This window comes from Bos grunniens, chromosome 20 (assembly GCF_055505025.1).
Source record: "Bos grunniens cultivar Pamir isolate PY7600 chromosome 20, Bosgru_T2T1.0, whole genome shotgun sequence".
Lineage (NCBI taxonomy): Eukaryota > Metazoa > Chordata > Mammalia > Artiodactyla > Bovidae > Bos > Bos grunniens.
The window spans coordinates 16,824,387-16,968,565 of NC_141184.1; the positions used below are offsets into that span (position 1 = coordinate 16,824,387).

General features: G+C 37.9%; 1 long non-coding RNA gene across 3 annotated transcripts; it reads right to left on the reverse strand.

Annotated features, from left to right (window-relative positions):
* Nucleotides 1–12,752: 12,752 nt before the first annotated feature.
* LOC147350141 (uncharacterized) lies at nucleotides 12,753–102,548 on the reverse strand. Of its 3 annotated transcripts, XR_015149183.1 has the most exons (5): nucleotides 102,449–102,548; nucleotides 102,176–102,320; nucleotides 70,538–70,664; nucleotides 13,485–13,595; nucleotides 12,753–12,964 (listed from the first exon to the last, which is right to left on the reverse strand). It is a non-coding gene; the product is annotated as an uncharacterized LOC147350141 (long non-coding RNA). The 3 variants fall into 3 exon arrangements; XR_015149185.1 differs by lacking the exon at nucleotides 70,538–70,664; XR_015149184.1 differs by lacking the exons at nucleotides 12,753–12,964; nucleotides 13,485–13,595 and adding an exon at nucleotides 66,979–69,029.
* Nucleotides 102,549–144,179: the final 41,631 nt, after the last annotated feature.

Below are 144,179 nucleotides of genomic sequence, written 5' to 3' on the forward strand. Positions count from 1 at the left end.
AATTTTTTTTTCTTTCTGTTTTTCATTTGCTGAAGATTTGAAATTACTGCTCTATAGCCAGGAGTTACTGCAATATATTCCTTCTTGAAAGTGATGACACATTGGATAGAAAGTTGACCCAAATTAAGGTAAACTAATTGGAAGGAAAGTTATGACCAACCCAGACAGCATGTTCAAAAGCAGAGACATTACTTTGCCAACTAAGGTCCGTCTAGTCAAGGCTATGGTTTTTCCTGTGGTCATGTATGGATGTGAAAGTTGGACTGTGAGGAAAGCTGAGCGCTGAAGAATTGATACTTTTGAATTGTGGTGTTGGAGAAGACTCTTGAGAGTCCCTTGGACTGCAAGGAGATCCAACTAGTCCATTCTGAAGGAGATCAGTCCTGGGTATACTTTGGAAGGACTGATGCTAAAGCTGAAACTCCAGTACTTTGGCCACCTCATGCAAAGAGTTGACTCATTGGAAAAGACCCTGATGCTGGGAGGGATTGGTGGCAGGAGGAGAAGGGGACGACAGAGGTAGAGATGGCTAGATGGCATCACTGACTCGATGGACATGAGTTTGGGTAAACTCCAGGAGCTGGTGATGGACAGGAAGGCCTGGCATGCTGCGATTCATGGGATCACAAAGAGTCAGACACAACTGAGCGACTGAACTAAACTGAACTGAATATTGTTTTATTAAAATATAAATGGGGAAGCTTCTTAATGGTTTAAAGTACTTAAAGGCTCATAAAAGGGGGATTTACACTTTAGAGTGGAAATTTCCTTAAAAAAAGGTTATATTTTCCCCATTAAAATGTTTATCATTGTCACTAACAAGTGTATTTTTGAATGTGACTCATTTCTGCTTTGAATGGTTATAGCAGATTTTTTCTTTTTGCCATACCTTTAGAACTCTGATACAACAAAAACAAATGCAACTTAATGCTGTAATGTTGAGATTTCCTAAAAGGGGCCTATTGGAGTAAGTCAAAGGAAATTTCAGAGATTAAGTATGTTTTACAGAAACTTTTCATTTATACTCAGTCTTATTTTCTGTGATTTCATGATGTTTTATAGGTTGAACATTTGGATTAGATCTTTATTTTTACATCTTGCTATAAACATATGACATGGGCTTCCAGAGTGGCTCAGTGGTAAAGAATCCGCCTGCCAATGCAGAAGATGCAGGAGATGAGGGTTCTACCCTGGGTCAGTAAGATCCCCTGGAGAAGGCAATGGCAACCCACTCCAGTATTCTTACCTGGAGAATCCCATGGACAGAGGAGCCTGGCAGACTATAGCCCATGGGGTTGCAAAAGAGTCAGACACAACTTAGCAAGTAAATAACAACAACAACAGCAATAAAGGCATGACAGTTTGAGGTAGGAGCATATACCATTTTATATTTATAGCGGACATTCATTTCTAGCTGTTACATTATTGAATATAGTGAAGTAAGAACGACAATAAAGCATTTTATCATTATACTGAATTAATATTGATCTCCACTACCTTGGAAAGATTTGAAGCTTTGCTGCATTTTTTTCATGCAAAACACAAAAAAGACATGGAGTGAAATCAGGGATTATTTGAGTAATCATCTTGATCAAATGGTATGGTCACTGAAAAATATTTATTTGATAATCACAAGTGGTATTACTCTTGGAATAAAGTGGTAATTCTATTATTGGAAGTAAAATAGTTTGTGAGTATTATTTTATAGCTTTATTATTAAATTGTAAAGCTGTTTTAATTTCCTGGCCTCTTTCTGAAGCACTGTAGAATAATTAAAATTTCATAACTGAAGTATTTGAACTTATGTTTAATATGATTGCTGTCAGCTAACTTAAAAATTTTAATCCTTTTCCCACTTGCATTTTCAAAAAGAGATTGTGTTTTAGAGCTGTTGCTTTCAGTAAAGCACATCCCCATATAAATACAAAATATCATCTACAGTTTTGGTAAACTACATTTGTAGTCATGGATATTCAGATACTATTTGAAACAGGAAGTAGATACAGTAATCTGTGGGAAAAATGCAGTATTTGGTTGGCAAACATTGTACATGGCCTTGAAAAGACACTTGGTTTAACCAGAGAAGGAACTTGGGTTTACTGAAACCTATCTCTGCAACTATATAATCCCTATGACCTTGAATATATTTAACTTTTCCACTTTATTTATAAAATAGGGATGATAATATCTACCTGGTAATGTTATGATAAGACCTTAATTTGATAAGGCCTAGAAATTCTCAGAGCTTTGTGAAAATCATAGTAGCTTCTTATTTAGTTTTATAATGTCAATTCCATTATGCAGTAAAACATTTCAGTATTGGATAATTCTGGATGCTAAAGATAATTTTTCATTCTCTTTTCCAGTAGCCTTTCTTGTTGAGAACTGTATTCTTTTGGCAGTAGAGTTAGAACTGCAGGCATCAGAAGAGATGTATATCTGAGATATTTTCTTTTAAATAGTTAACTTGCAATTTATGCATAATTTCCCCCTTTGGTATGGTAACTCCCATGATAAAACAAAAATAACCCACTCAAAAAGTCCCACTAAATTATCAAGTGACCCAGCAGACAAAGAAGAGGGAGAGAAATTTGAGAAATTTTAAAATTCCAGAAATTTCCCAGAAATTTGAGGGGGGAAGTATTAGCCAAATCTTTTGAACCAAGGAAATGCTCCTCCATCCTTCCTAGGCATCAAGTAAATATTGTAACTGGTGGTTACAATTTCCATTTCCATTTTTTTCCTGATATGTAGACACATGTGAAACTTTGTAAAGTTTTGTTAGACTGTAAAGTCACTAAAATGGAAAGAAATAGCTATAAAGAATCTTGGATAGCAAGATTCACGCAAAACTCTTGGTTTAACACAGTTCCACTAAAATGGAGGGAATCCGGTACACCTGAGATTTAATTACATTGAGTTCTTCTGAAGCATCATACATATTAGCCACTGTTCATATGAATTCCACCTTGAATATTTGTTGGAAGGACTAATGCTGAAGTTGAAGCTCCAGTACATTGGCCACATGATGCAAAGAGCTGATTCACTGGAAAAGAACCTGGTGCTGGGAAAGATTAAGGGCAGGAGAAGGCAGCGACAGAAGATGAGATGGCATCATTGACTCAATGGACATAAATTTGAGCAAACTCCAGGAGATAGTGAAGGACAGGGAGGGCTGGCATGCTGTGGTCTGTAGGGTCGCACAGAGTTGGACCTGACTTAGCGACTCAACAACAACAATATCTAAAGTATAGAAAGAAACAATCAATCAGAGAATGACATTCCACCAAAGTCAGCTCCCAGCATTTGGTGTTGCAGCTTCCACTGTTCCTGGCATCAGTGAGTTATCTGTATTCCTTGGTGTAAAGAACTCTGTGTCTCTTGACATCCAGGTGTCTCCTGGACTTGGACTTTCTATTCAGGGTCAGAAAGGCTGTCCCCAGACCCCCTTCAGTGTCCAGTCATTTCTCCTTAAATAAATAAAGCTGATCTTCTGTCTTGATAAATAGAGTTCCAGTCCTGCCCCGTCTCATAAGCAGGGCTATCTTAAATTTCTACATCCCTTTTTCCATAGGTCACTATAGTAAATCCCAGCAGGAATACCTGGTTCTAAGGAGATTGTTTTTAGTGTTTAAGGTAAATAAGCAATGAAATAAAATTTCTAACTATAGCTGGGCTTTCTGGGCTCCTGTCCTGAGTTTTAATAAGCACTGTATTTCATTATCAATGAAGGCTCGTAGGACCAGTGTGAAGTATATTGTCTAGTTTTCTTCTCTGCTATATTTCCTGAAACACTTTACTGCCCACCTACTGTATCAACACTCCTAAGCTTAATGCATGTACATGGACACATACATGCACACATTCAAACAGCTGAAAACACAGATGATGCCTATTTAGAATAGCTATGCACATTGGTATAAAACTCTGAGAATTTTTACCTTGGAAAATCATGCAAATAACTTGCAATGTGGCAACAGATGAGCTTTATAAAGAAATAATTTCAGTTGAAAACTTGATTCACGAACAGTGCTGATTTTGAAGCTGTCAATGCATTTCATTTTGTTAAAGAAGAAAAGGTAGAAAGTAAAATCAATATATATCCTTTATCATTGCCACTCCATGAATATTAACATTAGGGTTTTTTAATGTTATGAAATGTGTGTCAGATAAATTTTTTGGCATTCTGCTGTCATTTCCAACTACTACTACCAAAGAATACCCTTGGAATATTAACTATTATGTTAACGATTATGATGAACTTTATATTTCAATTTATATAAACACACTTTAATGGTTATCAATGGCTTCTGTTAAAATACCAGGACTGAAGAGCACTAGATGGTGTTATGCCTGCAGAATCATTATAAGAGCTTACTTAAATCACATAGAGTAAGCGGATCCTTGAGAGAACAGAGACCAAGGATTCTATTATATCTGACACCAAAGAAACTGAGATTTATTTGAGGGAGAGTCTCATTCTTGAATGACATGTCCAATTTTGTCCCAGCAACCTAAGCGTCTGCCTATGCTTTGTTTGGTAGAACTTACAGACATAAGCACATTATGGTCTTTTGGTTTTAGAACACTGTCGATCCTTTACAAGTAAGGAATTGAAATTCAGAACATGTTTGCCCCCTGGTGTTCAGGTGCCTGTATTACAACTATATCCGACCATGTGCTGTGCTGTGCTTAGTCGCTCAGTCCTGTCTGACTCTTTGCGACCCCATGGATTGTAGCAGCCAGGCTCCTCTGTCCATGGGGATTCTCCAGGCAAGAATACTGGAGTGGGTTGCTATGCCCTCCTCCAGGGGATCTTCCCTATCGAGGAATCGAATCAGGGTCTTCTGTACTGCAGGCGAATTCGTTACCAGCTGAGCTACCAGGGAAGCCTATATTCAACAATGTACAATTTTAATTCATGGAGAATGATGCAAGTAAAGAATTCGGAAAATGAATAATGAGAACCTCTTTTTTTGTTAATATAGTTGACAACAATACAAAACATATATATTTCTGACATTGCTGTCAACTTAGGGATTTATATTATTTTGCTAGGACTGCCATAACAAAATATCACAGACAGGGGGCTTAAACAGCAGAATTTTATTTTCTTATAGTTCCAGAGGCTAGAAGGCCAAGATCAAAGCGTCAGCATGTTGGTTTCTCCTGAAGCCACAATCTCTTTGCCTTTAGATGGTCACCTGTCACTGTGTCTGCACATGACCTTTCTCTGCACATGTACTTTCCTGATATCTCTTCCTCTTCTTGAAAGGACACTAATCAAATTGGATTAGGACCCACTCTGGACACTTCATTTCTGCAGAGTCCTCAGATATTGTCCCTTAGCTGTCTCCTTGCCCACTTAGAAGGTTACAGTCTGTGACAGACAACCCTGGCTGGCATTACACATCCCTAGAGTTGTTCAGAACAATCCAGATTCAAGAAGGAAAGACATACAGAGAAAACACTGTGATCTTTCCTGCCTCCATCCCAATCTCAGCTCAGGGCACTCCTATCCTAGGCCTCCCTTCCAGGTTTTATATCCTACCTCAGGATCTGCCACTTTGCAAAATTTTTGACAGCCAAGCTTCAGGGCAGATATTCCCTCTCTCCCAGCAGGTGGGAACGTTGTCTAACCTTAGAGAGCTGGACTATTATGCTTTGACACAAAAAATTAATAAAAAAAAAACAAAACTCCCCCAGTATCTTAGGAACTAAAAGACACCACATGATTATGACAGATACTCTTCTGTTACTTTATAACATTTTCCTTTCAATTGAAAGGAAAATCTGTAAAAGTTTGTCTGGCTCAGAGTTAAATATCACCTAGTGGAGTAAATCAATGGTCTAGTTCAAGTCACATCTTTACCACTTTGTCCATGCTCGTGCAGGCATGCTTAGTCTGGTCATGTCCAACTCTTTGTGACCCTTTCAACTGTAGCCCGCCAGGCTCCTCTGACCATGGGATTTCCCAGGGAAGAATACTGGAGTGGGTTGCCATTTCCTCCTCCAGGGGATCTTCCTGACCCAGGGATCAATCCCATGTCTTCCGTGTCTCCTGCATTGCAGGTGGATTCTTTACCCGCTGAACCATCTTTAACACTTTATTTCTTGTCATTCTTCCTCCATGGTGGACTCCGTCCTGCCTGCCCATCATTTCTATAGTCTACACGGTCCCAGCTCCTGACCCCATGAGCATCTGTTCATGGCGTCGGTTACATCTTCACAACAACAAATTGCAGGCACAGCACATTCTATCATAACAACATAAATAAATGATTTTAAAAAACACATTTCCTCAAAGTCCATGTGAACTACAGATAAACTTTGGCTGTCAACATGGAGCCTTTGCCGTCACAGCACAGAACAGTTTAGACACGGGTTTCCAAGCATCTCTTTCACTTTCTCTTCTATCTCTTTCACTTCTGCCCCTCTCAGGGAAGCATTTTATGTGGCTCTTCCCAGAAAAGGGCTGTTTGAAGTAAAGAGGAATTTTAGTTTTTGGACAAATCTCTTTCAGGTTTAAAATTTGGTAAATTTGTCAAGCTTCATTCATGAACGTGAAAGTTACAAATGTCAAGGGCAAAGACCCGGACTTAATCAAACGTTGTCCTCCACCTCCTCTTCCTAGTCGTCTCTAAGAGGAGTAACTTCACATGGTAACAAGCCCTAGAATTAGCAATACAGCCTTGAGATGTTGCCAGAAAGTTTCATTTCCTCTTTATCAGCATGTTGCAAAGGTCACTTTCTTTTCCTTGTGTTACCAGCAACTGAGTTTTCCCCAATGTCCAAAAGCAATTAGAGGGTGAGTTTATCTAAGATTCTGAATTGCAGGAAAAGCATAAACGTCACACATATATCATCTTATCTCCTTTTTTAAAAAAATCTAAACAACGTAAAATGAAAGATATATATATATATATATATATATATAAACATATGCCCATCCTGCCTAGATTAAATTCTTGGCTGGCAGCGGGTTCTCATCATATTGACTGCTAGAAAAGGAGGTCACTCTTACTTCTGTTCAGGTCTTTTATCAACTCTTTCATTCAGTCAGCTTTGCTATATGATTATGAAATACAAAACACATTTATCTCACGGCCAATATCCTCAGGAGAAAACAAGTACTTTTCTGTGTGGTTTTCAAGACCTTTCCTGATGCTGCTGTTCTAGCTCATTCCTCTAACTCCTAGCCTGCGTCTCTGCTTCAGCGCTGTGGGAACTAGTGCCCACACACTACAAACTCCCTCTCCTGCACCCCTGGACTTGCTGTTTCCTGTTTCTAGAATATCCGTAGGATTTTCTCCCTTTCTTCTTTCTCCTCTTCCTCTCTACCTATCCCTCCCCACCTCACCTGGCTAGCACTCAGTATTCTTTTGAGGTTTCAGATTACATATAATCTCCTTCACATATCAAGGATTGAAATCAAAGAATATCAGGATGGATGAACTCTGTAATGCTCAAGTGGACTGATGTTTGGATTGTACACTGCTGAAATATAAACAGGAAGAAGCGAACACAAATTCACCCTCAATTAAACAAATATGAATCAGTGACATCTACTGTGTTCAATTATTTCCTTACACACTAAACAGTTCCCAGTTTCACAGATAAAGTATATTGGAGTATCATTATACTGAAGATTATTTTTTTCTAAAATTTGGAATTTAAAAAGTGTTATTGCAACATATTGTTTATTCACAAAAATATTCAGAACTCAAGAACACGTTATTTGAGAACTTTGTTATGTAATTTTAAAAATTGATTCAAATAAATCCACATTTAAATTTCAAAGTGGCTGAATGCTTCAACAAATATGGCAATGCAGAATTTTTAGACTTTATTTATAGTTCCCTCTATATTATGTTTGCATGTGTGGGTGTATATGAATGCTGTATTTCAGTAAGTGTAGCCCATCTAATTTGATTTCAGTTTGACACTTCTCATTTATTTAAGGAAGGGAAACTCTTTAGGCTTCTTTGCAAAATTTCCTTTTGGGGGCCTGTGTTTCTGAAACTGATCTTCCCAGGTGCTACTAGTGGTTAAGAACCATCTGCCATTTCAGGAGACATAAGAGAGGTGGGTTCAATCCCTGTGTCCAGAAGATCCCCTGGTAAAGGAGACATAAGAGAGGTGGGTTCAATCCCTGTGTCCAGAAGATCCCCTGGTAAAGGGTATGGTAAATCCCTTCTGGTATTCTTGCTTAGACAATCCCATAGACATAGGAGCCTGGCAGGCTACAGTCCATAGGGTTGCAAAGAGTTGGACATGACTGAGGCGACTTAGTACATTCCTGAAATTATGGTCAAATAGAATGCTACTTTTGCTTCAAAATGTGTAATGTGCAATGGCCTGTGTCTTACTGTTCCATTCCTATCAAGTGTTTACTAGAGAAGCTTTTTTTTCTTTCTTTTTTTTTTGATCTGATGAAATTAAGTCACACACAGTTTGCTGCTGCTACTGCTAAGTCGCTTCAGTCGTGTCCTACTCTGTGCAACCCCAGAGACGGCAGCCCACCAGGCTCCCACATCCCTGGGATTCTCCAGGCAAGAACATTGGAGTGGGTTGCCATTTCCTTCTCCAATGCATGAAAGTGAAAAGTGAAAGTGAAGTTGCTCAATCATGTATGACTCCTAGTGACCCCATGGACTGCAGCCTACACACAGTTTAGCCATATTTATAATGAGAAGTAATTTTTGTCATTTGCATTGTCTTTTATGTCATGCTGCCATCTTGTGGCCACTTAGTCAATCTTAAAAATACATTCCAGGCAAGTGTAATAGAATGACCCCCAAAGCATTGCATAGTATAATTTCCAACATCATGGAACATACTGACTTTCAAAAGGATGACCCTCTTAACTATCTCTCAGAGAAGAAGCTATATTAGTTCTTTATAGCGTCTTAACATTTTAGGAAGCCTAAAATTTTAGGCTCTAAATTTTTTTCTGAAAATTTGCCTGATCATTTCTTTACTTTCTTCCATAAATTTATATTCCCAGGTGACTCAATGGTAAAGAATCTGCCTGCAATGCAGGAGACATAGGTCCGATCCCATGGTTGGGAAGATACCCTGGAGAAAGAAATGGCAACGCACTCCGGTATTCTTGCCTAGGAAATCCCATGGACAGAGGAGCCTGGAGGACTATAGTCCATGGGGGTCGCAAAGAGTCAGACACAGCTTAGCAACTGAACAACAACAACAGAAAATAAAACACTTTTAAATATTTTGTTCACACAAATATATTTCATGATGTATATCCTATTTTGTTCTTGTATAAAAGCATTATTTATTTTAAGAATTTGGTATGGGGAGGGAGGTGGGAGGGGGGTTCGGGATGGGGAAAACGTGTATACCTGTGGCAGATTCATGTTGACGTATGGCAAAACCAATACAATATTGTAAAGTAATTAACCTCCAATTAAAATAAATAAATTTATATTAAAAAAACAAAAAAAATCATACCATTAAAAAACTATTTTACATTTTAAATTGAACATAGGAAAAGATAAATTATACATAGAGCTAAAGCTATGTGGTAATTTGACATTATTACATGCTCTAAACTACAGAATAATTCAACTATTTGGTTAAATTTTATAATTGTCTATAGAGCCTATTTGGGACATGAAGATCTTTTTTGTACAGTTCTTCTGTGTATTCTTGCCACCTCTTCTTGATATCTTCTGCTTCTGTTAGGTCCATACCATTTCTGTCCTTTATCGAGTCCATCTTTGCATGAACTGTTCCCTTGGTATCTCCAGTTTTCTTGAAGAGATCTCTAGTCTTTCCCATTCTGTTGTTTTCCTCTATTTCTTTGCATTGATTGCTGAGGAAGGCTTTCTTATCTGTCCTTGCTATTCTTTGGAACTCTGCATTCAGATGCTTATATCTTTCCTTTTCTCCTTTGCTTTTCGCTTCTCTTCTTTTCACAGCTATTTATAAGGCCTCCCCAGACAGCCATTTTGCTTTTTTGCATTTCTTTTCCATGGGGATGGTCTTGATCCCTGTCTCCTGTACAATGTCACGAACCTCATTCCATAGCTCATCAGGCACTCTATCTATCAGATCTAGGCCCTTACATCTATTTCTCACTTCCACTGTAAAATCATAAGGGATTTGATTTAGGTCATACCTGAATGGTCTAGTGGTTTTCCCTACTTTCTTCAATTTCAGTTTGAATTTGGCAATAAGGAGTTCATGATCTGAGCCACAGTCAGCTCCTGGTCTTGTTTTTGTTGACTGTATAGAGCTTCTCCATCTTTGGCTGCAAAGAATATAATCAATCTGATTTCGGTGTTGACCATCTGGTGATGTCCATGTGTAGAGTCTTCTCTTGTGTTGTTGGCAGAGGGTGTTTGCTATGATTAGTGCATTTTCTTGGCAAAACACTATTAGTCTTTGCCCTGCTTCATTCCACATTCTAAGGCCAAATTTGCCTATTACTCCAGGTGTCTCTTGACTTCCTACTTTTGCATTCCAGTCCCCTATAATGAAAAGGACATCTTTTTTGGGTGTTAGTTCTAAAAGGTCTTGTAGGTCTTCATAGAACCGTTCAACTTCAGCTTCTTCAGCGTTACTGGTTGGGGCATAGACTTGGATTACTGTGATATTGAATGGTTTGCCTTGGAAACGAACAGAGATCCTTCTGTCATTTTTGAGATTGTATCCAAGTACTGCATTTCGGACTCTTTTGTTGACCATGATGGCTACTCCATTTCTTCTGAGGGATTCCTGCCCTCAGTAGTAGATATAATGGTCATCTGAGTTAAATTCACCCATTCCAGTCCATTTGAGTTCACTGATTCCTAGAATGTCGACATTCACTCTTGCCATCTCTTGTTTGACCACTTCCAATTTGCCTTGATTCATGGACCTGACATTCCAGGTTCCTATGCAATATTGCTCTTTATAGCATCGGACCTTGCTTCTATCACCAGTCACATCCACAGCTGGGTACTGTTTTTGCTTTGGCTCCATCCCTTCCTTCTTTCTGGAGTTATTTCTCCACTGATCTCCAGTAGCATATTGGGCCCCTACTGACCTGGGGAGTTCCTCTTTCAGTATCCTATCATTTTGCTTTTTCATACTGCTCATGGGGTTCTCAAGGCAAGAATACTGAAGTGGTTTGCCATTCCCTTCTCCAGTGGACCACATTCTGTCAGATCTCTCCACCATGACCCGCCCGTCTTGGGTTTCCCCAAGGGCATGGCTTAGTTTCATTGAGTTAGACAAGGCTGTGGTCCCAACATCCACTGGATCATAGAAAAAGCAAGAGACTTCCAGAAAAACATCTATTTCTGCTTTATTGACTATGCCAAAGCCTTTGACTGTGTGGATCACAATAAACTGTGGGAAATTCTGAAAGAGATGGGAATACCAGACCATCTGACCTGCCTCTTGAGAAATCTGTATGCAGGTCAGGAAACAAAAGTTAGAACTGGACATGGAACAACAGACTGGTTCCAAATAGGAAAAGGAGTACTTCAAGGCTGTATATTGTCACCTTGCTTATTTAACTTATATGCGGAGTACATCATGAGAAACTCTGGACTGGAGGAAACACAAGTTGGAATCAAGATTGCTAGGAGAAATACCAATAACCTCAGATATGTAGATGACACCACCCTTATGGCAGAAAGTTAAGAGGAACTCAAAAGCCTCTTGATGAAAGTGAAAGTGGAGAGTGAAAAAGTTGGCTTAAAGCTCAGCATTCAGAAAACGAAGATCATGGCATCTGGTCCCATCACTTCATGGGAAATAGATGGGGAAACAGTGGAAACAGTGTCAGACTTTATTTTTCTGGGCTCCAAAATCACTGCAAATGGTGACCACAGCCATGAAATTAAAAGACGCTTACTCTTTGGAAGGAAAGTTATGACCAACCTAGATAGCATATTCAAAAGCAGAGACATTACTTTGCCAACAAAGGTCCATCTAGTCAAGGCTATGGTTTTTCCTGTGGTCATGTATGGATGTGAGAGTTGGACTGTGAAGAAGGCTGAGCACCAAAGAATTGATGCTTTTGAGGTGTGGTGTTGGAGAAGACTCTTGAGAGTCCCTTGGACTGCAAGGAGATCCAACCAGTCCATTCTGAAGGAGATCAGCCCTGGGATTTCTTTGGAAGGAATGATGCGGAAGCTGAAACTCCAGTACTTTGGCCACCTCATGCGAAGAGTTGACTCATTGGAAAAGACTCTGATGCTGGGAGGGATTGGGGGCAGGAGGAGAAGGGAATGACAGAGGATGAGATGGCTGGATGGCATCACTGACTCAATGGACGTGAGTCTGAGTGAACTCCGGGAGCTGGTGATGGACAGGGAGGCCTGGCGTGCTGAGATTCATGGGGTCGCAAAGAGTCAGACCCGACTGAGCAACTGAACTGAACTGAAGTGAGCTGTTAGAGCCTATAGTTAGAAAAGAGTTTAGTTCTATTTTTTCTTAGATTATGCCATGTTTTTAATACTGGTTAAACTTCTCTTGGGCTTCCCTGGTGGCTCAGAGGGTAGAGCCTCTGCCTGCAGTGCAGGAGACCTGGGTTTGATCCCTGGGTTGGGAAGATCCCCTGGAGAAGGAAATGGCAACCCACTCCATTACTCTTGCCTGGAGAATCCCAAGAACAGAGGATCCTGTGGGCTACAGTCCACAGGGTCACAAAGAGTTGCACAGGACTGAGAGACTCCACTTTCACTTTCAAACTTCTCTCACTTTTAAAGGCTTTATTTTTTTTTTTAATAGTAGTTTTAGGTTCACAGAAAAAATGAGAGGAACATACACAGTTCCCATGGACCCCTTCCCCACCTCGCACGCACAGCCTCTGCTGTTCCCAACACCCACTTCCGGGATGGTGCTTTCGTTATAACGGATGATTCTACGCTGACACATCATCACCGCCCCAAGTCCGTAATTTACACTGTGTTCACTCTTGGTGACATTACTTCTATGGGTTTAGGCAAACCTGTAACGACATGTATCTGTCATTATATTACCACATGCAGCATTTTCACTTCCCTCAAAACCCTCTGAGAGTGCTAGTCACTCAGTCATGTCCAGCTCTTTGCAACCCCATGAAATGTAGCCCTCCATGTTTCTCTGGCTGTGGAATTCTCCAGGCAAGAAAACTGAAGTGGGTTGCCACTTCCTTTTGCCACTTCCTTCTCCCCAAACCCTCTGTGTTCTCCTATCCATCCCTCCCTTCACCCTAATCCCTGGCAGTGGCAGATCTTGTTACTGTCTCCTTAGTTATGCCTTTTTCATTTTTCCTTTTTAGTAAAAGCAAGATATTGTACACAGCCCATTGTCCGTGTACATAAAACATTTTCACACTCCATTCTGACATAGGAATGGGTGGATGGGAACTTTGAGCAAAGTTGACTCTCCCAAAATGTCTGACACTGTTCCCACATAAGATTTTGTCCAACCAGCTTTGGATCCTGGTCAACCATGACATACTTTCTATCCAGCTGCTGTTCACTCACATTCTGGTTTATTCATTGGTCAGGGCTTCCCATTTTCTCCCTACAATGAAGGGCGTTTTGTAGGAGGTTCAGCTTCAACTTCATTTCAGCCTTCATGGTCTCCTGGCTCTTCTAAGAGGAAACAGTGGGGAAAGTGAGAGAGTTTTATCACATTATCCAAAATATTTAAAGAGATTTCTGCTTTTAGCTTAGTCAAAGGTGCATCTAAACCCAATAATATTTATTTTTAAAACACAGTGTATATCCTAAGTGATTATAGTCACACAATGCCCACTAACATCTTGTCATTTGGGGGAAGCAGGATTCTAATTAAGATATATTTGATACACTTTATGCAAGCAAAAAGGTTACCTCAGCTGTTCACCTTACAAGTGTCAATTCATAATATTTTTATTGTGTTCTGAAATCTTTTTAAAAATTAATTATAATGATAGCTAATGCTCATATTCACCAGGTGATGCTTTGAGATATTCACATATATTAATTCAGAGGTTAAGCTATGTTCTTATTTCTATTTCCCATATTGAGAAATAAGGCACAGAGAGATTCATTACTTCTTCCAGAATCACAGAGCCCATGAGTGTTTGAACTTAGGAAGTCTGTTTCCACCTTCCCTGGTGGTTTTAGTGGTAAAGAACGTGTCTCCCAATGCAGGGGACTTAAGAGACGCCGGTTCAATCTCTGGGTTGGGAAGATCCCCTGGAGGAGGGCATGACAATCCACTCCAGTATTCTTGCCTGGAGAATCCCATGTAAAGAGAAGCCTGGAAGACTAAGATCCATAGTGTCGCATAGAGTCAGATATGACTGAAGTGACTTAGCACACATGCCCACTCTGGCTCCAGAGTGCCTCTCCTTAAGTGTAAATGTTATCCTCTTCTGATGTATTTATCTTGCTAACTCTATTCCTTTTCACAGTTCTTTTGCTGGCATGAGTTAGTGTTGAAAATTTGGCTCTGAAAAACCAAGCCACTTGGTGGGTTTCTCTGAAATAATGAATCAACAGTTTGTTTTATCCACACTAACATGGATTCATGACCCATTAATATGACTAAGAAATGCCTTATGAGGTGACATTTGATCATTAGAAAATTCAAGACATATAAAAAGGAACATAGTTTCTCACATTTATTTTTATGTTTCCCTAATGGTCTGTTTTATGAAGATATTTTATTTACTCTGTTTATAGTAGCTTTCTTTAAAATTTAGTCTAAGTGTATAACATTTTTCCTCATATTTGATATTGGAGCTTTTAATAGATAGTGGAATAAATCTACTTAAATGTTTGTTTTTTTATGAATTTTAAGAGAGCTTTTGTTTAAAAAGCAAATTCAGTGTGGAAGGAATTACTTATTCTCCAGGAAGTGTGACCAGTGGCATATCCTACCAGAACCCAAGAGAAGTCAGACCCATTTCTGCCTCTCTGACTTGACAGGCTTGAGATGTGCTCTAATTTGGTCAAAGGGGGTCTGAGGGCAAGAGTGGAGCTGGGGCTCACTTCAATGTGCCATCCCGTTTCTTGAGTGCCAGGGAAGACTTTTAGGAGAAGCTGTCATGGTCAGAGAATTTCTTGAGGAATTTCTGAGTCTTTGAGCCTAGAAGGCTTGGCTTTGTGTTTAGATCACCAACAGCTGTATGGCATTAAGGCAGAGACTACCAAGGCCCAAACAGCTGAGGAACAAGATCTGTTGTGGAGCTGTGAGAATGAGATGCTTTCAGTAAAAGGTGGATAGAATACCCCTTGGGTATGACCTTGAGGTTCACATTCTGATGGCACAGCTAATGGCATGAGGATGCCAGTGAAGGGTATCAAGGATGTCAGGCTTCAACAGGGAGGGATCCAGAACAGGAGAGGTGTGTGTCATGGATGTTTATGGACTGGTTTGTGAAAGCAGGTTAGATATGCATCTGAGAGATTCCCAGACGCGTTTGAGGATGGTGAAGCATAGACTACTATAGTTAATGCGACATGAACTCTCACCTTTCCACTGATCTGGGGAGTCATGTTGCCATTCTGAATAAAAGATACTTCTCATCTTCCTGGCAAGCTCAGTGTGGCCATGTCCCTAAATACTGGACAAGATGAATTACGTGAGGCTTCTGGTAATACTCTTTTTTTGGAGGAAGCTTTTGAAATTTATTTCTTGACATGAAAGATGAACTTGATGGCAGGAACTTCAGCAGTCATCTTGAAACATGAGGTAATCGTGGATGAAAGACGTCAAACACTGATTGTGAGAGAGAAGTTCCAGAGTCTCTTATGAATACAATGTTTCACCTATCTTTCTTAAACTGCCTAACTCTGAGCTGCTTTTAAATGAGTAAATGATCATAATCATTACTGATTCGTTTAAAGAGGATTCCCAATACAGCAGTTGGAGAATAAAGAATCAATCTGATTAATAAAATATCCTGTGTATGGACAACCTAATCAAGCATGACAGTGTTTTGACTACAAGTTTAATATACAATAATTAGACTTCAAGTCACAAAATTGGCTGGAGAGAAGTTATCATTTAAACAGCAAATACTGATACCTTTATATAAACAATGCCCTTGCAGACATGATAAGTTTAGACAAAGAACTGAATACAACTTGGTGCCTGCTCCCAGGATCACACTTCTGTCAGAAGAAAGATGTGCATTTCATAAATAATATAAAGTGAATTTTAAAAATTAAACTTTATTTTTTTACAGTAGTTTTTGGTTCACAGCAAACTGAGAGAAAGACACAGAGATTTCCCATGTATCCCCTGCCCCTACACATGCATAACCTCCCCCATTATCAATCCCCTCCTCCCCAGGTGTGGTACATTTGTTACAATTGAGGAATCTGTATTAACTAATCACAGGCACCCAGAGAACATGGTTTACATTAATGTTTGTTCTGGCACTCTTGCCATTGTATATTCTATGCTGCTGCTGCTGCTGCTGCTGGGTCTAGGTTTGGACAAATGTATAATGACGTGTATCCACCATTATAGTATTATACAGAGTAGTTTCTTTGCCCTAGACATCCTCACTACTCCACCTTTTAAAACAATTTTAAAAGTTAATGTACAAAAAAGTTCTTAAGTAATGGTTGGAGATCTTAAGTACTGAGACACTCTGGCATCTCATTTATATAAGTATACGGTGTGTAATGTGTCCTTGGCTTATCTTCTTGACAATATCAAGATATTAGTGTCTCTGTAAATCTTCAGTTGTACACAAGCCAGGCCTTTTTAAAAAATTCATGAAACAGGCTGTAATGCATTCCCTGGCCTAATACCAGGATATTGTTGTTCATTACGTAGTCAGCTGATTGATATAATTATATTTAGTTTCCAGACATAGTACAGCACCCTTTACAAAAGTCCAGTGCTATGATCACTAAGCTGATATCAGTAATATTTGATTTAACGAGACTGAACAAGATGTTTGCAAGCACAAAATGACTATGCCATTCTCAGACAAAATTTCCGAGCAGAATAGCAATAAAATTATTTTGAAGTATTGGACTACTTACAAAGAGAAGAAATGATCACTAGAAACTAACATCAGTTGGCTAAGTACAAGATTTACCAAAAGCAATTTGTATCCTGTTAGATAAGGTGAATGAAGGACTCACGAGTATGTCATTTGCGGCAAGACATTGTCAAAAATTTTCTCGATTCAGTAGGAAACACTGAAACAATTTAAGCTAGATGATGATAGCAATCAGAAGGATTTAACATCTAAAGAAATGATTCCTGATTTCTTAAAGCCTCATTTCTTTCTCTATTAGTTGTCTGTTCTCATCTAGGTACATGCACGGGCAAGACAAATTGTGAACAGTGAAGTATCAGTTCAGTTCAGTTCAGTTCAGTCGCTCAGTCATGTCCGACTCTTTGCGACCCCATGAATTGCAGCATGCCAGGCCTCCCTGTCCATCACCAACTCCCGGAGTTCACTCAAACTCACGTCCATCGAGTCAATGATGCCATCCAGCCATCTCATCCTCTGTTGTCCTCTTTTCCTCCTGCCCCCAATCCCTCCCAGCATCAGTCTTTTCCAATGAGTCAACTCTTTGCATGAGGTGGCCAAAGTACTGGAGTTTCAGCTTTAGCATCATTCCTTCCAAAGAACACCCAAGGCTGATCTCCTTTAGAATGGACTGGTTGGATCTCCTTGCAGTCCAAGGGACTCTCAAGAGTCTTCTCCAACACCACAGTTCAAAAGCATCAATTCTTCAGCACTCAGCTTTCTTCACATAGGAAGACCTAAAGGGAGTGCTGAGGTGGCTCAGTGGCAAAAAATCTGCCTGCAATGCAGGAGATAATTGGTTTGATCCCTGGGTTGGGAAGATCCCCTGGAGAAAGAAGTGTCAAGCCAATCCAGTATTCTTGCCTGGGAAATCTCATGGACAAAGGAGCTTGGTGGACTACAGTCCATGGGGTCACAAAGAGTCAGATATGACTGAGCGACTAAAGAACATCAAAAATGGAAGTAAAAACATTTTGCACAAGGTAAACATGGGGATAGGTAAGAGTTTACAAAAGTAGCTCTGCATACAGTGATGCTTATTAAATGGAACACTTTCCTCTTAGTTATATATGGTTAAATCTGACCAGAGGACTTGAAAACAATGACATCAAGTCATAAAAATCACTTACAATTTGGGTTGTATATTTTTTACGTATCTACATTTCTATACGGATTTATTGAGATGAAATTTGAGTCACCAAAGGCACTTGTAAAGTGCTACTCATTCTGAATCCCAAATGACCTCTATAATATTGAATTGCAAGAGCCATGCTTCAGTTCAGTTCAGTTCAGTTCAGTTGCTCAGTCGTGTCCAACTCTTTGCGACCCCATGAACCGCAGCACACCAGGCCTCCCTGTCCATCTATAATATTGAATTGCAAGAGCCATGTTTAGTGATGGAAAACTCTGATTTCTAGACAATGGAATTTGCTTCTATTTCTAGATATTTGAAATGAAGCTTTGTAATTTAAAGAAATTAGCGCACTTTTGACTGATGTTTGGATTCAAAAGCACATTCCTTTTTATTTTTTTTAATTAAAGACAAAAGTATTTAATATTGATCTCAGAAAACTATTCTTAGTTAAAATTTATTATTGTCTATTTATATATTTCACTAAGAAGTTTACTGTAACTTATACAATGTTATATGTCAATTATATCTCAATAAAACTGGGGGCAAAGGATGTTTATTGTAGTTTTCAACTTGGTCAAACTCACTGTGTATGATTCTGATAGTGGTTTTCCATTTGTCTTCCAGCTATATATTCCTTTTACTACCTCATTAAAAACTACAATATTAAAATTAGTTCCTTGTCACAATTTTACTTCCTCATTTTGTCATTATGGTTAAACCAAACTTTTACCTCTAATTCATAATAAACATTTTCTTTTTTCTTCTCTCCTGGGGCCTAAGCTATTTTATTTCTCATTTAATTTGCAATATTGGCCTTCTCTTTCTCTGGAGATGCAAACAACATTTTTTCAAGTGATTTGTGTAAAAATAATTTTGAGGCCTAGTTATGATTTTTCTTTTCCAAATCTTTTTCTTCTGTATTCTCCTTCATGGGCATAAGCTCTATAAGGCAAGGCTTCTGTAGAGTAATGTTTTTCCCCAATAGAGTCAGATTTTTTATTTTTTTTACTCCTGCAGCAATTTATATGTTATTTATTATTTATTGTGTCTATGATTTATTAAATAAATTAAATGGTAAATAAATTGAAAGAAGAGAAACCTTTAAAATTTTTGCTTACACAAAGAAGGGACTGATTTAACTGTGTAATCAGCAAATAGTTTTGTGATTAATATAACATTATATGATTATACCCGAGCATCTCTTAAAAACCCACAATTTTGTGAGGTTTAAGAAATTCTATTAGTTATAGGAATAAAATTAGTTGCAATATAGAACTGTAATGTATCAAGAATGAAAACTAAGAAATAGGCATTAAAATAAGTTGTAAGAATCAGCCTGTAACTCACAGAAATGCAAAATGATTTTCTTGATATATAACACAATCAGATTATTTTCAAGTATCTCTTTTCTTTAATAAAAGTTTCTTCCCTAGTTTTCAAATTTCATTTTATTTTGAAAGGCAGTGTGTGTGGGAAGAGAAATAGATTTTAACCCAATTAAGGAATGTTCTTAATGAAATTATATATTCTGGTAGAGAAACTGATTTAAAGTTTGTAATAATTTAACTTAAACCCTGACTTCAGTAAAAGGTATTTCTCTATAATTCCTAAGCACATATTAAATAAACTTTTAGTAAAGCAAGAAAAATCTGAATTTTTGCCCAATCTTTTACTTTTCTTCTCTGTCTAGATTAATGTTTACCAAGACAAATCTTATATTTCTTATAGAACAGATAAACTGTAACCGCTGTGAATGTGCATTCTTTCTCTAATAAGACAATGGGATATCACACCTTCCCTCTGCACCCCTGCCTGCCCCAGCCAGGACCGGTTCACACCTACATGTTGGGTTGTGTTAACTTCGCCTCTGATTCCCAAAATAACACACGGTATCTGTGCTTGTGGTGCAAGGCTTTGCTATTTCCAAAAGGCCTGCATTTCCATGGAAACCAGACAGACAGAAAAGAAAGGATAAGTGCATGAAATCATTCCGTGCTTAGAAACAAAGCTGAACACAGACCAAGGGCCTCATCTGAATTCAGCCTGTGAGAACCAGGACCCACGGTGACCCTGGGCTGCCTAAGGAAAACCTGCTCCCCGCTGGCTTCAGCCCATGAGAAAATATCTCTTCTTCTCACTGGAGATGTTTAAAGGCTAGAAAGGCAGGATTTGAGATCCTAGAGCCCGGATTGTTTCTACCTTCTGCCACTTTTTGGTAACCCGAAGTTCACATTTCCATTCTGTAAAATACAAAATTTTTTTTTTTTAATTTTGTTTTATTTTTTAAATTAATTAATCTATTTTAATTGGAGGATAATTACAATATTGTGGTGGATTTTGCCATACATCGGCATGAATCAGCCACGTTTGCGCGTGTCCTCCCATCCTGAACCCCCTTCCCACCTCCCTTTCCACCCCATCCCATCCCTCTGGGTTGTCCCAGAGCACTGGCTTTGAGTGCCCTACTTCATGCATCAAACTTGCACTGGTCATCAGTTTTACATATGGTAATATACATTTTCCAATGCTATTCTTTCAAATCATCCCACCCTCGCCTTCTCCCACAGAATCCATAAGTCTGTTCTTTACATCTGTGTCTCTTTTGCTGCCTTGCATATAGGATCATCATTACCATCTTCTGAGTGGCTTATCATCTCAAACAAATGTTCAGTGTTACTTAAATCTGAAAATCGATTAACAATGCCTTGACATTTTTAAGAAATACTATGCTAAATGAAAGATGCTTGCTTACTGTAACTTAATCAAGCAATGGATATTTATCAAATGTCTACAGAAGACTTGTTATTGACAAGCAGGAAAATGTCTTTTAGTGAGAAACTAAACAACCATAGATCCAAGGAAAGAAAACTGTGCTCATGTCTACCCTCAGAGCTTCTTAGAGGAGTATGAAATTTTGATTTAACTGATATGAAACATGCTACTAAAACTATGTGTATATTATGGAATGTAAGTTGGTTCTATTTTGTGTGTGTGTGTGTGTGTGAAAACCACCTAACCATTTGTCATTAAGATAGAAAAAAAGCTTACCATGATTTCACTAAATAACAGGGACTCCTGTTCTCACGTCCACCTGACCCCATATCCTAGCATTTTGGTCACTTCACCTGGATGATAAGACATAGAAGTTCCAGAGAAGAGACTGCAGATGTTGTTTCGGGTCATTCAGTTTAGGTTTTTCTCTTTAGCCACATCTGATGCTATAGTTAAAGGATTAGTTGAAAGCCAAATAAACTTATTAATCTGTGTGTGTCCAAGTAACTTATTCTTTTCTGGTGTGGGACAATTATGAGTTTGACAGGGCTATTTTTGCCACCAGAATTTAGTTATTATAGCCATGTTAACCTAATTAAATAAGAAGGTCATTGAAATGAGATGGAACTAATTACAGACAGCTACGGAGGCTTTAAGTTACAGCCAATCAAATAATTTTTCTTTGCTTCCACACCATCTCTACATGGTTTTCCCCTAGCTTCTCACAGCGGAACACTCATAACCACTTCCAGTTTGATGCCTGATCTGAATTAATTTTTGCTCAAATGAAATCAAAGTTTTTAATATCCAGCAAGTAAAGGTCTCATATATGACATGAAGAGTCTCAACTCCAAAAAGGAAAAATCAAAGAAGACAAACTTGGTCCAGAGCAGTGGGTAATCTGGGAGATCCTCGTGTGTGTCACTCAATTTGAAATTTCCTCCAGTTTTCCTGGACTTGTGGAAGATTCTTATATATCAGAGGGTCCAGTAAACAATGAGAAGTGTGAAAGAACAGCACCCAATAAAGCTCAAAGGGTAAAGGATGGGTCCTGAGAAAGAAGAGAATAGCATAAATTGTAGTGGAGAGAATTCTACCCAATCTGTCATAGTGTTTTTGAAGTATGTTAGAGAGTAGAACCAAAGAGAAGACTCACATATGACATTTCAGAGACTGGTACTGTAATGAAAAAAATAACCATATCCATATTGGACAGTGAGAGGGCAGAATGTATATCCATTTAAAGAACACCTGTAAGACATTTGAATAATCACAAATGATCAGAAAGTGAACATTTGAACCTGAGGTCTCTGAAATTCTCTGGGTACAGGAATTCAACCTTATTGTGTTTTCCACCTTATTGCGGTGATATGACATTATGAAGTACTTGCTGTTAATCCCTGTGAATTGTTAACTGTTTTGCAACCTGTTGCTCCCTGAGACAATTTCTAGAGAACAAAGCTATAAGATCATTGGATTTTAATTTTAATAAAGCTTAGCTCATGCACGAGGTTTCCCTGGTGGATTAGCTGGTAAAGAATCTGCCTGCAATGCAGGAGGCCCTGGTTCGAGTCCTAGCTAAGGAAGATCCACTGGAGAAACAATAAGCCCATTCCAGTATTCTTGGGCTTCCCTGGTGGCTCAGATGGTAAAGAATCCTCCTGTAATGCAGGAGACCTGGGTTAAATCCCTGAGTTGGGGAGATCCCCTGCAGGAAGGCATGCAACACACTCCAGTATTCTTGCCTGGAGAATCCCCATGGACAGAGAAGCCTGGCAGGCTAACGTCCATGGGGTCACAAAGCATCGGATATGACTGGGTAACTAAGCATAGCACAGCACACTCTAGCAAAGTAATGCTCAAAATTCTCCAAGCTAGGCTTCAACAGTACCTGAACTAAGAACTTCTAGATGTTCAAGCTGGATTTAGAAAAGGCAGAGGAACCAGAGGTCAAATTGCCAAATCCATTGCATCATAGAAAAAGCAAGAGAATTCTAGAAAAAGTCTACTTCTGCTTTATTTGCTACACTAAAACCTTTGACCTTGTGGATCACAAAAATTTTTGGAAAAATTTTAAATAGATGTGAATACCAGACCATCTTACCTGCTTCCTGGGAAATCTGTATGCAGGTCAAGAAGAAACAGATAGAATCAAATGTGAGACACTGATGTATAGAACAGTCTTATGGACTCTGTGGGAGAGGGAGAGGGTGGGAAGATTTGGGAGAATGACATTGAAACATGTAAAATATCATGTAGGAAACAGGTTGCCAGTCCAGGTTCGATGCATGATGCTGGATGCTTGGGGCTGGTGCACTGGGACGGCCCAGAGGGATGGTATGGGGAGGGAGGAGGGAGGAGGGTTCGGGATGGGGAACACATGTATACCTGTGGCGGATTCATTTTGATATTTGGCAAAACTAATACAATTATGTAAAGTTTAAAAATAAAATAAAATTGGAAGAATAAAAAAAAAAAAAGCAAAAAAAAAAAAAAAATGACAGACCACAATAATTAGGAATACATAACTAAAAAAAAAAAAAAAAATAGAATCAATCAAAAAAAAAAAAAAAAAAGAATCAAATGTGAAACAATATACTGGTTCAAAATTGGGAAAGGAGTATGTCAAGGCTGTATATAGTCATCCTGCTTGTTTAACTTATATGCAGAGTACATCACGTGAAATGCTGGGCTGGATGAAGCACAAGCTGCAATCAAGATTGCTGGAAGAAATATCAATAACCTCAGATATGTAGATGACACCACCCTATGGCAGAAAGCGAAGAAGACTGAAGAGCCTCTTGATGAAAGTGAAAGAGGAGAGTGAAAAGTTGGCTTAAAACTCAACCTTCAGAAAACCAAAATAATGGCATCTGGCCCCATCACTTCATGGAAAATAGATGGGAAAACAATGGAAACAGTGACAAACTTTATTTTTTAGGCTCCAAAATCACTGCAGATGCTGACTGCAGCCATGAAATTAAAAAAACACTTGCTCCTTGGAAGAAAAATTATGACAAAACTAGATGGCATATTAAAAAGCAGAGACATTACTTTGCCAACAAATGTCCATCTAGTTAAGGCTATGGTTTTTCTAGTAGTTATGTATGGATGTAAGAGTTGGACTATAAAGGAAGCTTAGTGCCGAAGAATTGATGCTTTTGAACTGTGGTGTTGGACAAGACTCTTGAGAGTCCCTTGGCCAGCAAGGCGATCAAAGCAGTCCATCCTAAAGGAAAGCAGTCCATCCTAAAGGAAATCAGTCCTGAATACTCATTGGAAGGACTGATGATGAAGCTGAAGCTCCAATACTTTGGCTATCTGATGTGAAGGGCAGACTCATTGGAAAAGACCCTGATGCTAGGAAAGATTGAGGGCAGAAGGAGAAGGGGACGACAGAGAATAAGATGGTTGGATTCCAACACCAATTCAATGGACATGAGTTAGAGCAAGCTCTGGGAGTTGGTGAAGGATGGGGAGGCCTGGAGTGCTGCAGTCCATGGAGTCACAAAGAGTCGACACGACTGAGCAACTGAACTGAGTTGAATGAACAGGAAGAATAAAGTCACCTTTTCCTGACAAGGACTCTGCCAATGAAAAGTTAAGGAATCTTTGTATGCAATAGCCCTCTCAGCTTCCTTTTTGCCTCTATAAAAGTGTTCTCCTTCCCTTGCTCTGAGGGGACTTAACATATAGTTAAGTCCAAGATTGAGGATTTTGAATGGCCATTCTTTGTTTATTCCCAATAAATCCACCTTTCCTGGAGAAATATCTGGCAGCCTATTTGTTCCAGGTCAACACTGATTATTTCTACCTACTCAATACAACATGACTTCTTAGGGTAGATGACCACCTTAACCCTAGAGGTTATATCACATCGTCAGACTCCAGCTCATTCTATGGCATTATATGCACCTTTAGGAATTTATACTGGTCTCTGGGGAAAAATAGACCAAGAGATGGAAAACCCAAATATATTGTGATCACCTGGAGTTGACTAGAGCTAATATTGTTTCTCCTTGTATGAACACAGTTGACTTATAGAAAAATAAGTTACATTATTTGAGTAAGTTTGTGATTTTGAAATTTTATGCTTGCTACTTATTATTTTATCTGTATTAGCCTACTTATTATTTTATCTGTATTAACAAGTTGTTTAATTTTGTCTTAGCTACTTGAATTTTCTGGGCTCTGATAATTTTTTAATAAATTATGCAAAATACCTTCACTAACTGAAGGCATACAGTGGACCTATATTTACTATATTTTATGTGATTTCTGGGGGAAAATATAATATTTTCAAAGTATAACATTAATGAGTGTTTCAAAATTCTTAGCTTGAATTCTAAGTAAATTTAATGAAGCATTAATTGCATGTAGAAAACACACGTATGTCTCTTTTGGAATCATCCCAATACTATATCTTTTTTTTTCTTTTGATAATAAGCAATCTGTTTCTCTAGACTTTAAAATGTGTTGATAAACATATACTATTTACTCATTTTTTCAGTCTTTCCCTCACTCATTCATGCACCTTTACAAATTAAAATTATTTAAGGAGAAACATTTTTGTCTCCTTAGGGTAAAGGAAAGAGACAAGATTCTCAAAAACACAGGTAGGATCACTGGATTAAGATATTTCATTTACAAGTGAGGTAATCAGATACCCCACATAATTCATACTATTTACCTTAAAAGTTTTAAATGTGTTTGAAAAATTGCAAGACTTTGTTTATTGTTTAAACTAAGTTGAATAATAAGAAACAAATTTTGGTAAAAATAATATAGAGTGATTTTCTTGGGCGAATGTTATTTACTTTTTGATAACTTAAAAAAGATGTTTTGTCATCTTCCCTTTCTTTCACACTTCTTTATCCTGTACATAAAAATTATTTTTTTTTATTTCAAAATAATTATAGGCTCACTGGAAACAGAAAAAAAATATAAAGAAGTCTTTTTTTTTTCTTTTTTGATTACAGTGGATGTGCAATGATTTCTTACAGCAGTCATCAGTGTTCATATATTGTCATCATCATCATCAGGAACATGTATTTTCCACCAAATTTGTTCCTGGAAAGACACAAGGGTACTGGAGAAGAGAATCTAGACCAAGAGGAAGAGTAATCCTTACAAATAGGTTTGACTCAAAAACCTTGCTTGGAAACTAGTTTACTCATTTAAAAAAAGGCAAATTTAATTTTAATTAGTATAGCATATAATGGTAGAACATTTGATCTTCTAAACAGTGACAAAACTCAAAATTAATACTACAATTAAAGGAATTTTAAAGCATGTTTGAATTGCATCAACACACATGCACCTGTAGCAGTGCCCTGAGCATCACAGCAAGCATCTACATTACTGTTTTTATATTGATTAAGAACAGTATGTGAAGGTTCTCTATTTTCAAACAAGATTTTTTTTTTGGGGGGGGCGGATTCTTTTTTATTGGAATATAATTGCTTTACAATGTTCTGTAAGTTTCTGCTATACAATTAAGTGGAATCCACTGTAAGGATACATGTCCACTCCCTCTTGGATCTCCCTCCGGCCCCCACCCCCATCCCACCCATCTAAGTCATTAAAAAGAATTATTCTGTAACACTAAGACTGTGATATTATTGATACAAAGCTTTTTTTCTAAACCATCTGTTCTTTATTGACAAAGCTATAAAAGTATCATAAACAGAAATTGGCTTTATCTTTACATAACTGCTTCCATAATTTAAAAACATGCCCCAAACTAAAGACATAGTAGCAGAATGTTCTAAAATAGATTTAAATACTTAACATAGTTTTATAGAAGGAAAAAATCAATTAAATATTAAGGAATTAAAAAAAAAATACTTGTCAATTTTATTGTCCAGTTTAAAAATGTAGATGTTTGCCCCAGGGTCATGACATAGTATTTTAAGTGATGACTTCTAACAGCTCTATTTTTGACACATGCCAAATGTTATAAGTGTCTTCAGGCTTTAATAAGTGCAGTATTTCCTCTACATGGGAGCTATGTGGTATAAGAGGCACTAGAGTTGATCTTTGAAGTGCAAGTTTCATGACCTGGTCATGAGGTTGACCACTTAGATGTATGTCACCTTTCCCTTCCCGGCTAAACTGAAATACATCCACTTCTTTGGGTTACTTTGTCAGTTAAATAAGAATATATATTAGGACAATTATTCAATAGAATATTACTTAACAGTTTTATTAATCTATATATTTTGTTAATGTTTAAATATCCAATATATTTCTACTAATAAGTTATCCATGCCATATGTTTACCTGGTAGTTACTGAATAATTTAGCTAGTATATATTTTTATAAATAATTTTTAAGTTATTTTAGAATTTTTCAAATGATTTGTTTTATTTTAATTTCTTTATAAACTTTTTTAAGCTTCTACTTTTTTTTTTTTTTTTTTGTATCAGAAGTTGTCTAACCTGGCTTGCTCTCAAAAACATGACTGCTTTGTCTCATTTTTTTCTTCATCTTTCTTGAGTTTGTTGTATATAAATTGCTAATTTTCAGGACCCGCCCTAAATAAATTCTTTTTTTTTATTCTTAAAGCTATGTTTCCTTAAATTAAACTTCTTCAGAACTGGAAGAGATCATGAGGAAGGAAAAATGGTAGCATGCTTTGGTGATGATTTATATTCTGCAGTGTATCAACACAGTCAAGTTTCTTGTTCAACTAATCATACTGTTATATTAATATTAAAGTAAGAAATATCCAATTGTCTAATTTTAAATCTCACATCTTAATTTTGCATGGAAACTCAGGAAAATTCATTTTTCTTTCTCCTTATAAACAGAGATAACTTCTCCTTTTATGTTTATTGCTAAAGGAAGAACTGGGTTGTTCAGCAGATGTCACTAGAAGGCTGTTGCTCTGTCCTTTTATGTTCGTGTAGTCTTACTAGCAAAGCTGAAATACACATGTTTTCAGTTGCTTTAATGTTAGACATATTTTAATGTCTCAATTTTAAGTGAAAATAGAAGAGAAAAATAGATGTCTTCAAATAAAAATAATTATTTAAGATGAAGAAACACAATTAGTACACTATCATAGTGGTATTTTTTAGATGGCATTAAATGTGTATTAATGTAATGCAAGTCCCAATTAAATGATCACAGAAACTTAAGCTGATCAACATTACTAAGTAAGCAGTGAAACATAGATTTAATGGCTTGTTCTCTGTCATGTTATTAAAGAAACCTGTGTTGACATATTTGCTATTTCCAAACTCTGTCATGAGAAAGAAAACATGACTTGTCTGTTGGGCTTTTTTAGAACAGGAAATTCATGGAAACAGTAAGTTGACTGTATGGTCCCTTATCTTCATAAAATTCTCCTTAGACTTTAACTTTTATATTGCTATCTCCACTTAACATTCCTTTTTAATTTTGTTAATCATCATTATCTTAGGTTTACATAAAGGTCCCAGTCAACAAGTTCTCTTGAGTGGTTTCAATCTTCTCATTTTAGTAATGTGAAACACATGTGCACTTCTTGGACTGTTCTTACAATTCTCCTTGGTTTGTCCTCCTAGACAAGGCATTCTCAGTTCTGGAGTTCTTTTCTTCTTCTTCTTCTTCTTCCTTTTAATGTCTCTTTGTCATCTAGTTCCTGCACTGTGAGTACAAATTGAATTGATTTATTTTTTCCATTAATAATGATAAAAGTAGCTGAGTGTTGGCTGTGTTCTAGCCTCATTCCACAGCTCAGGCAGCTACCACACTGCTGTTTGTTGTTTCATCGCTCAGTCATGTCTGACTCTTTGCAACCCTATTGACTGCAGCACACCAGGCTTCCCTGTCCTTCACTGTCTCCCAGAATTTGCTCAGATTCATGTCCGTTGAGTTGATGATGCCATCCAGCCATCTCATCCTCTGTCTCCCTCTTCTTCTCCTGCCCTCAGTCTTTCCCAGCATCAGGGATTTACCAATGATTCTACTCTTCACATCGAGTGGCCAAAGTATTGGAGCTTTAGCTTCAGCATCAGTCCTTCCAATGATTATTCTCAATCCTTTAGGACTGACAGGTTTGATCTCCTTGCAGTCCCAGGGACTCTCAAGAGTCTTCTCCAACACAACCCTTGGAAAACATCAATTTTTTGGCACTCAGCTTTCTTTATGGTCTAGCTCTCACTTCTGTATATGCTACTGGAAAAACCATAGCTTTGACTATATGGGCCTTTGTCAGCAAAGTGATGTCCCTGCTTTTTAATATGTTGTCTAGGTTTGTCATAGCTTTCCTTCTAAGGAGCAAGTGTCCTTTAATTTCATCACTGCAGTCAGTATCTGCAATGATGTTGGAGCCCAAGAAAATAAAATCTGTCACTGCCTCACCTTTTTCCCCACACTCCTTTAAATGCCTTATTAGCCTGGGTAGGCCCACTGTGCTCATATCTTGGTATCACAGCACTGCATATATACTTACAAAATCACTCACACAAGGTCCAGTGCAAATACTCCTTGTCTGGATTCTTTTGTGAATAGCTCTGTCCCAGGATTCAAGATTACTATTATCCTGACACAGTTACTCTCAACAACTGCTTCCTAACATCTCCAGGAAAAACAAAGAAGGAATGAAGGCAAGGTGGGCCAGATATACGTCAAGATCTTGACCATCTTACTCAACACATCCTCTCATCATTCATTAGCCAGAAAATACCAAATATCTCTGCTTCAAGCAAGAGGACTGAGAAATGCAATACAAATTACATTTTCCCTCTTCATATTCCTAGATTTTTGTATTATAAAGCACACATTGAAAAAACAATAGTCAACTTTCCTCATGACACTTTAAAAACTATCCATTGTCCTACCCAAAGTACAAAATAATAGATTTTATGCTTCCATTTGCTTTTGCTTTTTTCATGCTTCCATATGCTTTTGCACTAAGCGCGGCGGCGGCTGCGACCGGCGCAATAAATGTGGCTGAGAGGAGCTACTCCACGTTCGAGATCAGGGGCAGAAGCCGGGAGGACCCCATGCCCGAAGGTCGGCGGCCAAGAGGAGCTACCCCACGTCCGAGGTCAGGGGCAGAAGCCGGGAGGACCCCATGCCCGAAGGTCGGCGGCCAAGAGGTGTTACCCCACGTCAGAGGTCAGGGGCAGCAGCTGAGAGTGCCAGGCTGCGACGGCACAGTAACGGCCTACAGGAGCTACCCCGCGTCCGAGGTTAGGGGCGGCGGCTGAGAAGAGATACCCTGGAAGGAGGTCAGGGGCGGCGGCCAGGAGGAGCTACCCTACGCCCCCACGCCCGAGGCCAGAGGCGGCAGCCGGGAGGACCAACCCGACATCCAAGGAGCAGTGGCTGCGCGGGCACAGGAGGGCCTAGAGGAGCTATCCCACGGTGAAGGTCAGGAAGGGCAGTGGTGAAGAGATACCCCTTGTCCAAGGTAAGGAGCAGCGGCTGCGTTTTGCTGGAGCAGCTGTGAAGACCTACCCCACGCCCAAGTAAGAGAAACCCAAGTAAGATGGTAGGTGTTGCAAGAGGGCATCAGAGGTAAGACACACTGAAACCATACTCACAGAAAACTAGTCAATCTAATCACACTAGGACCACAGCCTTGTCTAATGCAATGAAACTAAACCATGCCAGTGGGGCAACCCAAAATGGGCAGGTCATGGTGGAGAGATATGACAGAATGTGGTCCACTGGAAAAGGGAATGGCAAACCACTTCAGTATTCTTGCCTTGAGAACCCCATGAACAGTATGAAAAGGCAAAATGATAGGATACTGAAAGAAGAAATCCCCAGGTCAGTAGGTGCCCAATATGCTACTGGAGATCAGTGGAGAAATAACTCCAGAAAGAAGGAAGGGATGGAGCCAAAGCAAAAGCAATACCCAGCTGTGCATGTGACTGGTGATAGAAGCAAGGTCCGATGCTATAAAGAGCAATATTGCATAGGAAGCTGGAATGTCAGGTCCATGAATCAAGGCAAATTGGAAGTGGTCAAACAGGAGATGGCAAGAGTGAATGTTGACATTCTAGGAGTCAGTGAACTCAAATGGACTGGAATGGGTGAATTTAACTCAGATGACCATTATATCTACTACTGCGGGCAGGAATCCCTCAGAAGAAATGGAGTAGCCATCATGGTCAACAAAAGAGTCTGAAATGCAGTACTTGGATACAATCTCAAAAATGACAGAATGATCTCTGTTCGTTTCCAAGGCAAACCATTCAATATCACAGTAATCCAAGTCTGTGCCCCAACCAGTAACGCTGAAAAAGCTGAAGTTGAACAGTTCTATGAAGACCTACAAGACCTTTTAGAACTAACACCATAAAAAGATGTCCTTTTCATTATAGGGGACTGGAATGCAAAAGTAGGAAGTCAAGAAACACCTGGAGTAACAGGCAAATTTAGCCTTGGAATATGGAATGAAGCAGGGCAAAGACTAATAGAGTTTTGCCAAGAAAATGCACTGGTCATAGCAAATACCCTCTTCCAACAACACGAGAGAAGACTCTACACATGGACATCACCAGATGGTCAACACCGAAATCATATTGATTATATGCTTTGAAGCCAAAGATGGAGAAGCTCTATATGTCAGCAAAAACAAGACCAGGAGCTGACTGTGGCTCAGATCATGAACTCCTTATTACCAAATTCAGACTGAAATTGAAGAAAGTAGGGAAAACCACTAGACCATTCACGTGTGGCCTAAATCAAATCCCTTATGATTTTACAGTGGAAGTGAGAAACAGATTTAAGGGCCTAGATCTGATAGATAGACTGCCTGGTGAACTATGGACTGAGGTTCTGGACATTGTACAGGAGACAGGGATCAAGACCTTCCCCATGGAAAAGAAATGGAAAACAGCAAAATGGCTGTCTGGGGAGGCCTTACAAATAGCTGTGAAAAGAAGAGAAGCAAAAAGCAAAGGAGAAAAGGAAAGATATAAGCATCTGAATGCAGAGTTCCAAAGAATAGCAAGAGATAAGAAAGCCTTCTTCAGCAATCAATGCAAAGAAATAGAGGAAAACAACAGAATGGGAAAGACTAGAGATCTCTTCAAGAAAATTAGAGATACCATGGGAACATTTCATGTAAAGATGGGCTCGATAAAGGACAGAAATGGTATGGACCTAACAGAAGCAGAAAATATTAAGAAGAGGTGGCAAGAATACACAGAAGAACTGTAAAAAAAGATCTTCATGACCCAGAGAATCACGATGATGTGATCACTGACCTAGAGCCAGACATCCTGGAATGTGAAGTCAAGTGGGCCTTAGAAAGCATCACTATGAACAAAGCTAGTGAAGTGATGGAATTCCAGTTGAGCTCTTTCAAAACCTGAAAGATGATGCGGTGAAAGTGCTGCACTCAATATGCCAGCAAATTTGGAAAACTCAGCAGTGGCCACAGGACTGGAAAAGGTCAGTTTTCATTCCAATCCCAAAGAAAGACAATGCTAAAGAATGCTCAAACTACCGCACAGTTGCACTCATCTCACACGCTGGTAAAGTAATGCTCAAAATTCTCCAACCCAGGCTTCAGCAATATGTGAACCGTGAACTTCCTGATGTTCAAGGTGGTTTTAGAAAAGGCAGAGGAACCAGAGATCAAACTGCCAGCATCTGCTGGATCATGGAAAAAGCAAGAGACTTCCAGAAAAACATCTATTTCTGCTTTATTGACTATGCCAAAGTCTTTGACTGTGTGGATCACAATAAACTGTGGAAAATTCTGAAAGAGATACGAATACCAGACCACCTGACCTACCTCTTGAGAAATCTGTATGCAGGTCAGGAAGCAACAGTTAGAAGTGAACATGGAGCAACAGACTGGTTCCAAATAGGAAAAGGAGTCTGTCAAGGCTGTATATTGTCACCCTGCTTATTTAACTTCTATGCAGAGTACATCATGAGAAACGCTGGACTGGAAGAAACACAAGCTGGAACCAAGATTGCCGGGAGAAATATCAATAACCTCAGATATGCAAATGACACCACCCTTATGGCAGAAAGTGAAGAGGAACTCAAAAGCCTCTTGATGAAAGTGAAAGTGGAGAGTGAAAAAGTTGGCTTAAAGCTCAACATTCAGAAAACTAGGATCATGGCATCCGGTCCCATCACTTCATGGGAAATAGATGGGGAAACAGTGGAAACAGTGTCAGACTTTATTTTTTGGGGGCTCCAAAATCACTGCAGATGGTGATGGCAGCCATGAAATTAAAAGACACTTACTCCTTGGAAGGAAAGTTATGATCAACCTAGATAGCATATTCAAAAGCAGAGACATTACTTTGCCAACAAAGGTCCGTCTAGTCAAGGCTATGGTTTTTCCAGTGGTCATGTATGGATGTGAGAGTTGGACTGTGAAGAAGGCTGAGCACCAAAGAATTGATGCTTTTGAGGTGTGGTGTTGGAGAAGACTCTTGAGAGTCCCTTGGACTGCAAGGAGATCCAACCAGTCCATTCTGAAGGAGATTAGCCCTGGGATTTTTTGGAGGGAATGATGCTAAAGCTGAAACTCTAGTACTTTGGCCACCTCATACGAAGAGTTGACTCATTGGAAAAGACTGATGCTGGGAGGGATTGGGAGCAGGAGGAAAAGGGGACGACAGAGGATGAGATGGCTGGATGGCATCATCGACTCGATGGACATGAGTTTGAGTGAACTCCGGGAGTTGGTGATGGACAGGGAGGCCTGGCGTGCTGCGATTCATGGGGTCGCAAAGAGTCGGACACGACTGAGCGACTGAACTGAACTGAACCGATGCTTCCATTTGTAAGATTTTAAGATATAAACACTAGCATTATAGTTCAAACCTGCTAAAAAATGGAAGTTATCAAAATATATTGTAGAAAATTTAGTGTTACAATGCATTACTATAAAAGATTCCTTATCTATTAAATTTTCTATTAAATATATACTGAATTTATAATTGAAAAAATTCCTCTAGTAGACTGAGTATTTGGTTTGGGTTTGAAATGTGATAATATGGTTACACTTGTACAGTCTATTATGACTATCATGCTGACCTCCTTGGGGACACAATTTTGTCAGCAATTATTTCTTATGGACATGAATTTCAGCAAACACCAGGAGATAGTGAAGGACAGATGAGCCTGATGTGCTGCAGTCTATAGGGTCCAGAGTCAGAAAGGACTTAATGACTGAAAAACAGCACAGTGCTTTTCTAAGTCATTCAGGCTTCTGTTGATCACACTGAGGCCCATTTTACTTCACTTTACCTCCTCTAGAATTTTATATATTTTTGTCTTTTTATTAGATTATTTATATCCACCAGAAATTGGCTGTACTATCATACTTCATTTTAAAATGATTTAAATTGCTAACGTTTCCCATAATAGAACACAAAATATATGCAGTGATGCTTGATGTCATTTAAATTAAATTATCAGCTTGATAGCCACATCGATAATGTAATTTTAAATTCTATTTGTTACTTGATAGAACTAAAAAAGCTGGGACATATATAACTTCATGGAAATTGTTTTACTTGATGTATATTTTAAAATACTTAATTCTGTGCATCTGTTTGAAATAAGTTTGACTATATATGCCTATGTATATGTGTGTGTATATGTGCCATGTGTGTATACATATATATATATATATATATATATATATATATAGATCAGTTGCTCAGTCGTGTCAGACTCTGCGACTCCATGAATCACAGCACGCCAGGCCTCCCTGTCCATCACCAACTCCCGGAGTTCACTCAGACTCACATCCATCGAGTCAGTGATGCCATCCAGCCATCTCATCCTCTGTCGTCCCCTTCTCCTCTTGCCCCCAATCCCTCCCTGCATCAGAGTCTTTTCCAATGAGTCAACTCTTCGCATGAGGTGGCCAAAGTACTAGAGTTTCAGCTTTAGCATCATTCCTTCCAAAGAAATCCCAGGGCTGATCTCCTTCAGAATGGACTGGTTGGATCTCCTTGCAGTCCAAGGGACTCTCAAGAGTCTTCTCCAACACCAGATTTCAAAAGCATCAATTCTTCGGTGCTCAGCCTTCTTCACAGTCCAACTCTCACATCCATACATGACCACTGGAAAAACCAAAGCCTTGACTAGATGAACCTTTGTTGGCAAAGTAATGTCTCTACTTTTGAATATGCTGTCTAGGTTGGTCATAACTTTCCTTCCAAGGAGTGTCTTTTAATTTCATGGCTGCCGTCACCATCTGTAGTGATTTTGGGGCCCAGAAAAATAAAGTCTGACACTGTTTCCACTGTTTCCCCATCTATTTCCCATGAAGTGATGGGACCGGATGCCATGATCTTCATTTTCTGAATGTTGAGCTTTAAGCCAACTTTTTCACTCTCCACTTTCACTTTCAACAAGAGGCTTTTGAGTTCCTCTTCACTTTCTGCCATAAGGGTGGTGTCATTTGCATATCTGAGGTTATTGATATTTCTCCCGGCAATCTTGATTCCAGCTTGTGTTTCTTCCAGTCCAGCGTTTCTCATGATGTACTCTGCATAGAAGTTAAATAAGCAGGGTGACAATATACAGCCTTGACAGACTCCTTTTCCTATTTGGAACCAGTCTGTTGTTCCATGTCCAGTACTAACTGTTGCTTCCTGACCTGCATACAGATTTCTTAAGAGGCAAATCAGGTGGTCTGGTATTCACATCTCTTTCAGAATTTTCCACAGTTTATTGTGATCCACATAGTCAAAGGCTTTGGCATAGTCAATAAAGCAGAAATAGATGCTTTTCTGGAAGTCCCTTGCTTTTTCCATGATCCAGCAGATGTTGGCAATTTGATCTCTGGTTCCTCTGCCTTTTCTAAAACCACCTTGAACATCAGGAAGTTCACGGTTCACATATTGCTGAAGCCTGGCTTGGAGAATTTTCAGCATCACTTTACTAGTGTGTAAGATGAGTGCAATTGTGCGGTAGTTTGAGCATTCTTTGGCATTGCCATATATATATATATATATATATATTTACAAATAATAAAGCAACAGCATCTATTATTATTGTTTTCTCTCTACATGTCAAAGAAAGTAAGCACTCGTGGGGGACACTGCCTACTGTGTTTATGTAGTATAAGAGAAATTGGCAAAAATATTCCTGTTTTCCCCCTAGTTCAGAAACATAAAACAATTTATAAACTATTATCGCTATGAAGAAAAATGAAGTGCTTTCTCTGTCTTGCTTTTAGCTGATGTTAGCTTAAGTGTATATCATATTGCTGATATTGAACAGAAGATATTTTCTTTTAACTGCTCTGACTTGGATAGTCTCCCAAAAGAAAAATGGAAAGAAAAGGCTTGTGATTTTCTATCCTGCACAAGTCTCCTCTGCTTACAGAAGCCTGCAAACCTGGTCCTGGCAATGGAGCAATGGTCATCATGCTCTCCTGAGGTCTTGTTGCTATGCAGCTGGGAAAATGGTGTGGCTCTCTGTTGCCTCTTCAGGAGAGTTAGACCCTCCCTCAGTTCATGATGCAGATACATAATCATTTTTCTGAAGCAGACCGAGCCAGAGAGAAGAAACTGAGCTCTTTGAACTCAGTTCACATACTGTAAGTACATGTATAAAAAAGTACTTTTGGAATGTCTATCTTCAAAACTTCTACACAGATACAGATATAGATAGATAGTAGAGACACATATCTGATGACAAAGGAATCATTTAAATATTGATGTGCATCTTTACATATTTTCATATTTATTTTTTTTATGTCCCCAGCATCAGAGGGTCAATTTTTTTCCCTAAATGATTTTTAAAACATTTGTTTATTTTTTAATTGAAGGATAATTGCTTTACATAATTTTGTTGTTTTCTCAACAACAAAATTTTTTAACAAGAATCAGTCATCAGTATACATATATTTACTTTTAACAACTATTTTGGGCAACATAATTATGTCTGGTTAACTGATGAGAAGAACAAATATATACTCAAGATTAGAATTCATAAGTGGGAGAAATGGGATTTGAACCCAAGTCAGCAACTTCTCTACTATATACACTGAGTTATACTTTCAGGCTGTATGGTATTCATGGTGCTACTTTCTAAGGGCTTCTCAGGTGACACCTGAGAAGAGACACGGGTTCAATCCCCGGGTCAGAAAGATCCCCTAGAGTAGGAATGGCAACTTGCTCTAGTACTCTTGCCTGGAAAATTCCATGGACGGAGGAGGCTGAGGGGGCTACAATACATGGAGCTGCAAAGAGTCAGATGTGACTGAAAACACACACACACCTCCCATACACACTTTGTAAACTGAGAAGATTGAGAAGCCCTGGGGAGGAACTATATGCACTTAAGAAAAATATTATGTTTCTGGAAGGATGCCTATTCACAGTGAATCACTCATAGGAAGACAAAATTCATACTTGATGGATACACTGATTCTTACATACTTTTCTCTAAAACAAAACACAAGAAGAAACTTTAAGAGTTATAACACTCCAGTGTCACTTCTGAAATTACTTCTTCCAGAGGTAATATATCTATAAAGTACAACAATACAATAGTATTTCTGCCTAGCAGAAATTGTTTTAGATTCTTGAAGCTAGTAAAAACATTTGACTTTGTACACTTAAATCTCTTTAGTTTTTGAAATAATCACCTCCAAAATTTGGATTTTTTTTAACAAATGTATCCAAGGAACCCAACTATTACAATTTTATTTAACCTATTTGTGTTTTAATATATACATAGATAAATATGTATGTATTATCTTCCCTGGTGGCTCACCTGGTGGTTCAGTGGTAAAGAATTCACCTGCTAAGTAGGAGACAGAACTTGGATCTCTGGGTCGGGAAGATTTGCTGGAGAAGGAAATGGCAATGCACTCCAGTATTCTTCCCTGGGAAATCCCACAGACAGAGTGGCCTGGCATGCTATACTCCATGGGGTCACGATAGAGTCTGATACAACTTAGGGACTAAACAACAACAACAGATAAGTATTTATTACATTTATAAAACTAAATAAATGATATTATACTTTTATTAATATGTTAGAGATAAGAAGATTAAATAAAACATATTATCAGGGATCTTTCATCTTCTAAGGCATTTTAAAAATTATATTCTGTTTTTAATTGTGTTTCAATAAAGAAGGAATTTATATTATGTGCACTTCAACAGAAATTAACATATAGTAGATTAGCTGTGGGCAGGATCTATTAGCTTTGAGTTCTCAAATCTTTAGTAGAAGCTAGAAACTCAAGAAAGGAAACTTGTGGCCATCATAAGTCCATATCCTTGAAGTATAAGCATGTTTATTTGTTCTAAACTAGAGTCAGAAAGATGAAAGGGCTAGTTTATGGAACATTTTCTATCTTCTTATTCTCACGGAATATGAGTTTATCTGTCATGTATTTATTATTTTGTCCAGATAAATTGTGGCTCTAGGGAATTTATCATGGTAGTAGTTTTTAAAGCATATAGGGTCAAGTTATGTGATTTTGGAATATATCTCTAGAAATGCATTCAGGCCACCACATGTGTCAGAAATCTAGAGAGTCACTAGAGACTGGAGCCATATACCATTTTACAAAGTGAAAGAAATTTCTGCAAAGAGGCAGAGGCTTGAGCAAAAGAAATGCTTCTGCCAACAGAGGCAGTTTGGCAAAGTGATCCATTTGTCTCCAGGTATATCCAAATGAACTAAAGCCCCATAAAAGAGTGTATCATTCTTTATTTCTGTTTTCAGTGTGTTCAAATCTATGAACTGCTGAAGTAGTATCCTGGCTCTATTATGTGTGCATGCTAAGTCGCTTCCGTTGTGTCTGACTCTGTGACTCTGGACTGTAGCCCACCAGGCTTCTCTGTCTGTGGGATTCTCCAGGCAAAAATACTGGAGTGGATTGGCATTCCCTTCTCCAGGGAATCTTCCTGACCCAGGGATGGAATCCACATCTCTTATGTCCCCTGCATTGGCATGTAGGTTCTTTACCACTAACTCCACCTGGAAAGCCCTGGCTGTATTACAAATTATTACAAAACATATGTACTCCTTATATATTAGAACTTACATCATTAGTGTCCTCTTCCAAATAAGTCTGACCTACAATGCCTAATTAAAACATTTTTAAATTTTTTATATAGTTCATTTTAACAAAACATGAAAAGAATAACTATGTGTTTGGATATTATTCAGTTCAGTTCAGTTCAGTTGCTCAGTTGTGTCTGATTCTTTGCGACCACATGAATCGCAGCACACCAGGCCTCCCTGTCCATCACCAACTCCCGGAGTTCACTCAGACTCATGTCCATCGAGTCAGTGATGCCATCCAGTCATCTGATCTTCTGTCATCCCCTTCTCCACCTGCCCCCAATCCCTCCCAGAGTCAGGGTCTTTTCCAATGAGCCAACTCTTTGCATGAGGTGGCCAAAGTACTGGAGTTTCAGCTTTAGCATCATTCCTTCCAAAGAAATCCCAGGGCTGATCTCCTTCAGAATGGACTGGTTGGATCTCCTTGCAGTCCAAGGGACTCTCAAGAGTCTTCTCCAACACCACAGTTCAAAAGCATCAATTCTTCGGCGCTCAGCCTTCTTCACAGTCCAACTCTCTCATCCATACATGACCACTGGAAAAACCATAGCCTTGACTAGACGGACCTTTGTTGGCAAAGTAATGTCTCTGCTTTTGAATATGCTATCTAGGTTGGTCATAACTTTCCTTCCAAGGAGTAAGCTTCTTTTAATTTCATGGCTGCAATCACCATCTGCAGTGATTTTGGAGCCCTAAAAAATGAAGTCTGACACTGTTTCCACTGTTTCCCCTGCTATTTCCCATGAAGTGATGGGACCAGATGCAATGATCTTTGTTTTCTGAATGTTGAGCTTTAAGCCAACTTTTTCACTCTCCACTTTCACTTTCATCAAGAGGCTTTTGAGTTCCTCTTCACTTTCTGCCATAAGGGTGGTGTCATTTGCATATCTGAGGTTATTGATATTTCTCCCGGCAATCTTGATTCCAGCTTGTGCTTCTTCCAGCCCAGCGTTTCTCATAATGTACTCTGCATAGAAGTTAAATAAGCAGGGTGACAATATACAGCATTGACGTACTCCTTTTCCTATTTGGAAACAGTCTGTTGTTACATGTCCAGTACTAACTGTTGCTTCCTGCCCTGCATACAGATTTCTCAAGAGGCAGGTCAGATGGTCTGGTATTCCCATCTCTTTCAAAATTTTCCACAGTTTATTGTGATCCATTCTGAAGGAGATCAGCCCTGGGATTTCTTTGAAAGGAATGATGCTAAAGGTGAAACTCCAGTACTTTGGCCACCTCATGCGAAGAGTTGACTCATTGGAAAAGACTCTGATGCTGGGAGGGACTGGGGGCAGGAGGAGAAGGGGACGACAGAGGATGAGATGGCTGGATGGCATCACTGACTCGATGGACGTGAGTCTCAGTGAACTCTGGGAGTTGGTGATGGACAGGGAGGCCTGGTGTGCTGCGATTCATGGGGTCGCAAAGAGTCGGACACAACTGAGCGACTGATCTGATCTGATCTGATCAGAATTTTCCACAGTTTATTGTGATCCACACAGTCAAAGGCTTTGGCATAGTCAATAAAGCAGAAATAGATGCTTTTCTGGAACTCTCTTACTTTTTCCATGATCCAGCGGATGTTGGCAATTTGGTCTCTGGTTCCTCTGCTTTTTCTAAACCTAATGCTCTGTGAATGGAGATTTGAAACCTTAATTTAAAAGAATATGTCCTATGTAATTCTCATTAAAACACTGAAGTTTGATAATAATTGATATTTTTTCCTTTTTCTTACTTGATGAAGCCTAGTGTAGCATGTGTTTTTTGCACTGGATGGCAAATTAACAAGAACAACCACCACCACACACTCAAAAAAAAAAAAAAAAAAACCACTGAATTTTAAGAGCCTCTAGCTTATCCTATCTAGTAAGGTTGCAAAATATTTCATGTAACACTGGGAAAATGTTTCATGTATAAATATATATATATAGCATATCACACTTTATGAGATATACATTTGTAAGTAGTTTTTATCAATGATCAGGTTATATATCACTTGAATTAACATATCATAAAATATCATTATCATTTTAGGTCCATACATAACAATCAAATAAATAATTATGCTTTCTATAAATTTAACTCAATGTAAAGCTAATTTAAAATTTCAGAGATAGTTATTTCAAGTTTGAATTATTTGTAAAATTACCTTAATGTCTATTTCAAGGACTGATTTAATCCTTATGAAATTAATTTCAATTAATATTTATTGAATAGATGAATAGAACAGAATTGAACATTATATTTTGCGTTTTAACATATTAAGCCAAAATATTTCCATGTGTTTCTATTAAAAGTTAATTGTAAGTACTTCATTCTATTCCATAGTAAATTTATTTGTTGTTCATTGAGCTGTTTGAATGTCTGCCATTGGAGTTTTTACTAGGAGGACTATTGTTTAACATTTCATACTGAATTAGCATAAGTCTCTGATAAAGAATATTAACTTTCCTCTCTTTATTCAATTTTTGGATTTTAAAAGGCTTAATGTTTACTTAGGAAAGTATCTCTCAACTTCCAGATGAAGTGTTTCTGCCTAGACCACTAGGATTTGCCACAAGGATGAGAGATTCATGGTTGCTGGTAAAAAGTTTTTATGACTGAAGTGATGCTTGCAAACCTCAAAAACAAGAGCCCACTTTTGAATGTGGAATTGGATCTCGTTATCCAAAGTGAATTGGATCCATGTGCCCGTCAACTGAGGAAAATATAGAAAATGCAATCAGATTGGAAAAGGGTCAGATTGGAAAAATTGCATTTGATTGTGGCAGCAGGAGTAAACTCTTTGCAGCTTTCCCAAAGGCAAATGATCTGCACTTGAGGACAGTTGCTTTATGCACTAGGATTCTTATCTGTGGTGCTATTTAAATGAGTGGGCATGGTTATCCGCAGAGTTCCTCTGAAAAAATTTCAGTTAGTTACCTGTGGCTCAAAGAGCTGACTTTGAAAGACAACGTGCTTAAGAAATTACGTCTCAATGTTGAATTCTATGAGAAAAAATATTTTGACTTCTCTCTGCCCTTGCAGCATTATTTTCAAACTATTTTCCAGACACAGCCATTTATCTACCTGAGCAGCAGATTGCTCAAATAATTATCATTCATAATGTAGCCAGAGGGTCTTTTAATCTTTTAATTGACTACTCTAGGAATTGTATATACATCAAAGGGTAACATTACAGGAAATAAAAATGCCTCTTAACATAGAGATTGCATTTAAAAGATTGTTTTTCTTTTTCTTCCTCCAGTACTTTCTCATTCTGACATCTAAAATTGCTTTTCTCCAACCTGTTGACAGGTTCATGTACAACATAGTTAAATGACTTTCCTGGCATTTGAGGAACCGATGAAGTTCAGTTTGCAATGAATTATAACATTAAAGAAAAAATAAGTACAGCCAGGATCCCCACATTCCACGGTTTTGCTGGATTTTTTTTTTTTTCCAAAATAAAGTTGAGTCTCTAAAGGTCCCAATTAAAATGGAAATAGAGGGAAAAAGATTTTTCTCTTTGCTTTTATTCTGTGAACCTGTGAAATCATAAATGAAGTTTATAGAATTATTACATGGTTACAGTGCTTCACACTTCCTTCTTTATTTATTTATTTTTTTTCCCCAGGAGAAGCCTTGACACAGCTGAATAATCAAATCATTTCTGCTTTTCATGAACTTTCTGAGGAGTAAAAAATGGTACTCTTCTACAAATGTGAGTTATCTTAAAAAAGTTAATTCTGAAATTAATTTTGGTATCTGAATGAATGAATAACTGAATCAAAAGATTTTAAATCTTCAGTTCAGTTCAGTTCAGTTTAGCTGCTCAGTCCTATCTGACTCTTTGTGACCCCATGGACTGCAGCACACCAGGCTTCCCTGTCCAGCACCAAGTCCTGTACCTTGCTCAAATTCATGTCCATAGAGTCGGTGATGCCATCCAACCATCTTATCCTCTGTCTTCCCCTTCTCCTCCTGCCTTCAATCTTTCTCAGCTTCAGGGTCTTTTCCAATGAGTCAGTTCTTCGCATCAGGTGGCCAAAATTTTGGAGTTTAAACTTTAGCCTCAGTCCTTCCAATGAATATTCAGGACTGATTTCCTTTAGGATGGACTGGTTGGATTTCCTTGCAGTCCAAAGGACTCTCTAGAGTCTTCTCCAACACCACAGTTCAAAAGCATCAATTCTTCAATGCTCAGCTTCCTTTGTAGTCCAACTCTCACATCCATACCTGACTACTGGAAAGGCCATAGCTTTGACTAGACCGACCTTTGTTGCCAAAGTAATATATCTGCTTTTTAAATATGCTAAGTTGGCCATAGCCTTTCTTCCAAGGAACAAGCGTCTTTTAATTTCATGGCTGCAGTCACCATCTTCAGTGATTTTGGAGCCCCCTCAAAAATAGTCTGTCACTGTTTCCATTGTTTCCCCGTCTATTTGCCATGAACTGTTGGGACCAAATGAATGATATTAGTTTTCTGAATGTTGAGCTCTAAGCCAACTTTTTCACTCTCCTCTTCCACTTTCTCCAAAAAGCTCTTTAGTTCCTCTTCACTTTCTAACATAAGGGTGGTGTCACCTGCATATCTGAGGTTATTGATATTTCTCCCAGCAATCTTGTGCTTCAGCTTCAATTCCAACTTGTGCTTCATCCAGTCCAGCGTTTCTCATGATGTACTCTGCATAAAAGTTAGATAAGCAGGGTGACAATATACAGCTTTGACATACTCCTCTCCCAATTTGGAACCAGTCTGTTGTTCCATGCCTTGTTCTAACTGTTGCTTCTTGACCTGCATACAGATTTCTCAGGAGGCATGTCAGGTGGCCTGATATTCCCATCTCTTATAGAATTTTCCACAATTTAAATCTTAACCTGTGGGAAACAATGTTCATAGAATTGTTTAGTATCCACTTTATATATATATAAAATATATATATATTTTATATATATATAAAGTATATGTATATATATATAAAATATATATTGTATTATATATGTATATATGTATTATATATATGTATATATGTATACATATATATATAGTATCCACTTTATATATATATATATAAAGTATATGTATATATATACTTTATATATAAAGTATATATATATAAAATATATATATAATTGTTTAGTATCCACTTTATTTATATATATATAAAGTGGATACTAAACAATTATATATATATTATATAATATATATTGTATTATATATATGTATATGTATGTATATATGTATAATATATATGTATTATATATGTATATATATAACAATATATATGTAATATATATTGTATTATATTATTATAATATACAATTATAATTATTATATATTATATATAATACATTGTATATATAATATAAAGTGGATACTAAACAATTATATATATATTATAGAATATATATTGTATTATATATATGTATATGTATGTATATATGTATAATATATATGTATTATATATATGTATATATATAACAATATATATGTAATATATATTGTATTATATTATTATAATATACAATTATAATTATTATATATTATATATAATACATTGTATATATAATATAAAGTGGATACTAAACAATTATATATATATTATATAATATATATTATTTATATTATTATAATATAGAATATACAATATAATTATAATATATAATATAATATATATTATATTATATACATATATATAGTATCCAGTTTATATTAAATAACCACAAGTATGATGGTCATGCTACATTTTAGATTTGTTGTTACACAACAAGACAGAAATAAATTGAATTCCAGGTAGTGGCTAGTTTATTTGTATTTGGTAATGATAATTCTTTGACAGTAACAGATTTCACCAGTTATTTTTGATACATTATCATCATATTACATTCAATAGAAAAATTAATTTCTCCCTCTAATCTTATAAAATTTAAGATTATAGATATAACATATTTATGTAACTGGTAGAAAATATGTTGATGAGGACAGACTTTTTTAGAGACTGAAAGTCAAGATTTATATGACAGAAAGTTTTTCACCAAATATGTTGTTGTTGTGTGCTGGTCGTTCAGTTGTGTCTGACTCTTTGTGACCCCGTGGACTGCAGCCCACCAGGCTTCTCTGTCTATGGGATTCTACAGGCAAGAATAATGGAGTGTTTAGCTTTATCCTTCTCCAGGGATCTTCCCGACCCAGGGATGTAACACAGGTCTCCCACATTGGAGGCAGATTCTTTGCTGTTTGATTATAACTCCATAAAATTCTGCTTTCTTTTAGTCTATGGCCACTCATTTTATTTGCTTTTATGTCATGATTTTGGTTGGAATTTTAAAATTAGAATAGCAATACCAGAAACAAACATCAATAGTTTGATTTGGGACTAGGGTGAAGAATAACATTTGTTTATTTATTTTGCCCCCTGGAATATTGTTACATAAAATTTCAAAAATAGCCTTTATAAAAAAAGTTACAAGATTAAAAAAAATATATATATATATAATTTTATTTTCAAGTCACTGATTCTTCAGTTCAAAGCACCAGCTTTGAGGTTTAATCAAAGGAGTATAGCCTTTGACTTATCTTTGAAGAAACTGTAGTGAAGTACACTATAAAAACACTTCCTCAGTGTCAACACTGAAACTTTAAAGGTGAGAAGTTCGAGTGGAAATGCTCAGTAGCCTAAAATAAAACTAACTCATAGTTTTAACTACTGACTATAGGCTAGTGAGATAATGTGTCTTTCTTACTCTTCTTTCACCTAAACTTATCTTAATCTCCACATTTAGCAGACATGCAATCAAGTGTTTGTTGAATGAATGTTGAATACAACAGATCAAGTATTCATTAAAAAGCCATCACCAAGTGACGCTTTACATGGTACATTATGGAATACAGAATCAGGCCGATTTGCCTCCTAACAGGATGACATTCTCAGCATGATAGTAGGCAAAACCATTGGCATCATTTGCTAGCAAACATTCATAACAAGAGTGTTATTTTAAATCACAGACATGTTGTGAATGATCACAGTCCAACAGATAAAATCATATTTAGAATATTGAAGTTTATTGTCTATTATGCCACAGAGAAATCAAAGAGAAGTTTACTTTTGTAAGAAAAATGTCATATATTTATTTTTACAACATTTTAAAGAATCTCATTCCAGAAAGGATTTGAGATGAAAAATCTCTGTGATTAAGGGTACAAAGACTCTGATGATGGGAAAGATTGAGGGCAGGAAGAGAAGGGGGCAACAGAGGATGAGGTGATTGGATGGCATCACTGACTCAATGAACATGAGTTTGAGCAAACTCCAGGAGATGGTGAAGGACAGGGAAGCCTGGTTTGCTGTAATCCATGAGGTCACAGAGAGTCAGACACGACTTAATGACTGAACAAGAAGGGTAGAGTTTGAACATGTACAGTGAAAGATGAATACTCATTTAACCAACACCACAAGAAAAAAAATAGACTATTTCCATTATCCAAGAAAGTTTGTTCATGCTGCTTTCTAGAAAGCCCTCCAATCCAAGCAAACATTGCTCTAGTTTTGTTCATAGATTAATCGGGTTGGCACTAGGCTCATGTCTACAGCTTTGTTTCTTGGTTCTTTCATTCAGTGTAATTTTGATTTTTTTTCCTTTGGTACTATAGCTGCATAATAAATTACCCCAGTGTAAACTGCATTAAATGAGTACAATGTTTATTGTACTCATGAATTCTGTATATGAATCAAAAAGGCCAGTTAAGGTGTCTTAACTCTACTTTGTGATTTCCATAGCCTCAGATGGAAGTTTTGAAGGTAGGGATCTCAAATCATTTAACATCACTTAGAGGTCTTGTGGTTGAGGTTAACTGTCAGCTAGGATCCTCAGTTTCTCTCCCTGCAGTTTTCTGTATGTTGTCTCTTTTTGTGTGCTGGTATAGATTTTCTTATATCACCTGAGTTCCCAAGATGGTTTTCTCATGCTTAGACTGCAGTTATGGGTTCTTGGGAAGAAGACCACAGAGATTAAGTGCCATTCTCCCCGGTGGCTTAGATGGTAAAGCATCTACCTGCAATGCGGGAGACCCGGGTTCCATCCCTGGGTTGGGAAGATACCCTGGAGAAGGAAATGGCAACCCACTCCAATACTCTTGCCTAGAAAATTCCATGGATGGAGGAGCCTGGTGGGCTACAGTCCATGGAGTCACGAAGAGTCAGACACAACTGAGTGACTTCACGACACATTCTCAACATGACTTACCAGTGATGATGTTAAATTTTGGCCAGCTGCCTGAATTAATGTCTACTAGATTTTTCCATTGAAAACTTTATTTTCTTCCTTTCCTATATTCTACCTTGTGAAAGTAAAAGTCACTCAGTCTTGTCCAACTCTTTGTGATCCCGTGGACTATACAGTCCATGGAATTCTCCAGGCTAGAATACTGGAGTGGGTAGCCTTTCCCTTCTCCAGGTTATCTTCCCAACCCAGGGATCAAATCCAGGTCTCCTGCATTGTGGGCGGACTCTTTACCAGCTGAGCCACAAGGAAAGCCTAAGAATACTGTAGTGGGAAGCCTATCCCTTCTCCAGCGGATCTTCCCGACCCAGAAATTGAACCGGGATCTCCTACTATTTGATGCAAGACACTAAACTTATCCCACAATCTAGAGGGTGGGAATTAAGCTTTATCTTTGAGGAGGGAGTATTTCCACAATTAATTTGGAATTCTTCAGATTTCCCTCTTCTATATTTATTCAGTCTTTTATTGATATCAGTAGATACTCATGAATTTCATTTTATACTGTGCTAATGATTCTGTTGCTCAGAATTCTTAGCCATTTAAAGCTCTTTTAAGTTGACTACTCTAGTGTCCCTTTGACATATCCACACCCTTTTGTTTTTTAACTACTTTCTTATTTGCTGTTATTACAAGATACTCCATTCTCAGCTGGTATATCCCCTAGAACCAGCCACTTTTCTAAGGATCCCTGATTTCTTTCATTGGAGAATAGTGTTAGAATCCAATAGCCTGGCTGAGTTTGCTTATTGCTACCGGGGTGTCATTATTTCTACACTCTCTCAGCAGTCAAAGTTAAGAAATATATGTGTTTATATTGACATATATATACATACACATACATACATACACACACACCCACATTTATTTATTTCTGTGTCCTTTGGACAGCAAGATGATCAAACCAGTCAATCCTAAAGCAAATCAATCCTGAATATTCATTGGAAGGACTGATGCTGAAGCTGAAGCTGAAGCTCCAATACTTTGGCTACCTGATGTGAAGAGCCAACTCATTGGAAAAGATCCTGATACTGGGAAAGACTGATAGCAGGAGGAGAAGGGGATAACAATGGATTAGATGTTTGGAGAGCATCACTGACTCAGTGGACATAAGTTTGAACATCTGGCAGATGATGAAGGACAGGGAAACTGGCGTGCTGCAGTCTATGGCGTCACAGAGTCAGACATGACTGAGCAACTGAACAGCAACAAAGCTATCTATCTGTATGTATATTAAGGGGGGCATGAATTTATATTGATTTCTTCAGCTATAATAAATTCCCACATGGTTTATACTGTCTGTCCTCACTGACTGATTTGTAATCCAGGTGGTGCTACTGATAAAGAATCTACCCGCCGATGCAGGAGATGCAGGAGATATGTTTGATACCTGGGTCAAGAAGATCCCCTGGAGGAAGAAATGGGAACCCACTCCAATGTTCTTGCCTAGAGAATCCCATGGACAGAAGAGCCTGGCGGTCTACAGTCCATGGGGTCTTAAAGAGTTGGACATAACTGAGCACAGCATAGCAGCACAGTCCAACAGTAAGAAAACTGGCTCTTACCATCTTTCCTACATTTACTTATATGTTCAATCTCAATATCCATATACAGCAGTTTCATAATTTCTTTTACCCACATACCTATGAGAAATAACTTTACCAACTAAAGTGAATATCCATATAACTGTTTTCTTTTGGCCTAGATTTTCTAGCCAAAAGATCATTATCCAAAGTTATTTTAGGTAATACTACCCTCCCCATCACCTTTCAGTAAGATTACATTGCACATTAAAAAAAATCATTTATTTTAATTGGAGGCTAATTACTTTACAATATTGCAGTGGTTTTTGCCGTACATTGACATGAATCAGCCATGGGTGTACATGTGTTCCCCATCCTGATCCCTCCTCCCACCTCCCTCCCCATCCCATCCCTCAGGGTTGTCCCAGTGCACCAGCCCTGAGCACCCTGTCTCATGCATCAAACCTGGACTGGTGATCTGTTTCACATATGATAATATACACATTTCAATGCTATTTTCTCAAATCGTCCCACCCTCGTCTTCTCCCACAGAGTCCAAAAGACTGTTCTATACATCTGTGTCTCTTTTGCTCTCTCACATATAGAGTCATCATTACCATCTTTCTAAATTCCATATATATGCGTTAGTATACTGTATTGGTGTTTTTCTTTCTGGCTTACTTCACTCTGTATAATAGGCTCCAGTTTCATCCACCTCATTAGAACTGATTCAAATGCATTCTTTTTAATGGCTGAGTAATATTCCGTTGTGCAAATGTACCACAGCTTTCTTATCTATTCATCTGCTGATGGACATCTAGGTTCCTTCCATGCCCTGGCTATTATAAACAGTGCTGCAATGAACATTGGGGTACACATGTCTCCTTCAATTCTGGTTTCCTTGGTGTGTATGCCCAGCAGTAGGATTGCTGGGTCATATGGCAGTTCTATTTCCAGTTTTTTTTTTTAAGTTGCACATTTTTATAGAGTAGAATATTTTTGGTTGCAGTTTGGATTTCATTCTGGAATTTCCTAGACCTCCTAATAATTATTACTTTTTAAAATTTTCATAGGTTAAATTTCACCTGTTGTGTTGTGAAGTTCTGTGAGTTTCAACAGAGACACTGCTACCACTGTATTATCCTGAATAGTCTCACCAATTGAAAATACCTCCTGTGCCTCACCTGGTCATACAGCTCATCGAAAACACCTCTGGTGACTACTGGTCTCTTTCCTGTTCCTGTAGTTAGTTCTGCCTTTTCTAGACGGTATCACTAATGAAACCATAGAGTATGTAACTTTTTTGGGTCTGTGTTTTTTCACTCAGAAAAATGCATTTAGGTCTCCTCCAAATGGTTACATGAATTATAGCTTGTTCTTTGTCATTGCTGACTAGTATTCCATTTAAATGTGTACCCCAATGTGTTTATCTGTTTGCTACTTGGAGGCCATGTTGGTTGTTTTTAGGTTTTGGTGATTGTGCATAAAGTTGCTTTGTGTGCCAGTTTTTGTGTGGATACAGATTTTAAAGACAGTTGAACCTAAGAGTGAAACTTCTGGGTTGTGTGCTAATTCTGCATTTGATTCTGTAAGAAACCACCATAACTGTGGCAAAAAGACTGCCATAGTGCCTTGCAACCAGCGGTGCCTGAGACCTGTTGTTGCTCCAGATTCTCATCAGTGTTTGGTATTTACAAATTTTGTTAGGTATGTAATGTCTATTTCTGGTTTTAATATACATATTCCTAATGATGTATTATGTTGTGAAAGTGAAAAGTGAAAGTTGCTCAGTTTCATCTGACTCTTTGGGACCCCATGGACTGTAGCTCACCAGGCCCCTCTGTCCTTGTAATTCTCCAGGCAAGAATACTGGCGTGGGTTGCTGTTTCCTTTTCCAGGGGCTCTTCCCAACCGAGGGATTGAACCAGGGTCTCCTGCATTGCAGGCAGATTCTTTACCAGCTGAGCTATGCTTACTTCTCATCTGTGTATTTTCTTTGTTTAAGATTCTGTGAAGTTCTTTTGCATATTTAATACTTGTTTTAATTTTTTTCTTACCTTATTGAATTTTAAGACATCTTTATATATTATGGATAAAGGTCATTCATCAGATATATAATTTGTAAATATTTAGTTCCAGTCTGTCACTAGCCTTTTCATTTTCTTAATAGCATCTTTCACAAAGCAAAGTTTTATTAATATATACAATGAATTGCAATTTATCTTTTTCTTCCCCCAGTGGAGAATGCTTCTGGTGGTGTACTCCTCATGAAACTCAAAATTACACAGATATTCCCATATATTTTCTTCTAGAAATTTTACAGTCTTGCATTTTAAGTTATTTATATTTTCCATCTTGAGTTAGTCTTGTATAAGGTGGGAGGTATGTGTTTAAATTCTTTTTATAAAATTTATGTCTAACCACTCGGGTAGCTTTGTTAAGAAGATTATTCTTTCCCCACTGAATTTCCATTCAGTTCAGTTTAGTTCATTTCAGTAGCTCAGTTGTGCCCGACTCTTTGCGACCCTATGAATCACAGCACACCAGGCCTCCCTGTCCATCACCAACTTCCAGAGTTTATTTAAACTCATGTCCATTGAATCAGTGATGCCATCCAGCCATCTCATCCTCTGTTGTCCCCTTCTCCTCCTGCCCCCAATCCCTCCCAGCATCAGGGTCTTTTCCAATGAGTCAACTCTTCGCATGAGGTGGCCAAAATACTGGAGTTTCAGCTTTAGTATCAGTCCCTCCAATGAACACCCAGGACTGATCTCCTTTAGGATGGACTGGTTGGATCTCCTTGCAGTCCAAGGGACTCTCAAGAGTCTTCTCCAACACCACAGTTCAAAAGCATCAATTCTTCGGCGCTCAGCCTTCTTCACAGTCCAACTCTCACATCCATACATGACCACTGGAAAAAACATAGCCTTGACTAGACGGACCTTTGTTGGCAAAGTAATGTCTCTGCTTTTTAATTAAAAGATTCTCAAAAACCAGTTTACTACACTTGTCTCAGTGTATTTCTATACTCCCTATCATGTTCAATTTGTCTTTGTGTTTACCCTTTTACTGATATTCTAGATTAATATAATTTTCTAGTAATACTTGAAATCAGGTAATGTGAGTCCTCCATAAAAAAAAATGTTCTGAGTATTTTACTTTCTTTGACTTTAAGTTTATTAATATCTATAAAATGATTGCTGCAAATTTATTGCTTTTATGTTGAATATACAGATATAATTATCTTTGTTAGCTGGACAGAGGTTTATCATGAATTAAAAAATATTGAGTCTTTTCCATGAACTTGGATTACTTCTCCATTTACTGAAATTTCATTTATTTCATTTATCAGGCTTTGGTAATTTTCTGCAAATAAGGCATGCTCATATTTTGTTAAGCTTATATCTAAGTTCTTCTACCTTTTTTTATTTTTTGTTAAATTTATGTTTTATTGAAAGATAATTGCTTTACAGACTTTTGTTGTGTTCTGTCAAACCTCAACATGAATCAGCCATAGGTATACATAGATCCCTTTAAATTCTTCTCCTTTTTCATGTGGCCCCGAAAGTGTTAGTCCCTAAATTGTGTCTGATTCTCTGTGACCCCATTGAGTGTAGCCTGCCAGGCTCCTCTGTCCCTGCAATTCTCTAGGCAAGAATACTGGAATGGGTTACCATTCTCTCTCCTGGGGATCTTCCCAACCCAGGAAGATGGTACAATTTGTAAAATAGAAAAGTCAGCCTATGACACTTTTGGTGTCTGCCTGGGAATATCCACCTCTTGTTATCTCTTGTTATTATTTAGAAAACTGAAAAATTTCATCATGAATGATGATTTTGTCAACCTTCTAGACTGAATTTTACCTTATCCCCACAAAGACAAATGTTATGTTACAGCTTATAACAACAACAACAGTAATAATGCAACACAGTGACACAAATACTTTGGAATAACTTTAAAATTTCAAGAGAGAGAGAGAGAGAGAAATCCTGGTTATAAATATTGCTGAGAAACCAAAGTCAATTAGTGGGGAGAGAAATGTAGGTGGCGAGTTGCCAAAAGCATAAATCTGTAAAGTGAGAAAAATTTCTAAGAGTAATTAGAAAATAAATTTCTTTGTAAATCAAGTACTCAAATTTTAGAAAGAAGAGTCTGATTTATTTTCCCTGAGGGAAATGGCTTTTCACTTGCATTCAATCCTGTAAATATATAAAATATCATGCACAGATGACTTGCTCTCTGGATGAGGGTGTTCACATTTCCTCATTGTCTTTCTGAGTAGGAGAAATACACCCTCCTTGGGCAGAAAGCTGTATGGCCAATGTGCTCAAAAGGCTGATGACTGCAGTTGAGAAGAGCCTCAGAAGTGGGAACCTGGTGTATTGTCTCAAGTCATTCACATTTAAATGACCTGAAAACTAGAGTTTTCAGTTATTCTTTTAGCTCAGGAGAGAACTTCCCTGGTGGTGCAGTGGATAAGAAACCTCTTGCCAATGCTGGAGACATGAGTTCCATCCCTGCGCTGGGAAGATCCCACATACTCTGGAGCAACTAAGCTCATGAACCACAATTACTGAGCCTGCGCTCTAGAGCCCACGTGCTGCAACTACTGAAGCCCACACACCACGAGCCCGTGCTCCACAACAGGAGGCATCGCAATGAGAAACCCATGTACTGCAATAAAGAGTAGCCCTCGCTCACCGCAACTAGAGAAAGCCCACGCAAAGCAACGAAGACCAAGCACGGCCAAAAAAAAATCAAATTTAAAAAAGAATTAATAAGAGAAAACAGAAAGTTGCAAGAAGACTCATATCTTTTAGTACTATTATTGCATGACCCATCATATGAGCTTTTAAAATATGTTTTAAACAATCTTGAGTGGAAGTTGCTACAGGCAACAAAATTTTCAGTTACTGCCCTGGATTTTATGCACTTAATAGTCATGGCTAATGTGTACTAACAGTAGGATAATCAACTGTCTCCGTCACCTGTGACTGAGAAAGAACCTAGTCATGGGGCTTCCAATGCTACAAATGAGAAAGTCACAAGCCAACTGGGACAACTCGTCACTCCAACTGGCCCTTACCATGTCCAAGGTACTCAACGCATCTCTCCACATTTAATACACCCATAAACCATGTGCAGTGTCCATGAGGATTGTAACCATGCAGTGGGAATTCAGGGGCTACATTCTTTCTCATGTTGGCACATAACTTCGTAACTTTGGAGTTTGGGTAGAGATAAATGGGAAGAACAGAGCACTCATTTGTGTTAGCTGCCTGGACTATTGCTATTCTATTTTTCATCCAAAATGAATCAAAGGAAGCAAAACAGGTGGCAAGGGCAAAATACACAAGGGTGTTAGGCTAGGTGTGCTTCGTATAGATGGATTGAGTTTATCCCAAGCAGGGTTCTCTGGGAAGCAGCTGTCTGTGATAGATATTAGTGGGCAGAGAATTGTCTGAGAGTTAATACTAGTGGGCAGAAAAGCAAGGAAAGAGGAGAAGACCCTGGGAAAGGTTAGGCTGACATGTAGTTCAGACAATCCCCAGCTGACCTCATAGACACTGTGGAGCTGAAATAGTCAACAGTAGTAGGCTATGATGGAACGAGGGTCCAGAAATGAGTCACCTGTGAAATTAGAATGATGACTTCCATGAGACTAATATGCATAGTGTAGATTAATTAGTCACTTGACATAGAGTGATGCAGTTAGAGAAGGAGAAATAAAACAGGATTGCCTGCTGAAAAAGCCCTCAAGAGCTTGGGGAATAAGAGCACATTTCTGAAGGCATATCTGTGCAGCACATCATAGAATCTTTACTGGTGTAAACAGAACCAAGACTTCCTATAGAGATTAATTTCCCTCAGAACCAGTGAAATCTCAAATAATATAATTAAAGATTAAAGCGTCTATAGCATTCTTTTTTTGGTATCCCCTTCGCTTAGGAAGCTGCTTGATTTTATAAAAATGCTAGTGAATGATGAATTAATTAATGATTTGACTTCCTATTTTTACCTCCAAAATTTAAACTTATAGACAAAAATAATGTCTCTGATGTAACATATACTCAGGCCAGAAATTCCATTAAAGCATGAATAAACTTGCCATATTTGGAAGGGGCTCTGTTTTAGTACCACATGCACTCTTCCTAGATCATAGAGCTTTGATGGTTCTTCATGATCAAAGTTTTCAAATGCCACGTATCTTCAAAGGAGTTGTCATATCTCTGGGTTTGAGTAGAGAGGTCATTCACATCCAGTCACTGGCTCTGTCCCTGAATTCCAAGCTTTCAGAACAGTGACTCTGTTAATGCTGTTAATTGCGAAAGCAGTTTACAACCAAAACACAAGAAAATGAAAATATGTGCTATGAATTTTGGTCACATGCTGTCATTGGCCCAATGTTATGAAAACAAAGGTTACCAAAGATAGGTCAAGTATGCAGCATCACTGAAGATCTCCCAAACTGCTTCACTACATATTCACTATTTTGAAACATGTTGTTTCATGTTATTTTCTACCAAATGTTTTATTATTGAACAGTAATGCCATGTGAAGTAAAATAGTTTTCTCATATTATTTAAGAAAAAAGACAATGCTTCATGAGATAGAATGGTAAAGATGTTTGCATATATATAAGGAATACCAGTTATATATTTTCATAATAATATCTGACCTTTAAAATGAGTGATATATCACATTACAATTTATAGTCTATTAACTTCTTTGTGTTTTCTGCCAGGCTTTAAATGAAGGTGTAGACAAGGGTATATTTTTTCTTTGTTTTTGGTATGGAGTCACTGAATAGTTTCACATTTGTCAATGTGAATATAATAAATCTATTATGTATTTTTATCTTTTGTTTTGATTTTTTCTCAATTCATGTAAAATAAGTAACTTCCTAGCTCATTATCCTTTGCCTTCCCTATCTCTTATACATAGATTCTCTGGAAATACAGATCCCATTCATGTTTTTTTTTTCCCTTTAAATATTTAATATTTAACAAGTGATAAAATGTAGCTAAGATGTATATATTTCTTAGCAAAGATAACCCCGTTAATTTTTTCCTCTGATTTCCTTATTTCAATTAAATTTAAAATAATGGATTGAGGAACTCAATGGATTTATTTAATTGTCAAATAAATTCTAGAGTAAAACTGATGTATGCTGTTGAAATCAAGCTTTGAAAGGACAATTTATCAGAGGTATTTAGACAGAACTCTAGATCTATTTATTTTTTGAGCAAGTCCATGATAAATTTCTAAGGTAAGCTGGCAAGTTTATGTTCTTAATTTTTTCTGTATTCAAATGCTCCACTATTTTTTTTACATAACATGTACTACAGCAAATGTCTCTGTTTGTACCTAAAATATTATTTCTTTCATGCAATACTTTCATTCATCTTTAAATTGATCTCTTATGATTCTGAAATTTTATGCTTTTTAATAAATTGTGCAAGCTTCACTGGTGGCTCAGATAGTAAAGAATCTGCCTGCAACACAGGAGACTTGAGTTTGATCTTTAGCTCTGGAAGATCCCCTGAAGAAGGGAATGTCTACCACTCCAGTATTCCTGCCTGGAGAATTCCATGGACAGATGAGCCTGGCAGTCTACAGTCCATGGTATGGCAAAGAGTTGTGCCATTGAGCAACTAATACTTTTCACTCTTAGTGGATAAGAAGTAAGTCTCCGGTTGGTCTTGACCCAATCAAAAAATGGGTCAAAGAACTAAATAGACATTTCTCCAAAGAAGACATGCAGATGGCTAACAAACACATGAAAAGATGCTCAACATCACTCATTATCAGAGAAATGCAAATCAAAACCACTATGAGGTACCATTTCACGCCAGTCAGAACGGCTGCCATCCAAAAGTCTACAAGCAATAAATGCTGGAGAGGGTGTGGAGAAAAGGGAACCCTCTTACACTGTTGGTGGGAATGCAAACTAGTACAGCTACTATGGAGAACAGTGTGGAGATTCCTTAAAAAACTGGAAATAGAACTGCCTTATGATCCAGCAATCCCACTGCTGGGCATACACACTGAGGAAACCAGAAGGGAAAGAGACACGTGTACCCCAATGTTCATCGCAGCACTGTTTATAATAGCCAGGACATGGAAGCAACCTAGATGCCCATCAGCAGGTGAATGGATAAGAAAGCAGTGGTACATATACACAATGGAGTATTACTCAGCCATTAAAAAGAATACATTTGAATCAGTTCTAATGAGATGGATGAAACTGGAACCTATTATACAGAATGAAGTAAGCCAGAAAGAAAAACACCAATACAGTATACTAACACATATATATGGAATTTAGAAAGATGGTAACAATAACCCTGTGTACGAGACAGCAAAAGAGACACTGAAGTATAGATCAGTCTTATAGACTCTGTGGGAGAGGGAGAGGGTGGGGAGATTTGGGAGAATGGCATTGAAACATGTATAATATCATGTATGAAACGAGTCGCCAGTCCAGGTTCGATGCACGATACTGGATGCTTGGGGCTGGTGCACTGGGACGACCCAGAGGGAGGGTATGAGGAGGGAGGAGGGAGGAGGGTTCAGGATGGGGAACACAGGTATACCTGTGGCAGATTCATTTTGATATTTGGCAAAACTAATATAATATTGTAAAGTTTAAAAATAAAATAAAATTGAAAAAAAAAAAAGCTTGTTTGGGTTTTTCCGTAACATCTGACTTGCAATGGCTTATTCTTTCTACATGAAAATAAATGTGAGTCTGACATGAGGTATGAGTTTTAAAGTTATAATAATTAGATACAGAGTGGTAAAATATACTGTGTGTATTTTGACCTGCCTCTTGAGAAACCTGTATGCAGGTCAGGAAGCAACAGTTAGAATTAGACATGGAACAACAGACTGGTTCCAAATAGGAAAAGGAATACGTCAAGGCTGCATATTGTCACCCTGCTTATTTAATTTCTATGCAGAGTATATCATGAGAAACACTGGGCTGGAAGAAACACAAGCTGGAATCAAGATTGCCGGGAGAAATATCAATAACCTCAGATATGCAAATGACACCACCCTTATGGCAGAAAGTGAAGAGGAACTAAAAAGCCTCTTGATGAAAGTGAAAGAGGAGAGTGATAAAGTTGGCTTAAAGCTCAACATTCAGAAAATGAAGATCATAGCATCTAGTCCCATCACCTGATGGGAAATAGTTGGGGAAACAATGTCAAACTTTATTTTTGGGGGCTCCAAAATAACTGCAGATGGTGATTGCAGCCATGAAATTAAAAGACGCTTACTCCTTGGAAGGAAAGTTATGATCAACCTAGATAGCATATTAAAAAGCAGAGACATTACTTTGTCAACAAAGGTCAGTCTAGTTAAGGCTATGATTTTTCTAGTGGCCATGTATGGATGTGAGAGTTGGACTATAAAAAAAGCTGAGTATCAAAGAATTGATGCTTTTGAACTGTGGTGTTGGAGAAGACTCTTGAGAGTCCCTTGGACTGCAAGGAGATCCAACCAGTCCATCATAAAGGAGATCAGTCCTGGGTGTTCATTGGTAGGACTGATGTTAAAGCTGAAACTCCGATACTCTGGCCACGTGATGCGAAGAGCTGACTCATTGGAAAAGACCCTGATGCTGGGAAAGATTGAGGGCAGGAGGAGAAGGGGACTACAGAGGATGAAATGGTTGCATGGAATCACCAACTCAATGGACATGGGTTTGGGTGGACTCTGGGAGTTGGTGATGGACAGGGAGGCCTGGTGTGCTGCAGTTCATGGTGTTGCATAGTCGGACATGACTGAGTGACTGGATTGAAGACTGAAGATTTCATGTGGTCAGAGTGACAGCAGTAGGAGTGTGATTGGTAAATATATTCATGTTTTATTTTTACGTGATTATAATAGCTGTTGTGTTTTGTTTTGTGTTGTTTTGAAATGTTCTGTCCATTTTGTTTTTTCAAACAAAAGCAACTTAACTTTTATTTTAAAAAGTTGGCGTATTGTAAATTCTGCCCTTATCTACTATGACAAATCAATGCATTCTTACATACTTTACCTAAACTCTACTTAGCAGAAAGTCAGAAGTTTATGTTGCTATCAAGATGGAGAATATTTTAAAACCTTAGGTCTCCTGAAGAATCTTAACTTACTTTTGGTAAAATTTATAGTTAGCTGTACAAGTATTATTTGAAAGAAAAGCCAGGATCTTTATGTTACTCCAAATCTCTATCTTGGGTATGTAATATATTTTCTTAAGATCACAAATAATTTTCACACATATTATTTCATTTGCTGTTGGATTTTATTAAATTGAATCCTTTTTATCATTCTCTCTATAGACATCATAAAAGCTGTCTCTATGTTTTTGTTTTATTGAATAGAAACAAACATATTCTCTTTTCATTATAGATATTGCTACTGAAAAATCTACTCCTCCATATCAGTCATCTCACATTTTACTGATTTTATGATATTCTGCAGTGAAAGTAATTTAATAAAGACTAATTTCTCTCTGACCTTAAAAAAAATAACATTTAGTGAGTATTTATGCTTTGAAATATTTTGTCTTATTGACTATCCATCATCCTAGAGGTCTTGCCAGGTGGTGCTAGTTGTAGAGTCCACCTGCCAATGCAGGAGACTCGGATTCTGTCCCTGGGATGGTAAGATCACCTGAAGAAGGAAATGGCAACCCAACCCTGGATTCTTGCCTGGAAAATTACATGAACAGAGGAGACTGGTGGGCTACAGTCGATGTAGTGTGGCAAAGAGTCAGACGTGGCTTAGCAACTGAACATGCACACAATCTGAGACAGGAAAGTTTTTACTTTGTTAAGATCGCATAGCTGGGAGAGACACTGAATGATTCAGATACAAAATTAGAATAATAACCTGTGAAAAAAATAAGTATATTATATACTTGGAACTAGTTTAACATTATAGAATTAATCTTACAGAAATATATATTAAAGAGTTGTGAATGTCTCTATCAAGTGTAATTCCTAAGAGTATTCTCTTTAAGCACATGTGTGTGGGAGGTGTTTCATGTTTTATAAACTGCCTTCCATGTTTCCCCTTCTGTATTGGCAGACAGCCTGAAGCTCCTCATAACCAACCTGACTTTTATTTCCTTTATTAACAATTTTGGCTTTGTTATCTGTTTGTCAGGTGATATTTTCCTTTTTTAAAAAAAAGTTTGATAGTTTTGTGAAAACATTTCTAAATATTTATAATTATGGCATGATTTTCCTAAACACATAATTTTTCATTATAAATGCATAAGTTCAAATATATCTTTTAATCAAGAAAGTTTATGTTAGCTACAGAAGTTAGTATGTGTTGTTCCCATGGCTTCTGTTGTCTTTGTGTTGTCCTCATGTTGGGTTTTCTGGGGTTACCTTCCACATCCTTTGCTTGCTCTCAAACCTGTTTAATCTCTATTCACTTGCAATACTTTCAGTTTAGTTTCCTTTCACCATCACACAATAAATATTTTTATTTTCTTTCTAAATGATTTATATGGAAGTCTAGTTATTTCTCTTTATCATTTTCCTTTTTTTGTGTGTTTTCCTTCTTATCTAATCATTCATACCTGAGTGTCTTTAATTCTGATTATACTCTTCTTTCACATCTTTGTTTGAATTTTGATATTTTAGCTTATTTGGAGATAATACATTTTTGTTTCTCATGTTTTGTGACTATGTCTTTCTGCTGTTGCTGCCGCTGCTAAGTTGCTTCAGTCCTGTCCGTTTGTGCGACCCCATAGATGGCAGCTCACCAGGCTCCCCACTCCCTGGGATTCTCCAGGCAAGAACATTGGAGTGGGCTGCCATTTCCTTCTCCAATGCATGAAAGTGAAAATTGAAAGTGAAGTTGCTCAGTCGTGTCCGACTCTTCGTGACCCCATGGACTGCAGCCCACCAGGCTTCTCCATCCATGGGATTTTCCAGGCAAGAGTACTGGAGTGGGATGCCATTGCCTTCTCCGCATGTCTTTCTACCATCTTCTTTATTGTTTTTAACCTGGGTGCCCTGGGTCTCAGGTGTGGCATGTGGGACCTTTTAGTTGTGGAAGGCAGGATCTTTAGCTGTGGCATGAGAACACTCAGTTGCAGCACATGGGATCAAGTTCTCTGACCAAAGGTCACACCTAGGCTACCTGTGTTTGGAGCATGGAGTCTTAGCCTTGAACCACCAGGGAAGTACCTTTAATATCTTCACATTTGTTTGCTGAGATCTCATTCAACTAATTTTTCCATTTTTTTTTTCCTCATTCATCTTTGAGTGAGTCTCAAATAAATTTATGACTATCCCATATTTGAGTGCAGCAGTGCCTGCATGGGACCTTTTGAAGGAGGGTGCCATTATCTTTATTACCTTCGCCATAATTTGGCCTCAGGTCAAAAAACAGGGAGGGAATAAGGTCCTGCCCATTAACAGAAAAGTGCATTAAAGATTTACTGAGCATGGCCCCAGGGACGACAGAGGATGAAATGGCTAGATGGCATCACCGACCCGATGGACATGAGTTTGGGTAAACTCCGGGAGTTGGTGATGGATAGGGAGGCCTGGCATGGTGCAGTTCATGGGGCCACAAAGAGTTGGACATGACTGAGCAACTGAACTGAACTGAGCATGGCCCTGTCCATCAGAACAAGACCCAGTTTCCACCTCAGTCTCTCCCATCAGGAAGCTTTCATAAGCCTCTTATCCTTCTCCATCAGAGGGCAGACAGAATGAAAACTACAGTAACGGAAAACTAACTAATCTGATCACATGGACCACAGCCTTGTCTAACTCAATGAAAATATGAGCCATGCCATGTGGGGCCACCCAACACAGATGGATAATAGTGGACAGTTCTGACAAAATGTGGTCCACTGGAGAAGGGAATGATAAACCACTTCAGTATTCTTGCCTTGAGGATCCCATGAACAGTATGAAAAGGCAAAAAGATAGGACACTGAAAGAGGAACTCCCCAGGTCAGTGGGTGCCCAATATGCTACTGGAAATCAGTGTAGAAATAACTGCAGAAAAAATGAGGAGATGGAGCCAAAGCAAAAACAACACCGAGTTGTGGATGTGACTGGTAATGGAAGTAAAGTCCCATGCTGTAAAGAGCAATATTGCATAGGAACCTGGAGTGTTAGGTCCATGAATCAAGGCAAATTGGAAGTGGTCAAACAGGAGATGGCAAGAGTGAACGTTGACATTCTAGGAATCAGAGAACTTAAATGGACTGGAATGGGTGAATTTAATACAGATGACCATTATATCTACTATTGTGGGCAAGAATCCCTTGGAAGAAATGGAGTATCCATAATAGCAAACAAAAGAGTCCAACATTCAGTACTTGGATGTGATCTCAAAAACAACAGAATGATCTCAGTTCATTTCCAAGACAAACCATTCAATATCACAATAATCCAAGTTGATGCTCTGACCAGTAATGATGCAGAAGCTGAAGTTGAACAATTCTATGAAGACCTACAAGACCTTGTAGAACTAACACCCCCAAAAGATGTCATTTTCATTGTAGGGTGATGGAATGCAAAAGTAGGAAGTCAAGAGAAACCTGGAGTAACAGGCAAATTTGGCCTTGGAGTACAAAATGAAGCAGGTCAAAGGCTAATAGAGTTTTGCCAAGAGAACACACTGGTCATAGCAAACACCCTCGTCCAGCAACATAAGGGAAGTCTCTACACATGGACATCACCAGATGGTAAATACTGAAATCAGATTTATTATATTTGCAACTAAAGATGGAGATGCTCTATACAGTCAACAACAACAAAAAAGACTGAGAGCTGACTGTAGCTCAGACCATGAACTCCTTATTGCCAAATTCAGACTGAAATTGAAGAAAGTAGGGAAAACCACTAGACCATTCAGGCATGACCTAAATCAAATCCCTTATGATTATACAGTTGAAGTGACAAATAGATTCAAGAGATTAGATCTGATAGACAGAGTGCCTGGAAGACTATGGACGGAGGTTAATGACATTGTACAGGAAGCAGTGATCAAGACCATTTCCAAGAAAAAGAAATGTGAAAAGGTAAAATGGTTGTCTGAGGAGGCCTTACAAATAGATAAGAAAAGAAAAGATGTGAAAGGCAAAGGAGAAAAGGAAAGATATACCCATTTGAGTGCAGAATTCCAAAGAATAGCAAGATGAGATAAGAAAGCCTTCCTTAGTAATCAGTGCAAAGAAATAGAGGAGAAAAATAGAATGGGAAAGATTAGAGATGTCTTCAAGAAAATTAGAGATACCAAGGAAATATTTCATGTAAAGATGGGCACAATAAAGGGCAGAAATGGTATGGACCTAACAGAAGCAGAAGATATTAAGAAGAGGTGGCAAGAATACACACAAGGACTATACAAAAAAGTTCTTCACGACCCAGATAATCACAATGGTGTGATCACTCACCTAGAGCCAGACATCGTAGAATGCAAAGTCAAGTGGGCCTCAGGAAGCATCACTATGAACAAAGCTAGTGAAGGTGAGGGAATTCCAGTTGAGCTATTTTAAATCCTAAAAGATGATGCTGTGAAAGTGCTGCACTCAATATGCTAGCAAATTTGTAAAACTCAGCAGTGGCCAAAAGACTGGAAAAGGTCAGTTTTCATTCCAATCCCAAAGAAAGGCAATGCCAAATGATGTTCAAACTACTGCACAATTGCACTCATCTCACACACTAGCAAAGTAATACTCAAAATTCTCCAAGCCAGGCTTCAATAGTACATGAACTGTGAACTTCCAGATGTTCAAGCTGGATTTAGAAAAGGGAGAAGAGCCAGATATCAAATTGCCAACATCTGTTCAATCATTCAAAATGCAAGAGAATTCCAGAAAAAACATCTGCTTCTGCTTTATTGACTATACCAAAGCCTTTGACTGTGCATCACAACAAACTCCAGATAATTTTTCAAGATATGGGAATAGCAGACAACCTTACCTGCCCTTTGAGAAATCTGTATGCAGGTCAGGAAGCAACAGTTAGAGCTGGACATGGAACAACAGACTGGTTACAAATCAGGAAGGGAGTACATCAAAGCTGTATATTGTCACCCTGCTTATTTGACTTATATGCAGAGTGCATCATGTGAAATGCCAGGCTGGATGAAGCACATTGGGAATCAAAATTTCTGGGAGAAATATCAATAATCTCAGATATGCAGATGTCACCACCCTCATGGCAGAAAGAGAAGAAGAACTAAAGAGTCTCTTGATGAAAGTGAAAGAGGAGAGTGAAAAAGCTGGTTTAAAACTCAACATTCAGAAAACTAAGATCATGGCATCTGGCCCCATTACTTCATAGCAAACATATGGGTAAACAGTGGAAACAGTGAGAGACTTTATTTTTGGGGCTCCAAAATCACTACAAATGTTGACTGCAGCCATGAAATTAAAAGACACTTGCTCCTTGGAAGAAAAGCTATGACCCATCTAGACAGTATACTAAAAAGCAGAGACATCGCATTACCAACAAAGGTTCATCTAGTCAAAGCTATGACTTTTCCAGTATTCATGAGAGTCCAACTCAGAGAGTTGGACTATAAAGATAGCTGAGCACTGAAGAATTGATGCTTTTGACCTGTGGTATTGAACAAGACTCTTGAGAGTCCCTTGGAATGCAAGAGATCCAAGTAATCTGTTCTAAAATGAATTAGTCCTGAATATTCATTGGAATGACTGATGTTGAAGCTGAAGCTCTGGTACTTTGGCCAGCTGATGCAAATAACTGACTCCTTGGAAAAGACCTTGATGCAGGGAAAGTTTGAAGGCCAGAGGAGAAGGGGATGATAGAGGATGGGATGCTTGAATGCATCACCGACTTGATAGACATGAGTTTGAGTAAGGTCCAGGAGCTGGTGATGGACATGGAAGCCTGGTGTGCTGCAGTTCATGGGGTCACAAAGAGTTGGACATGACTGAGCAACTGAACTGAACTGGACGTGTTGGAATACAATGGCTTTTGTGCACAATTTACAGGGAATCTTCTAACAGTGGACTGGGGAGTGGACAAGGAAACATTTCCTAGTTTCATGATTGTATGCTTCTCTATTTTGTTATCATAAAATTTTTTTTAATGTGCCTCTATTCTCTAACACCTTCCTTTCTATTTGTTTCCTGTCATATAGTTGAGACTTCTCTTACTTTTGCTCCTCATTTTCCTTTCCTTCATATTTGTGCGTCTCCTCCCAGTGGTTTCTTCTCCTAAGAAGAACAGCTTGGGCTGCCTACTCTCATGAGTTATTTCCTCTTAAGCCACACCAGCACTATTAGACCTTCTCCAATCCCACAGCCTGTGTTGAACTCTTCCCAAAGTCAACTCTCATCCTCAAGTCGTTCCACCAGATTTCTATTAATACTAAGGACCACGACTTCTCTTATGGTAGGGATTTCAAGTTTCTTGGATCTGTGATTTCACTGTCTTCTGTTTCAACCCACAGAGTTGCTCACATCGTGTCAGCCTGGTTGCTAGAGTGGCCCAGCTTCTTGGATTTTTATGTTTATGGGGTACTTTTTGGAGATGTTATCTGGGGATAACATCTGGAGATGTTATCAGCTTTGCCACTATAGCTGCTCATTTGCTTTGTCCTTTTATGAGAGATTGAGATTGAAAAACTACCTTGGCATTGTGATCTTGTTTTCATTCTTCCATCCACTCATTCCATAGTAAATGTAAAGCAATGTAAAGACTTCTTTAAAGGGAGGAAGGGCCTCACTGCTATGTGGGTATAGATATGGATGGCACATACATATAGGCATACATATGTGTATGCATATACAGCCTATTCAGAGACAGTCATTCTGTGCTTACAAATATCGTTCCGTCCAAAAGTTTTTCATTGTATAACTTTAAGAGCTACTTTTTTTTTTTCGTCTTTCATGTCTCTTTCGCTCAATGGAAGCCCCCTTGAAGCAGTTAAAAAACACTAAGCAGAAAGCCTCACTCTAAATCGGATCTTTACCTTAAGTCACATTATTTACCTAAAAAGTTCTACTAGGCCTCTGTTGTTAGAGTTTTTTGAAATTCAGTCCTTCACAGATTGGAATCTAAAAGCATTCAGTTATTCATTTAAAAATCCTCTAATACCTGGACACTTTTTTCTTTAGTTTACAATAACAATCAAACAATTATTTCATGGGCTCATTTATTCTCACAATCTTCGTAGTTACTGTAGGTAAGAGTCTTACCAAATACTTGAGATTCACCTAAATTTTAATCTCTGGAACTTGTTTCCTTGTTAGTCTTCACATTGTAAGATTTTTTCCTAGTTGCAGTATCTTTAAAGATACTTACTTCCATACAGAACAGAAGAAAGTAGGTTTTATGGAAGTAGAAAATCACACCTTGAATATGAATGGCTTAATTATTTCATAAATGATTTTATTTATTAAGATATATGTTTTTATTCCTTTCACTCTGTGATAAAAGAGAATAAGTCCTTGCCCACATCTCTCCTCCAGGTGGTGCTCTAAGATCTGAGTTTCTTGCATGGTATACGCAATCATGACTGCTGAAACAAGTAGCTTCTTCCTTTATATGGCAGGGCAAGAGAGGAGTGTATCCTTTTATTAGGGCTGCAGTCAACTGGCAATATTTCAATTATGTGACTTGAAACCAAATTGTAAAAGAAGCTTGGCAATGTAGTTTTCCTTTATGGTCAGAAAGGTACTAGAGCATGGAGAACCTATGTTATCTATATAAAGGTAGTAAGCCGGGGTTGACATATATACACTATTGATACGATGTGTAAAATGGATAACTAATGAGAATGCACTGCACAGCTCAGGGAACTCAGTGCTCTGTGATGCCTTAAATGGGAAGGAAATGCACACTGGAGGGAATATATGTACACGCATAGCTGATTCACTTTGCTGTACAGTAGAAATTAACACAACATTGTAAAGCAACGATACTCCAATAATTTTTTTTAAATTGGCAGAAGATCTGTCCTTTTTTCATAATGTAGTCAACCCATATTTTTAGGACATTCCAAACACATGAAATATTTTCTCTTATCTTCCTTTGTAATTTAATAAGACATTTTACCCAAGTCATCTCAAAAGGTCTCTTAATACTAGTTTAAAAAATAAAGATCGAATGTTATAATTAAACCCAGGATATCCAGAAAAAAACTTAAGTTGAGGACAAGAACAGTAGATGATGAAAGAAATTAAAGGTGTGGGGTATGTAATGATTTTTCCACTTAACTTACATGAGGAGGCAATAACATGTTCAGAATAAAATCTAAAAATTCCAAATGTGATGGAAGCCATAAGTAAACTAAAAACTTAGCATCAAACTAGTAATGGAATTTAAATTTTAGTGAATATGTACCTAAAAGAAACTTTAATTTCTTAAAAATAAGGCTCATAGCAGAGAAAGATGACATATAAGAGGCAAACTATATATATGTACAGATTTTAAGTTTATCTTATATCTTCATCAATGTATAAAATTATATTCACTGAACCATTTTTAAATGATAAAAAGCAATATTTCAATGACAGAAATTATATCTCTAGGAGTTACAATGTAGAATTTGTAATGAATTAAGAAAACAGAATCAGAGAAGTATACTAATATTTTCAGAACAGAAAACTTAAGATAGACTCATTTTATAAAATGCAGATGAAGTACCTTACTTAATGAAATTATGTATTCAGTAAAAACTTATTTTGTGAAATGTGTCATGCTAACATAGAAGAAAGTATTAAAAAAAATTCCATCCTTAAGAATAGCAATAGAAGAGTTTCAGTGCCTTTAAAAGTCAATTCAGTTCAGTCACTCAGTCACGTCTGACTCTTTGTGTCCCATGGACTGCAGCATGCCAGGCTTCCCTGTCCATCACCAACTCCCAGGGCTTACTCAAACTCATGTCCATTGAGTCCGTGATGCCATACAGCCATCTCATCCTCTGTTGTCCCCTTCTCCTCCTGCCTTCAATCTTTCCCAGCATCAGGGTCTTTTCCAAAGAGTCGACTCTTCGCATCAAGTGGCCAAAGTATTGGAGTTTCAGCTTCAGCATCAGTCCTTCCAATGAATATTCAGGACTGATTTCCTTTAGGATTGAGTGGTTTGATCTCCTTGCGGTCCACGGGATTCTCAAGAGTCTTCTCCAACACCGCAGTTCAAAACATCATTCTTTGGCCCTCAACTTTCTTTATGGTCCAATTCTCACATCCATACATAACTACAGGAAAAGTCCTAGCTTCGACTAGGCAGACCTTTGTCAGCAAAGTAATGTCTCTGCGTATGCTGTCTGGTTGGTGACAGCTTTTCTCCCAAGGAGCAAGCGTCTTTTAATTTCATGGCTGCTATCACCATCTGCAGTGATTTTGGAGCCCCCCAAAATGAGGTCTCTCACTGTTTCCAATGTTTCCCCATTTATTTGCCATGAAGTGATGGGACTGGATGCCATGATCATAGTTTTTTGAATGTTGAGTTTAAAGCAAGCATTTTTACTCTCCTCTTTCACTTTCATCAAGAGGCTCTTCAGTTTCTCTTTGCTTTCTGTCATAAGGGCAGTGCCATCTGCATATCTGAGGTTACTGATATTTTTCCCGGCACTCTCGATTCCAGCTTGTGCTTCATCCAGCCCGGCATGATGTACTTTTTTTTTTCACATGATGTACTCTGCATATAAGTTAAATAAGCAGGGTGACAATATATAGCCTTGCCATACTGCTTTCCCAATTTGGAGTCAGTCTGTTGTTCCATGTCCAGTTCTAACTGTGGCTTCTTGAACTGCATACAAATTTGTCAGGAGGCAGGTAAGGTCATCTGCTATTCCCATCTCTTAAGAATTTTCCACAGTTTGTTATGATCTATACAGTCAAAGCCTTTGGCATAGTCAATAAAGCAGAAGTAGATGTTTTTCTGGAATTCTCTTGCTTTTCCTATGACTGAACGGATGTTGGCAATTTGATATCTGGCTCCTCTGCCTTTTCTAAATCCAGCTTGAACATCTGGATGTTCACAGTTCACATGCTATTGAAGCCTAGCTTGGAGATTTTGAGCATTAGTTTGCTAGCATGTGAGATGAGTGCAATTTTGCAATAGTTTGAACATTCTTTGGCATTGCCTTTATTCTGGATTGGAATGAAAAACTGACCTTTTCCAGTCCTATGGCCACTGCTGAGTGTTACAAATTTGCTGGCATATTGAGTGCAGTGCTTTAACAGCATCATCTTTCAGGATTTGAAATAGCTCTGCTGGAATTCCATCACCTCCACTACTTTTGCTCATAGTGATGCTTCCTAAGGCCCACTTGACTTCACATTTCAGGATGTATGACTCTAGTTGATTTATCACACCATCATGGTTATCTGGGTCATTAAGATATTTTTTGTATAGTTTTTTGTATAGTCTAGTCTTTAAAAATACTTATGTTTATATATTGAATATATATTCCCATTCACATCATCTTTTTCCACTTTCCTACTCCAGAAACTATTCTGAATTTTCTAATAATAATTACCCAAATGATACTTAATAAAACAATGTACTAGAGAACCCACCTGCCAATGTAAAAGATACAAGAGATGTGGGTTCAATCCCTAGTGGGAAGCTCCCCTAGTTGGGAAGCTCCCCTAGAGGAGGAAATGGCAACCCACTCCAGTACTCTTGCCTGGAGAATCCCATGGACAGAGGAGCCTGCCAGGCTACAGTCCATGGGGTTACAAGGAGTCAGACACAATTGAATGATTAAACAACAATAATACAAGATAGACCGCAAGGTAAAATGTTTCACTGGATCCCAGTCCAAAGATAATTTTCTTCGGACCCCATTCCAAAGATAATTCACTTTTCAATTTTTTTTTTTTTTAACTTTCAGTAAACTGGGCTGTGGTATATGCAGTAACAATCAATGATGCATTTTTTTTATTAAATCAAAAATTGCAATATTACAACAGCACTCTGTACTTTTCCACTTATATTTTGCGATGCTTTCTAGGTGAGTTCTATGGATAAGCTCCTGTCCTTCTAAAAACAGATTAAACTGTAATGGTTGCTGCAATATTCTCATATTTATCTCCTTGATATTTTTATTTTAGAGAATATTTTTAAATTATTTCCAACAGTGGACTTTATAAGCACAGCTTTTTCAAAGTTGTTGGCTGAGAGCCTATAAACATCTCTTGGGAACTCTTCTGCACCTTCTTAAGGAAACACTGTCTTCATGGGCAGCCCTATTTAAGTAACTCAAGAATTTCCTAAGGGGGCTATGGCAGGCACACATCTTACCTAAAATCTAATATCGTATAAAGTCTAAATACAATTATATTTGTTTAAATTGACATGGACATGAATAATGCTCATGCTGTCATGGGGAAATAATTAAAAAATAAATGATCCTAGATTGTCAATTTGATCTAAAAATACTGTATAACTGAAAATTAAGTCATAAAATTTTCACAGGTTCTGTAAGGTAGGAAGTTAGAGATGAGCAAGGAAGGGTGGCTTAGTGGAAAAATTTGAGCTGATTTCTAAATCTGACCCCAGACATACCCTAGTGTGGCCCAGGAGAGCTCATAGATAAGCTACAACATAATCACACAGACTGTTCCAATGGGACTTCTCCAAGTCTGGCACATGTGACCTTGATGCACAATGTGCAAATGACCTTAGGCAGCTGGGAGCCTATTAAGGGTTCATACATATTCTATACACACATATATCTGATTATAACAGACTGTAATATGGAAAAGACATGTGCCATAGTCTTTTGTTATGTGACTTCAATTGTCAATAAAAACTGTCAGTCCATACCCACCTATACAAATATGAAAAACTCTGTCTTATGAATATGAAAAGAAAAAAAAAAAAAACATACCTCTTAATTCCAGTACCAGTGCCTCTCTTGAATTGGCCCACCTCTCCCTTGAGGTGTTCTTTCTGTTTTGGCTTTAATAAACTTGTTTTGCCACCGGTAGGCCCTCAGATTCTTCTTTGTGTCCCTACTAAGAATCGAGACCCATGAGGAAGAGCCCTTATTGACCCTCCCTACTCAGTAACAATTTTTAAAATAATACATTTTTCTGAAAACTTGGTGGTTTACTTATGATCCCTACTATCCTTTCATAATAATATATGATGAAAGTTTAGCTTAGCACATGAATTTTGATATTTTGATTTCAGCAATCTTCTTTATACATAGTCATGAAAATAAATTACTGTCATGTATACCTGCAAATTGTCAACACCCGCTGGATCATTGAGGAAGCAAGAGAGTTCCAGAAAACATTTATTTCTGCTTTATTTACTATGCCAAAGCCTTCGACTGTGTGGATCACAATAAACTGTGGAAAATTCTGAAAGAGATGGGAATATCAGACCACCTGATCTGCCTCTTGAGAAACCTATATGCAAGTCAGGAAGCAACAATTAGAAATGGACATGGAACAACAGACTGGTTCCAAATAGGAAAAGGAGTACGTCAAGACTGTATATTGTCACCCTGCTTGTTTAACTTCTATGCACAGTACCTCATGAGAAACGGTGGGTTGGAAGAAGCACAAGCTGGAATCAGGATTGCTGGGAGAAATATCAATAACCTCAGATATGCAGATGACACCACCTTTATGGCAGAAAGTGAAAAGGAACTAAAAAGTCTCTTGATGAAAGTGAAAGAGGAGAGTTAAAAAGTTGGCTTAAAGCTCAACATTCAGAAAACAAAGATCATGGCATCTGGTCCTATCACTTCATTGGAAATAGATGGGGAAACAGTGTCAGACTTTATTTTTTGGGCTCCAAAATCACTGCAGATGGTGATTGCAGCCATGAAATTAAAAGACGCTTACTCCTTGGAAGGAAAGTTTTGACCAACCTAGATAGCATATTCAAAAGCAGAGATATTACTTTGCCAACAAAGGTCCGTCTAGTCAAGGGTATTGTTTTTTCCAGTAGTCATGTATGGATGTGAGAGTTGGACTGTGAAGAAAGCTGAACACTTAAGAATTAATGCTTTTGAACTGTGGTGCTGGAGAAGACTCTTGTGAGTCCCTTGGACTGCAAGGAGATCTAATCAGTCCATCTTAAAGGTGACCAGTCCTGGGTGTTCATTGGAAGGACTGATGCTGAGGCTGAAACTCCAATACTTTGGCCACCTCATGAGAAGAGTTGACTCATTGGAAAAGACCCTGATGCTGGGAGTGATTTGGAGCAGGAGGAGAAGGGGATGACAGAGAATGAGATGGCTGGATGGCATCACTGACTCGATGCATATGAGTTTGGGTGGACTCTGGGAGTTGGTGATGGACAGGGAGGCCTGGCGTGCTGTGATTCCTGAGGTAGCAAAGAGTCAGACACGACTGAGCGATGAACTGAACTGAACTGATACCTGCTGAGGAACTAGAAATTACTCAGTGAGATTGCTTAAAAATAATAATAATAAGGTAAGGTAACCAAGAACTAAACTAGTTATCACTGATTTTTTTTTCTGTACTATTATCTATTTCCAAGTAGTGATATCATCAAAAGGAAGAGAGAAACAAATGATTCAGCATGTACAATTACACGTTAATTTTCTCTGCTAAACTGAGAAGCTTAATTTGAAAAAATGTCCTTTACACAAGGTATTCAAATATTTAATTTCTTGAAATAGATTTCTTCTATGTTGGTAATCCTCATACTCTCTCTGATTCATAGAGCATCCTTCTTGCTCAAGAAGAGAAATGAGAGAGTAAACTGTAAAATGCAAAGAGAGGTGTCAAAAATGCTCCCCACTGATTAGTATAGGATAAGAAATATCGTCCCATTATTTTTTGAAAAAAAAAATACACATATTACAGCTTTCTCCCTTTCAGGGTACAAAATAACACATATTACTCTGGTCCTGCTTTGTTCTCAGCAGTAGGCTTTCCTTTCTTCCTTCCACCTTTCCCGCCTTCCTTCCTTCTTCCTTCCTTCCCTCCTCCTTTCCTGCTCTTTCCTCCATTCATTCCTCTCCCCACCTTGGGCCAATTTGATTGTTTGACCCATCTGTGAACAGGAATCACACGTTAAGGCTGATCTAAGACTCTTGAAACCATAGTATATTCTACAAGTCATTTTATTTCCAATCTATTTATAAATTTGGTGAATTAGTAATATTCAATTTTCCCTGATAACTACACTTTCTTTATGATTAATGTGAAATCATTATTAAAATGTTCCTGCATATCAAAAACATGTTATTTTTGTGAATCAGGCTACCAATCAGAACTTTTTAATCTGCTCTTCATTCCTTTCCATCTTTCATTCCTGCTCATTCCCTTTAAACTTTCACTGACTTGTTGAAGTGAATAAGGCAGTTGTCAGCTTTTTTTGGGGGGGACTGAGGGGGCTGATTTGTCCCTGGTATTATTATTAAATATTTTATACTCTTCCCTGAATATCATTTAAACGGTAAGATAACTCTAGAGCTTTCATAGGCTCAAGTAGGTCACATGTGACTAGAACACACTATAAGCTATGTTATGTATCACATATTGCAACATTTCTTGAGAAGAGTTTCCAGACAAAATATAAGACTCCCTAATATTACATGGAAAATGATGATATTAAAAATCACATTATTTGAAATTCAAATTCAACTCAGTACTACATGTTTTTATTTCCTAAAAGAGGCCACCTTATTCAGAAGATACATAAAAGTTTAAATTACTAAAGTGATGACAATTTTATTCTTGTGTTGTTAAATTCATTTCCCTTGATACCAAGTGTGTCAAGTTGCTTTGATACTGTATAAATTTATGCTTCCACAGCCATTTTTGTGCTTTTCCACATCTATATGACTTGACCTGGCTTAGGTAATACCATGTCTGACTGCTATGTGTCAAAACCTTTAAACTGGCAAGAAGGGCTTGGACCCAGGGAACTACAAAGACATTGTAACCATGTCTCCACCCTCAAGTGGTGATTTGTGGCCTGATTCTGGATGTAATTTGAAGGTAAACGCCATAGGAATTCCTGGAGGTGAGGTGTAAAAGAAAGAAAAAATCCAATAATTTCCCCAAGGTTTTGGCCATAATTTTAATATTTCTAAAATAAAAAAAATTGGCTTACTAGGTGCTGTAGTTAAAAATTGAATTTTGTTTTACCTGTTTTTTTTTTTTTATCATAACAGATGTATAGATTTTCATTGACTCAATGTGTTTCAAAGTAAATTCATTATTTTATCTGAATGTTTGTATTCAATTTGATGATATTTTGTTGAGCATTTTTGCATCTGTGTTCCTGAGAGATACTGATCTGTAATCTTTTTTTTCTTTTTTTGCAATACCTTTGACTGTTGTGGACGTTAGAGTGATGTTAAGTGTATAGAATGAGTTAGGAAGTATTGTCTCTTCTTCTATACTCTGAAAGAGATTGTAGAAAATTGGTATAATTTCTTTTTTAAATGTTTTGGGGGAATTGATCAGTGAATTTATTTGGGACTGGTGCTTTCTGTTTTGAAAAATTATTAATTATTGATTCAATTTTCTTTAATACATATAGGCCTATTTAGAACATCTATTTCTGTGTGTGCATGTTTTGACAGATCATACCTTTTAAGGAATTTTTTTTTTTAATCTAGATTTTCAAACTTCTGGACACAGAGTTTTTTGATAGTTTCTTTAGTATAATTTTAATGCCCATTGGATCTGTAGTGATGTCTCTTCTTTTATTTCTGATATTAGCAACCAGTGTCCCCTCTTTTTTTCTTAGAAACTGACTATGGCTAAGTTCTATTTATTTTTTAAACAGAAACAGCTTTTGGTTTTGATGATTTTGTCTATTGGTTGCTTATTTTCAATTTCACTAAGTTCTGCTCTAATTCAGATCATGAATTTTCTTCTGCTTACATTAGATTTAATTTGCTCTTCTTTGTTTCTAGTTTCCTAAGGTGGAAGCTTTGATTATTGATTTTAGATCTTTCTTCCATTGTAATATATGCTTTAAATCCTGTATATTTTCCTTTAAGTACTGTTTTTGCTCCAATCCACAAATTTTGATAGTGATCATATTTTAAATAACCAAAATATGTACTTGATTCTTTACTGTGTCTTGTTTGATTTCACATATTTTAATGTCTGTTCATTTCCAAGGCAAACCATTCAATATCACAGTGATCCAAGCCTATGCCCCAACCAGTAACACTGAAGAAGCTGAAGTTGAAGGGTTCTATGAAGACCTACGGAGAAGGCAATGGCAACTCACTCCAGGACTCTTGCCTGGAAAATCCCATGGGTGGAAGAGCCTGGTAGGCTGCAGTCCATAGGGTCGCTAAGAGTCGGACATGACTGAGCAACTTCACTTTCACATTTCACTTTCATGCATTGGAGAAGGAAATGGCAAGCCACTCCAGTGTTCTTGCCTGGAGAATCCCAGGGACAGGGGAGCCTGGTGAGCTGTCGTCTATGGGGTCGTACAGAGTCGGACACGACTGAAGTGGCTTAGCATTAGCAGCGTGAAGACCTAAAAGACCTTTTAGAACTAAGACCCCCAAAATATGTCCTTTTGACTATAGGGGACTGGAATGCAAATGTAGGATGTCAAGAAATACCTGGACTAATGAGAAAATTTGGCTTTGGAATATGGAATGAAGCAGGGCAAAGGCTAATAGAGTTTTTCCAAGAGAATGCACTGGTTATAGCAAACACCCTCTTCTAACAACACAAGAGAAGACTCTACACATGGACATCACCAGATGGTCAACACCGAAATCAGATTGATTCTATTCTTTGCAGCCAAAGATGGAGAAGCTCTATACAATCAGCAAAAAAAAAAAAAAAAAGACCAGGAGGTGACCGTGGCTCAGATCGTGAACTCCTTTTTGCCAAATTCAGACTTAAATTGAAGAAAGTAGGGAAAACCAATAGACCATTCAGGTACAACCTAAATCAAATCCCTTATGATTATACAGTGGAAGTGAGATATAGATTTAAGGCACTAGATCTGATAGATGGAGTGCCTGATGAACTATGGATGGAGGTTCATGACATTGTACAGGAGACAGGGATCAAGACCATCCCCATAGAAAAGAAATGCAAAAGGGCAAAATGGCTGTCTGGGGAGGCCTTACAAATAGCTGTGAAAAGAAGAGAAGTGAAAAGCAAAGGAGAAAAGGAAAGATAAAAGCATCTGAATGCAGAGTTCCAAAGAATAGCAAGAAGAGATAAGAAAGCCTTCCTCAGTGATCAATGTAAAGAAATAGAGGAAAGCAACAGAATGGGAAAGACTAGAGATCACTTCAAGAGAATTAGAGATATCAAGGGAACATTTCATGCAAAGATGGGCTCGATAAAGGACAGAAATGGTATGGACCTAACAGAAGCAGAAGATATTAAGAAGAGATGGCAAGAATACATAGAAGACCTGTACAAAAAAGATCTTCATGACCAAGATAATCACGATGGTGTGATCACTGACCTAGAGCCAGACATCCTGGAATGTGAAATCAAGTGGGCCTTAGAAAGCATCACTACGAACAAAACTAGTGGAGGTGATGGAATTCCAGTTGAGCTATTTCAAATCCTGAAAGATGATGCTGTGAAAGTGCTGCACTCAATATGCCAGCAGATTTGGAGAACTCAGCAGTGGCCATAGGACTGGAAAAGGTCAGTTTTCATTCCAATCCCAAAGAAAAGCAATGCCAAAGAATGCTCAAAGTACCGCACAGTTACACTCATCTCACACACTAGTAAAGTAATGCTCAAAATTCTTCAAGCCAGGCTTCAGCAATATGTGAGCCATGAACTTCCAGATGTTCAAGCTGGTTTTAGAAAAGGCATAGGAACCAGATATCAAATTGCCAACATCCACTGGATCATTGAAAAAGCAAGAGAGTTCCAGAAAAACATCTATTTCTGCTTTATTGACTATGCCAAAGCCTTTGATTGTGTGGATCACAATAAACTGTGGAAAATTCTGAAAGAGATGGGAATACCAGACCACCTGATCTGCCTCTTGAGAATTTTGTATGCAGATCAGGAAGCAACAAATAGTACTGGACATGGAACAACAGACTGGTTCCAAATAGGAAAAGGAGTACGTCAAGGCTGTATATTGTCACCCTGCTTATTTAACTTCTATGCACAGTACATCATGAGAAACGCTGGGCTGGAAAAAGCACAAGCTGGAATCAAGATTGCCAGGAGAAGTAACGATAACCTCAGACATGCAGATAACACCACCCTTATGGCAGAAATTGAAGAGGAACTAAAAAGCCTCTTGATGAAAGTGAAAGAGGAGAGTGAAAAAGTTGGCTTAAAAATCAACATTCAGAAACCGAAAATCATTGCATCTGGTCCCATCACTTCATGGGAGATAGATGGGAAACAGTGGAAACAGTGTCAGACTTTATTTTTTTTTTTTTGGTTCCAAAATCACTGCAATTGGTGATTGCAGCCATGAAATTAAAAGACGCTTACTCCTTGGAAGGAAAGTTATGACCAATCTAGATAGCATATTAAAAAGCAGAGGCATTACTTTGCCAACAAAAGTCTGTCTAGTCAAGGCTATTGTTTTTCCAGTGGTCAAGTATGGATGTGAGAGTTGGACTGTGAAGAAGGCTGAGCGCCGAAGAATTGATGCTTTTGAACTGTGGTGTTGGAGAAGACTCATGAGAGTCCCTTGGACTGCAAGGAGATCCAACCATTCCATTCTAAAGTAAATCAGTCCTGGGTGTTTATTGGAAGGACTGATTCTTAAGCTGAAACTTCAATATGTTGGCCACTTCATGTGAAGAGTTGACTCACTGGAAGAGAATGTGATGCTAGGAGGGATTGGGGGCAGGAGGAAAAGGGGATGACAGAGGATGAGATGGCTGGATGGCATCACCGACTCGATGGACATGAGTTTGAATAAACTCTGGGAGTTGGTGATGGACAGAGTGGTCTGGCATGCTGTGATTCACAGGTTGCAAAGAGTCGGACACGACTGACAGATTGAACTGACTGAATGATAAAAGATATATCAAATGTTTAGTTTGAGTAAGGTCAAGCAGTAAACTGCTTTAGAAAATAAGAGGAATTCAGACCATGATCTTTTGACTTAATGGAATATAGGAATTGGAGGAATTTCTGTTAATGTAAGAAAAGGATGAGAAATAGGTAAGAAAGCCCATGAGGGAGTGAGGACAATCCACTTAATGCTTTTAATGGAAGCATGAAAACAAACTTGAAAGTATATCAAAGGTGAAATAACCACATCTGGGATCAAAACAAAGATTTCTAAATTGTAATTTTGCCTAGTCAGTCCTTACAGAAACAACTCACTGTGAGCTCTGTTTTTCTGAATTTCTCCTCTATCTCTGGAGTTTTTTATTTCACATTTTAAAACGTTTCCTGACTGCACTTTTGTTGGACAGTGCTATTTCCCACATAATAAAGTTTTCCTAATTGCAACTGAAATGGTATACTGTTGAATAGAATCAGTAAATAGGTCCCGGAAACAATCTTGAGTCACTTTCAGTTCAGTTCGGTTACTCAGTCATGTCCTACTCTTTGTGACTCCATGGACTGCAGCACTCCAGGCTTCCCTGTCCATCACCAACTCCAGAGCTTGCTCAAACTCATGTCCATCTAGTTGGTGATGCCGTCCAACGATCTCATCTTCTGTCATCCCCTTCTCCTCCTGCCTTCAATCTTTCCCAGCATCAGGATCTTTCCAGTGAGTCAGTTCTTCACATCAGGTGGCTAAAGTATTGGAGTTTCAGCCTCAGCATCAGTCCTTTCAATGAATATTCAGGACTGTTTTCCTTTAGGATTGACTGGTTTGATCTCCTTGCAGTCCATGGGACTCTCAAGAGTCTTCTCCAACACCACACCTCAAAAGCATCAATTAGTCAGCACTCAGGTTTCCTCACAGTCCAACTCTCACATCCATATATGACCACTGGAAAAACAATAGCCTTGACTAGACAGACCTTTGTCAGAAAAGTAATGTCTCTGCTTTTTAAATGCTGTCTAGGTTGGCCATAGCTTTTTTTCCTAGGAGCAAGCGTCTTTTAATTTCATGGCTGCTGTCACAATCTGCAGTGATTTTTGAAGACCAAGAAAATAAAATCTCATTGTTTCCCCACTTATTTGCCATGGAGTGACGGGACTAGATGCCATAGTCTTAGTTTTTTGAATGCTGAGTTTTAAGCCAGTTTTTTCACTCTCCTCTTTCATTTTAATCAAGAGGCTCTTTAGTTCTTCTTTGCTTTCTGCCATAACGGTGGTGCCATCTGTATATCTGAGCTTATTGACATTTTTCCAGGCCATTTTGATTCCAGCTTGTGCTTCATCCAGCCCAACATTTCACATGATCTACTCTGCATATAAATTAAATAAGCCGGCAACAATATACAGCCTTGATGTACTCTTTTCCCAATTTGTAATCAGTCTGTTGTTCCATGTCCAATTCTAACTGTGCTTCCTGACCTGCATACATGTTTCTCAGGAAGCAGGGAAGGTGATCTGGTATTCCCATTTCTTTCAGGATTTTCCATAGTCTATTGTGATTACACAGTCAAAGGCCTTAGCATAGTCAATGAAGCCGAGGTAGATGCTTTTCTGGAACTCTCAAACTACAATAACCACCTTAAGAAAAAGGTTTCTAATTTATAAACATTTCTAATTTCTGAAATCTTTGAACTTCAGAGTTTAATCTGGTTATTGATCTGATAATTGTAAAGAGGTGAGGAGTCCAGGTACAGAGAGGGTGTAATTTCAGGAAGAAAGAGGACACAATTTCTGATAAATGGAAAACAGGAATTGAAGAATTCTAGACACAATGATGACAACTATAACTAATTAATCCACCCATTCACTCAGTTTTCTAGCAGTTGTTTACCAGTGCCTCTTACGTGCCTGCCACTGTTATATGAAAACACCAAACAGATATGATGCATGAGAATTGTGTCATTGGAAGCCAATGTGCCCCTCTATAAAGTGATTAAATATTTTCTAAAGATATTCAAATGAAATCTAAAGTTCAAAAAATTTTACCATGTAATTCCCTAGCCTTACATTCATTTTTCTGCAATCAACAGTGTTTGACATAAAGTTTCAACAGAATCAGGTACTGATTAACTTTTTAAACTCAGTTTCCTTTACTTATCTCCATCTTCAGTTTTCAAACTGACATGCATAGAGTCAGAGCATTTGTTGTAGAACACTGAGTATATGAAAACATACAAGATAAATTAGATGAGTTCATCATTAATTCACCAAATGTGGCTGATCATCTACTGTGCAGTAAGCATTAGAGATACAGCACTGAACAAAGCCAAGTCGTTGCCTTTCTACAGTTTGCAGTCTAGAGAGGCAAACAGATAACAAGCTAATGAATAAATATTTATCTGGTGGTGGAAATTGCTATGAAGGAAAAGAAAACTGGGTATAGGAAATTAAAAATGGTGAGAGAAGGGGGTGGTTAATTTGTATAGGGTGGTCAAGGGAAGTACTCTCTGACCAGGTGATATCTGAACAGAATTTGAATAAAAGATTATGAGCTGTCCTTAGATCTAGACATAGACTACCTAGGCTGAGAAAAAGTAGGTTCACAGGCTATGAAATAGAAGCTAACCTACAAAACCCGTGAATAACATTGGCAGCAGAAAAAACAAGATGATAGAGTAATTAATTGTCTAAAATGTAATTTTCCATGTAACGTGAATATTCTATGAAGAAGCAAGCATTATTTGCATGAAGACTTGAAGTAGAAGAGGACTCATCAAATGGTGGCCACTTGAGGTGTTCCATAACTCATTATACCCTAGAGCACTGGTGGGTAACTTTCCAAAAGTAATTTAGCAGAGGTCAGCACTGTGTGTGTGTGTGTGTTTTATTTTATGTCATCTCTATGAAAAGGAAATATAAACAATAGATCCGTGTCTCGTTTTCCAAGCCATGTAAGATTTGATTACAATATTCGTTGTTTATACACTTCTGTGTATATACAAGCCTCTTCATTGGGTTTCCCAGGTAGTTCTAGTGGTAAAGAATCTGTCTGCCAGTGCAGGAGACTATAAGAGATATGGATTCGATCCTTGGGTTGGGAAGGTCCCCTGGAGGAGGAAGTGGTGATCCATTGCTATATTCTTGCCTGATAAATTCCATGGTCAGAGGAGCCTGGTGGGCTATAGTCCATGGGATTGCAAAGAGTTGGACACAACTGAGCATCTGAGCAAGTCTATTCATTGTTCTAACATTGAATTTCTCAGTATTTGTACTATGCTGGGAAAGACTGAGGACAATAGAAGAAGGGGGCAGCAGAGGATTAGATGGTTAGATAGCATCACTAACTCAATGGACATAAGTTAGAGCAAACTCTGAGAAATAGTGAAGGATAGGGAAGCCTGGTGTGCTCCACTTCAGCGGGTCACAAAGTGGGGAACACAACGTAGTGACTGAAAAACAGCAGTGCTTACTATCACTCTTGACCAGAATGTTCACTCTCATTTCAGGTTTATGCCTGCATATATAACCTGTATTTGTTTTAGGACATCTCATGATGATTTGCTTTTCTTTTTTCAGTGTTTTCCAATTGGCTCACCCCTCCCCTCTGCCTTCAAACTCTGTGTTTGAACAACAAATATTTGGAGATCCTGTGATATATTTCACTGTATCAGGTAAATAAATTTAAGTAATAAGTATTGAATACAACTGTACGATTTCAATTTCATACATTGTTAACACAATGAAATTGAGTAATTATGTGAATTATTTAGTCATTAACCAAATAATAAAGGTAAAATCTTCAACAAACACCTAAAACTTCTTAAACCATTCATTTTTTCTATAGTGCTACAAGAGTGAAAATATCCTCCTTAGTGCCAATTGACTTTTAAGAATAATTAAAAATTATTGTTTCCTTATATAACTGTCCCCTGAAATGGTATATTAGGCTTCTTTTTATGGTAAATGGGAGCCAGATGTTTATATTTGAAATCTGGGAATTTTTATTTCTTCATTTTCCTTACTCCCTATATCTTATCAAATGCCAAATATATCTTACATTCTCCTACTAAGTAGTTCTTCTTAAAAAAATTTCTCAGAAACATTTGTATATGTGGTTGCTTGTGTTGCTTATGCCAGCAAATTTGGAAAATGCAGCAGTGGCCACAGGACTGGAAAAGGTCAGTTTTCATTCCAATCCCAAAGAAAGGCAATGCCAAAGAATGCTCAAAATACCACACAATTGCACTCATCTCACACACTAGTAAAGTAATGCTAAAAATTCTCCAAGCCAGACTTCAGCAATACGTGAACCATGAACTTCCAGATGCTCAAGCTGGTTTTAGAAAAGGGAGAAGAATCAGAGATCAAATTGCCAGTATCCTTTGGATCATCGCAAAAGCAAGAGAGTTCCAGAAGAAACATCTATTTATACTTTATTCTTATGATCACGATAAACTGTAGACAATTCTGAAAGAGATGGGAAGACCAGACCACCTGACCTGCTTCCTGAGAAATCTGTATGCAGGTCAGGAAGCAACAGTTAGAACTGGACATGGAACAACAGACTGGTTCCAAATAGGAAAAGGAGTATGTCAAGGCTGTATATTGTCACCCTGCTTGTTTAATTTCTATGCACAGTACCTCATGAGAAACGCTGGGTTGGAAGAAGCACAAGCTGGAATCAGGATTGCTGGGAGAAATATTGATAACCTCAGATATGCAGATGACACCACCCTTATGGCAGAAAGTGAAGAACTAAAGAGCCTCTTGATGAAAGTCAAAGAGGAGAGTGAAAAAGTTGGCTTACAGCTCAACATTCAGAAAACTAAGATCATGGCATCTGGTCCCATCACTTCATGGCAAATAGATGGGGAAACAGTGGAAACAGTGTCAGACTTTATTTTTCTGGGCTCCAAAATCATTGCAGATGGTGACTGCAGCCATGAAATTAAAAGACGCTTACTCCTTGAAAGGAAAGTTATGACCAACCTAGATAGCATATTCAAAAGCAGAGACATTACTTTGCCAACAAAGATCCATCTAGTCAAGGCTATGGTTTTTCCAGTTGTCATGTATGGATGTGAGAGTTGGACTATAAAGAAAGTTGAGCACAGAATTGATGCTTTTGAACTGTGGTGTTGGAGAAGACTCTTGAGAGTCCCTTGGACTGCGAGGAGATCCAACCAGTCCACCCTAAAGGAAATCAGTCCTGGGTGTTCATTGGAAGGACTGATGTTGAAGCTGGAAGTCCAATACTTTGGCCACCTGACACGAAGAGTTGACTTATTGGAAAAGACCCTGATGCTGGGAAAGATTGAGGACAGGAGAAGAAGGGGATGATAGAGGATGAGATAGTTGGATGGCATCACTGACTCAATGGACATTGGTTTGGGTGGACTACAGGAGTTGGTGATGGACAGGGAAGGCTGGCATGCTGTGGTTCATGGGGTCGCAAAGACTTGGACACAACTGAGTGACTGAACTGAACTATGTTGCTTGTGTGTGTGTGGTCAGTTATGTTTGACTCATTGTAACAGTATGGACGTTAGCTCATCAGGCTCCACTGTTCATGGGATTTCCCAGCAAGAATATTGGAGTGAGTTACCATTTCCTTGGGTTTCCTGGTGGCTCAGAGGTTAAAGCATCTGCCTGCAATGCGGGAGAGCTGGGTTCGATCCCTGGGCTGGGAAGATCCCCTGGAGAAGGAAATGGCAACCCACTCCAGTACTCTTGCCTGGAAAATCCCATGGACAGAGGAGCCTCGAGGGCTATACTCCACTGGGTAGTAAAGAGTTGGACATGACTGAGTGACTTCACTTTCACTTTCACCATTTCCTTAAGCCAAGGGATCTTCCCAACTCAGGGATCAAACACACATCTCCTGCATCTCTTGCATTGGAAGGCGGTTCTTTATTGCACTGACCTGTCATCTGTGGACCAAATCATTGTAATAGGGCATCAGTATAGTCCTAGTGACTCTAATATTATTTCTTGACAGGATTTTTGTAATATCCCCACTTTTGTTCACTCATTCATCATCCTGCCAAAAAGTTAATAGTATAAATGCAAATTTTGACATGCTACTTTCCTACCTGAAGTATTTCATAAAATTATTTTGCATTTTAAGGTTAAGTTCAGAAAATTTAATGTATCCTAAAAGCCCCTGCATGTGATAATTTCTGTAAACATTTCCCCTGCATGTTATAGCCTTATTTCTTGTTTTAGTGCTCTCTAGCTCTCCTTTTTCCTGGCTTTCACATGATGACTCATGGAAGACCTGCCTTGTTCCTTCTGAATCCTTTCACCTTCTGGTTTTGGTTTAAGTGCCAAGGTTTTCCTGGCTCCATCTTCTCATCCTACACACTAGATGAATATTCCCTTCAATGACATTCTCTGTTTCTTCGCAGCACTCACCTTACTTCTAACTGCCTATCCCTTTGTCTTCCTTAAGTATATAGTAAATCATTTTCAAGCATAAAAATGATCTTGGCCTGGTTTGCATTATCACAAGGACATGCTAATTGCTAAGCACACAGTACGTAGTTCTACAATGAAATATTATTGACCAATGAGTGAAATGATTTATTAATAATTCAGATTATCAGGATGTCTACACAAAGCACAGACATTAAAATATATTTAAACACCTTACCATTTTTGATACTCATTTGTTAAGACAATACATATATATTACTTGCCTGGGAGGTGTCTGTGGCACCAGATATAAGAGGTTGAGAACAATATGACATGGGATCTGGTTGCATGGATCTGGGACTCAAACAAAGCCATTAAGTCTGAATATTTCCATCTCTTCCATCTGCTCTTTTCTATATTGGCTCTTTTCCCAGGCAGCCCTTCTGCTCCAGCTGACCCCCTGGCAGCTCAAGTGTCATTGTTATAGTTCTGAGTCCTAGACACTCTCATAAAATTTCTGGAAAGCATTCTAATTGGACCAACTTGGGTCCTTGCTTCCAACCCTGTGACAATCTTTGTGGAGACAAGAGGATGCAGTTATGATGACTGGCCACTTCAGGGATACATGTTTCTCTCATGGAGTGGATGCAGCCCCAAACTCAGCCCCACATAGACTGAGGATAAGGAGACAGATGGTTCCTGGTGGAATTGTGGGATAATGTTTCCCAAAGAATTGAAATGAATAAATGCAAAAACATCAGATTGTCTACTAACATGTAACTGGGCAAATAGGGTTAGGGGAGTTTCATGCAAATAATAGCATATGCTAAAGGTCTTATAATTTGAGCAGTAGGGGAAAGTAGTAAGGAATAAATAAAGGCCAGTAAAATTTATGCAGAGAGAAGGAAAGAGCACATAACAAGATAACCTGGAAATTAAATAGGGTTCAAACTATATAAAGATTTGTAGCTCATGAAAAGGAGACTTAAGAAATAATTGAAGGATTTTCATAAGGTTGTGTGGCATATACATCATGTATTGAGTATTTTGTTAACTGGAATATTTCATGTCAAATTATATAACTATGTTTAGAAAATAAGTGTGCTAACTTTAGAGACAAATCAATTTAATTTTTAGAAAGCAATTGACAAAAAGTATTGTTCCTATTAATAAGAGTTCAAAATTGCTATGCAATTTATTTTAAATATAATTATCAGTGAAATGTTTTTGGCATATAACTGGAGATAATAAAATATGATTATATGTTAATAACATTGATCATATGTACTTTCTTCCAGATTTCTAAGAAAAATATCTATAAATGTGTCCTTGGAGTAAGAAATATGTGTTTTGTTAGGTTATTGACTCTATAGGAAGAATTTGTGCTCATATGTTATGCCATTGCTATAAAGTAATTTTGGTCTTAGTGGATCATATTATCCACAAACCATTCAGGAGGAAGCTAGCAATAACTGATGTGAAAAGAGCTGGAAAAATGCTAAGAATCAAGAGAAAAACTTTTTTTCAGAAAATAATAAAGCTGTATGACTTTTCTTTTCATTAGGAAATTTACATTGTAAGAAGAATTAAAATGCTTCATATTTAATATTTTAAGGCTTCATATTTAATATGCTGCAAGTTGAAGCTTAGGACTTTAATTATTCAACTGGAGATCCAATACAATAGCTGCAATGTTTGCTTTAATACAAATTTTCTTAAGAAGGTACATTCTTTAAGGTTTAGCATAGGTAGTAATTAATAACATTTTCTAATTAAAATAATATTAACTTATTCAGTTAATTGTTTACTCTCTGAAATCTTAATAACACAGTTTATAATCTGTGTGAAAATTCGTAAGTGACCCAATGGATAGTTGAAACTTGTAAACAACAGATGTTCCACTGCATCCAGTCACATCATTAGCCAAAAATACATGAATTTAAAAAGAAATCACCTTGGTGCTTAAACAAGTTTTATTGTGAATAAAAGCTTTTATCTAATAACTCAAAATGGGGATGATAATTTATCATACTATCTTTAATTGTCATACTTTCCATAAATTATCTAATAAGCATCTATTTTACAATATGAGCTTTAGATGGCACATAATTAAATAATTATGCTGATTGTGTATGTCTTTCACAAATACTCATATGATCTTGATGGGTAAAAGTCCTTCCAAATTAATTTTCTGATTTTCAGAATCTGTAGGATATATTTGGCTTATACCCTGAGGTACTCATTAATGCTTTTCATCTAATATTTCTGGTTGCCCCATCTCTGGGCAAATATTTCATTGCACTTTTCTGTTCCTTTTGGGAATTAGTGGGGCTATGTGAAACTGAAATTCCAATACTTTGGCCACGTGATGCAAAGAACTGACTCATTGGAAAAGACCCTGAGGCTGGGAAAGATTGAAGGCAGGAGAAGGGGGCAACAGAGGATGAGACGGTTGGATGGCATCATTGACTCAACGGACATGAGTTTGAGCAAACTCCAGGAGATAGTGAAGGACAGGGAAGCCTGGCATGCTGCAGTCCATGGGGCCTCAAAAAGTCGGACATGACTGAGTGACTGAACTGAACTGGGCTGTGTGACTGTTACATCAATACACTGTGGACTGACCATGGTGTTTAAACACCCACTGGTGTGAGCCCTTCAATGTCCCCTGATTTTCCTGGTGTGACAGTCCATAATGGCTTTTCATTAACTGAGTCCTTGCTAGGAAAGGAGTCTTTCCTCTTGTTGGGCTGGACTATAGTCACAGGGTGTAAGAGCTCCCCCTGCTGGTCTCCCAACTATATTTAATTAAGGTTTCTGTTTATTTTAGACTTCCCTGGTGGCTCAGATGGTAAAGCGTCTGCCTACAATGCGGGAGACCTGGGTTCGACCCCCGGGTTGGGAAGATCCTGTGGAGAAGGAAATGGCAACCCACTCCAGTACTCTTGCCTGGAAAATCCTATGGATGGAAGAGCCTGGTAGGCTACAGTCCATGGGGTAGCAAAGAGTAGGACATGACTGAGCGACTTCACCTCACCTCTGTTTATTTTTACCATGTGAACAATAAATAATGAAGAAATTCACATGGTCAGGGACTTAGTGGCCTGAAAAGAAAACTGTTTCTCAAGTCTAAAAAGCAAGCAGAAAAATTACAAATGAATTCTTTGAGTGACAATGACCAATTGAAATTTAGTCCTGCAGCAAGAACAATGTGTGCTGTCCAATGAAATGTAGCTGAGGAGGGTGATGAAAAAGGAGAAACCTCCGCAAAGAGCATTGTCAGGAGGATTCTTTACCACTGGACCCCCTGGGAAGCCCTCAAGTACAAAGGCACAGCATCCAATGGAACCAGGTATGTTTGAAAATTTAGAAATTTTCAATCTTTGTAAACACAATATGATACATATAATTTCTATTATATAGAGCCATGGTGAGGGAGATTGGGACTTTACTCCATCCTAAGACACATATATAGTTCTACACTGAGACCTGTGCATATTTTCACTAGGTTCAGTTTTGCTGTCCAAGACTTTTTGTTTCCAGACTTCTGTGAGTTTCAGCACTATGGATAAAAGATGTGGACATACAGTTCTCCTGAAAATAGCAGTGACTAAAACTTGGACCCAGGAAGATGTGGGTGAAAATGCAAAGTGAAAATGCAAAACCCTAGATTTTTTCAGGAATTCCAGCAGGTATGACTGCAGCTATTTAGCACACACACAGGTTGTTATTAAGGGCTTCCCAGATGGAGCTAGTGGTAAGGAACCTGCCTTCCAATGCAGAAGACATAAGAAACTCTGGTTAGATCCTTGGGGTGGGAAGGTCCCCTGGAGGAGGGCATTGCAAACCACTCCAGTATTCTTGCCTGGAGAATCCCACAGACAGAACCTCCCTGGAAGGCTAAAGTCCATGGGGTTGCAAAGAGTTGGACACTACTGAGTGACTTAGCACCCACACAGCAGGTGCAAGAATAAACCAAGAACCTGATCTTTTATAACACTATTCTTTAGCCCAGCACAATCAAGGGTGACAGGGCCAAGGTGGAGATTGTAATTCCATGGTTCCAAGAGAGATCTGGGCTCCTCTGTGGAGGGAAAAAAAAATGTAGAGCTCCTTCCATTAATGTAATTATGGTCACCTGTTATTCAGTTGCTCGGTCCTGTCTGACTTTTTGAGGCCCCATGGACTGCAGCATGCCAGGCTTCCCTGTTCTTCACCATCTCTCAGAGCTTGCTCAAACTCATGTACATTGAGTCGGTGATACCATCCAACCATCTCATCCTCTATCATTCCCTTCTCCTCCTGCCTTCAATCTTTCCAAGATGAGGGTCTTTTCTAATGGTCGGCTCTTCACTCAGGTGGCAAAAGTATTGGAGCTTCACCTTCAGCATCAATCCTTCCAGTGAGTATTCAGGGTTGATTTCCTTTAGGATTGACTGGTTTGGTCTCTTTGCAGTCCAAGGGATTCTCAAGAGTCTTCTTCAACACCACAGTTCAAAAGCATCTGTTCTTTGGCGCTCAGCCTTCTTTATGGTCCAACTCTCACATCCATACATGACTACTGGGAAAACCATAGCTTTGAATATATGGACCTTTGTCAGCAAAGTAATGTCTCTGCTTTTGATAAGCTGTCTAGTTTTGTCATAGCTTTTCTTTCAAGGTGCAAGTGACTTTTAATTTCATGGCTGCAGTCACCATCTGCAGTGATTTTGGAGCCCAAGAAAATAAAATTTCTCCCTGTTTCCATTGTTTCCCCATCTATTTGCCATGAATTATGATATTACAAAATCTTATTGTGCTTTTTAAGTCCTGGCAATAATCTAGGGGAATTTTTCACACAATATGAGGGCAGGATTGAGTTCAGAGGAAAATGAGGACAGTTGGGACTGGAGATTTCTTCTGTAGCCCCTAGTGTATACTGACAACGGGCAAGGCTTGTAGTTCATTGCCCCACAGGAGTTGAACTTCTAACACAGAAGAAAATGTTGCCTCTCTGTGGAATGTCACTGTGATGCACAGAATGTTTTGAGCTGAGAGTAGGCAAAATACCAACTTCCCTAGGAAAATCCATTAACAAGGGAGAGGAAGACAAAGCACCAGGCAGACCAGGAGAAGCCTAATGATGAGGGAATTCACAAGCAGTCTGGAATTAGAACAAGCAACCAATGAGTCCACTAAATCAAAAGAACATGTAAGTATATTCCCTTAGAATGTAAATATATGCCCTGCAACTCAAGTCATTAGTTTTTAATTTTAAAATAAATTAGTATACTGAAAGCATAGTAACTGAATAAAAATATTAAAATGCATTGCAATTAAAACAAATAGATCACATAATCAAAAGCAAAATATTAAAAGGTGGAATTAATGAGAGATGAGTTCCACAAGGAAAGAAGGGAACAGATGATACAGTGGCAGTATATGGAAGGAAAAAAAAAAGCCCTGACAGATTTGGGTCCATTTTGGATAGCCTCACTAATTTACCTAAATAGTGATGAGAAAGTGAAACACACACATATCCTGGAAATGTGTTTTTGTAAAGGTGGCTCGGACAGTAAAGAATCCGCCTGCAATGCAGGAGATCTGGGTTTGATACCAGGGTTGGGAAGATTGCCTGGAGAAGGGCATGGAAACCCACTCTGATATTCTTGTATGGAGAATCCTCATGGACAGAGGAGTCTGGTGGGCTACAGTCCATGGGGTCACAAAGTGTCAGACATGACTGAGAACTGACACTTTAATTTTTTCACTTTCTCTAACATGTTGGTAAACCAAGAGTTATTTTTCAGAAATCCTTTCCGCTCTTACATACAATTAGTGATCCAGAAGAGTTTTTGTTTATGTGTTTTATGCCCACTGAAATGTACTGCATTGGAAATTAAAATGAAGGATTTCAAAAATAATCTATTCACTAATTTACTTAAAAATAAAGTGATACATTTGGTACCTGTTCATATAAAATATATATACATATATATATTCCCAAACAAGTTATTGAGAGGAGTGATATTATCTCATATTTTAGCAAATCTCTTTAATGTCTGGTTTATCAGAAGGCAGCTGATTTCATGTCTAATTCTGCATTCAATCTGTTGTGATTCATTATTTTGATTGAAGCACATGATGAAATATGTCTTCAGAGATAAGAATTTGGAAAAGTTAGGGTGTTTTCAACCTGTTCAGATACTTGCTGATATTTTATTTTTGTAACTACACCAAAATTTGACGAGTGACAGTTTCTCAAAAGCTAGTTGTTGTGTAGAACCTAAGTCCATATCAATAAAATTTTCACCTTCTATTACATTAGAGTTCACTGGTCTCTTGCATTTTGGCTAACTCTTTTATTTATGCATATTTGTAACATCATGCATTGATCATCTGGAAAATACTGCCTAACTATGAATCTTCCAAATAGTCACCCACTTTATTATGCACTGCTGAAATACATACACACACTAAAATCCATTTTTAAAAATGTTTTTGAGTATAGTGAAGCTGCCAGCTGTCACTGGGGACACAAGTTGTCCAAAATTCTGATTTTCCCCTGAAAGCTCAAATGTTATCATCATCAATAAATACTGTCAGGTGCTTTCTCTTGCCAAATATTCATGTTCAAACAGCCATCATTTGTCTTTCAGTCATTCTTTCTAGTATTAATGGCATTCCATGAAAAAAGCAACCAGTTCAGCTGACAGCACACACAATTACCTACCTATTTTTTGCGGTGGGTAACAATTATATCAGTATGTAGTAGAAATGCTTCATGCTTTGTTCCTATGTCTTTACACAGACTATTAAAGAGCTTTACTCACAAAGGTCAAATTTTGATAACAATAATTATTACTGTTTCCTCAAGGACATTCTCAAGTGAAATAAGGGAATGACTTTTCCTGTGCATGTATTGCAGTGAGCAATAAAATGGAGATTTGTGCAGTTTTGTGCCAACACACTTAAACACCATCATTTAAGACAAGTGACATCTTAATGTTATTTTCAAAGTGATTTGACCTCAGGAACACCCTGGAAGTGTCTTTGGGGTCCTCACTGGTTCATGAGCCACACTCTGAGAACCCCCAGGAAAAAGACTTTCCATCCCTCCTCCATCCCACAGCAAAGCAGAGACATTAAATAACACAGAATTTTACTCCTTTCCCACATACCAATGTGATCAATGTAATCTGGAAAGGGAATTCTATTTCCTGAGAGAAATCAGGAAGCTAGTTTCTGCCAAACTGCGGTTAACACTATCTTCAAGGAAGTTGTTTTCATTAGCATGAGTGCCACCCTATCCAGTTTGCAGCTTTGGGAAGAGGAAAGAAACACTCATGGACAACTGTGTTCTTTGTAAACCTGTAAAATGGAGGTTGCACAACTTTCCAACCATGTTCCATGGACAGCAACTTGGTACAGCCTCGTTACTAGAAGAGCTGGAAAACCAGGTGCTAATGAAGCAAGCATATGGGCTTCCCATGTGGCTCAGTGGTGAAGAATCTGCCTATCGGGCAAGAGATGCACGTTCAATCCCTGAGAATAAGAATAAAGAATAAAATACTTAGGAATATATCTACCTAAAGAAACTAAAGACCTATATATAGAAAACTATAAAACACTGGTGAAAGAAATCAAAGAGGACACTAATAGATGGAGAAATATACCATGTTCATGGATTGGAAGAATCAATATAGTGAAAATGAGTATACTACCCAAAGCAATTTATAGATTCAATGCAATCCCTATCAAGCTACCAACAGTATTCTTCACAGAGCTCGAACAAATAATTTCACAATTTGTATGGAAATACAAAAAACCTCGAATAGCCAAAGCGAACTTGAGAAAGAAAAATGGAACTGGAGGAATCAACCTACCTGACTTCAGGCTCTACTACAAAGCCACAGTTATCAAGACAGTATGGTACTGGCACACAGACAGAAATATTGATCAATGGAACAAAATAGAAAGCCCAGAGATAAATCCACGCACATATGGACACCTTATCTTTGACAAAGGAGGCAAGAATATACAATGGATTAAAGACAATCTCTTTAACAAGTGGTGCTGGGAAATCTGGTCAACCACTTGTAAAAGAATGAAACTAGAACACTTTCTAACACCATATACAAAAATAAACTCAAAATGGATTAAAGATCTCAACGTAAGACCAGAAACTATAAAACTCCTAGAGGAGAACATAGGCAAAACACTCTCTGACATACATCACAGCAGGATCCTCTATGATCCACCTCCCAGAATATTGGAAATAAAAGTAAAAATAAACAAATGGGACCTAATTAAACTTAAAAGCTTCTGCACATCAAAGGAAACTATTAGCAAGGTGAAAAGACAGCCTTCAGAATGGGAGAAAATAATAGCAAATGAAGCAACTGACAAACAACTAATCTCAAAAATATACAAGCAACTCCTACAGCTCAACTCCAGAAAAATAAATGACCCAATCAAAAAATGGGCCAAAGATCTAAATAGACATTTCTCCAAAGAAGACATACAGATGGCTAACAAACACATGAAAAGATGCTCAACATCACTCATTATCAGAGAAATGCAAATCAAAACCACTATGAGGTACCATTTCACACCAGTCAGAATGGCTGTGATCCAAAAGTCTACAAATAATAAATGCTGGAGAGGGTGTGGAGAAAAGGGAACCCTCTTATACTGTTGGTGGGAATGCAAACTAGTACAGCCACTATGGAGAACAGTGTGGAGATTCCGTAAAAAACTGGAAATAGAACTGCCTTATGATCCAGCAATCCCACTGCTGGGCATACACACTGAGGAAACCAGAAGGGAAAGAGACACGTGTACCCCAATGTTCATCGCAGCACTGTTTATAATAGCCAGGACATGGAAGCAACCTAGATGTCCATCAGCAGATGAATGGATAAGAAAGCAGTGGTACATATACACAATGGAGTATTACTCAGCCATTAAAAAGAACACATTTGAATCAGTTCTAATAAGGTGGATGAAACTGGAGCCTATTATACAGAGTGAAGTAAGCCAGAAGGAAAAACACCAATACAGTATACTAACGCATATATATGGAATTTAGAAAGATGGTAACGATAACCTTGTATACGAGACAGCAAAAGAGACACTGATGTATAGAACAGTCTTATGGACTCTGTGGGAGAGGGAGAGGGTGGGAAGATTTGGGAGAATGGCATTGAAACATGTGAAACGTCATGTATGAAACGAGATGCCAGTCCAGGTTCAATGCACGATGCTGGATGCTTGGGGCTGGTGCACTGGGACGACCCAGAGGGATGGTGTGGGGAGGGAGGAGGGAGGAGGGTTCAGGATGGGGAACACATGTATACTAATTAAATAATTTTCTATTAAAGAAAAAAAAAAAAAGAATCTGCCTATCAAGCAAGAGATGCACGTTCAATCCCTGAGGCAGGAAGATCCCCAGGAGAGGGAAATGGCTACCCACTCCAGTATTCTTGCCTGGAGAATCCTATGGACAGAGGAGCCTGGTGGGCTGCAGTCCATGGGGTCGCTAGAGTCGGACACGACTGAGCAACTTCACTTTCACTTTTCACTTTCATGCATTGGAGAAGGAGATGGCAACCCACTCCGGTGTTCTTGCCTGGAGAATCCCAGGGATGGGGGAGCCTGGTGGGCTGCTGTCTATGGGGTCGCACAGAGTCGGACACGACTGAAGTGACTTAGCAGTAGCAACTAGACAGCATCAATAACAAGCAGGCATACGCCCTGGAAAAAGGAAAGGATGGGGTTTGTGTGTGTGTGTGTGTTTTGGTGGAGGAAAGGAATATAGTGGCAATGTCTCATGATTTTTGAATTTAAGCACTTAAAAAAATCAGAAGCAATGGAGCAATTTATTTATATTTCAAAAATTATATTAAATGTGGTATTTAAAAATTAGTTTAGCAGATTACTAGAGAAGAAGAACTACAGAATGTTTTTGGCTGACAACTTATCATTTACTTGTTAGTTGGAAGAAAAACTAAGGACTCCCAGTTTTGGTTACCTCATCTAAGAAAAATATTTCAGAAAATGCTCTAAACAACTCTAAGTCAGACAGTTTAAGAAGAGAGAAAATGAAAGAAGAATAAGTAGTGTCTGGTGGCATTTTATATCTGATTAATTCAATGATAGTGTGCTTGGAATTTTGTGCTATCAAGTCTAAGCAATATTTGTGATATGAAATATACTTATAGAAAAGGGAAAAATAAAACTAAATTACTAGAAATAGCACAACAACATTTTAGAAAAAAAAAATGGAACAGGTGAGCTGGAGCAAGGGAAAATAAATATATTCTTTTAAGGCTGAAATTAAATAAGGTAATATGCAATGATAAAATACAATTTTCTTGGAGGACATATTCCTCATAAAACTGTAAGTACCAGAGCATTTAGCATTCCAAACATAAAACTCAATCAATTAGAAATGCAGGAGAAGTTGATAAAAATAGAATGATACTCAGAGAATGGAATATATCTTTTTCAGAAATAGAAAAATCTATTAGAAATTAATAAATGAGAACACATATGAATTGAATACTGCAATAAACTCCACTCAAACATGAATATCTGATTTTGCATTCTATGAATATTGAATACATGTATATTTTATTAGTGTCCAAGGAACACTTATGAAATTAATCATGCATGTGGCTGTAAGTTTTGAAGCTTTTTAAAAAATGAATATTTCAAAGGCTACAACCATGGTCATATATTTAATAAACTTAGAAATAAATGATAAACATACAGTATAAAAATGTGAACTGCTGTAATGTAAGAAACACAGTTATGAATAATGACCTGAATTAAAAAAAGATACTCCTGAAATTGCAATTTTAAGAAAAGTAAATAAAAGGGAATATAAGGAATAACAAAACTGATGACAGATTACTTGAAAATAAGATTTTATATTTAAAATTGACTATAAATAACTGGAGTAAATCTTCCTCTTGTGTTAATCAACTTTGCTGCACTAACAAATAAGCCTGTCATCTTGGTGGCTTATGATATCTAAGATTTCTTTCTTGCTGATATCCTCGGAGGGCTGTGTTGGTTGAAACTTCTCCGGGCTATGCGGACTGAGACTGGGGACTCAGGTTGAGGTTTCAGTAACCACATGGAGGATGTAATTTTTATGACCCAGGGAGAACCAACAAGCACACAACTGCATTTAAAGCATTTGCTTGCACTTTGCCACTCAGATGTTCTTTGCCAAACAAATCACATGTGGCCAGTGATGCACATTACTTATTTGGAGGCACTGAAATTCACTGGATAAGTGCAGGGCAATATCATCCTCTTACAGTGATAGGAAAGGAGAAAATGGTTTTGAATAACAAGATAATCTTCGATGTATCTTACATACAAAAACTCAAGTTAAAAGTAACTGGGGGAGGGTGCACTAAAAATTAAAATTAACATACAATAATATTATGTTAGAAATGAGAAAAATACACAGCCATAGATACAGAAGTAGTTGATTCAATCATGATAATATAAATTACTACATGTAAATTTAAATTTAAAAACTTATTAAACAATAATGACCTAGGCCAGCAAAAACTACCAAATGATTTTTAAAGAAGGACACAAGGCTTTACTAGACTAATTACTAGATAAATTAGTGTTAACTTAAAATGATGATTTCATGGTAGAGCTCTATCTAATCTTTAAAAGAGAAATGTGACTTATCTATGCCTAGAGACATTTCATTTCACAGTGATTAAAGAACTTTCTGTTAAAAACCATAGCACTAAATGGGAAATAAATAATGGGAGATCATTTTCACTGTAGATATATAACCAAATTTTAAATAATAAAAACCCTCTTCAAACAACACAAGAGAAAACCCTACGCATGGACATCACCAGATGGTCAATACTGAAATCAGATTTATTATATTCTTTGCAGCCAAAGATGGAGAAACTCTATGCAGTCAGCAAAAACAAGACCAGGAGCTAACTGTGGCTCAGATCGTGAACTCCTTATTGCAAAATTCAGACTTAAATTGAAGACAGTAGGGAAAACGAGTAGACCATTCAGGTATGACCTAAATCAAAACCCTAAGATTATACAGTTGAAGTGACAAGTAGATTCAAGGGTTTATATCTGATAGAGTGCCTAAAGAACTATGGACATAGGCTCCTAACACTGTACAGGAGGCAGTGATCAAAACCATCACCAAGGGGAAAATAAAAAAGCAAAAAGGCAAATGGTTGTCTAAGGAGGCCTTACAAATAACTGAGAAAAGAAGAGAATCGAAAGCAAGAGAAAAGGAAAGATATACTCATCTGAATGCAGTTTCAAATAATAGCAAGGAAGATAAGAAAGCCTTCCTAAGTGATCAATACAAAGACATAGAGGGGAAAAAAAAAAAAAAACAGAATGGGAAAGACTAGAGAACTCTTCAAGAAAATTAGAGATACCAAGGGAACTTTTCATGCGAAGATGGGCACAATAAAAGTCAGAAACGGTATGCACCTAACAGAAGCAGAAGATATTAAGAAGAGGTGGCAAGAATACACAGGAGAACTATTAAAAAAAAAAAAAAAGATCTTAATGACCCAGATCATTTACCTATAGCCAGACAGCTTGGAGTGCAAAGTCCAATGGAATTTCAGCTGATGGATTTCAAACCAAAAAGATGATGTTGTGAAAGTGCTGCACTCAATATATCAGCAAATTTGGAAAACTCAGTGCTGGCCACAGGACTAGAAAAGATCAGTTTTCATTCTAATCCCAAAGAAAGGCATTGGCAAAGAATGCTCAAACTACTGAAGTTGCGCTCATTTCACATGTGAGCAAAGTAATGCTCAAAACTCTCCAAGCTTGGCTTAAATAATACATGAACCAAGGATTTCCACATGTTTAAGCTGGATTTATAAGAGGAAACAGAACCAGAGATCAAATTGTGAACATCTGTTGGATCATAGAAAAAGCAAGAGAATTACATAAAAAATCTACTTCTGCTTCATTGACTATGCTAACTCTTCGATCGTATGGATCACAACAAACTGTGGAAAATTCTTCAAGAGATGGGAATACTAGACCATCTTACCTACCTCCAGTGAAACCTGTATGAAGGTCAGGAAGCAACAGTTAAAACCAGACATGAAACAATGTACTGGTTCAAAGTTGGGAAAGGAGTACATCAAGGCTGTATATTGTCACCCTGCTTATTTAACTTCTATGAAGATTACATCATGCAATATGCCAAGCTGAGTGAAGCACAAGCTGGAATCAAGATTTCTGGGAGAAATATCAATAATCTAAAACATGCAGATGACACCACCCTTATGGCAGAAAGCGAAGAAGAACTAAAGAGCCTCTTGGTGAAAGTGAAAGAAGAGAGAGAAAAGTTGTCTTAAAACTCAGCATTCAAAAATCTAACATCATGGCATCCGGTTCCATCACTTCATGGCAAATAGATGGGGAAACGATGGAAAGAGTGAGAGACTTTATTTTCTTAGGCTTCAAAATCACTGCAGATGCTGACTGCAATCATGAAATTAAAAGACACTTGCTGCTTGGTAAAAAAGCAATGACAAGCCTAGACAGTGTATTAAGAAGCAGAGAAAAAAAAAAAAAAAAGAAGCAGAGACATTATTTACCAACAAAGTTCCATATCAGTTCAGTTCAGTTCATTTCAGTTGCTCCGTCATATCTGACTCTTTGCAACTCCATGGATTGCAGCATGCCAGGCTTTCCATCCATCACCAACTCCCAGAGCTTGCTCAAACTCACGTCCATCGAGTCGGTGATGCCATCCAACCATCTCATTCTCAGTCGTCCCCTTCTCCTCCTGCTTTCAATCTTTCCCAGCATCAGGGTTTTTCTAATAAGTCAGTTATTCGCATCAGGTGGCCAAATTATTGGAGCTTCAGCTTCAGCATCAGTCCTTCCAATGAATATTCAGAGTTGATTTCCTTTAGGATTGACAGCTTTGATCTCCTTGCAGTCCAAGGCAATCTCAAGAGTCTTCTCCAACACCACAATTCAAAAGCCTCAGTTCTTTGGTGCTCAGCTTTCTTTATTGCCCAAGTCTCACATCCATACATAATTACTTGAAAAACCATAGCTTTGAGTAGATGGTCCTTTATTGGCAAAGTAATGTCTCTGCTTCTTAATATGCTGTCTAAGTTTGTCATAGCTCTTCTTCTAAGGATAAAGTGTCTTTTAATTTTATGGCTGCAGTCGGCATCTGCAGTGATTTTGAAACCCAAGAAAATAAAGTCTGTCACTGTTTCCATTGTTTCCCCATCTATTTGCCATGAAGTGGTGGGACGAGCTGTCATGATCTTAGTTATTTGAATGTTGAGTATTAAGCCAGCATTTTCACTCTTCTCTTTCACTTTCATCAAGAGGCTCTTGATGAAAGGTCCATATAGATAAAGCTATGGTTTTTCCAGCTGTCATGTATGGGTGTTAGAGTTGGACCACGAAAAAAGTTGAGCACCAAAGAATTGATGCTTTTGAACTGTGGTGTAGGAGAAGACTCTTGAGAGTCCCTTGGACTGCAAGCAGATCAAACCAGTCAATCTTAAAGGAAATCAGTTTTGAAAGTTTGAATGACTGATGCTGAAGCTGAAACTACAATACTTTGGCAACCTGATGTCAGGAGCTGACTCACTGGAAAAGAGCCTGATGTTAGGAAAGACTGAAGGAAAGAGGAGAAAGAGACAACAGAGGATGAAATGGTTGAATGACATCACCAACTCAATGAACATGAATTTGAGCAAACTTCGGGAGATGGTGAAGGACAGGGAAGCCTGGCGTACTGCAGTCCATGGGGTCACAAAGAGTCAGACATGACTGAGTAACTGAAGAACAAGGGTTAGGTAGAGTGTGAGAATATTTACAATCTGTTTTTTCTTTTTTAATGGAAGGATAGAGTTGATATTAAAAATATTATCAAAATTAATTATATATCATGAAATTAAAAATCATAGTATACTAATAAGTGCTTCAAAGATGATTGAAATATCCAAGAACCTGTCTCCAAACAGGCTTATGTAGCATAGAGACAGAAAAAACTTCAAAGCAGCAAAATTCAGCTCCTTTTACAACAGTAATGCTTCATTATATGCTCAGTCACTTCAGTCTTGTCCTACTCTTTCTGACCCCATGGGCTGTAGCCCACCAGGCTTCCCTGTCCACTGAATTCTCCAGTCAATAATACTGGAGTGGGTTGCCATGCCCTCCTCCAGGGGACCTTCCCAACCCAGGGATCAAACTCTTGGCATGTCCTGTGTCTTCTGCATTGCAGGTGGATTCTTTACCACTGGGCAAACCAGGAAGCGCCTCTCCAAATCTCACTGGCTTCCACAGCCACTTTTTTTTCTTATACTGTGATGGTTGGTTTTACCTGTTAACTTGACTAAACAGTTAACAGGTAAAACCAACCATCACAGTATATTCAATTAATATTTTATTAATATTTATTTTCCCTTTATATTGCCTTGTAGCTTTTGGAACAAATGGAAAGTTGAATATTAGCAGTGCAAGTTAATCCCTCCTGGCTCTATTTAACCAGGTCTTCAAGAAAAATGAGCACGGAAAAGAACTGCAAGAAAGAAAAGGGATAAGATTTACAAATGAAATGTGTTTTTAAAGAGAAAAGCAAAGTATGGAGATATTCATATAAATAATTTTTGTGAAATAGAAAGTTTCAAGGAGTCTATGCATTCGTAAAGTTAGTTGCATTTTATATATGTGAGTAATAAGCAAAGATGCACAATGTGGAAGGATTTGGGTCCTGTTGGTTGCTTTGATGGAGAAAGAGGTGATGGAATTAAGCAAACAAGAGAGTAACGACAGAACCTCTAATATTCTAGTAAAGTACGTGGTGCCAAAGCCTCCTTAATCCATCATTTGCAGAAGTGAAGACATGAAGACACTCTAAAAGGCAGGCAGGCATATCTGTTAATACTTTGGAGTTTATTTCTTTCTCTCTGTCTAAGGGTCAATTTGAACAGAACTTCTGAGGAAATCTGGTCCTCACTTAAGCACACTTACCCAGTCCATGGACAGAGGAGCCTAGCAGGCTACAGTCTATGATTGGAGCGGGGGGCATCACATGAGTCAGATATGACTTAGCAACTAAACTACCACCACCCCCAAACACAGGAGACAATGAACAGAAAAAAAAAAAAATCCTCTTCTAAGATTCCTCCTAAGACTTACTCAGCTTTAGCTTCCATATCAACAAATTCCATTCAATTCTAGTCTGTTACATTCATTTTCATAGTGTGTAATATGAGCTCACTATACCCCAGTCAACATGTTAAACACAGCAGAGAGAATGTTGAACAAAGCAAGCACAATACCTGCCATTTCTGCATAATTCATAGCATAGAATGATAGCAATCAAACAAATACAATAAACTTAAGAAGACTCTAACAATCCAAATGCACAGTGCTCAGAAACACATAATAGGAGTGCATATTTTAAGTGGGTCAGTGAGACTTTCCCAGAAAGAGTAGGTCAGATCTGAGACCTAAATGATAAATATCTATACTCTGGGTATCAAACATGATTCCACAAATATTGTTCATAAACACATACTGCACTTTAGGCATTTCCCCTTTGTTCTAGAATGAGAAATACATTGGTTCCAGGGCCATGAAAAACATACAGTATAACAGTAAATTAAGGAAAGGTCCATCTAGTCAAGGCTATGGTTTTTCCGATGGTCATGTATGGATGTTAGAGTTGGACTATAAAGAAAGCTGAGTGCTGAAGAATTGATGCTTTTGAACTGTGGTGCTGGAGAAGACTCTTGAGAGTCCCTTGGGTTGCAAGGAGATCCAACCAGTCCATCCTAAAGGAGATCAGTCCTGATTATTCATTGGAAGGACTGATGCTGAAGCTGAAACTCCAATACTTTGGCCACCTGATGCAAAGAGCTGACTCATTTGAAAAGACCCTGATGCTGGGAAAGATTGAGCGCAGGAGGAAAAGGGGACGACAGAGGATGAGATGGTTGGATGGCATGACCAACTCAATGGACATGGGTGTGGGTGGACTCCAGGAGTTGGTGATGGACAGGGAGGCCTGGTGTGCTGCAGTTCATGGGGTCACAAAGAGTCGGACATGACTGAGCGACTGAACTGATCTGAACTGAAGGTGAAGTCAGGATTCTCATTGAAAAAAAGACTACTGTAAAGGACAATAGATAGAGCTTTCAAGCCCTTTGCTTTTACTTGATTATAAGAATCAAGTAAAGGTGTGTTGTTAAAACAAGAGAACATCATAAGTACAAATTCACTTACTGAGAGGAATGATATACAAATGGAGAGAATTTCTAATATGAAGCAGAAATAAAAGGCTCTATTATTAATAAAAATGTAATAGACACATCAAAATATTTAGATATATTAATAATTAACATCTCAGAAACCCTATGGGACATAATATGTTAGAAAAAATCAAAATCCAATAGTAGAATTTAAAGCTGGGCCAAAAGCACTAAAAGAGAAGAATTAATATTACAGAACCATTAAGTTGAGTTCAAATTCGGAGCTGTATACCTCTAAGCAGAAGTATAGGACAAAGAAGAAAATAATCAAACAGGTAATTGTAAGTACAAACATGGAATGAGAGCTCCGACAAGAGAGGTCAGACAGACAGGACTGGAAAATAATCACCCACTTTATGGAAGAATATGTAGACATCTGACTTTTCAGATGAAAAGATTCACTGATATAAGAAGAAATATCCTGCTGCTGCTGCTGCTAAGTCGCTTCAGTTATGTCCGACTCTGTGCGACCCCGTAGACGGCAGCCCACCAGGCTCCCCCATCCCTGGAATTTTCCAGGCAAGAACACTGGAATGGGTTGCCATTTCCTTCTCCAATGCATGAAAGTGAAAAGGGAAAGTGAAGTTGCTCAGTCGTGTCCGACTCCTAGTGACCCCCTGGACTGCAGCCTATCGGGCTCCTCTGTCCATGGGATATGCCAGACAAGAGTACTGGAGTGGGTTGCCATTGCCTTCTTCAGAAATATCCTATAGTTATATAAATAAATACTCTGAGTTTTTGAAATCCAGGAAGAGAATCCTGGATCATTTAAGTAAAAACAGCATGTGCATGCTAAATCATTTCAGTTATGTCTGACTCTTTATGACCTTATAGACTGTAGCTTACCAGGCTCCACTGTCCATGGGCTTCTCCAGGGAAGAAAACTGGAGTGAGTTGCCATTCCCTCCTCCAGGGGATCTTCCTGACCCAGGGATTGAACCTGCCTCCTTAGGTCTGCATTGACAGGCAGGTTCTTTACCACTAGCACCACCTGGGAAACCAGCATCAGATCAGATCAGATTAGTTGCTTAGTCGTGTCCGACTCTTTGCGACCCCATGAGTCACAGCAGGCCAGGCCTCCCTGTCCATCACCAACTCCCGGAGTTCACTCAGACTCACATCCATCGAGTCAGTGATGCCATCCAGCCATCTCATCCTCTGTCGTCCCCTTCTCCTCCTGCCCCCAATCCCTCCCAGCATCAGAGTCCCTTCCAATAAGTTAACTCTTCGCAGGCAATTACAATTATACATTTTAACAATGAAGGTGTGTGCTTAGTCACTCAGTCATGGCTGATTCTTTGCAACCCCTGGACTGTAGTCTGCCAGTCTCCTCTGTCTATGGGATTCCCCAGGCAAGAATACTCAAGTGAGTTACCATTTCCTCCTCCAGGGGGTCTTCCAGACCCAGGGATCAAATCTGTGTTTCCTGCATCTCCTGCATTGCAGGCTGGTTCTTTACTACTGAACCATCAGGGAATATGGAAAGAGTAATTATAATGTTTCCAGTTTCTCAGTTATGAGAAGCATATAGTAGCAGAGACCAACTGATACCATTCTGAAGATAATTAAGACAGCTATCAACTCAAGAAGCGGGGGATACATGTATCCTTACAGCTGATTCACATTGCTTTACAGGCAGAAACGAACACAGCATTGTAAAGTAATTATCCTACAATTAAAAATAAAGACTCTGGTTAACAGGACTGCAAGCAATTAACACTGGCCTCAAACACACCCCTTCCCCTGCTCCCAGGGTCTCTCAGTCACCATAGTAAGTTCCAGGGATACCAACAGGTTTTAATTCAGAAAATGAAGATGTAGTCTCAGGCCAGTTTCTATTCATTATGACCAAAGGAAGAGCATCTGGCTGATCTTTGGTGTATTGCCAGTAATTACAGGGAATATAAAATGAACCAACAAGCAACTCCCACCTCTTGTGGAAACAGTCCATGGTCACTTACTTGCTCTATATACTAACATATAACCCAAAAGATTATGCAAGGAGATCAAACTAGTCAATCCTAAAGGAAATCGACTCTGAATATTCATTGGAAGGACTGATGCTGAAACTGCAGCTCCAATACTTTGGCCACCTGATGTGAACAGCTGACTCATTATAAGAGATTGATGCTGGTAAAGATTGAAGGCAGGAGGAGAAGGGGACTACAGAGGATGAGATGGTTGAATGATATCACTGACTCAATGGGTATGAGTTTAAGCAAACTATGGGAGATGGTAGGGGACAAGGAAGCCAGCGTGTTGCAGTCCATGGGGTTGAAAAGACTGTGTGACACGACTGAGTGGCTGAGCAACAACATCAACCCAAAGGGGCACAGGACATTTTGGCTTGGGATTTGTTCTTAAAATTGGTTTGATCTGATGTGGTCAGTTTGGGAGGAGAATGTGGAAACACCTCTTTTGCCACAGAAAATACAGGCTACCTTTTTTCAGGAGTTACAAGTCTGCCATAGGCTTCCCTGGTGGCTTAGTGGTAAAGAATCTGCCTATCAGTGCCAAGGACTTGGGTTCGATCTCTGGGTTGAGAAAATCCCCTGAAAGATGAAATGGCAACCCACTCCAGTATTCTTGCCTAGGAGATCCCATGGAGAGAGGAGCCTGGTGGATGACAGTCCATGAAGTCACAAAAGAGATGAACATGACTTAATCATTAAACAACAACAAGGCACCTGCCTTACAACTGTGGCTTTGCATCAGAGCACTTTGTGCTCAGCCTATGAGGGTGATAGGTTGCCCTGTTCAGTGTGCTGATAATTCAGTGAGTAAGTGTAGCAAAATGGGCAGCACAAATTTGATCAGGATCTTGGTTCCTGCTTTTAACCCCAAAGAGAGGCATTAGAAACTGCTGGTCCATAGGCTGCCCAGCAGCAGACCAGATGGCTGTGACACTGACCACAGCCCGAGTGTTAGTGATGTAACCTGACAGGTCCTTCGGAGTATTTTCTAAGGCCAAGAAAATGACTGTTAATTGATCGCTTTGTGCTGCTGACTGACCCTTAGAACATTTGGCCTTCCAAAGTCCTCCCTGGGGCTGGATTGCTAATACCACTCAAATGACAACAGCAACTTTTACCTTAACCAAGCCGTCAGTCTACCAAGCCCAGACATTTAGAAGAATCTCTATAAATCAAGGTCCTCATGGAGATAATGATTTTGATTCAAAAGTGGGGTGAGGGATAAAGCTTCCCCAAAGATGGAACTGCCACTTTTTCTTTCCTTCCTTTGGCCATCAGCATAGCACAAGCTGATGCTGGTCCAGGTGCTGATGCTGATCTGGAAACAGAATACAGAATTTCCATTTCCCACAGAGGCTGATCATTACCTTCCATGTTAATTCTTGAATCCCAAGAATTAACTCCTAAATGGTATTAATGAGTCAGGGGATCAGAATAAAGCAGCTTTTTTTTTTTTTTTTAAAGTAACATACTTGGGGGCTGTATCAGGCAGAAGTCATTCTTCTACTGAAAAATAGCTTTTCAGTTTCAGCCGTAATTGTATCTTTTAAAAAATTTTAATTGAAGTATAATTGCCTTACAATGTTGTATTAGTTTCTGCAGTGCAACAATGTCAATCAGTTACATGTATACATGTATGCCCTCCCTCAAACACCTCCTTTTCACCCCACCCCCCACCCATCCTACCCCTCTAGGTCATCAGAGAGCTCTGAGCTGAGCTCCCAGTGATATATTTGGCAACTTCCCACTATCTATCTTGGAGAAGGCAATGGCACCCCACTCCAGTCCTCTTGCCTGGAAAATCCCATGGACGGAGGGACCTGGTGGGCTGCAGTCCATGGGGTCGCTAAGAGTCGGACACGACTGAGCGACTTCACTTTCACTTTTCACTTCCATGCATTGGAGAAGGAAGTGGCAACCCACTCCAGTGTTCTTGCCTGGAGAATCTCAGGGACGGGGGAGCCTGGTGGGCTGCCGTCTATGGGGTCACACAGAGTCGGACACGACTGAAGTGACTTAGCAGCAGCAGCACTGTCTATTTTACATACAGTGTGCTGTGCTTTGTCACTCAGTCGTGTCCACCTCTTTGCAACCTCATGGACTGTAGCCCACCAGGCTCCTCAGTCCACAGGGATTCTCCAAGGCAAGGATACTGGAGTGGGATGCCATTTCCTCCTCCAGGGGATATTCCTGACCAGGTGATCAAACCCACGCCTCTTGTGTGTCCTGTGTTACCAAGCAGATTCTACGACTGGCCACCTGGGCTTCTCTCTCTCTTTTTTTAAATCTTATAATCAAACAATAATGAAATGTTCTGATATGTCATAACTAAAGTCAACTGGAATCCATCAATATAACCTGAAGATAAATTGCTATATTTCAACTTGATTAATTTGTATTAAGCCTTTTGATATAGATTAGAAAATTATCTCCTGAAAAAATCTTAACATAAAGAAGGAAATTTTAGGCATATATGTGTGTGCAAAATTTCAAAACACAGGGTTAGGAAATTGAATATATTGCTTGAAGAATCATTAATATTTTTTAAATATTAGATTATTAATGTATATTAAGGGTAAATTGTCTTGTGTATATCATCTATCTTGCTGAATTCGAAATTTATAAAGGTAGACTCTAAGCAATAAAGAAATCTAAAGTTACTAATTTGTTTTGGAATACTAGGAATTTTAGTATTTGAGCATCATAGATCAGTTACATTCAATAAAAAAAAAAAACACAACATACTGGCAGTCTCTAATCGGCACTCTAATCAGCACATTTTCAGCACTGTTTCCTGAGAGACGCCTCAAGTTATCAGTCATTGGTTTATATGTTCTTATATATTTTAAAACATGTAATTTGGCATTGAGACATCCAATGAAATAATTGATTTAATCTGTAATTAAAATGTATGCTCATATGTACACCTATGGGTAATTCATGTTGATATATGACAGAAATCAGACCAATATCATAAAGCAATCATCAATTTAAAAAAAAAAAAACGCTTTTTCAGCATAGGGTCCCATCATTAACAGAATCATCAATATTTCAAAAATAGACAGCCTACATCTAGACTTGCTTTCCTGGTGGCTCAGGGGTAAAGAATCTGCCTGCAGTGCAGGATGAAGTGCAAGAGACTTGGATTTGATCTTTGGGTGGGAAAGATCCCCTGGAGGAGTTCATGGAAAGCCATCCCATTATTCTTGTTTGGAGAATCCCATGGACAGAGGAGCCGGGGGGCTAGAGTCCATAGGGTTGCAGAGTTGAACATGACTGAAGTGACTGAGCATGCATGCATGCGCCTCTAGACCATCCAATTTGGATATTTGACTTATCTTTGAAATTCTACTTTGTAATTGCTCAATTTCTCTTCAGAAATAAGTATCTAATGACACTGCAGCAAAGAAATAAGCCTTGTGCATTTCTTTGCAATAGAAGTTAGTATAAATAGCCCCTATTATACTGTAGCCTGTTACAAACCTAGCCAGATAGATAAACTTGAGCAAGGTTCATTTTATGTTGCTTGGTAAGTATTTCGCACTCCATAAGTAAATTTAAATGTAGAAGCAAAAATGATAGCTGGCATGCACAATGAAAACAGTATTGTAAAATTTCAGCTTGCAGCTAATTTATTCACAGAAAGGCAATCAGGGTTTATCATTTCAGGGTACTTTCTGCTTTACATTATACCCCCAAACTAGCAAATTTTGTCAAACTTTCCAGTTCTCTTTACAGACTGTAAAATGATTGTAAAACTATGGAAATTTAATGAAAGGGGATTATGAAAATAAACATATCAATTTTAAATAAAACTTCAGTTGAACTGGATATTTTTCTAAGAAAGACAGTAATGAAAAGCCCACAGTCACTGTCTTCATAGGTCATATAGGTTAGTACAAAAATGTATGGATGTGAGAGTTGGATCATAAAGAGACTGAGTGCTGAAGAATTGATTCTTTCAAATTGTAGTGCTGGAGAAGACTCTTGAGGGTCCCTTGGACAGAAAGGAGATCTAACCAATCAATCCTAAAGGAAATCAACCCTGAGTATTCATTGGAAGGACTGATGCTGAAGCTGAAACTCCAATACTTTGGCCACCTGATGCAAAGAGCTGACTCATTGGAAAATATCCTGAGGCTGGGAAAGATTGAAGGCAAAAGGAGAATGAGGCAGCAGAGGAAGAGATGGTTAGAGAGAATCACTGAGTCAGTGGACATGAATTTGAGCAAACTGCGGGAGATAGTGAAGGACACAGGAGCCTGGTGTACAGCAGTCCATGGGGTCTCAAAGAATTGGACACAACTTGGTGACTAAACAACAGCAAAGTAGGAAAATAATAAAATATTATTTTGTTATTTATTTATTATTATTATTTAATTTATTATGTATTTAATTTATTATTTATTATAATTATTTATTATTTAAAGAATGAGTATAATTTAAGGAATGTCACATGGTTATAAAAAAAATAAAGTATAAATTTCTAGCAGTAGGTTGATGGGATTATTTCGATTGGTAATTTGAAAAATCCTCATGGAGAAGGTTATGTTTCAGCAAAGACTGAGACATGCTAGGGAGTAAGTTATATATGTACAGGCACAGAACATTCCAGTAAATGCAAATTATCTGAGGCAACAGGGATAATGAAGGGATCTGACAAATAGATCGGGAGTTTGGCATTGCTCCAGTGCCATGCCATTACTCCATGCTAAGACTGAGGTGCCTTCTAGATATCCAAGTAGAGCTGTCAAGCACACAGGTAAACACAAAGTTTGAAGTCTAGAGACAAGGTATGGAGAAAAGATATATTATCTTATTAAATATATGTTCTATGTATAGACTTACTTTTATTTTTCTCTCTCTTGATTCAATCTCAACATTCCATAGAGTAATATGTACCATATATAATACACTAGATTGTGAAAATCTGATGTGTGAGATATGTGTGTGTGTGTGTGTGTGTGTGCTGCTGTTTTGTTGCAAAGACATGTCCGGTTCCTTGTGACACCAGGTGTAGCCTGTCAGGCTCCTCTGTCCATGGGATTTCCCATGCAAGAATACTGAAATATGTTGTCATTTCCTCCTCCAAGGGATTTTTCCCAACATTGAGATCAAAATCATGTCTCCTGCCTGGCAGACCAATTCCCTACCACTGAGCCACCAGGGTAGCCTCTCTCTCTCCTCTCTCTGTGAACCGTCCAACTCTTTGAAAACCTGTGGACTGTAGCCTGCATGCTCCACTATCCATGAGATTCTCCAGGCAAGAATACTGGAGTGGGTTGCTGTTTCCTCTTCCAGGTGATCTCCCCAACCCAGGAATTGAACCCGTGTCTCTTATGTCTCCTGAATTGGCAGGCACGTTCTTTACCATTAGTGTCACCTGTGAAGCCCCCTCTATAGATAGATAGATAGATATTAGACTTTTGGTCAATGTGTTTCTCTGTTTTATGTCTTGCCTACTAGGAAAACAATATGGCAGTTTATTAGACTGAAATGATGGTTAACTTTACATGTCAGCCTGGCCAGGCTATAGTGGCCATTTGTTTGGTCAAACACTAATATAGAAGTTAATGTGAAGGTATTTTGTAGATGTGATTATCGACAGTTGATTTTGAGAAAAACAATTGCCCTCTATAATGTGGGTGAGCCTCACCCAATTAGTTAAAGGCTCTTAAGAGCAAATATTGAAGTGTCACTGACCAAGAGGAAATCCTGCCTTGAGACCCCTGCATAGAAATTTCATTTGGATTTCCAGCCTGCCAGACTTCTGACTCAAGATTCTATCAAACCCGGTCTGAGATTCCAGCCTGAGGGCCTACACCAAGGATTTTGGACTTGCTACCTCCAGAAGTGTGTGTGAGCCATTGTATAAAATATCTTTACAAAGAAATTTACTTTAATTTTGTATATATATATATATATACACACATACACACTGCTAAGTCGCCTCAGTCGTGTCCGACTCTGTGTGACCCCATAGACAGCAGACCACCAGGCTTCCCCGTCCCTGGGATTCTCCAGGCAAGAACACTGGAGTGGGGTGCCATTGCCTTCTCTAATATATATATATATATATATATATATATATATATATATATACTATTGGTTTTCTTTCCCTAATGAACCCAGATTGATACAAGTAGACAAATCAGCTGTCTGGTTTTTAATGTTATTTCTCCCTCTCTTGTTTACTTAACATAATGCCTGATACATAGTATGCTTTCAGCTTCAGTACCTAGTTTGAAAGCACTGGACTGCTTTTAGGAACTGCAAGGATTGATGATACACAGTGCCTCAAAGTTCTACATTGTTATGAGCTTCTAGACTCAGAATAATTATTCATATCCATCCAGCCTGATATAACATTCAGCAGAGTGTGTACATGACTGATGAGCAATTATTATCATTTATTTTATTTTTGCTAGAACATGGTACACCAAAGTAAGGATGAAAGTAAGATTACAGATTTAAAAGCCTGAGATAGAGTCAAGCTCATGCAACTATTGATATAAATAATAATAATAAATACCATGTATTGAAAACCTTCATAATAACCATCCTAACTTGTTTTAACAGTGCCAGTAATATTATTTGCACAATTTATAGAATATAAATAAATTACTAACATTAAATAAATCATTCTTTTATATTAAACTAATTATTTAATATTAAAAATCATAATGTGCAATTTTCAAGTGAATTGTCTGTTATATGATATAACAAATCTGTTACAACTGTATATTGGTATTGTCATTTACAATAAGATTTTGGAGAACGACAGAAAATTTGGAAGTAACTGAAATAAAAAGATATTTTGAATGACTTTTTTTTTTTACACATTTGTCCACCATGTGATTTGCTACAATGTTAAGAATGATTTGGTCTATCAACAAGATAATATCTATATTAATGTTCCTATACTTTGTTTTCTACATGCCTTTTCATTTTTCCCTCTAACCTATATAAATATATGCAAGCAATTGTTTTCTAATTTATTCACCTTTATTGCTCTCTCAAAAGCAAGTCTGAGTACATTTTTTTTTTTTTTTTTTATTTTTTTTTTTTAACAATTTTTTTTTTTTTATTTTTTAAAAAAAAATCACATGCTCCCCATCCTGAACCCTCCTCCCTCCCAACCTCCCCATACCATCCCCCTGGGCCTTCCCAGCGTACCAGCCCCAAGCATCCAGCATCGTGCACTGAACCTGGACTGGCATCTCGTTTCATACATGACATTTCACATGTTTCAATGACATTCTCCCAAATCTTCCCACCCTCTCCCACAGAGTCCATAAGACTGTTCTATACATCAGTGTCTCTTTTGCTGTCTCGTACACAGGGTTATCGTTACCATCTTTCTAAATTCCATATACATGCGTTAGTATACTGTATTTATGTTTTTCCTTCTGGCTTACTTCACTCTGTATAATAGTCTCCAGTTTCATCCACCTCATTAGAACTGATTCAAATGTATTCTTTTTAATGGCTGAGTAATACTCCATTGTGTATATGTACCACAGCTTTCCTATCCATTCATCTGCTGATGGACATCTAGGTTGCTTCCATGTCCTGGCTATTATAAACAGTGCTGCGATGAACATTGGGGTACACGTGTCTCTTTCCCTTCTGGTTTCCTCAGTGTGTATGCCCAGCAGTGGGATTGCTGGATCATAAGGCAGTTCTATTTCCAGTTTTTTAAGGAATCTCCACACTGTTCTCCATAGTGGCTGTACTAATTTGCATTCCCACCAACAGAGTAAGAGGGTTCCCTTTTCTCCACACCCTCTCCAGCATTTATTATTTGTAGACTTTTGGATTGCAGCCATTCTGACTGGTGTGAAATGGTACCTCATAGTGGTTTTGATTTGCATTTCTCTGATAAAGAGTGATGTTGAACATCTTTTCAAGTGTTTGTTAGCCATCTGTATGTCTTCTTTGGAGAAATGTCTATTTAGATCTTTGGCCCATTTTTTGATTGGGTCATTTATTTTTCTGGAGTTGAGCTGTAGGAGTTGCTTGTATATTTTTGAGATTAGTTGTTTGTCGGTTGCTTCATTTGCTATTATTTTCTCCCATTCTGAAGGCTGTCTTTTCACCTTGCTAATAGTTTCCTTTGATGTGCAGAAGCTTTTAAGTTTAATTAGGTCCCATTTGTTTATTTTTGCTTTTATTTCCAATATTCTGGGAGGTGGGTCATAGAGGATCCTGCTGTGATGTATGTCATAGAGTGTTTTGCCTATGTTCTCCTCTAGGAGTTTTATAGTTTCTGGTCTTATGTTGAGATCTTTATCCTCAATGGTGAAAAATTGAAAGCATTTCCTCTAAAGTCAGGAACAAAACAAGGGTGCCCACTTTCACCATTACTATTCAACATAGTTTTGGAAGTTTTGGCTACAGCAATCAGAGCAGAAAAAGAAATAAAAGGAATCCAAATTGGAAAAGAAGAAGTAAAACTCTCACTATTTGCAGATGACATGATCCTCTACATAGAAAACCCTAAAGACTCCACCAGAAAATTACTAGAACTAATCAATGATTATAGTAAAGTTGCAGGATATAAAATCAACACACAGAAATCCCTTGCATTCCTATACACTAATAATGAGAAAACAGAAAGAGAAATTAAGGAAACAATTCCATTCACCATTGCAACGAAGAGAATAAAATACTTAGGAATATATCTACCTAAAGAAACTAAAGACCTATATATAGAAAACTATAAAACACTGGTGAAAGAAATCAAAGAGGACACTAATAGATGGAGAAATATACCATGTTCATGGATTGGAAGAATCAATATAGTGAAAATGAGTATACTACCCAAAGCAATTTATAGATTCAATGCAATCCCTATCAAGCTACCAACAGTATTCTTCACAGAGCTAGAACAAATAATTTCACAATTTGTATGGAAATACAAAAAACCTCGAATAGCCAAAGCGATCTTGAGAAAGAAAAATGGAACTGGAGGAATCAACCTACCTGACTTCAGGCTCTACTACAAAGCCACAGTTATCAAGACAGTATGGTACTGGCACAAAGACAGAAATATAGATCAATGGAACAAAATAGAAAGCCCAGAGATAAATCCACGCACATATGGATACCTTATCTTCGACAAAGGAGGCAAGAATATACAGTGGATTAAAGACAATCTCTTTAACAAGTGGTGCTGGGAAATCTGGTCAACCACTTGTAAAAGAATGAAACTAGAACACTTTCTAACACCATATACAAAAAGTCTGAGTACATTATCTCACAAAACAACCCACTCTTTAGTACTTGACACCTTAATCTTTATTAAGGTACTCTGAATTTTCCAAATAATAACCTGGTCCAGAGTTCAGTTAATTGCTGTTTCTTAACACAAACACCCTCTTCAAACAACACAAGAGAAAACTCTACACATGGACATCAACAGATGCTCAACACCCAAATCAGATTGATTATATTCTTTGTAGCTAAGGATAGAGAAGTTCTATACAGTCAGCAGAAACAAGACCTGGAGCTTGTGGCTCAGATCATGAACTCCTTATTGCCAAATTCAGACTTAAATTGAAGAAAGTAGGGAAAACCACTAGACCAGTCAGGTATGACCTAAATCAAACCCCTTGATTATACAGTGGAAGTGAGAAATAGATTTAAGGTATGGATAGAGTGCCTGATGAACTATGGATGGAGGTTTGTGACATTGCACAGGAGACAGGGATCAAGACCATCTCCATGGAAAAGAAATGCAAAAGGGCAAAATGCCTGTCTGTGGAGGCCTTACAAATAGCTGTGAAAAGAAGAGAAGTGAAAAGCAAAGGAGAAAAGGAAAGATATAAGCATCAGAATGCAGAGTACCAGAGAACATCAAGAAGAGGTAAGAAATCGCTGATTCCTCAGCGATCAATGCAAAGAAATAGAGGAAAACAACAAATTGGAAAGACTATAGATCTCTTCAAGAAAATTAGAGATACCAGGGGAACATTTCATGCAAAGATGGGCTCGATAAAGGACAGAAATGGTATGGACCTAACAGAAGAAGAGATATTAAGAAGAGGTGGCAAGAATACACAGAACTGTACAGAAAAGATCTTCATGATCAAGCTAATCACAATGGTGCGATCACTGACCTAGAGCCAGACATTATGGAATGTGAAGTCAAGTGGGCCTTGGAAAGCATCACTATGAACAAAGCTAGTGGAGGTGATGGAATTCCAGTTGAGCTATTCCAACTCCTGAAAGATGATGCTGTGAAAGTGCTGCACTCAATATGCCAGCAAATTTGGAAAACTCAGCAGTGGCCACAGGACTGGAAAAGGTCAGTTTTCATTCCAATGCCAAAGCATGCTCAAACTACCGCACAATTGCACTCATCTCACACGCTAGTAAAGTAATGCTCAAAATTCTCCAAGCCAGGCTTCAGCAATACGTGAATTATGAACTTCCAGATGTTCAAGCTGGTTTTAGAAAAGGCAGAGGAATCAGAGAACAAATTGCCAACATCCTCTGGGTCATTGAAAAAGCAAAAGAGTTTCAGAAAAACATCTATTTTTGCTTTATTGACTATGCCAAAGCCTTTGACTGTGTGGATCACAATAAACTGTGGAAAATTCTAAAAGAGATGGGAATACCAGACCACCTAACCGGCCTTTTGAGAAACCTATATGCAGGTCAGAAGGCAACAGTTAGAACTGGACATGGAACAACAGACTGGTTCTAAATAGGAAAAGGAGTACGTCAAGGCTGTATATTGTCAGTCTGCTTATTTAACTTATACACAGAGTACATCATGAGAAACGCTGGGCTGGAAGAAGCACAAGCTGGAATCAAGATTGCTGGGAGAAATATCAATAACCTCAGATATGCAGATGACACCTCCCTTATGGCAGAAAGTGAAGAGGAACTAAAAAGCCTCTTGTTGAAGGTGAAAGAGGGGAGTGAAAAAGTTGGCTTAAAACTCAACATTCAGAAAATGAAGATCATGGCCTCTGGTCCCATCACTTCATGGCAAATAGATAGGGAAACAGTGGAAACAGTGGCAGACTTTATTTTCTTGGGCTCCAAAATCACTGCAGATGGTGATTGCAGCCATGAAATTAAAAGATGCTTACTCCTTGGAAGAAAAGTTATGACCAACCTAGAAGGCATATTAAAAAACAGAGACATTACTTTGCCAACAAAAGTCCATCTAGTCAAGGCTATGGTTTTTCCTGTAGTCATGTATGGATGTGAGAGTTGGACTGTCAAGAAGGCTGAGTGCTGAAGAATTGATGCTTTTGAACTGTGGTGTTGGATAAGACTCTTGAGAGTCCCTTGGACTGCAAGGAGATCCAACCAGTCCATTCTGAAGGAGATCAGCCCTGGGATTTCTTTGGAAGGAATGATGCGGAAGCTGAAACTCCAGTACTTTGGCCACCTCATGCAAAGAGTTGACTCATTGGAAAAGACTCTGATGTTGGGAGGGATTGGGGGCAGGATGAGAAGGGGATGACAGAGGATGAGATGGCTGGATGGCATCACTGACTCGATGGACGTGAGTCTGAGTGAACTCCGGGAGTTGGTGATGGACAGGGAAGCCTGGCCTGCTGCAATTCATGGGGTCACAAAGAGTCAGACACGACTGATCGACTAAACTGAACTGAACTGAACACAATCATTCCCAAATCATTTCTGTTGCATTTATTTGCTATGTGATGATAACAAATGGCATGTGAAATAAATTTTAATGATATATTTTTAAGCTTCTAATTAAAAATATATACACTGAGTTACGACTAACTGTTTATATTGACCATCCATAGCAAAATAAGCATTTTCTATAATTAATTCCAATATTTTACAAGTAAATAACAGAAATTTCCACCTAAAATTTGAGATAGTAATTTTGCATGGCAGTATACATATAATTGGGGTTTCGCTGGTGGTGCTAATGGTAAAGAACCTGCTTGCTGTTCAGAAGACACAGGAGATGCAGGTTTGATCCATGAGTCAGATGATCTCCTGGAGGAGAGCATGGCAATCCACTCCAGTAGTTTTGACTGGAGAATTCCATGGCCAGAGGAGCCTGGTGGGCTACAGTCCATAAGGCTGCAAAGAGTCAAGCACAACTAAGAGACTTAACATGCACATATTAATATTTATAATCAAACATTTTTATTGATATCTTTTATACCACCACCACCAACAAAGAAAGAAATTCTGTAAGAGCTTCTAAAATTAAATTCAAAAAATATATTTCTTGTTCTATAAAGAAATTTTATTCTCAATTTTATAAAACTAGATAAAATAAGATTTTACTTTCAAAAGCAGTAACTTGAAAATGGCAGATGTTTCTTTGTGAACATGTAACCAGTTTTATTGTTTTGAGAAAATATAAATAAAGTTGTACATTTTTTTGTATTTGGAAATTACAGGCTGGATTGTATTTTGCATAGTACAGGATACTTGATTAAGATAGACCCTTGGTGAAATTTACACCTGATGTGGCTGCTCTATTTTGAAAGGAAACAGCTGTTTTCCTAATGTTCCTGTGGTTTTATGAACATGATGTTTCCTTTATGAGACAAAGTGGATTCAAATGAGCTCCCTCAACTCCCTCCAGAAACAAATACTTCAAATGTTTTGTAAGTTACTATTGCTTGATAAATGCTATATTGCAGATTATTCTAGGTGTTATGCCTCGGGCTCCTGAAGTGCTGCCATTTGCTTGTTTATTTTCTTCTCAGGCTAGGGAATTGCTTTATGAACTCCAAGTCATAAAGGAGAGCAACAGAGTGGGAAGAAAGCCATTAGGTATAATACTACTTTGACTGAAAAGGAAATTGGATTTTACCTGTTGCAAAGAGGTCACAAATTTTATTGTTAAATGGGCTAAACGTATACTTATTTAATAAGATGTGGGCCTAAAATGAAAAAAATCTTTAATCCCAGGCCCCCAGCAAATGTTCCATAACAGATTTTTCGTAGAATTTTCACATTTGGTAACCTTAAACTTTTCTTATAGCTTTGATGGATTGTTTTCCATATTTGTTTTCAACCTTGCTATATGGATAAAGTCGACATTTTTAAACAGAGAAGCCCTTATGTGGGAAGTAGAGTTATTTATACTTGACATAGATTTCTGGAAGTGATTTATAAAGAAGCTCAAATGTATTAAGCCAATGTCGAAAGGAGAGCTCCATTAAATATATGTGTACAGTACTGTGCTGGCAAGAATTCCAATTTAGTTCTTGTCTCAATTGTCTTAAGATGGTCCTCTGTGTTTTAAAGGATCTGCTGGGAAAGTAGAGAGTAGGAAATGAATTAAATTTAGAATTGTATAATATGCTAGGTTGCATGCATTTTAAATTCCCACTTTAAATATAACAAAATACCATTATCTGAGAATCAAACCCTTTTCTTTTAAAAGCTATGGACACCTTATTGCACATGAATTGCCTAAATAATATACATATGCTATTATTCTGTTTATAATTTACTCTGTTTTCTAAGATTATTTGAAAGTCAGGCAGAAGAAACATCTAGCAGGAAAATGTGGATATAGAAATTTCAGTCAATAAATTAGTACATCTGTTTAAAATTGAAAAAGATACTATTTTTTAAATGACTGTGCCTAGTTTTTAATAACTTCATGATAAATCATTATATGTACCAGTTTCCTCTCTTGGAAGAGAGTGCAGAAAAGAAAAATGAGTGAGAAAATAAACAACTGTTTTGAAGTGCTAACATTTCCAAAGAAAACAGGGGTGTCAACACACTCATTAATGAACCTTACACACTGAATCATATGGTTATTGGTCCTATGAAGTTCTATATAATTGTAGGCCATTTGGATCGATTTCTTATGTTCTGCTTTGTATCACATTCCTCGTGGCATCCTTTATTTCAATAACCACATAACAATTTCCAGGAACTAACAAGCCTGGACAGTCAAAGGGACACTTTCAGTCCCCACCACTCCTTGCACTCCTATTTCACCTTGTAAAATTTCCAGCGAATTTGGAGATTCTCATGAGAGAATTTGCATACCATCTGCTTCTGTGGAAATCCATCCCACAGCTTATCTGCCTGTGTTTCTGTGGATTCTAAGTGTTTTCCACGGCTACAACTGCTATCCTATTCCCCTGGTAAATCTACCATCTCTTTACCTCCACTACCTAAAAAAGCATATCCCTCTAGGAGTTTTACAGTTTTGGTCTTACATTTAGATCTTTATCCTAGAGGAAAACATAGGCAAAACACTCTCTGACATAAATCACAGCAGGATCCTCTATGACCCACCTCCCAGAGTAATGGAAATAAAAGCAAAAAATAAACAAATGGGACCTAATTAAACTTAAAAGCTTTTGGACAATGAAGGAAACTATAAGCAAGGTGGAAAGACAGCTTTCAGAATGGGAGAAAATAATAGAAAACAAAGCAGCTGACAAAGAATTAATCTCAGAAATATACAAGCAGCTCATGCAGCTCAATACCAGAAACATAAACAACCCAATCAAAAAATGGGCCAAAGAAATAAACAGACATTTCTTCAAAGAAGACATACAGATGGCTAACAAACACATGAAAAGATGCTCAACATCACTCGTTATCAGAGAAATGCATATCAAAACCACAATAAGATATCATCTCATGCCGGTCGGAATGGCTGCTATCAAAAAATCTAAAAACAATAAATGCTGGAGAGGGTGTGGAGAAAAGGGAATCCTCTTATACTGTTGGTGGGAATGCAAACTAGTATAGCCACTATGGAGAACAGTGTGGAGATTCCTTAAAAAAACTGGATATAGAACTGCCATACAAGCCAGCAATCCCACTGCTGGGCATACACACTGAGGAAACCAGAATTGAAAGAGACACCTGTACCCCAATGTTCACCACAGCACTGTTTACAATAGCTAGGACATGGAAGCAAACTAGATGTCCATCGGCAGACAAATGGATAAGAAAGCTATGGTACATATATACAATGGAATGTTACTCTGCTATTAAAAAGAACACATTTGAATCAGTTCTAATGAGGTGGATTAAACTGGGGTCTATTATGCAGAGTGATGTAAGTCAGAAAGAAAAAGACCAATATAGTATATTAACACATATGTATGGAATTTAGAAAGATGGTAATGATGACCCTATATGTGAGACAGTAAAAGAGACACAGATATAAAGAACAGATTTTTTGACTCTGGGAGGTGAGGGTGGGATGATTTGAGAGAATAACATTGAAACATGTATATTACCATATGTGAAATAGATCACCAGTCCAAGTTCATCGCATGAGACACGGCACTCAAAGCCAGTGCACTGGGACAACCCTGAGGGATGGGATGGGGAGGGAGTTGGGGGTGGGCGGTTCAGGATGGGGGACACATGTACACCCATGGCTGATTCATGTAAATGTATGGCAGAAAACACTATACTATTGTAAAGTAATTAGCCTCCAATTAAAATAATTAAAGTGAAAAAAAAATCATAACCCTAACAAACAGCTGTTGTGCGTAACTGGTATTACTGAAGGTCTGTGTTTACTCAGTGGTGGTTCTGCACAGTGAAGCAAAAGGCACGTTCAAAATTGGAATTTGGTGGCTGTAGCTGCCAAAGCGTGGTCAGAGGGCTGGAATTGGGCAATAGAGAGACTGACCTGGTGGCCCCTGGAGCTGAGTTCCCATACTGGCAGCGCTTTGTCTCCCTTCAAGCTTTGCCTTGTGGTCAGCTGGGGAGAAGAGGCTTCATAACACTCAGCTTTGGATATAAATGCTGGCTCACCTTCTGGAGCAGAACCTCTTAAGGATCCTGGAGAAGGAAGACATTGACACTTGTAAGAAGCTTTGTCCTCTCGGGTATAGGGAAGCAGCCCCTTGGTGGCTTTGAAGGAGATGTGACAGAGGCCAGTGGAGAAGAGAGAAGAAATACAGCTCCACCCACCAGAACACCGACACAAGCTTCCCTAACCAGGAAACCTTGACAAGCCACCTGTACAAACCCACACACAGTGAGGAAACGCCATAATAAAGAGAACTCCACAAACTGCCAGAATACAGAAAGGACACCCCAAACTCAGCAATTTAAACAAGATGAAGAGACAGAGGAATACTCAGCAGATAAAGGAACAGGATAAATGCCCACCAAACCAAACAAAAGAGGAAGAGATAGGGAATCTACCTGATAAAGAATTCCGAATAATGATAGTGAAATTGATCCAAAATCTTGAAACTAAAATGGAATCACAGATAAATAGCCTGGAGACAAGGATTGAGAAGATGCAAGAAAGGTTTAACAAGGACCTAGAAGAAATAAAAAAGAGTCAATATATAATGAATAATGCAATAAGTGAAATTAAAAACACTCTGGAGGCAACAAATAGTAGAATAACAGAGGCAGAAGACAGGATTAGTGAATTAGAAGATAGAATGGTAGAAATAAATGAATCAGAGAGGATAAAAGAAAAACGAATTAAAAGAAATGAGGACAATCTCAGAGACCTCCAGGACAATATTAAACGCTACAACATTCGAATCATAGGGGTTCCAGAAGAAGAAGACAAAAAGAAAGACCATGAGAAAATACTTGAGGAGATAATAGTGGAAAACTTCCCTAAAATGGGGAAGGAAATAATCACCCAAGTCCAAGAAACCCAGAGAGTACCAAACAGGATAAACCCAAGGAGAAACACCCCAAGACACATATTAATCAAATTAACAAAGATCAAACACAAAGAACAAATATTAAAAGCAGCAAGGGAAAAACAACAAATAACACACAAGGGAATTCCCATAAGGATAACAGCTGATCTTTCAATAGAAACTCTTCAAGCCAGGAGGGAATGGCAAGACATACTTAAAATGATGAAAGAAAATAACCTACAGCCCAGATTATTGTACCCAGCAAGGATCTCATTCAAGTATGAAGGAGAAATCAAAAGCTTTTCAGACAAGCAAAAGCTGAGAGAATTCTGCACCACCAAACCAGCTCTCCAACAAATACTAAAGGATATTCTCTAGACAGGAAACACAAAAACGGTGTATAAACTCGAACCCAAAACAATAAAGTAAATGGCAACGGGATCACACTTATCAGTAATTACCTTAAATGTAAATGGGTTGAATGCCCCAACCAAAAGACAAAGACTGGCTGAATGGATACAAAAACAAGACCCCTACATATGTTGTCTACAAGAGACCCACCTCAAAACAGGGGACACATACAGACTGAAAGTGAAGGGCTGGAAAAAGATTTTCCATGCAAATAGGGACCAAAAGAAAGCAGGAGTAGCAATACTCATATCAGATAAAATAGACTTTAAAACAAAGGCTGTGAAAAGAGACAAAGAAGGTCACTACATAATGATCAAAGGATCAGTCCAAGAAGAAGATATAACAATTATAAATATATATGCACCCAACACGGGAGCACCACAGTACATAAGACAAATGCTAACAAGTATGAAAGGAGAAATTAACAATAACACAATAATAGTGGGAGACTTTAATACCCCACTTACACCTATGGATAGATCAACTAAACAGAAAATTAACAAGGAAACACAAACTTTAAACGATACAATAGACCAGTTAGACCTAATTGATATCTATAGGTCATTTCATCCCAAAACAATGAATTTCACCTTTTTCTCAAGCGCACATGGAACCTTCTCCAGGATAGATCACATCCTGGGCCATAAAGCTAGCCTTGGTAAATTCAAAAAAATAGAAATCATTCCAAGCATTTTTTCTGACCACAATGCAGTAAGATTAGATCTCAATTACAGGAGAAAAACTATTAAAAATTCCAACATATGGAGGCTGAACAACACGCTGCTGAATAACCAACAAATCACAGAAGAAATCAAAAAAGAAATCAAAATTTGCATAGAAACGAATGAAAATGAAAACACAACAACCCAAAACCTGTGGGACACGGTAAAAGCAGTCCTAAGGGGAAAGTTCATAGCAATACAGGCATACCTCAAGAAACAAGAAAAAAGTCAAATAAATAACCTAACTCTACACCTAAAGCAACTAGAAAAGGAAGAAATGAAGAACCCCAGGGTTAGTAGAAGGAAAGAAATCTTAAAAATTAGAGCAGAAATAAATGCAAAAGAAACAAAAGAGACCATAGCAAAAATCAACAAAACCAAAAGCTGGTTCTTTGAAAGGATAAATAAAATTGACAAACCATTAGCCAGACTCATCAAGAAACAAAGGGAGAAAAATCAAATCAACAAAATTAGAAACGAAAATGGAGAGATCACAACAGACAACACAGAAATACAAAGGATCATAAGAGACTACTATCAACAATTATATGCCAATAAAATGGACAACGTGGAAGAAATGGACAAATTCTTAGAAAAGTACAACTTTCCAAAACTGGACCAGGAAGAAATAGAAAATCTTAACAGACCCATCACAAGCATGGAAATTGAAACTGTAATCAAAAATCTTCCAGCAAACAAAAGCCCCGGTCCAGACGGCTTCACAGCTGAATTCTACCAAAAATTTAGAGAAGAGCTAACACCTATCCTGCTCAAACTCTTCCAGAAAATTGCAGAGGAAGGTAAACTCCCAAACTCATTCTATGAGGCCACCATCACCCTAATACCAAAACCTGACAAAGATCCCACAAAAAAAGAAAACTACAGGCCAATATCACTGATGAACATAGATGCAAAAATCCTTAACAAAATTCTAGCAATCAGAATCCAACAATACATTAAAAAGATCATACACCATGATCAAGTGGGCTTTATCCCAGGGATGCAAGGATTCTTCAATATCCGCAAATCAATCAATGTAATACACCACATTAACAAATTGAAAAATAAAAACCATAGGATTATCTCAATAGATGCAGAGAAAGCCTTTGACAAAATTCAACATCCATTTATGATAAAAACTCTCCAGAAAGCAGGAATAGAAGGAACATACCTCAACATAATAAAAGCTATATATGACAAACCCACAGCAAACATTATCCTCAATGGTGAAAAATTGAAAGCATTTCCTCTAAAGTCAGGAACAAGACAAGGGTGCCCACTTTCACCATTACTATTCAACATAGTTTTGGAAGTTTTGGCCACAGCAATCAGAGCAGAAAAAGAAATAAAAGGAATCCAAATTGGAAAAGAAGAAGTAAAACTCTCACTATTTGCAGATGACATGATCCTCTACATAGAAAACCCTAAAGAGTCCACCAGAAAATTACTAGAAATAATCAATGACTACAGTAAAGTTGCAGGATATAAAATCAACACACAGAAATCCCTGGCATTCCTATACACTAATAATGAGAAAACAGAAAGAGAAATTAAGGAAACAATTCCATTCACCATTGCAACGGAAAGAATAAAATACTTAGGAATATATCTACCTAAAGAAACTAAAGACCTATATATAGAAAACTATAAAACACTGGTGAAGGAAATCAAAGAGGACACTAATAGATGGAGAAATATACCATGTTCATGGATTGGAAGAATCAATATAGTGAAAATGAGTATACTACCCAAAGCAATTTATAGATTCAATGCAATCCCTATCAAGCTACCAACAGCATTCTTCACAGAGCTAGAACAAATAATTTCACAATTTGTATGGAAATACAAAAAACCTCGAATAGCCAAAGCGATCTTGAGAAAGAAGAATGGAACTGGAGGAATCAACCTACCTGACTTCAGGCTCTACTACAAAGCCACAGTTATCAAGACAGTATGGTACTGGCACAAAGACAGAATTATTGATCAATGGAATAAAATAGAAAGCCCAGAGATAAATCCACGCACATATGGACACCTTATCTTCGACAAAGGAGGCAAGAATATACAGTGGATTAAAGACAATCTCTTTAACAAGTGGTGCTGGGAAATCTGGTCAACCACTTGTAAAAGAATGAAACTGGACCACTTTCTAACACCATACACAAAAATAAACTCAAAATGGATTAAAGATCTCAACATAAGACCAGAAACTATAAAACTCCTAGAGGAGAACATAGGCAAAACACTCTCCGACATACATCACAGCAGGATCCTCTATGACCCACCTCCCAGAATATTGGAAATAAAAGCAAAAATAAACAAATGGGACCTAATTAACCTTAAAAGCTTCTGCACATCAAAGGAAACTATTAGCAAGGTGAAAAGTCAGCCTTCAGAATGGGAGAAAATAATAGCAAATGAAACAACCGACAAACAACTAATCTCAAAAATATACAAGCAACTCCTACAGCTCAACTCCAGAAAAATAAACGACCCAATCAAAAAATGGGCCAAAGAACTAAATAGACATTTCTCCAAAAAAGACATACAGATGGCTAACAAACACATGAAAAGATGCTCAACATCACTCATTATCAGAGAAATGCAAATCAAAACCACTATGAGGTACCATTTCACACCAGTCAGAATGGCTGCGATCCAAAAGTCTACAAATAATAAATGCTGGAGAGGGTGTGGAGAAAAGGGAACTCTCTTACACTGTTGGTGGGAATGCAAACTAGTACAGCCACTATGGAGAACAGTGTGGAGATTCCTTAAAAAACTGGAAATAGAACTGCCTTATGATCCAGCAACCCCACTGCTGGGCATACACACTGAGGAAACCAGAAGGGAAAGAGACACGTGTACCCCAATGTTCATCGCAGCACTGTTTATAATAGCCAAGACATGGAAGCAACCTAGATGTCCATCAGCAGATGAATGGATAAGAAAGCTGTGGTACATATACACAATGGAGTATTACTCAGCCATTAAAAAGAATACATTTGAATCAGTTCTAATGAGGTGGATGAAACTGGAGCCTATTATACAGAGTGAAGTAAGCCAGAAGGAAAAACATAAATACAGTATACTAACGCACATATATGGAATTTAGAAAGATGGTAACAATAACCCGGTGTACGAGACAGCAAAAGAGACACTGATGTATAGAACAGTCTTATGGACTCTGTGGGAAAGGGAGAGGGTGGGAAGATTTGGGAGAATGGCAATGAAACATGTAAAATATCATGTAGGAAACGAGTTGCCAGTCCAGGTTCGATGCATGATGCTGGATGCTTGGGGCTGGTGCACTGGGACGGCCCAGAGGGATGGTATGGGGAGGGAGGAGGGAGGAGGGTTCGGGATGGGGAACACATGTATACCTGTGGCGGATTCATTTTGATATTTGGCAAAACTAATACAATTATGTAAAGTTTAAAAATAAAATAAAATTGGAAAAAAAAAAAAAAAAGAAAAAAAAAAGAAAAAAAAAAAAAAAAGAAACAAAAAAAAAAAAAAAAACAAAATTGGAATTTATATCTTTACTGTGTATGCTGCTCCTTGACACAGAGCATTTCTCATGGGAGCTGGGATGATAGTCATTTCCTACAGTAAACTTGCTCAGCTTCTCTTCACCAACAAGCCCACTTTCTCTAAATTCCTAGATTATCTGGTTCAGTGTCTTGAAGTTTTGCTCTTTTAAGTCCACTTTTGGGAAACATCAAATTTCTATTAATTTGTTTTCTTTTTTTTAATTTTATTTTATTTAACTTTACAATATTGTATTGGTTTTGCCATATATCAAAATGAATCTGCCACAGGTATACATGTATTCCCCATCCTGAACCCTCCTCCCTCCTCCCTCCCCATACCATGCCTCTGGGTCGTCCCAGTGCACCAGCCCCAAGCATTCAGTATCGTGCATTGAACCTGGACTGGCGACTCATTTCATATATGATATTATACATATTTCAATGACATTCTCCCAAATCATCCCACCCTCTCCCTCTCCCACAGAGTCCAAAAGCTTCCACACTGGTACAGTGCTTGAAGTCTTATTTTTTTAGAATTTTATAATAACATTTATTTATTAAAAGTTAACATGTGCATAACAAGAAACCAAAAGACACAAGAAGCAAAAAACAAAGTCATCCATAATCACAGTGTGCTTGAAGCCTTTTTTTTAATCAAAAAGCTCTTGTCTTGCTAATAGCATTATATTCTTCCTACAATTATCAAGTATAATAATATATTTTTATTATACTTATTTATGGATTTTGTATGTTAGTTGTTCAATCATGTGCAACTGAGCTTCTCTAGACTGTTGCCTGCCAGGGTCCTCTGTCCATGGGATTCTCCAGGCAAGAATACTGCAGTGGGTTGCCATTGCCTTCTCCAGGGGATCTTCCCAATCCAGGAGTCGAACCTGAGTCTTCTGTATTGCAAGCAGATTCTTACTGTTTTAGCCACCAGGGAAGCCCATTTATGGATTATAGTTTAATATATTTAGTAATTCAAATGTTAGGTTAATATGCATGAGATAGTTGTTTTCAAATGAAAGATAACTATAAAATGTTCAAACATTTCTATCATAGCATTAATAACAACATCAGTAACAACACCTGTTAGCTGATCTTCATGACTATAAATTCAGGTAAAATAAGTTATTTGGTTACACTAATATACCTAACTTCTTGGTCTAGTTAACATCAACCATAATGTGATAGTTAACATCAGTCAACTGGGATAAACAAAATTGTCAGATTCAATTTTTTTTATGTTACTTTTTTTATGGATCAGAATCTATTCCCAGATTTTTTTTTTTAAATGTCTAAAAGGACAAGCTGTCTTTAATTTGCAAAATGACATAGAGTGCATAGCTACTTTTTGGGGGGATAGGGGAATTTTTAATTTTTCACCACTTAATCCCAGACCAATTATTCTTAGAAGGCATTCCCACACCTCCAAATTGATTTAAGTTTGTTCCATATTCCAGATACTATCCTTGTGTGGGACAAGGATGGTGTGCCTCTCTGTGGGGTGAGCAGTTCATAATAGAAAGAGACCATGATGACTGAACTCCATATGTGTATTACATATTTTAAAAGGTCTTTAATTGACTGACAAGGGTGCAACTATCTCCAATTGTATTTTTTAAACAGAATTTATTTTAGATTTACAGAAATATTGAGAAGATAGTACAAAAGATTCTCACATACACCATAACAATTTTTGCCTCTTATTAACATTTTCCATTAGTGTGTTGCATATGTTACAATTAATAAATCAATATTGATGCATTCATATCACCTAAAGTCCATTCTTCTTTCAGATATCCACCTTCAGTATTATTTTCCCTTTGTAAAATATATGAATGATAATAATTCCACTCATATCTGAATAAGGAGCTGCCAATACACATATTTTTTCTTTGAGGTAATTGTATTTTAACCTTATGCATGGTTCAGCAAAATTGGGCTATCATGGTAACTTGGCATCAACATTTTATCATTATGTATGATTTAGAAAATATAAAAAAAATCTTTCAGAATCTGAAAGACAGAAAATAAAAAGGACATCTCAAGAACTGCTACTGAATTTATTTTGAATTATTTTAAAAAGTTACTTTAAAATACTTCTATCAAAGATAATCAATTCAAAAATATGACATTACCTAAAGATAGTGTTTTCTTTCTTTTGAAATCAATATGTAAAATACTGAGTCCTACTTATATAAATATATTCCAGTTGTGAAAACTATTTGTGCTGATAAACAAGTGCATACATTTTCAATTTATGTGATATGTGTTGTAGACTGAATACTGTTGTTACTTTTGTTAAGTTGTGTCTGACTCTTTTGTGACCCCATGAACTTCAGCCCACCATGTTCCTCTGTCTAGATTGTCTGGATTTCCCAGGCAAACATCCTGGAGTGGGTTGTCATTTCCTTCTCCATAACTGAATGTCCCACCTGCTCTGCTGTCCCACCAAAATCCATATATTAGGCCCTAATCCCAAATTGATGGTTTGGAGATCAGAGCATTGAGACATGATATGTCATGCGGGTGGAGCCCTTGTGAATGTGATTTGTGCCCTTATAATAAGAGACATGAAACAATCCCTCCACTTGTGAGGATGCAGCAAGAAGGTATCATTCATCATTCTGCAAACCAGGAAGCCAGTCCTCACCAGCAGCACTTTGGTCTTGGACTTCCCAGCCTCCAGAACTATGAGAAAAAAAAAATGTTTGTTGTTTCAGGCACCCAGTCTATGGTATTTGTTACAGCAACCTGAGAAAAAACAGCATGAAAAATATGTTATTTTTGAAATAGCGCTCTCCTCATTTATTCCTTCATTAAGTATGTGACAAAATTCAAAATAATTTATTGTCACTGAAATTTGGTTACCATCCAGGGAGAAAGGTTGTAGCCTTGGATGAATATTTTTAAAGGAAAATGAGCACACTGCTGTGATATGCTGGGCAAGCTGTTTTTCCAAAGCAGTTAGAATTTCACTTTTTAAAACTTGTGGTAAAGTGAATGTGATTAGCTTCACATTATTAAACAGACATAAGACCACAGATCAGGAAAGACCTGTTACTAGAAGAAATCCTTTGTCTTTCTTAATTAAGAGAACAGGTTTGTAACACTGATTTTTGTCTTTCACAAAAATAATTTCACACACACAAACTATCTTAAAATAAAAATTTCTACTTTCCTAAACTAATAGCCTATGTTCTCTTAAGATTTTAAAGAATATTGAAGAAAATCAATATTCTTTCAAAGAGAGAAATCATACAAAACCTTCTGCTATGGGCTATTTAAAAATTCACTACAGTCATATATGAATTAATATTGACTTTGATGCACTTTGTGTTCTCATTTGCAAAAGAAAAATGTGATTATGTCAAGGTAGGCAAAATGCTTTGCACATTTGGGTTCACTGCCTTAGTATTATAAAACATAAACTGCTAATTTATTTAAATTTATTGAATGTTTTCTTCATAAGTATATATTTATTAGCACTGCTACAAAGAATGTCTGAGAAAAATTGTGGCCTAGACAATTTTTTGTTTTCTTTTGGCAACAAATGTGTGATTCACACCAAACTGATGACAATCTCACTGAAAATTTTACTCCTTTTCCTATGAGAATCTGATTATCTATTAGGATCCAAAGAACTATTAATTTGTATCTATATTCTTTGGTCAATTTCTGGATAGTATGGACAATCCAAAATTTCTTGTCTCCTTATCACTGTAACATTTAGCTCCACTTGGGCTGAAATAATATATCTAGAAGGTATTATATTATAAAATTAATGATATGTTTGAGCTGGCTGAGTCCACTCTACATTTATAATTTGTTTAGTAAAATTATTTTTAAAGGAATGAATGCATTTTTTTATTTCAGTAAAAGAAGACTACAAGTTCTTGGATTTTTTTTGTCAAAGATAATGTCTGGCCAGTTTCTGTAACCTAGGTAGTTTTCTCACTGTTGGCAGATACTGGTACCATTTAACAGTATGAGCTTGCTTGCTACCACTGTCATTTAAAACATAAAATATATTTTAAAAAACCTGGAAATCTACAAGACATATTTATAGAATGATTTTTGCCCTTTAAGAAAAGTCACTTAAAAAGATAATAAAGTTCTAAAATGCAAAGAACTGTAGGAAGTGCATCAACCATATGAACAGAAAGTTTTTTGGTAGAAGAAGATGGGAATAAGTATCATCAGAGATATTTTTCCCTCTTACACTTTTTCTTTTTTCACTTAAAAATGATAGAACTACCATATGACCCAGCAATCCCACTGCTGGGCATACATACCAAGGAAGACACCTGTACCCTAAAGTTCATTGCAGCACTGTTTACAATAGCCAGGACACGGAAGCCACGTAGATGTCCATCAGCAGACGAATGGATAAGAGAGTTGTGGTACATATACACAATGGAATATTACTCAGCCATTAAAAAGAATGCATTCGAATCAGTTCTAATGAAGTGGATGAAACTGGAGCCTATTATACAGAGTGAGGCAAGTCAGAAAGAAAAACACCAATACAGTAGTATATTAACACATATATATGGAATTTAGAAAGATGGAAATGAGGACTCTATATGCGAGACAGCAAAATAGTCATAAAGAACAGGCTTTTGGACTCTGTGGGAGAAGGCGAGGGTGGGATGATTTGAGAGAATAGCACTAAAACATATATATTACCATATGTGAAATAGATCACTAGTCCAAGTTCGATGCATGAAACAGGGCACTCAAAGCTGGTGCACGGGGACAATTCTGAGGGATGAGATGAGGAGGGAGGTGGGAGGCGGGTTCAGGATGGGGGGACGGACACATGTATACCCATGGCTTATTCATGTCAGTGTATGGCAAAAGCCACTACAATATTGTAAAGCAATTAGCCTCCAATTAAAAGAAATAAATTAATTAGAAAAAAAATGATTGTTTCTGGTTTTATCTTACTGTGAAAATGAGATGGACTGGGCCTTATCCTGGGACCTAGACCCTCTGCTTCAGTACTTGCACCTGGACAAATATCTTCTCCAGCAGTATATACAAAGCAACTATGAGGGACTAAAAATAAGTCTGTGCATATGCATTTTGGGTAAATTATGAACAAAAAGACACCAAAAGACCAAAAACCTAATTGCTACTTCTCGGTTTTCTGGAGTAAAAGCAGGATACTGGGCATGATTCCTGCACACAGCACCACCAAGAGGGTGGGGACAGTACATAAACCACTTCTTCCAACTGCTTGATGGGTCCAACCCCACCCTCATCCAGTTTAAGGGGCCAACTTGCTCCTCCTCCCCACACGCATCCGCGGCGCTCAGGGAGTGAGCAGGAAACCTGTTACTTGTTTTAGCTCCTCTGTGCTGCATGACAAGTCTCAATCATGCCTTGCCTGAATTTCCGGTCGGGCATCATATAAATTATCGATTCTAAGGGGTCCAAGAGCCCTAGTTGGTAACAAGAACATACCGAAAGAAAGTGCCAAAAGAAAGTGCCAAAACATATGTACAGGGTAAACATAACTCTGAGCATCGTTATATAACATCACCCATCAGGAGATAGGTGGCCAGTGCTGTAGGAGGCTCTTTGTTCTCATCTTCAATCACGTCACACAGTTTGCTTTTCAGAAGTAACCGTAAGCCTTGTTTTTTGTGATATCCATTTCCTTGCTATTCTTTATCATTTTATTTCCTCTGTTTTGGAACATCATATCAATTTAATAATACTGTAGCTTCTTTTCTGTTTCTTACCTCACTTGTTCAGAAATTTCTAAGAGACTTAGCTATGTAATTGCTTGCATTTACATCAACATTAAACAAACAAACAAACAAAACCACTAAGATCTTGGCATCTGGTCACATTGCTTCCTGGCAAATAGATGGGGGAAAAGTGGAAACAGTGACAGATTTTCTTTTCTTGGGTTCTAAAATCAATACAGATGGTGACTGCAGCAAAAGAATTAAACATCACTTGCTCCTAGGATGGGAAGCTATGACAAACCTAGACAATGTATTAAAAAGCAGAAATTTGTCACTTTGTTGACTAGGATCTGTATAGGCAAAGCTATGCTTTTTCCAGTAGTCACATATGCATGTGAGAATTGGACCATAAAGAAGGCTGAATGCCAAAGAACTGATATTTTCTAATTCTGGCTTTGAAGCAGACTCTTGAGAGTGCCTTGGTCAGCAAGGAGTTCAAGCCAATCAGCTTCTGGTGGCTCAGATAGTAAAGAATCCGCCTGCAATGCAGAAGGCCCAGGTTTGATCCCTGGGTTAGGAAGATCCCCTGGACAAGGGGATGGCAACCCACTCTTGACTGGAGAATCCCCATGTACAGAGGAGCCGGGTGCACTACAGTCTATGGGGTTGCAAAGAGTCAGACACAACTGAGCGACTAATGCTTTCACTGAGGTCCTAAAGGGAATCAACCTTAAATATTCATTGGAAGGGCTGATGCTGAAACTGAAGCTCCTGTACTTTGGCCACCTGATTAAAAGAGTCAGTTCATTGGAAAAGACCCTGATGGTGGGAAAGATTGGAAACAAAAGGAAAAAGAGGTGGCAGAGGATGAGATCGTTAGGTAGCATCAGCCACTCAATGGACATGGATTTGAGCAACTCCCAAAAATAGCGGAGCCTGGCATGCTGCCAGGGGGTTCAATCCATGGGGTTGAAAAGAGTCAGACACAACGACTGAACAACAGCATACTGTGTGAGATGTTTATTAGTACTGAAACCTATTAAGTGACTGAGTCTGGAAATCAGAATACAGTTGCTAGAGGAAAATAGAGAGACGATTTTAAAAGTCATAGTGTGAATCATGAAGGAATGCATTTAAGCAGAGATGAAAAGGGGCTAAAAACTATGTCCTGGGCCATTCCTGTGTTTAAAATTTGGGGAGGTAGGGGACAGCATGGAGAAAGAGCATGGATTCTTATCCACTGATAGGAGAATAGAATCAAGGGAGCATCCCTTTTCAGGACTCCAGTGAAAAGAACTCTTTCAAGATAGAAGCAGCAAACTAATGATTCTGAAACTGCTGCTAACTTCAATAAAATGGGTATTGAGGACTGAACATTAGTTTTAACAATGTGGAGATTATTGGTGAAGTTGCCAAAGGCAGTTCTGAGACTACAGTGGGTAAAAACCTGATTGAAGTGAATTTAAGAGAACATAGGAAGAGAGGAAATATACCAACAATTATTTAGGACTATTGTGAGATATTTGGCTATACAGGGGAACAGAAAAACAGTATAGTAATCTATCAGATGGTGGAATCATATGAAAAAAAAATTGTAATGTATGATAGTAAAACATGTCTGAAATGCTGATGAGGCAAATATGATTGAGTAGAAAAAAAAAAATGATGTGGCTAAAGATAGAATCAAATTGTTCAAGCAATACCTTAGGGGAGACAGACTGGATCCAGTGCACCCAAGGAGCAGATGACCTTTGATCAGGGTAGGATGCATTGATTTTGGAGTCCATCACCTCTTAAAAATGCCAGTAATTTTAGCATCCACCTGTCAGCTTTGGTGCTTGAGGACTGATTACCCTAATTTGAATTGCTGTCCCAGTGAACATGTCTGAAGAGAGACTGAGAGCTAGTTATGGATTGTTTCTGTTTAGTCGCTGTCATGTCCGACTCTTTTGCGACCCCATAGACTATAGCCTGCCAGGCTCCTCTGTCCATGGTATTTCCTAGGCAAGAATACTGGAGTGGGTTGCTGTTTCCTTTTCCAGGGGATCTTCCTGACCCAGGAGTTACAGATACTTGACTCAAATGGATCTGTCTTCTATACTCTTGATGAAGTTTCTATACTAGGAAGCCACCATCAGCGCCTATAGTTTTATTTGGAGAGTCATACACTTTGTTTTGTTTTGCATGGCCTACATGGCCTGGTGTGATTGCTAGACCTGTCCAGTAGATTATGGGGTTCGTTTCTAAATCTTGTGGCCCTAATGTCATTAACACACTTAACTTTCTATTTATTCTTTTCTAAGTGGAAAATCCCATGGATGGAGGAGCCTGGCTGGCTGCAGTCCATGGGGTTGCGAAGAGTCAGACACGACTGAGCGACTTCACTTTCATTTTTCACTTTCATGCATTGGAGAAGGAAATGGCAACCCACTCCAGTGTTCTTGCCTGGAGAATCCCAGGGATGGGGAGCCTGGTGGGCTGCAGTCTATGGGATCACACAGAGTCGGACACAACTGAAGTGACTTGGCAGCAGCAGCAGCAAGTGGATCAATGCCAATGGATCCAAATTTCCCCTCTTGACTTTAAGACCTTGAACTTCTGAATAAAGCAGATGGTGCTCTCTTATTGATGACTGAAGAAAGAGAGGTCCAGTTGAGCTACTGTATCCTCTCTCCTCAGACTACCATGTTTATCATAGGGTAATTTTTTCCTTTACTTGTGTTTCCTCTTTTTCTTTTAACATGAAAGTGTCATAGTTACCCACTTTGTAGTACTGACACCGATTTCTTTTCCACCAATCTCTTATTCCTTTCCTCATTTAAATTGGAATCAGGAAGATTTGGAGGAGATTTTAGGATTATGATCATTGTATGGAGTCTTATATTCCAGGAATTCATATATATATGTGTGTATGTGTGTGTGTATATATATATATATATGTGTATATATATATAGAGATATATGTATATATATATGAGCTTAAATACATCTCAACCTTAAATGATTTCTCATTACTGATAAAACCAAAACATTACACAATTTTACCCCAACGCACTTTCATATCCTTAACTCCCATACTTATCTCCATAAGCTCTGGGTTCTAGTGTAACTACATTTTTTATCCTTGAGAGAAATAAGGTAAATATTATTTCTTCAAATATTTACCTTTTACATTTTGCAAACAGTTCTGCCCAATTGCCAGGCTCATCTACTTTGACAAGTGTGATCAATCAATTTTGTCTTCATCTCTGAATCAGAACTAATTTTTCCTCCCTCATGTTTCTATTTCTTTGATAATGATGAAAGTTAAGGTGCCTGTCACTTGTATGGTTTCATTTCATTCTGTGTACAGGTGTTCATATTGGAATGACTATGGTCATAAAGATTACTTACTAGATGAATATCTGTTACTTCCTTGTAATATTCTAAAGCTATTAGATGAATACCTCACTGCTATTTTTCTTCTAAATATTTCTTTCGTGTTTTTTTTTTTTTTTTGAGATGGGTAAAAATTAATGAATGTATCTTATTTAATTTTTCCATCTCAAAATCCTTAGCCCACAGTATAACATACAAGAACTTCATCAACATGAAACGTGCACTTCTAGATATTTTATTTCAGCCCAAGTGAAATTAAATATTACAGTGATATATATGCGTTAGTATACTGTATTGGCGTTTTTCTTTCTGGCTTACTTCACTCTGTATAATAGGCTCCAGTTTCATCCACCTCATTAGAACTGATTCAAATGTATTCTTTTTTATGGCTGAGTAATACTTCATTGTGTATATGTACCACAGCTTTCTTATCCATTCATCTGCTGATGGACATCTAGGTTGCTTCCATGTCCTGGCTATTATAAACAGTGCTGCGATGAACATTGGGGTACACGTGTCTCTTTCAATTCTGGTTTCCTTGGCGTGTATGCCCAGCAGTGGGATTGCTGGGTTATATGGCAGTTCTATTTCCAGTTTTTTAAAGAAATCTCCACACTGTTCTCCATAGTGGCTGTACTAGTTTGCATTCCCACCAACAGTGTAAGAGGGTTCCCTTTTCTCCACATCCTCTCCATCATTATTGCTTGTAGACTTTTGGATCACAGCCATTCTGATTGGCGTGAAGTGGTACCTCATCAATACAGTATACTAATGCATATATATGGAATTTAGAAAGATGGTAATGATAACCCTATATGTGAGACAGCAAAAGAGACACAGATGTATAGAACAGTCTTTTGGACTCTGTGGGAGGAGTGGGGGATGATTTGGGAGAATGACATTGAAACATGTATAATATCATATAAGAAACAAATCGCCAGTCCAGGTTCGATGCAGGATACAGGAAGCTTGGGGCTGGTGCACTGGGATGACCCAGAGGGATGGTATGGGGAGGAAGGTGGGAGGGGAATTCAGGATTGGGAACACGTGTACAACCATGGTGGATTCATGTTGATGTATGGCAAAACCAATACAATACTGTAAAGTAATTAGCCTCTAATTAAAATAAATAAATTTAAATTAAAAAATATTACAGTGATAAGGAGACAAGAAACTTTGGATTGTCCAGACTACCCAGAAATTGAGCAAGGAATGTAGATACAAATGAATAGCTCTTTGGATACTACTGAGGTGAAGTGAAGTGAAAGTTACTCAGTCGTGTCCGACTCTTTGTGACCCCATGAACTATACAGTCCACAGAATTCTTCAGGTCAAAATACTGGAGTGGGTAGCCTTTCCTTTCTCCAGGGGATCTTCCCAACCCAGGGATTGAACTCAGGTCTCCTGCATTTCAGGCAGATTCTTTACCAACTGAGCCACATCAGATTCTCGTAGGAAAAGGAGTAAAGTTTTCAATGATAATATCATCAGGTGGTGTGAGTCTCACATTTGTTGCCAAAACAAAACAAATTTTCTAGGCTATAGTTCTGCTCAAACATTCTTTGTAGCAGAAGTTTATCATAATGCTAATAAATATATACTTATGAAGAAAACACTCAATAAATTTAAATAAATTAGCAGGTTATGTTTTATAATACTCAGGCAATGAATCCAAATGTGCAAAACATTTCGCTTACTTTGGTATACTCACATTTTATTTTTTTGAAAATGAGAACAGAAAGTGCATCAAAGCCAACAATTAATTCTACATGACAATAGTGAATTATTAAATAGCTCACAAGCAGAAGGTTTGTATAATTGACTTTCTTCAATATTCTTTAAAATCTTAAGAGAATATAGGCTATTAGTTGAGGAAGATAGAACTTTTCCTCTTCAAATGATTTATATGTGTGGAATTATTTCTGTGAAAGGAGAAAATCGATGTTACAAATCTATTAATTTAGAAAGATAAAGAAATTCTTCCAGTGATAGAAAAATATATGCTTTGTTATTGCTAAAAAATCTTTATAAAACTTAATGGCACATTTATACTCACAGCATCAATTGTTCCTTATTGGACAGCAATGTTTTTCAGATGCTGTTAGTTCATTGTGTCAATGTTCCAACTTAAGAACTATAATTAATACGATGTCTTGATTTCCCTGTGGGCACAGTTGTTCCTGGATATACAAATGAAATACTGTGACTAGTTTCATAATTGAGAAGCAAACTTCTTAACAATGAAATGCTCAGAAACTCTGAGTAGAATAAAAATTACTTTGTGAAAAATATAAATTTTAATATAGCAGAAGTGAGAAAGAAAATACTATTGTAGCGATTATTGAATCTAATATTTTATACAAGTTGCACTTGAATTGAATCCAGGGATTTGCTGGTGGCTCAAATGGTAAAAATCTGCCTGCAATGAGTTGAGACCAGAGTTTGATCCCCAAGTCAGGAAACACCCCCGGAGAAGGGAATGGCAACCCATTCCAGCATTCTTGCCTGGAGAATTCCATGGACAGAAGAGCATGGCAGGATATAGCCCACAGAGTCACAAAAGAGTTGGACACGGCTGAGTGACTAACACTTTCACATTCAAAGGAAAATCTTAAAAAACTTACTTCACAATAATACAGAAAAAAATAATAAAAAGAACCTTAGTTGAACAATGTATCATTTGAAATGAAGAAAAAAAAGTTAAACAAGAGGAATGTATTAATTGTGCAAATTACTTATTAATTTGAGTGTCCGTGATTGCTTGGTGCTTCCCTATATGGTGGATCTCAATGAAAGTTTAGATATTTATACTCTTCAATCTTAAAAACTCAGAAAATTAGGGTCTTAAAGAATAATTATGATTCAAATAAATGCTGGAAGGGATGGCATCCAAAATGGACTTCACAAAAATATGCCCTCCATTTAAAATTACTTCTGTCTGATGCAGGATACAGGAAGCTTGGGGCTGGTGCACTGGGATGACCCAGTGGGATGGTACGGGGAGGCAGGTGGGAAGGGGGTTCAGGATGGGGAACACGTGTACACCTGAGGTGGATGCATGCTGATGTATGGCAAAACTGATACAATATTGTAAAGTGAAAAAAAAAAAAGAAAAGACTAGGGGGTAAAATAAATAAATAAAATAAAATAATCTGAATAAAATAAATTAAAATAAATCATTAAATAAAAGATGGGTTCTCTAAAAAAATAAATAAAATAAAATTATTTATGTCTATCAAAAAGAATTAGAAAAATCTTCTGAAGGTTTTCTTCTATTTTTTAAATTTACTTTGTTTTCTTGTTGGTGGCGGTGGTGGGTAAGATGGAGTCATTTCTTTCTCTTTCTTTCTTTGGATCCCTGTGTTTAATCTAGAAACAAACACGCACACACAAAAGATTGGGACAGCAAAATAAAGGCTTAGTTCCAGTGATAAAATAAGCTACAAATTAGCAACACTGCTTTAAAAAAAAAACTGGAGTACTGGAGGTTTCTTGGTCTGTATCTGAAGTTCTGTTTATGATTATTACATTTTAATATTTTTCTAGCTGATACAGAGCTCACTGGCACAGTCCATCTTTTCTGTGACATCCTGCTGGTAATTGAAGATTCTGCACCTTTGGTAAGAGCTGTAGAGGCTTGAATCAGCTCTCAGCATTCTGCCTCAATTTGGTGAATTGTCCCTCTATTTGGAAGCTATAGTTCATAGGCTGTGTCTTGGATTTATGGTATTTTTAATCAAAGATAAATGGAGCTTCCTAAATGGAAAAGGCATACCCTAGGGAGCATAATTGGGCTAGTGAGAACATTCAGAGGAGAACAGCAAAGTTCAGTGTACCATTTACTGTGACTTAGATTCCTAGCCTGTTTCTCTGGATGTTTTTCAGGAAATAGCTGATCCTAAAAAAAAAAGAAAAGAAAAGAAAACTCCACATGAAGTAAAGTAATAATGAGAATGGAGCTAGCATGTGACTTCCATAGATAATGTCAGTATTTAACAGCATATTAATTGAAATTTTTTAAAAAGCAGGAAATAAAACACTTAGCTAAGTACAGAGCAAGAATTCGAGACTGACATGTACACACTGCTATATTTAAAACAGATAATCAACAGGAACCTACTATACAGCACACGGAATGCTGCTCAGTATTCTATAGCAAACCAAATGGGAAAGAATTTAGGAAAGAACTGACATATGTATATGTATCACCTTGCTATACACTTGAAACTAACACAACCTTGTTAATCAAATATGTTCTGATATGAAATAAAAATTAAAAAAGAAAGAATCAAACAAATCAATTTTGAAGATGATCCCAAAGTAATTATTAAAATAAGACATCCAAGACGGAATCTTAAGGAAAAAAAGGAGCTGTCTCTAAGAACCAAGACAAAGTGCAACAGTCTTTTAAAGGCGGAAGGCTTACTTTCAGAGATAATTCTTTCCAAGGAATCAGATCATTTGAAGATACTAAATTTCCCAATTTTCAACTTTTATGTCTGCATCTTCCTGAATTCTCCTCTTCCTCTCTGACTCCCTCCCCAATGCTATTGGATCCAGGGTTGCTCCTACACTTGAATTTTCTTTTCTTGAGTCCTCAAGGTCAATCTGGAAAGTATGGGTTAGACACACAATATATAATTATCTGCTTTTGAATTGAGCACCTTTTCCTGTTGTGCAGTAAATACACCTCACCGGGCGGCTGCTCTTCTCCTCCCCAAGGTACCACTTGCTGAGTGTCTTTGGGAATCTGAGCTATAAACATCCTTGCATCAGCCTGTTCCTTCCAAGGTATCCTGAGGTAGCTTAATGCTGAAAAATGATTCTTTCACACAAATGCAGTTTGCACAGTTTATTAGATTTTGCAGAATATTTTATTGCAAGACTGAAGTGTGGTTATCCTTGCTTTTAGAGTCAAGAGTGGATTTGTTTCAGGGGCCTGCTCCTCTGTTCCCTGGGTGATACGTATCCATACAGCATTTTGTAAACTTTAAGAACAGTATTTTCATGAAATAAATTTAACCAGACTGTTGTATTTGGGAAGAAAATCAGGGCCCTGCTTAATGATTCTTTTAGCATAAAAGCAGAAATTGCAAAGAATATTTCGTTGTTTGATATGGAGTGTCATGATAATTGGGCTTCCCTGGTAGGTCAGCTGGTAAAGAGTCTGCCTGTAATGTGGGGAATCTGGGTTTGATCCCTGGGGTTGGGAAGATCCTCTGGAGGAGGGCATGGCAACCCACGCCAGTATTCTTGCCTGGAGAATCTCTACGGACAGAGGAACCTGGCAGGTTACAGTCCATGGGGTCTCAAAGAGTTGGACACGACTGAGTGACTAAGCACATAATGATAATTGGCCTTCCAAAACAAAACAAAGTGCTTCAATATGCTAAATGACTGTCTTGAAAAGTGGGAATAAATATATTAATTCTTATAGAAATAAACTTCCTTCTAATAAAATATATTTCTTTAAAAATGCTATAAGCTTTCTTTTGAAAATGAAATATGTATAATATCATATATGAAATGAGTCACCAGTCCAGGTTCGATGCACAATACTGGATGCTTGGGGCTGGTGCACTGGGACGACCCAGAGGGATGGTACAAGGAGGGAAGAGGGAGAAGGGTTCAGGATGGGGAACACGTGTATACCTGTGGCAGATTCATTTCGATAAATGGCAAAACCAATACAATACTGTAAAGTTAAAAAATAAAATTAAATTAAAAAAAAAGAAAAAGAAACCCTGAGTAACTTTGTTTAAGAGTTATTAAATATTTCTATTAAAAGTTAATGGGCAAAGAAATGTCTATATATAGATTGAGTTTTTTATATGATATTAATGACTAAAAGTTCTTATGACAAAAAGCAAAACTATTAAGATTAAAATATAGCTGTCAGAAATCCTATACTATTCTACCTGAAGAAATAATAAGTCTTTCCAGGCATACAGATTCACATAAACATCATTTTACTCTTAGCAGAGAATCTAGACTATTGATTGAGCCTACCTATTACAATATATAGGGGTCAGAGCAAAATTATATAGGGTACATTCATGCATTGTCTTATTTAAAAATTTTAACTGAAAATGTGCAGCAACATCTCATCATATTTAAAGATGGAACCTCTATTCTGTGGTATATATGATCAATGCCATTCTATATACTCTATATATGAAGAGAGCTATTTGTGTATTTTGTAGAATGCCCCTATAAAGTGGGTTCTATACCCAACTCCAATATGTTTGGAGGTGTTTTCTCCCACACCCTGAAACAGTTCTCAAACTCGGTGTCCTGCTGTTCAGCTCAATTCTATCACTATCTGTCTGAAAATGACATCATATCCAGAGATTAAGCTTTCAGTCCTAAAAGACTGCCCCCATCACTGCCCACTTCACATGCCTATCAAAAGCCCATGTTGTCACCTGTGATTCTGACCTATTTACAATAGACTTGAAGGGCCATCCATCTCCTACTTGAGTTTGATTAATTTGCTAGAGTGGCTTATAGAACTCAGATAATTTTTTTTAATTTACTAGATTACCTGCTTATTATAAAAGGATACAGTTCAGGAACAACCAGATACAAGAGATGCATAGAGAAAGGAGGGAAGAGACAGAGCAGAGCCACTCTAAATCTCCAAGTGTTCACCAACCCAGAAGCTCCTGAAATCCCATCCTTTCACTTAGGTTTAATGGAGGCTCCATTAAATAGATGTGATCAATTTGTTCATTGCCTAATGGTGACTGAAACTCAGTCTCTAGACCCTCCCTCTCCTCACCTTGAAAGTGATGGTGTGGAACTGAAAATTTCAACTCTGTAAACACATGGTTGGCTCCACTGAAAACCATCCCCAACCTTAGGTCACCAAGGGAGTTTCCAAAAGTCACGTTATTAACATCAGTCAGTTCAGTTCAGTTCAGTCGTGTCCAACTCTTTGCAACTCCATGGACTGAAGCTTGAAAGGCCTTCCTGTCCATCACCAACTCCTGGAGTTTACTCAAACTCATGTTCATTGAGTCGGTGATGCCATCCAACCATCTGATCTTATCCCATTCTCCTCCCGCCTTCAAACTTTGCCAGCATCAAGGTCTTTTCAAATGAGTCAGTTCTTCACATCAGGTGGCCAAAGTATTGGAATTTCAGCCTCAGCACCAGTTCTTCCAATGAATATTCAGGACTGATTTCCTTTAGGATGGACTGGTTGGATCTTCTTGCAGTCCAAGGGAATCTTAAGAGTCTTATTCAACACCACAGTTCAAAAGGATCAATTCTTTGGCACTCAGCTTTATTTAAAGTCCAACTCTCACATCCACAGTGACTACTGGAAAAACTATCACTTGTATTAGTTGGACCATTGCTGGCAAAGTAATGTCTCTGCTTTTTAATATGCCATCTAGGTTGGTCATAACTTTTCTTCCAAGGGGCAACCATCTTTTAATTTCATGGTTATATTCACCAACTGTAGTGATTTTGGACTCCGAAAAAATAAAGTTTCTCAATGTTTCCACTGTTTCCCCATCTATTTACCATGACATAATGGGACCAGATGTCATGATCTTAGTTTTCTGAATGTTGAATTTTAAGCCAACTTTTTCACTTTCCTCTTCCACTTTCATCAAGAGGCTCTTTAGTTCTTCTTTGCTTTCTGCCATAAGGGTGGTATCATTTGCATATCTGAGGTTATTGATATTTCTCCAGGCAATCTTGATTCCAGCTTGTGCTTCATCCAGTCCAGCATTTCTCACTATGCATTCTGCATATAAGCAGGGTGACAATATACAGCCTTGACATACTCCTTTCCCTATTTGGAACCAGTCTCTTGTTCCATGCCCAGTTCTAACTGTTCCTTCTTGACTTGCATACAGATTTCTCCAAAAGAAGGTCAGGTGGTCCAGTTTTCCCATCTCTTTCAGAATTTTCCACAGTTTGTGGTGATTCACACAGTCAAAGGCTTTGGCATAGTCAATAAAACAGAAGTAGATGTTTTTCTGGAACTCTCTTGCTTTTTTGATGATCCAAGGGATGTTGGCAATTTGATCTCTGTTTCCTCTGCCTTTTCTAAATCCAGCTTGAACATCTGGAAGTTCATGGTTCACATACTGTTGAAGCCTGCATTGGACAACTTTGAGCATACTCTGCTAGCATGTGAGATGAATGCAATTGTGCGGTAGTTTGAACATTCTTTGACATTGCCTTTTTTGGGGGGGGATTGGGATGAAAATTGACCTTTTCCAGTCCTGTGGCCACTGCTGAGCTTTCCAAATTTACTGGCATATTGAGTGCAGCACTTTCACAGCATCATCTTTCAGGATTTGAAATAGCTCAACAGAAATTCCATCACCTCCACTAGCTTTATTCGTAGTGATGCTTCCTAAGTCCCACTTGACTTCGCATTCTGGGATGTCTGGCTCTAGGTGAGTGATCACACCATCATGATCATCTGGGTAGTGAAGATCTTTCTTGTATAGTTCTTCTGTGTATTCTTGTGACCTCTTCTTAATGTCTTCTACTTCTGTTAGGTCCATACCATATAACATGACAGATTTTTGACTTTCATCCTGTAGGAAATTCCGAGAAACACTATGACAGAAATGTGGACAAAGACCAAATATATATTACTTATTATAAGTCATAATATTACACACATTCTATGGATTAATTTGATATTTATTTATGACTAGATTGATATTATGAATATTTGAGAAAATACTCCAGTCTCTTTGCATCACATTACATGATACATAATATAAATATATCTTATTACCAGTGATATTAACCTTGGTGAGTTGGTGAAAGTTGTGTTCTCCAGCTTTCACTACTATAAAATTAGCATTTTTCCCTCTCCATACTTTATTTTTTGGCAATGAATCACTAATTACCGCTCATACTCAAGCAGAGAGTTTGCAGGTAAACTTCATCTTTTGGAGAGGTCAAATAATTTCAGGGCATAATTTTAAGCAATCATATAAATGAACAAGAATTTTGGGGAGATGGTTTGTGTATTTAAAAATTTCCTTTTACTCCTTAAGGTTTCTACTAATAATTTTAATATTCATCAGTTGATCTTTTTGCAGCAACTATTACTCAGTTGTTGTAATGGTAGTTTTCTATTTCCCTCTTTCCTTCTTCATTTAAAATGGGAATTTCTCTGTAAGGATTAGCTGTTTTTCTCCCTTTTTAAATTTGTTCAATTATTGATTTATACTGATATGGATTTATGAATTTTTATTTTATATGGGGTGATGATTCAATATTACTCATTATTTTTATCTCTGGATTTTCCATTGTTGGCCAGTGGGAACACTTTGGGTTTGGTTCCTGTGTCAATTTTTACAGGTGTCCTCTAAAATAATTTTTTTTTAAATTTTCTAAAGTTGTGCAACCACAAGAAAATATATTTTGTATTTTCCCTGACTCTGTCTAGAAGCAATATTTTCTCTAAGGACCCCTGGTTACTTTTAATGAAGAATGGTATTGAGAAACTGATATCTGCAAATGGTCGGTGTGCTCTTTGCTACTGAGATGTTGCCTTTTTCAAACCCTCCCTTCAGAAAAGGCTTTGTAATGTATGTACACATCTGTATATTAATTTACCCTTTTGTATGTGCATACATATTTTCTAAGTTTGTATGTATGTATTTATCTGTGTAAATATATATGTACCTATGTTTGTATATTTGAAAATAAATTTGTATCTGCTCCTCTGTCCACAGAATTTCCCAGGCAAAAATACCAGAATGAGTTGTCATTTCTTTTCCCAGGGGATCTTCCCAACCCAGGGGTTGAACCCTTACATTGGCAGGTAGATTCTTTACCACTCGGTCATACTGTGTTATTAGATTTTTCTGTCTTCCTTATTGAGCTTTGGTAATAACTGCCTTTCAGACATCTTTCCATTAAAGTTATTATGCTTAAGAGTATAAACAAGATAGCAGAATAGAAAAAAATTTGAATTCATATCCTCTCATGACTACATGAAAATTATAATTAACTGCTGAATGATCATTGATAAAAAGGACTGGAACTCACCAAGAAATATATTCTACATCCAAGACATAAAGAAGTCACATTGAGATGGTAGGAGGAGTATTTTCATGATATAATCAAATCTCATACCCCCTGAATTGGTGCCCCAAATATGGAAGAACAATTATATCAAATATGTTATCCCATAGGAGTGAGATTTCTGAGCCTCATGTCAGGTTCACCAGCTTAGAGGCCTGATCAGGAGGAGGATGTCCCAGAGTATTTGATTTTGAAGCCCGGAAGGGCTTGGTTAGTCCAGTTCCACAGGACTGGGGGAAGCAGAGACTCCACTCTTGGAGGGTGCACACAAGTTCTTGTATGCACTGGGACCCAGGGAAAAACCAGTGACTTCTTATGCTCCTGGGCCAGAGGTATTTGTTGGTCTTGAAGGTGTCCCAGGGAGGTGGGGTTGGGGGTTGGGGGAGCAGCTCAGCCTAGGGATAAGGACATTGGTGGCAAGGGTCTCAGGGAATATTCATGAGATCTCCT